At 44.2% G+C, this 120229-nt stretch overlaps 2 protein-coding genes and 1 long non-coding RNA gene across 13 annotated transcripts; 1 reads left to right on the top strand and 2 right to left on the bottom strand.

Moving 5' to 3' along the window:
- Positions 1-16775: 16775 nt before the first annotated feature.
- Positions 16776-59324, bottom strand: LOC103543153 (adhesion G protein-coupled receptor E2-like). 7 transcript variants are annotated; one of them, XM_070623546.1, is made up of 20 exons: positions 59220-59313; positions 56678-56731; positions 56270-56398; positions 53603-53758; positions 51818-51949; positions 51106-51252; positions 50502-50648; positions 50370-50416; positions 50158-50235; positions 49052-49229; positions 48862-48969; positions 48490-48713; positions 47748-47927; positions 46480-46677; positions 45962-46197; positions 26794-26860; positions 26450-26541; positions 25393-25561; positions 25197-25307; positions 16776-19983 (listed from the first exon to the last, which is right to left on the bottom strand). In XM_070623546.1, exons 1-20 carry the CDS (start codon positions 59248-59250, stop codon positions 19975-19977), a joined length of 2493 nt encoding a protein of 830 aa, XP_070479647.1. In that variant the 5' UTR covers positions 59251-59313; the 3' UTR covers positions 16776-19974. The 7 variants fall into 7 exon arrangements, 5 of the variants coding, with proteins under 5 accessions (XP_070479647.1, XP_070479643.1, XP_070479645.1 ...); XR_011541011.1 differs by lacking the exons at positions 51106-51252; positions 51818-51949 and having other exon boundaries at positions 25393-25879; positions 59220-59322; XM_070623542.1 differs by lacking the exons at positions 51106-51252; positions 51818-51949 and having other exon boundaries at positions 59220-59324.
- Positions 59325-66302: 6978 nt separating this feature from the next.
- Positions 66303-90277, bottom strand: LOC103544886 (adhesion G protein-coupled receptor E2-like). Of its 5 annotated transcripts, XM_070623547.1 has the most exons (7): positions 89961-90143; positions 85557-85647; positions 84492-84659; positions 84296-84406; positions 71785-72255; positions 71590-71700; positions 66303-68322 (listed from the first exon to the last, which is right to left on the bottom strand). In XM_070623547.1, the coding sequence occupies exons 3-5, from the start codon at positions 84567-84569 to the stop codon at positions 72199-72201; spliced, it is 246 nt and encodes an 81-aa protein (XP_070479648.1). In that variant the 5' UTR covers positions 84570-84659; positions 85557-85647; positions 89961-90143; the 3' UTR covers positions 66303-68322; positions 71590-71700; positions 71785-72198. The 5 variants fall into 5 exon arrangements, 1 of the variants encoding a protein (XP_070479648.1); XR_011541016.1 differs by lacking the exons at positions 66303-68322; positions 71590-71700; positions 71785-72255 and adding exons at positions 78655-79053; positions 80905-80986 and having other exon boundaries at positions 89961-90277; XR_011541014.1 differs by lacking the exons at positions 71590-71700; positions 71785-72255.
- LOC139083905 (uncharacterized) lies at positions 78341-85699 on the top strand. Its single transcript, XR_011541017.1, has 4 exons — positions 78341-78576; positions 79351-79503; positions 79616-79762; positions 83518-85699. It is a non-coding gene; the product is annotated as an uncharacterized lncRNA (long non-coding RNA).
- Positions 90278-120229: the final 29952 nt, after the last annotated feature.

Raw genomic sequence — 120229 nt, 5'->3', positions numbered from 1 at the left:
ATAATACCCTCCAGGTCCATCCATGTTGTTGCATATGGGACCATTTTGTGTTTTTTTTTACAGCTGAGTAGTATTCCATTGTGTATATATACCATATCTACTTTATTCAATCATCAGTTGATGGGCACTTAGGTTGCTTCCACGTCTTGGCTATTGTAAATAATGCTGCAATGAACAATGAACATTGGGGTGCATGGGACTTTTGGAATTGCTGACTTCAAGCTCTTTGGATAGATACCCAGTAGTGGGATAGCTGGGTTGTATGGTAGTTCTATTTTTAATTTTTTGAGGCCTCTCCATACTGTTTTCCATAGTGGCTGCACCATTTTGCATTCCCACCAGCAGTGTAGGAGGGATCCTTTTTCTCCACAACCTCTCCAACATTTGTTACTATTTGTTTTGGTTATTTTTGTCATTCTAATGGGTGTAAGGTGATATCTTAGTATAGTTTTGATTTGCATTTCCCTGATGATCAGCGAGGTCTACTAACATCTTTTCATGTGCCTATTGGCCATCCGTATATCGTCTTTGGACAAATGTCTGTTCATGTCTCCTGCCCATTTTTTGATCAGGTTGTTTGATTTTTTGTTGTTGAGTTGTGTGAGTTCTTTATATATTATGGAGATTAACCCTTTGTCAGATGTATGACTTGCAAATATTTTTTCCCAGTTAGTGGGCTGCTTTTTTGTTTCAATCCTGTTTTCATTTGCCTTGAAGATGCTCTTTAGTCTGATGAAGTCCCATTTGTTTATTCTTTCTATTGCTTCCCTTGTCTGAGAAGACATGGTGTCCAAAAAGATCCTTTTAATACTGATGTCAAAGAGTGTACTGCCTGTATTTTCTTCTAGAAGCCTTCTGGTTTCAGGTCTTAGCTTTAGGTCTTTGATTCATTTTGAGTTTATTTTGGTGAATGGTGAAAATGGTCAATTTTCATTCTTTTACATGTGGCTTTCCAGTTTTCCCAGCACCGTTTGTTGAAAAGACTTTCTTTTCTCCCTTGTATTCCCTCAGCTCCTTTGTTGAAGAATAGCTGTCCATAGACGTGTGGTTTTATTTCTGGGCTTTCAATTCTGTTCCATTGATCTGTGCACCTGTTTTTGTACCAGTACCATGCTGTTTTGATTACAGTAGCTTTGTAGTATGTTTTGAAGTCAGGGATTGTGATGTCTCCAGCTGTGTTCTTTTTTCTCAGGATTACTTTAGCAATTCGGGGTCTTTTGTTGCCCCATATGAATTTTAGGATTCTTTGTTCTATTTCTGTAAAGAATGTCATTGGGATTCTGATTGGGATGGTGTTGAATCTGTAGATTGCTTTAGGTAGTATGGACATTCTAACTATGTTTATTATTCCAATCCAAGTACAAGGAATGTCTTTTCATCTTTTTATGTCGTCAATCCATTTCTTTCAGAAAAGACTTGTAGTTTTCGTTGTATAGGTCTTTCACTTCCTTAGTTAAATTCTTCTTTTATTCGTTTTGTTGCGATTGTGAATGGTATTGTGTTCTTGAGTTCTTTTTCTGTTAGTTCGTTATTAAAGTATAGAAATGCTACTGATTCATGTAAATTGATCTTATACCCTGCAACTTTGCTGTAGTTGTTTATTATTTCTAAAAGTTTTCCAATGGATTCTTTGGGGTTTTCTATATATAAGACCACGTTCTCTGCAAACAGCGAGAGTTTCACTTCTTCCCTCCCTATTTGGATTCCTTTTATTCCTTTCTCTTGCCTAATTGCTCTGGCCAGGACCTCCAGTACTATGTTAAATAAGAGTGGTGATAGAGGGCACCCTTGTCTTGTTCCTGTCCTCAGAGGGATGGCTTTCAGCTTTTGTCCATTGAGTATGATGTTGGCTGTGGGTCTATCATATATGGCCTTTATTATGTTGAGGTAATTCCCTTCTATCCCCATTTTGTTAAGAGTTTTTATCATAAATGGCTGTCGGATCTTGTCAAATGCTTTCTCTGCATCTAGTGAGATGATCACGTGGTTTTTATTCCTCAATTTGTTGATGTGGTGTAGCACATTGATTTGCAGATGTTGAACCATCCCTGTGTCCCTGGTATGAATCCCACTTGATCATGATGTATGATCCTTTTGACTAATTGCTGAATTCAGGTTGCCAAAATTTTGTTGAGAATTTTTGCATCTATGTTCATCAGCAATATTTGCCTGTAGTTCTCCTTTTTCATGGCTGTCCTTGTCAGGCTTTGATATCAGAGTGATGTTGGCCTCGTAGAATGTGTTGCTAAGTATTCCATCCTCCCTAATTTTTTGGAATAGCTTGAAAAGAATAGGTATTAAATCCTCTCTGAAAGTTTGGTAGAATTCCCCAGGAAAGCCATCTGGTGTTGGGGTTTTATTCATTGGGATGCTTTTGATTGCTGTTTCAATCTCTTTCCTTGTGATTGGTCTGTTCAAATTGTCTGCTTCTTCTCGACTAAGCTTTGGGAGATTGTAGGAATCCAAGCATTTATCCATTTCCTCTAGGTTATCCATTTTGTTGGCATATAGTTTTTTGTAGTATTCTCTTATAATCCGTTGTATTTCTGCGGAGTCTGTTGTTATTTCTCCTCTTTCATTACTGATTTTGTTTATTTGAGCTTCCCTCTTTTTTATTTGTAAGTCTGGCTTGGGGTTTATCAATTTTATTTTCTCAAAGAACCAGCTCTTTGTTTCATTGATCCTTTCTACTCCCTTTTTTGTTTCAATAACATTTATTTCTGCTCTGATTTTTTATTATTTCTCTCCTTCTGCTGACTTTGGGCTTTGTGTGTTCTTCTTTCTCTTAATTCAGTTAGGTGTAGATTAAAATTGCTTACTTGGGATTTTTCTTGTTTGTTAAGGTGAACCTGATAAATGAAACCAAGAGCTGGTTCTTTGAAAAAATAAACAAAATTGGCAAACCCTTAGCTAGACTCACCAAGAAAAAAGAGAGAAGGCTCAAATAAATAAAATCAGAAGTGAAAGAGGAGAAATTATAACAGACACCTCAGAAATACAGAAGATAATAACAGAATACTATGAAAAGCTATATGCCAACAAATTGGACAATGTAGAAAAAATGGATAAATTCTTGGAAACATACAACCTTCCAAAACTGGATCAAGAAGAAGTAGAGAATTTGAATAGACCAATCACCAGCAAGGAGATCAAACAGCAATAAAAAACCTCCCCAAAAATAAAAGTTCAGCACCAGATGGCTTCCCTGGTGAATTCTACCAAACATTCACAGAAAACTTAATACCTATCCTTCTCAAACTGTCCCAAAAAATTGAAGAGAAGGGGAGACCTCCTCCTAACTCATTCTATGAAGCCTACATTATCCTGATACCAAAACCAGACAAGGACAACCAAAAAAGAAAATTACAGGCCAATATTACTGATGAACATCGGTGTAAAAATCCTCAACAAAATACTAGCAAATTGAATACAACAATACATTAAAAAGACCATACATCATGATCAAGTGGTTTTCATTCCAGGGATTCAAGGATGGTTCAACATCTGCAAATCTATCACCATGATACACCACATTAACAAAATGAAGAATAAAAATCACATGATATTCTCAATAGATGCAGAAAGCATTTGACAAGATACAGCATCCATTTCTGATAAGGTGCACCTGTATTGCAATGAATTTCCCTCTTAATATGGTTTTTGCTGCATCCCATATAAGTTGCTATGGTATGTCTTCATTTTCATTTTTCTCCAGATAATTTTTGATTTCTCCTTTAATTTTTTCAATGATCCGTTTGTTGCTCAATAGCACGTTGTTTGGTCTCCACATCTTTGTCCTCTTCTCCACTTTTTTCTTGTATTTAATTTCTGGCTTCATAGCAGTGATCAGAAAAGACACTTGTTATTATTTCAATCTTCTTAATTTATCAAGGATTGCCTTGTTTCCCAACATATGGTCTATCCTTGAGAATGTTCTGTGTGCACTTGAGAAGAATGTGTATTCTGCTGTTTTTGGATAGAGTGTTCTATATACGTCTATTGAGTCCAACTGGTCTAGCTTTTCATTTAATTCCACTTTTTCTTTGTTGATTTTCTGTCTGGATGACCTGTCCTTTGATGTGAGTGGCGTGTTGAGGTCCCCTACTATTATTGTGTTATTTTTGATATCTTCTTTTAGGTTTGTTAGTAGTTGCTTTATGAACTTTTGTGCTCTTGTTTTGGGTGCATAGATATTTACAAGTGTTAGCTCTTCTTGATGGAATGTTCCTTTCATCATTATATACTGCCCCCTTTGTCTTTCTTTACCTGTCTTATCTTGAAGTCTACTTTGTCTGATATAAGCATGGCAACACCTGCTTTCTTTTGTTTGCCATTAGCTTGGAGTATTGTCTCCCATCCCTTCACTCTGAGCCTGTGTTTGTCACTGGAGCTGAGATGTATTTCCTGGAGGCAACATATGGTTGGGTTTTGTTCTTTAATCCATCTCTCCACTCTGTGTCTTTTTATTGTGAAAATTTCAATCCATTTACATTTAGGGTGATTATCAAATGTATGAGGTCTTAATGCTGCCATTTAATCACTCGTTTTCCAGTTCTCCTGCATTTCCGTTCTTTCTCTTCCTCTGTGTTTCTGTCTACCAATTGAGTTATGTAGTTTTTTATGTTGGGTTTCTTTGTTTTCTCCTTATTTATTATTTGTGTCTCTGTCTTGCTTTTTTGTTTAGTGGTTACCATGAGGTTTGTATGCAAAATCTTGTGGATAAGAGTAGTCCATTTTCTGATGGCCTCTTATTTTCTTAGACTAAACCAATTCAGTCCCCTTCCTTTTCCCTCCTCTGTTGTTTTTGTCACATCTCATTCCATCTTGTGTTGTGAGTTTGTGGTTAAAATGGCAAGAGTATCTTTGTTTTTGATGTTTTCCTTCACTTATTTTTAATCTTATTCTCGAGTATTTGATAACCTGTTCTGATGTATAGCTACAATTTTCTGATTTTGTCTACCTATTTGTTTCCTTACTCCATGCTTTGTAACCCCTTTCTCCCTTTTTCTTTTAGGTATGAGTGCCTTCTTGAGGATTCCTTGTAGGGGAAGGTCTTGTGGCTATGAACTCTGTTAGCCTTTGTTTATCTGGAAAGTTTTTATTTCTCCATCATATCTGAAGGATATTTTTGCTGGATAGAGTATTTTTGTCTGAACGTTTTTGTCCTTCAAAGATTTTAATATGTCATTCCAATCTCTCCTAGCCTGTAAGGTTTCTGCAGAGAAATCCACTGAAAGCCTGATAGGGGTCCCTTTGTAGGTTATTTTCTTCCGCCTTGCTGCCCTTAGTATTTTTTCTTTGTCATTCACTTTTGCCAGTTTCACTACTATATGCCTTGCAGTAGGTCTTTTTACATTGACATATTTAGGAGATATGGTAGCTTCTTCCACATGGATTTCCAATCTCCTTCCCCAGGTTGTGGAAGTTCTCTGCTGTTATTTCTTTGACAAGCTTTCTTCTCCATTCTCCTTCTCTTTTCCCTCTTGAATACTTATAATTCTTCTGTTGCACTTCCTAATTAAGTTGGATATTTCTCAGAGACTTTCTTCATTTCTTTTTAACCTTAGTTCTCTCTTCCTCTAACTGGAGCATTTCAACATGTCTATCCTTGATTATGGTGATTTGCTCCTCTATGATGTCTGCTTGAGCAGTCAGGGAATCCATATTTTGTTCTCTCCCATCCATTGTGTCTTTCATCTCCAATGTTTCTGATTGGTTCTTATAGTTTCAATATTCTTTGTGAAGTAGCTCCTGAACTTGTTGAATTGTTTCTCTATATTCTCTTTATCTCATTGAGTTTTTTGATGATAACTACTTTGAATTCTCTGTCATTTAAATTACATATTTCTGTGTCTTCAGGACTGATTTCTGGGTCCTTGTCATTTTCTCTCTAGTCTAGAGTTTTAATATAATTTTTTTATATTGCTATAGGGTGTGGCTATTTTCTTCTGCATCCTGGTATTATTGATCACTGTTACTACCTATTGCCTCTGGGTGGGGGTCGAAGAGCAGCATATTCTGAGCCCTCTGCATTCTGCAGGGATCCCAGATGCTGGAGTCAGGTGCTGGGCTTGTGGGGGGTGGAGGGCTCTTCTTCTGCATGCTCTCAGGGTTTTCTCACTCTGCACTCGTTATCTGCACTCTCAGGGGTGTTGACTTGAGGAAGTCACCCTCGTGACAGTTTTCACTGTGGTAGAGGACTTCCCCCTAGGCTGTGAGGGCCCTTGGGGATGTTTGATGTTCCAAAAAATGGGCACCCCCTCCCCACTTCCTTCCCTCTGGGAGGCTGCACACAGTCCTGGATCACAATCTTCTGGGGAGGAAGCAAAGTTTTCTGTGGAATCTGTTCCACCTCCTCTGAGGGAGTCTCCAGCCTCTCTGCCTTCCATCATATGGCTTTGTGGATTTCTCAGATGTCTTTTGAGTTGCGTGCATGTTCTCTGTTGGAATATGAATGTCTTTTTCATTGTATCATGGAGAGGAGAGATCACTGGGAGAGCTCACTCTGCCATGATGTTGATGTCACTCAATCTTGACTTTTTTACATCAATGCTTCTACCTAATACCTACTATGTCTGTGCTTGGTTAACTAGATAAACAAGAATCAATGATCTAAAGTGGTGATGCATGCTCTAATCAGAGCCACATTATTCTATACTTTTTCTCTGCACCCACTTCTGTTTCATAGTCACTTCTGGCAACCACCAAAAAGGCAAAAGTGGAGGGAAATGATGTATACATTTATTAATTAAACACACATAAGTGTTAGCTGGCATTTTAAATTTTCTTAAAAAGACTGCCTGATATTTTTCAGCACCTTCTACCCTCTGCAAAACCACAAGGGAAAGGAATCGCATGGGATAATTCATGGCAGTGATTACCAATTGGTAATCACCATTTACCAATCACCAATAAACCATTGGTAAGAACCAATACTTAGTGGCTTAAACTTAAAAAGCCCTTTTATCCATATTTTCTCACTTCTTCCATCTTCTTTTAAGCCTATTCAGTCGTCTTTACCATTTAAATGAGTCTACTATTCTACCAAGAAGTCCTTGTGCATTTCTCTTATTACTCATTTCACCCAGCACTAGTTCCACCACTGAATCTTCTGTCTCCACTCCCTTTCTCAGAAAATGTTCTCATCACCTATTTCACAGAGAAAATCAAATTCATTACGATGATACTTTGTAAATTTCATGCCATCCACCATACCCACCAAACATCAGCATGCATCCCCTCCACATTCTTGTGTCATTGACACAATTCCCTTCTCCTCTCTGAAGACAATGCTTCCACCTGCACTTTGGATCCCATCATTCCTGCCTTATCAATTATCCTTACATTATTGCTCACACATTCTCTCTCCTTCTCTCTTTCCCTTCCTCCTTCCCTCCTTCTTTTCTTCCCTCACCTTCTCAACAGTGTTCTTCCCATAGTCATGGAAACATGTGTGGTTCTCTTCTATCTTAGAAACATGTACAACTTGGCCCCCTTCTAGCTACCAGCCAAGAATTGACTTTTCTCTGTGTCTCCATTTCCTTGCCTTAAACTTACTCCCTAAATCCATGCAAATATGGCTTCCTTGCCCCATGATTCCACCAAAACATATATCTCTTAGACTACAGTGATCTCCATGTCCATAAAAGCCCTCTCAGAAACTTCTGACACTATTTATCACTCCTTTCTCACAAAACTCCAACCTTATCCCCTCTATATTGTACTTACACCCCCCTCAGTATCTTTCTTCCATTCCCTCTAGATTTTCTCTCTGTCTCATTCATAGCTCTAGCCAATAGATTGCTTCCAGAACAATTTCAGTTCTCATTAATTCCTTTTCTCTTAAGAGATAGACTCCATTCCTAAGATTCAGTCACATCTAGATGCAAATGATGGCCGTGTATGTTTCTCTAGCCTCACCTTTCCTATGAGATCTAGAAGAGTATCTCTGCTTACTTATTTGACACTGTTGATATCTCAAAGACACCTTCAACTCAGCCTTCCTATATAAGACTTGCGATCTTTATCCTAATCTCGTCCTTTCCTATGGTGTCTGTTTTTATGAATTGCACTACATCCATCCTATGGCACAAGTTTGGAAATTAAAAGTTACTCTCAACAATTATTTTATTTCTTTTCACAAACTATCTATTGTTCAGTCCTGTTGTTCTCATCTTCTCAATACGTCCCTAATATGTCCAGCTTTCTCAATATCCATCACCTCCTCCTTGGCCAGGCTGCCATCTTTGCTCACCTGAACAACTGTACTATCCTCCCCACTGACCTGCCTTTTCTCTTCTTGTCACTTTCCAATGCATCCTGTGTGCAGAAGCCTGAGGGAGCTTTTCAAAACACAAATAGAATCATGTCACTCCTTTGTTAAACCCATTTCATGTAGGATCAAACCCCAAATCAATACTTCAATGAGAATTTGCTTGGGTTGTCTCCTGCTTAGCTCTCCAGCTTCATATGCTACATAGTCACCATTATTCCAGCCACAAGGGATTTCTTTCAATTTTTAAAATTCACTGTGCCTCTTTGGAACAAAGGCTTTGCACATATTCTCTCTTCTTAAACATTATTTTGTCTTCCTTGATTCAAAAGCCTTCAGGTCTCAGCTCATGTATCAATTCTTCCAAGAAGCCTTCTCTGCCTCCTCAGAATAGGTCAGATTCTCGGGGTTTCACTCTGGTAGTCACTCTGCCTTTCCTGCACAGCATCTGTCAGAGTCATTTCACTCTTGTTTTTCACTATCTGGTTAATGTCTGTCTTCCCTCCTGATTTGAGCTCCAGCAGGCACCATGTTGCTTTTCCTTCCTATTGCACATGCATCATTGCACACAGGACCAGGCCTGTAGAAATACTCAGTATTTAATTGCTGCATGAATGATCAAATTAAATGATAAGAACTGCAGCTGCAGAAGAGGCAGGAACTGTCTGTTTGTCAATCTCTCTCCAGCGTCTAATATTCCCAAGTGCTCAAAATTGCCTACTGAGCAAATGAATGAACGAATGAACTACCTGACCATGATGGGGGTAAATATTGGAATAAACTATTGAGCAGTTTGTGGTCACTCTTTCTCTTGGGAATTTCAAGATAATCCTCTGCCTTAGTTATTGTTTTGTTATTAACCATCATGTCTACCTGTTAACACCCTAATATTTCCTTATTATCCAAGAGCTTTGTGTAGATCTTAGTTCCCAGACTGAAACAGATCTGGAATAAAATAGCAGCTCTACCAAGTGCTTTCTATGTGAACTTGGTCAAACTGATATCAACATTTTAATTCTATCCTTAATCTCTTGTCTACAAATGAGACAATTTTCTGAGTCTCGCCCAATCAGAACTAATTAATTGCTTCCATTTGAGGCTTTCAAGTGAATCGTGCTTTGGTGGGAGGGGGATGAACATCCCCCCACAGTAAATGTTGATTCGTCCAAGGATGCACAATGTAACTAAGCAGGAGCAAATGCAGCATCCCTGAGTACAGCTGATGTTGAACACGTAAGGGAGGGTCCCACAGATCTAAGAGGCCTAATTCTCATTGTTCCACAGGCCTGTCCCACTCGGGGCTTGCACTCATTCAGGAAGAACATAGCAATAATCCACGCCTTTCTGTTTAGGGGGATGCTAGCAGTACCTGTCCCTCATGTTCTTGAGTCAGCTCAGCCTCAGCAAGGCCATATCCTCATTCCTAGGAGCTGGTTCCCAGGAGTCCCTCAACCAAGTCAGAGCTGCCCTCACTCCAGAATCCCAGAAAACTGATTCTTCCACATCTATACTTTGAATGTATTTATTCTCTATTGCTGTTGGACCAAATTACCACAGACTTACTGCTGAACCCAACACACATTTATCTTACTGCTCTAGAAGTAGAAAGTCCCAAATCGGTCTTAGGAACCAAAATCAAGGTGTCATCAGAGCTGCGTTCCTACTGGAGATTCTAGGGGAATATCCGTTTCCTCACCTTTTCCAGCTTCTAGAGGCTGCCTGCATTTCTTGGCTAGGGGCCCCTTGATCCACTCCATCATCAAAGCCTGCAGTGTAGCATCTTCAGTCTCTCGGTCTCTCTCTCCTCTGCTTCTGTCACTCATCTCCTTCCCCCGTTCACCTTGCTGCCTCCTCCTTTCCCTTATAAAAACCCTAGGCATTAAATTGGCTCACCTGGATAACCTTCCCATCTCTGTTTCTCAACTTGGTCCATTTCCATGTAAAGTAACATATTCATAGGTTTCAGAGATGAGGATGAGGGCATCTTTGGAGGATCATTATTCTGTCTATTTATTGTACATAGGTTTGGTTTTCCTATTGTAGAGCCATCAACATCTGCCTCATGGTATAGATAATTGAACAAATATTTACCCCCCTCTCACCAGGCTAATCTTCCTCCTTCCCAGAGATGATATACATAGAGAATCAAAGAAACGTACACTTTCTGTGAGAAAAATGCAGCAATGACATCAGACAGCCAATGAAACCTTCTAAAATTCAAGAAATCTCATTACTTATATCTACTATCTATGGGTAAAGGACCAAGGAAATTTACTGGTTAATGTAATTTTATCTTCTACAGTTTCCTAAAATTTGGTGTCTCCATTGTGTGAAGATGTAAAAGTGTCTCCCTCTCGTTTGTCATCTCTGCCATGGCTTCCTGCAGTTTCATTCAAGGGAAACAAAATATTTTCTCTTGTTTTGAGGTCTGAACAATTTCCTGGAGTACAGTACTGACAGCTTTGAGTAAAGATAAGCAGGTGAAGTTGCCCATCTAAACACCAGAAATTACACTGAGCTTCCTGTATACTGAGGAATAAATAACCCACATTGCAGATGGAAAGAATAAGGGAACAAAAAGAATTTAATGCCTCTTCCTTTCTATCTTAGGTGAATAACTATAGATAATCTTTCCTGCATTTCATTCATTTCTCAGCTGCTGTCTTATATGACTCCATCTATGCAGAGGGATCAGGAAACACATTTAAAACAGGTGGATAATTTTTTGGAGCAGATTTAATTGCTGTTATCTTCTGTAACTTGGGGGTTAGGAAATGTAGGGAGATGGGACTTCTGAGAAAGACCAGGGTCTAGCAGAATGCAATCTGATACGGCCTTTTGATCTGACCCTAGAAAGCAACCCCATCTGGCAAGGAAATTCTGTGATTAAGGCCTTCCTAATTTGTTTTTCAAAGGAGACTTTAGATCATCTCTAAAATATTATCTTCCACGTGAATTGAAAAGATCTTTTGAACTGTTATTCTTTGAGCCATTAGGGGAAGATAAAGAAGACTTTGTAGTGTGTTTCCAGAAACTCATCGTCAGCAATGTGAATGGAGTCATGGTGGACATGCTCATGCCGATTCCTGTGAAATCTAGAACTTTTCTGTGCCCCACAGTATGCTCAGAAAGCACTCCACACAGAAAGGTCAGCTGAGGGCCAGTTCTTTGGTATCTTTGGGTTAAGCCCTTTTCTTAGCCTCTCCTTCCTACAAACACTCTTCCAGATGCTGAAAGTCTATGAGCAGGAAAACCAGCCTGAAGGTATTTTCAAACCAACAACATCCAAAAGATCGGGAATGTTCACACCATAGTCTGGATTTTTAAATTTCTTTGTTCTGTTTTCTATAGGTTTAATTATTCACTCCTTCAAAAGTATTAATTACTCACCATGTCCAAGGCAGAGATCAGGAGAGAATGGGCCCTCCTTCATGGTGCTTTCATGGGGAAGGAGGTGATTTTACAGCCAGAGTTGACACTGAGGCTAAAGATTCCTATAAACCAAGTCCTACAGCTAGACAATTGAAGTATGAACTATTTCACAGACTCTATCTCCTTTAATCCTTACGCAAAGCTGCAGATATTTTGAAAACTCAGATCATGATGTGTATACTTTAGGCTTTGTGGGCTAATGTAATAGTTAGGGTTCTCCAGAGAAATAGAACCAATAGGATACACAGAGACACACACAGACACACACAGATACATAAATGTGAAATATGAAAAGACTTATTATGAGGCATTGACTCACTTGATAATGGAGGCTGAGAAGTCCCACAGTCTGGCACTGGCCATCTGGGAACCCAGGAAAACCGGTGGTGTAGTTTGAAGGTCTAAGAGCCAGGGAGCCATAGATTAACATCAGGGCATGAAAGCCTGAGATCCAGCAGCACCGAGGGCAGGAGACTGATGTCTCAGCTCCAGCACTCAGCCTGAGTCAATTCAACTTCCTCCATCTTTTATTCTATGCAGACCCTCAGTAGATCGGGTGATGCCTATCCTCACGGGACAGGGCCATCTGCTTCACACAGTCCACAGACTCAAATGCTAAGCTCCTCTGGAAACACCTCACAGATACACCCTGAAATCACGCTTAACCAGCCATCTGAGCATCCTGCGCCCCAGGGAGGAGGACACAAAAATTAACCATCACAGCCAGATAGCTACAGCAACAGCTCAGCTCTGCCATTGTAGCATGAAAATGGCTATAGACGCTAAATTTAATGCTCATGGCTGTGTCTTCATAAAACTTTATCTATGGAGATATTATGGGTGTTCTGGGGAGCTCCTCATCTGACACCAATTTATTCATTCACTCTTCAAATATTCGGTGAGCACTTACTCTTTGGAAAGGCATCATGCTAAACTGAAAGAAACTAAAATTAACAAGGCAAGCGATACCGCCAGATCCCGGAGTCGTGAGGACCTGTGGATTGGTTAGCTTAGGCTTCCATAACAAAACCACAGACTGAGCAGCTTAATCAACAGAAATTATTTTCTCACCGGTCTGGAGACTGGGAAGGCCAAGAGCAAGGTTTGTCAGGGTGGGTTCTGGTGAGAGCTCTCTTCCTGGCTTGCAGATGGCCACCTTCTCACTGTGTCCTCGCATGGCCTTTTCGTCCAGCTCAAGCCTGATGAGACAGAGAAACGAAACTCTTTGATGTCTCTACTTACAAGAGCACTATGCTATGACTAGGGTGCCACTCTCATCTAACCCTAATTATCTCCCAAAGGGCCATCTCCAAGTCCCATCAGGGGATTGCATATTGGGCATCAGGGGTTAGGGCTTCAACACATGAATTTACAGGGCAGCACAAACATTCAGTCCACAACAGTCTGTAAGGTGGAAAACCAGGAGAAAGAGAAAATTAAGTATAGGAGATACTGTGGTCTAGGGACACACAGCCCTGTGGGGACACAGCAGAGGTGGAACCAGCCGTGGTTGGAGAGAGCTGGTGGAGAGAGCTCTCGGTCAAGTGAGGGCAGCGTTCCGAGATGTTTACAGTTTGGGAGGCAGATCTCAGCATTCGCCCTCATATCTTCGCCTTTACAATCTATCAAATATATTCTCCTTATTTATCAGGGGAATAACAATAATAATTTCCTTGTGGGTCATTTTTGAATGTTAACTGAAGAAAATAAAGATTAAGTTCTGGTAGGAAACCCAAAGACAAACAAGAATTAACCAGGACGAGTGAGCTTGGGGGTTCCCAGCTCATTTATCCAGAACTCTGTCAGTGATTTAGAAACAGCCATGAGACAGGCTCTGAAGTGGGGTTCCACTTCTCATGACAGGGCTCCAGTACATGACCACGCCCATCAAAGAGAGCAGGTGGGCAGGTTGAAGAGGTTTCTCCCTTCAGCTCTCCACGTTGGGGGTCTGCTGTGACAGCTCCCCTCACTGGTTGCCCCCTTTCCTGGTTCTGATGGTCACCGTGTGGATGAGGAAACAGGGACTCATTGAGGATTTAGCCCCTTGGTGGAGAACATAGAATCCAGACACAAGAAGTATATAACAAGAAGCTGTCGGACGCTAGCAGTTAAGGAGCCCATGTTCACGGAACCGGAAGTGTCTAGCTCAGGGACCATAAACTACAGACAGCAGGATCTGCAGACTTGGAGTCATTAAATCTCAGTGATGACTCAGAGATGCCAAGAGTCTGGGCACTTGGAACCCTAAGATTGTGCATGCAAGAGTGACGATCCCGGATGTGGAGTTCTCAGGGTAGGAGGGGTGGCCTAAGAAGTGAAATGGAGGAAGGGGGTATTGGGGAAGGAGTGGACAAAAGGAGTGAGTGGAGGGGCATTGGGGCTGCTTGGGGCTGCACGAACCTTGGAAGGACCCAGCTGGTCATCAGCGCTTCCTCTGGGGCATTCTGGTGTGGGAGTTCGAAAGACCGATAGTGAGATGAGGCCAGGGCCCTGGGAAGAAGTGCGTGGGAAATTGTGTGAATGAGGATGGGAAAGTTGGGAGTAGTGAGGTGACCTGATTGGAATTGGGTTGTGTTGGAAGAGACTGGTATTGGGGGACCTGGGGAGTCACTGGGGGGATGAGGAGAAAGTGAGGGTTACAGGTAGTTGGAGAGAGACTGCATCAGGGGTAACTGCAGGCACAGAGAGGGGCAGGGTAGGATGGGAGACACCAGGAGGGACAGAGGATACAGGGAGATGTGCAGGAATGGGGAGCTCAGAGGGCTTGGGGCTGTGGGACGGGGGCTGCGTAGGTCTGAGGCGGTACAGCAAATGGAGGAACAGGAGGGGTGGGGGTGATAAATTGGGAGGTCTGGGGGCCTGAGGGAAGTGAGGAGAGCTGCCTGGACTGGCAAAACTCAGGATATGCTGAAGATTATGGACACAGCAATCCGGGATGGACAGAGGTCCTATGGTTCTCAGGTGATTGGGACCACTGAGTATAAACAGGGTGGGTGACAGGGACAAGTATGAGAAACTGGAATGTGTGGTTGACAAAGAAGGGAGTGAAGTACAAGAATCCTGAAAGAATGAAAAGGAGTGAGGATTTAGAGAGGAATTAGAGTAACTTTGATATGGAGTGGAGTTTGGGAGGGAGACAGGAAGGCTTGAGGGGTCTGGCTACCTGATAGGGCTCAGGGGGCCAGGTGAGGGGCGGAGAGGCTGCTGCTGGAATGCAGATGAGGGAGAGCATGGAGAGAATGGGCAGGCTGGGCCAGCAAGACCAGGGAGAGAAGCAGCTGATGGGCATTTGAAGGAATCAGAGTGTTCCCACTGCTCTTTGGCAGCTGGGGGCAGGGTGATTCTGGGCTTCACAGAGGTGACTGAACTAGGAGCTTGGGATGGAGAATAAAATGGGACAATTAGGGGACAGGCAAGGGGTTTGGATAGGGTGGACGTGGCATATGTAGTTGGACTAGGGAGATAAAGGTAGGAGAACACAGTGATGGTTGCAGGACAGAGAAGGGGAAGGAGGTGGAGAAAAGGACTGAGAAGTGGTGAGAAGAGGGGGGAGCCTGGAGGAGCGAGGTGAAGAGACCAGTCTCAGGAGTTTCTCCAGAAAGAGGAGGAAGGAGAAGTTGTGCCCACACCTCTCTCTCTGCCCCCTCATCCATGGGTAGATGTGCCGTGTAATGCCTTCGAGCAACTGTTGTTGCGATAATGAATACAGCACTGACTCCTTCTTCGGAGAGAACACAGGATGGTTTTCTGATTTCAAAGCAATGCAGGAAAAACGCAGAACATTGGAAATGTTTGAAAAGCACAAAGACAAACTAAATGCCAGGAATCTCACAGTGAAAATATCATGGTTGACTTGATGTGCATGTTTCTCTCTGTCTCTCGCTCTCGTACTTTGACTTCCTGTCACCCACACTGAAGTGGGTAACACCCCCTGGGGCACACTTGGTTCTCATCCCCTCCAGGTTGTTCTGAGGCCAAAGAGCCTGGCGTGGAGCTGGTCCAGGAGGCTTCTGCTCATGTCGACTACCACTCACTCAAGCCACCACTCTGGGAGGGTGGAACCCTATGAGTGAGGTCAGTGTTCGCCAGCTCCAGGCACTCCTCTGATGGCGTCAGCCATCTTCTGCCACACATGATGTCCTCTGTCAGTTACATTTATCTTTACCCTGACTCTCAGGTTTTTTCACTTAGCATTATCCTAAGCAATCACCAATTTTCTTCTTCAATATACTTGAAATTAATCCGAGTTCATAAAAATTGAGAAAAGCTACATCTATATAACAACTAACATCTCAAGGATTATATCTTGGACAGAAGATTTTAAGGGTGCTCATTTCTTCCATAGCACTCACCTCCGTTTGTGCTGAGCTCCGTTCCTTTGTGCAATTGCTAACTCACACATGTCTCTCTCACCACATTTCTGCTCTAAGGAGTTAGAACTGTGTGTGTTTTGCGTCCCCACTGGGTATCGAGTGCCAAGCACATAGCACAGGGCCAGACTCATGGGAAGGGATCTATCACCATTTGCTAAGTGACCAAATAGATTATTTACACATCAAACAACTCTGTAAGCAAAGTAGCTTTTACACCCACTTTAGGGTGAAGAAAATGAGGCTTAAGGATAGGAACTAGTTTGTCCATGTTCACGCAGCCAGCACGTAGCAGAGCCAGGATGTGTCCCCATTGTAGAGAGACTGCAGATAAACACAAATGCTCAAAAATGCTGCTACCCAGAGACAATGCCTGAAAGGAGGGTTGACAGGAAATGAAGTTGGACAGTCTGCGTGGAGTGGTACTGGAAGCAATCTGCATGCTGGGAAAGGAGGAGTTTGGGGTTTATGCCATCTGCCTTACAAAGCTATCTGGAGCTTTCAGACAGGAAAGTGATTTATCCTTCTGAGGATTGTTGTCTTTACGGAGAGAGACGAGTGAAATAAAGAGACTGGAAAATGGTAATCTGTGTTCCTATTCCCACACCCAGAGATGACGCCATCCTCTAGGGTGAGAATCAGAAAAGTCAGGGTTTGAGCATCACCAGCCACAGACAGAAGTAATTATTCACCTACATGGCTTTGTTGCTTTCTTTTTAATAATTTTTGTGTTTGATGTTTTTATTTTTCACTGTACAAAAAATTCAAAAATTGCTTCTTGGTTAAATCATTTAAACACCACAGAAGTCTATAAATTGAAAGTTTCTCCTCACATCCCATTTCTGACCCATCTCTCCCTGCAGACACACACAGTCATTCTTTCTACAGTTCCGTCCTGTTTACAGTTTATATCTGTCCTTCTAGTCATTGTTTTTATGCATGTACACACATATCCCTCTGAGTCAGGGACTAATGTTCAGGATGTGGTGCTCATAATGGAAGGAGATGATCCTTCACATACTACACCAGAGGTCAGCAAGCCTTCTGTAAGGGCCCAGACAGGAAATATTTTCAGCTTTGTGAGCCATCCAGTCTCTGTCACAATGTCAACTCTGTGGTTGTAGCAAAAGCAGCCACGGACAGTAGACAAACAGCTGGATGTGGCTGGGTGCTCCTTAACTGCTGGCATCCGACAGCTTCTGGTTATATACTTCTTGTGTCTGGATTCTATGTTCTCCACCAAGGGGCTAAATCCTCAATGAGTCCCTGTTTCCTCATCCACACGGTGACCATCAGAACCAGGAAAGGGGGCAACCAGTGAGGGGAGCTGTCACAGCAGACCCCCAACGTGGAGAGCTGAAGGGAGAAACCTCTTCAACCTGCCCACCTGCTCTCTTTGATGGGCGTGGTCATGTACTGGAGCCCTGTCATAAGAAGTGGAACCCCACTTCAGAGCCTGTCTCATGGCTGTTTCTAAATCACTGACAGAGTTCTGGATAAATGAGCTGGGAACCCTCAAGCTCACTCGTCCTGGTTAATTCTTGTTTGTCTTTGGGTTTCCTACCAGAGCTTAATCTTTATTTTCTCAGTTAACATTCAAAAATGACCCACAAGGAAATTATTATTGTTATTCCCCTGATAAATAAGGAGAATATATTTGATAGATTGTAAAGGCGAAGATATGAGGGTGAATGCTGAGATCTGCCTCCCAAACTGTAAACGTCTCAGAATGCTGCCCTCAGTTGACTGAGAGCTCTCTCCCACCTGCCCACTCCAACCACAGCTTGTTACACTTCTGCCGTGTCCCCACAGGGCTGTGTGTCCTTAGACCACAGTATCTCCTATACTGCATGTTCTTTCTCCTGTTTTCCATCTTGCAGACTGTTGTGGACTGAATGTTTGTGCTGCCCTGTAAATTCATGTGTTGAAGCCCTAACCCCTGATGCCCTAATACGCAATCCCCTGATGGGACTTGGAGATGGCCCTTTGGGAGATAATTAGGGTTAGATGAGAGTGGCACCCTCATCATAGCATAGTGCTCTTGTAAGTAGAGACATCAAAGAGTTTCGTTTCTCTGTCTCTTCAGGCTTGAGCTGGACGAAAAGGCCATGCGAGGACACAGTGAGAAGGTGGCCATCTGCAAGCCAGGAAGAGAGCTCTCACCAGAACCCACCCTGACAAACCTTGCTCTTGGCCTTCCCAGTCTCCAGACCGGTGAGAAAATAATTTCTGTTGATTAAGCTGCTCAGTCTGTGGTTTTGTTATGGCAGCCTGAGCTGACCAATCCACAGGTCCTCACGACTCCGGGATCTGGGGATCTCGTCTGCCTTGTTAATTTTAGTTTCTTTCAGTTTAGCATGATGCCTTTCCAAAGAGTAAGTGCTCACTGAATATTTGAAGAGTGAATGAATAAATTGGTGTACGAGGAGCTCTGATGAATTTCCTAGGATGGGAGTCCGCAGCGACTCACGGGTTAAATTTGCCTCGCTGCCTGTTTCTGTGCAGCCCACAAACTAAGAATAGTCTTTACATTTTTACATTGCTGAGAAAAGTCAAAAGAAGAATGATATATCTTGTCACATGAACAGTGCATAAAATTCAAATTTGCTCTCCATGTGTAGTTTTATTAGAACACAGCCATGAGCATTCAATTTTGAGTGTCTATAGCCGTTTTCATGCTACAGTGGCAGAGTTGAGTTGTTTCTGTAGCTATCTGGCTGTGATGGTTAATTTTTGTGTCCTCCCTGGGGCGCAGGACGCCCAGATGGCTGGTTTAGTGTGATTTCAGGGTGTATCTGTGAGGTGTTTCCAGAGGAGAGTAGCGTTTGAGTCCATGGCCTGTGTGATGCAGATGGCCTTCTACCGTGAGGATGGGCATCACCCGAACCACTGAGGGTCTGCATAGAATAAAAGATGGAGGAAGTTGAATTGACTCAGGCTGAGTGCTGGAGCTGGGGCATCAGTTTCCTGCCCTTGGTGCTCCTGGCTCTCAGGCTTTCAGGCCCAGATGTTAATCTACTGCTCCCTGGTTCTTAGGCCTTCAAACTACACCACCGGCTTTCCTGGGTTCCAAGATGGCCAGTGGCAGACTGTGGGACTTCTCAGCCTCCATTATCAAGTGAGTCAATGCCTCATAATAATTCTTTTCATATTTCATATTTATGTGTTTGTGTGTGTGTGTGTATCCTATTGGTTCTATTTCTCTGGAGAACCCTGACTAATACACTGGCCCACAAAGCCTAAAATATACACATCATGATCTGAGCTTTCAATATATCTGAAGCTTTGTGTGAGGATGAATGGAGATGGAGTCTGTGAAATAGTTCATACTTCAATTGTCCAGCCGTAGGACTTGGTTTATAGGAATCTTTCAGCCACTGAGTCAAGTCCATGAAGGAGGGCCTGTTCTCTCCTGATCTCTGCCTTGGACATGGCGAGTAATCAATATTTTTGAATGAGTGAATAATTAAATTCATAGAAAACAGAACAAAAAAAATTTAAAAATCCAGACTATGGTGTGAACATTCCCGATCTTTTGGATGTTGTTGGTTTGAAAATACCTTCAGGCTGGTGTTCCTGCTCATAGAATTTTGGCATCTGGAAGAGTGTTTGTAGGAAGGAGAGGCTTCAGAAAAGGGCTTAACCCAAAGATACCAAAGAACTGGCCCTCAGCTGGCCTTTTCTGTGTGGAGTGCTTTCTGAGCATACTGTGGGGCACAGAAAAGTTCTAGATTTCACAGGAATCGAGCATGAGCATGTCCACCATGACTCCATTCACATTGCTGACACGATGGGTTTCTGGAAACACACTACAAAGTCTTCTTTATCTTCTCCTAATGGCTCAAAGAATAACAGTCCTGATTTTCCATGGGAGAAGAGGATATAGTTCAAAAGATCTTTTCAATTCACCTGGAGAGATAATATTTTAGAGATGATATATAAGACTATAGAAAGATAACAAAAGTTTGCTTTGGGAAAAAACTAATTTAAGATGTCTTTAATCACAGAATTTCCTTTCCAGATGCATTTCTCAGGGGAAGATCAAAAGGCCGTATCAGACTGCATTCTGCTAGACCCTGGTCTTTCTCAGAAGTCCCATCTCCCTACATTTCCTAATCCCCAAGTTACAGAAGATAACAGCAATTAAATCTGCTCCAAAATATAATCTATGTGTTTCCTTATCCTTCTGCTTCAGGATTTGTGAAATATTACTTTGTGCATGCAGTCATATAAGACAGAAGCTGAGAAATGCATGAAATGTGGGAAAGATTACCTATAGTTATTCACCTAAGATAGAAAGGAAAATGTATTAAATTATTTTCATTCCCTTATTCTTTCCATCTGCAATGTGAGTTATTTAATCCTGGATGCACAGGAACCTCAGTGTAATTTCTGAAAATTAGTTGGGAAACTCTCCTGCTTATCTTTACTCAAAAACTTTGTCAGTACTGTTCTCCAGGAAATTACTCAGGCCTCTGCAGAAGAGAAAATATTTTGTTTCCCTTGAATGAAACTGCAGGAAGCCATGGAAGAGATGACAAACGAGAGGGAGACACCTTTACATCTTTACACAATGGAGACACCAATTTTAGGAGATCACAGAAGGTAAAATTACATTAACCAATGGAATTTCTTGGTCTTTTGCCCATAGATAATACATATACATGATGATATTACTTGAATTTTGGAAGGCTTCATTAGCTATCTGATGCCATTGCTGCATTTCTCTCACAGAACGTGTACGTTTCTTTGATTCACTGTGTATATCAGCTCTGGGCAGGAGGGAAATTGGTGGGGTGAGAGGATGGTAAATATTTGTTCTAATATCTCTACTATGAGGGAAATTTTGATGGCTCTACAATAGGCAAGCTAAACCTATGTACAATAAGTATGGTAGAGAGAATAGTGATCCCCCAAAGATGCCCACATCCTCATCTCTGGATTTGTAAGTATGTTACTTTACATGAAAAAACAGATTTTGCCGAAATAATTATACTAAGAATCTTGAGATGGGAAGATTATCCAGGTGAGCCAATGTAATGCCTAGGGTTTTTATAAGGGAAAGGAGGAGGCAGCAGAGTCAAACAGGGGAAGGGGATCGAGTGAAAGAAGCAGAGGAGAGAGAGGCAGAGAGACTGAAGATGCTACACTGCAGGCTGTGATGATGGAGTGGATCAAGGGGCCCCTAGCCAAGAAATGCAGGCAGCCTCTAGAAGCTGGAAAAGGTGAGGAAACAGATATTCCCCCAGAATTTCCAGGAGGAACGCAGCTCTGATGACACCTTGATTTTGATTTCTATGACCAATTTGGGAGTTTCAACTTCTAGAGCAGTGAGATAAATTTGTGTTGGGTTCAGCAGTAAGTCTGTGGTAATTTGGTCCAACAGCAATAGAGAATAAATACATTCAAAGTATAGATGTGGAAGAATCAGTTTTCTGGGATTCTGGAGTGAGGGCAGCTCCGATTTGGTTGAGGGACTCCTGGGAACTAGCTCCCAGGGATGAGGATACGGCCTCGCTGAGGCTGAGCTGACTCAAGAACACGAGGGACAGGTACTGTTAGCATCCCTCTAAACAGAAAGGCGTGGATTACTTGCTATGTTCTTCCTGAATGAGTGCAAACCTCGAGTGAGACAGGCCTGTGGTACAGCGAGAATTGAGCCTCTCAGATCCGTGGGACCCTCCCTTACGTGTTCAACATCAGCTGTACTGAGGGATGCTGCATTCGCTCCTGCTCAGTTACATTGTGCATCCTTGGACGAATCAACATTTACTGTTGGGGGCATGTTCATCCCCCTCCCACCAAAGCACACTTCACTTGAAAGCCTCAAATGGAAGCAATTCATTAGTTCTGATTGGGCGAGAGTCTGAAAACTGTCTTATTTGTACATGAGAGATGCAGGGGGCAACTGAGGACTTAAAATGTTTCTCAGTTTGGCCAAGTTCAAATGGCAAGTACTTGGTGGAGCTGCTATTTCATTCCAGATCTGTTTCAGTCTGGGAACCAAGATCTACACAAAGCTCTTTGATCATAAAGAAATATTAGGGTGTTAACAGGTAGGCATGATGATTAATAACAAAACTATAACTAAGGCAGAGAATTATTTTGAAATTCCAAAGAGAAAGAGGCACCTTAAACTGATCAATAATTTAATCTAATATTCTACCTCCATCATGATGGAAGTTCATTCATTCATTCGTTCATTTGTTCAGTAAGTAACTTGGGAAGTGTTAGACGTGGAGAGAGATTGAAAACAAGACAGTTCCTGCCTCTTCTGCAGCTGCAGTTTCTTCGTTCATTAATGTGATCAGTCATGCAGCAATTATGCGTTGAGCATTTCTACAGGCCTGACCCTGTGTGAAATGCTGATGATACAATAGGAAGGAAAAGCAGCATGGTGCCTCCTGCAGCTCAGATCTAGAGGGAAGACAGATATTAACCAGATAGTGAAAAACCAGAATGAAATGACTCTGACAGATGCTCTGCAGGAAAGGCACAGTGGCTATCAGAGTGAAAAACCAGAGACTCTGACATATTCTGAGCAGGCAGAGAAGGCTTCTTGGAGGAATTGACACATGAGCTGAGATCTGAAGGCCTATATAGTTTTGAGTCAAGGAAGATGTAAGAGTGTTTCAAGAAGAGGGAATATATGCAATGCCTTTGTTCCAAAGAGGCACAGTGAATATAAAGAATTCAAAGAAATCCCATGTGGCTGGAATCATGGTGAGTATGTGGCAGACGAAGCTGGAGAGGTAATCAGGAGACAATCCAAGCAAATTCTCATTGATTATGGATTTGGGGTTTGATCCTACTAGTAATGAGTTTAACAAAGGAGTGACATGATTTTATTTGTGTTTTGAAAATATCTCTCAGGCGGCTATGTAAAGGATGCATTGGAAGGTGACAAGAGGAGAAAAAGGTGGTCAGTTGGGAGGATAGTGCAGTTGTTCCGGCAAGTGAAGATGGCAGCCTGCCCAAGGAGAGGGTGATGGTGATTGAGCCAGCTGGACATATTGGGGACAGATTGAGAAGATGAGAACAACAGGATTGGGGCCGGCCCAGTGGCATAGTGGTTAAGTTGGTGCAGTGGGCTTCACCAGCCTGGGGATTCACGGGTTCAGATTCTGGGGGCAGACCTACACACTCTCATCAAGCCAAGCTGTGGTGACATCCTACATAGGAGAACTAGAGGGACTTATGACTAGGATATACAACTATGTATTGGGGCTTTGGGGAGAAAAAAAAGGGAAGAATGGCAACAGATGTTAGCTCAGGGTCAATTGTCTTTACCAAAAAACGCATACCTAAAACCCAAAAAGAACAGCATTGTATAGCGGATAGGTTGTGAAGTGAAGTAGGATCATTGTTAAGAGTAACTTTCAGAGCTCAAAGATGTGCCACATGATGGATGCAGTGCCATTTAGAAAGAAAGACACCATGGGAAAGAACTGGATTAGGATAAAGATTGCAAGTCTTATATCGGAAGGCTGAGTTGAAAGTGCCCTTGAGATATCAAAAATGTCAAATAAGTAAGTGGAGATATTGCTCTAGACCTCAGAGGAGAGTTCAGATCTAGAGAAACATACAGAACCATCATTTGCATTCAGATGTGACTGAATCTAAGGAATGGGTGCTATCGTCTAGGAGGAAAGAAATTAACGAGAACTGAAGTTCTTCTGGAACCAACACATTGGATAGAGCTATAAAGGAGACAGAGAGAAAACCTACAGAGAATGGAAGGAAGACATGGGGGGTGTGTAAGGAGAATCTATAGGGGATAAGGATGGAGAGTTTCGTGAGAAAGTAGTGATAGATGGCGTCAGAAGTTTCTGAGAGGGCTTTTAGGGACACGGAGATCACTGTAGGTCTAAGAGATATATGTCTTGGTGGAATCATGGGGGAAAGAAGCCATATTTGCATGGGCTTAGGAAGTGAGTTTAAGGCAAGGAAATGGAGACTGAGAGATAAGTTAACTCTTGACTGGTAGCTAGAAGGGGGCCAAGTAGCACATGTTTGCAAAATGGAAGACAACTAAACTTGTTTATGTAACTTTGGGAAGAAAACTGTTGAGAAGGTGAGGGAAGAAATGAGGGATGGAGGGAGGAAGAGAAAGAGAGAGAGAGAGAGAATGTGTGAACAATAATGTGAGGATAGTTGATAAGGCAGGAATGATGGGATCCAAAAAACAGGTGGAAGCATTGTCTTCAGAGAAGAGAAGGGAATTGTGTCGATGACACAGGAATGTGGAGGGGATGCACGCTGACGTTTGGTGGCTATAGTGGATTGTGTGAAATATGCAAAGTATTGTAATGACTTTGATTTTGTCTGTGAAATAGGTGATGAGAACATTTTTGAGAAAGGGGGAGGAGAGAGAAGATTGAACAATGGAACCAGTGCTGGGTGAACAAGGTAACAAGAGAAATGCACAAGGACTTCCTGGCAGAATCCTAGACTCCTTTAAATGGAAAGGATGACTCAAGGGATTTCACAGAAGATGGAAGAGTTGAGAAAACATAGGTGAAAGGACTTGTAAGTTTAAATCACTAAGTGTTGGTTCTTTGTAATCACTCCTGTGAATTATCCCATGCCATTCCTGCTTTTCCCTTGTGGTTTTGCACAGGGTGCTGAAAATATGAGGAAGTCTTTTTAAGAAAGTCTAAAATGCCAGCTAACACTTATGTCTGTTTAATTTATAAATATGTGCATCATTTCCTTCCATTTCCCCCTTTTTGTGAGTGCTGCTGAGTGACTGTAAGAAAGAAGTGTGTGCAGAGAAGGATAGAATAATGTGGCTCTGAGTAGAACGTGCATCACCACTTTGGATCATTGATTCTTGCTTATCTAGTTAACCAAGCATGGCACATAGTAGGTGTTCAGTAGGAGTGGTGATGCAAAAAAGTCAAGATGAACACAGTTCCCTAAGGAGTAAAAGCAAAATATGTTTTTAAAAATAAACGTTTAACCTGAGACCACTGCTAATGGTGAACGAGTCTGGGAGTAAGCAAAATGTGAGCCAGCCTAGGGCATGACCTGCTGTTCACCCAGGTTGTCCAGTGTGATAGGCATGTGCTGCTGAAGCAGATCAGTTGGTGAAGTATTCTGGGAGCAACGCATGATCATACCATGAAGGGTCTGGATGCATCAGACATAGTCCTGCTGGAAAGCGTGAAAGTCTCAGAATCAGCTTTGGTTTTCCTGACCCTTTTGAGCCATTTCCCGTATTGTTCCCGAACCTGCCGAGGAAAAGCATACTCTGGATCAGCTCACTGAGAGGGGTGAGGATGGGAAGAGTCCTGGGCGGCAGTTGGATAGTGGTACCTGCTGGCTAAGGAGGCAGTACACCAGGAAGATGGAGACGCCCTGCAGGCTGTTGATGATGGTGAAGAAGTAGGCCATGACGTGGGCAGCTGGACCCACCTGCAGGATTCCCAGACACCACGTGCATCCCAAGATGAAGAGCTGAGCTGTAGCTTTAAAAGTCAGCATCCTGTGGAGGAGGAGAAAGGAGGCTCCTAAGGCCCCCAGAGCAAGAAATCCAATGCCATTCACATCTCCACCCCACGGATGCTCCTGCCTTCCTCTGCTGGTGATGAGTTCTCAGGCTGCGCTGTGATCATCTTTGATCTTTGATTCCCCACAATGGAAATGGCACTCAGGTACAGGAGGGCAGCTTGATTTAGATGGAGGACGATAGTGATACTTCAAATGTAAGCTTCAAAAATTTTATGACGCTCCACAGGGATCCCTATTTTCACTCAGCCAACACTACTGAGGAGGTACTGTGCATCGGGCTCTGTGCTGGGGCCTGGGCATTAAAAATAACAAAGGCAAGATTCTATTTTCATTTGGAAAGGATGACGATAGGAATATGGAAGAAAAAGCGTTAAATTTGCACAAGGGTTCCTGGAGCAAAGGGCTGCCCAACCTCCTAGGTTTGATGTTGACTAGGATTTTTCCAGAGAAGGAAATGGACAAGGGGTGAGAAGTAACCTGAGCTGATGGTGCTGTGTGAAAGTGTAGGCTGGTGTGGGAGCAGGCACAGAGTTTTCTAAGTGCTTCATGGGAACATAAATCTTCTTTGCACTTTTGTCATGGGACTGCTGATAAAAGTCCAAAGAATGTTTATCAACCAATGTCAATTCTTCCTGCTGCTGAGGGAGGAACAATCTGGGATTAGAGATGGATGGAACGTTTTGGCTAGAGTGTCAGCCACACACCCCTGAATCTTAGCTGGCTGCCACAGAAGCATAGCTGGGTCTGATTACTCTGGGTTCTCAGAAGACCCTGAGAAGGGGCAGCAGGGGCTGCTGAGGCACATGGCTTCACTCTTGGTACCATACGTGGCTGTGGGCTGTCACCTTCTCCTCCGGCTTACCTTGTGTTCTGGAGGGTGGACACATCACTGTTAAGGAGAGAGAGCCTGCTTTTCAAAATCCAGAGGGTCATCAGAAAGAAAGCTAAGTTGACCTTCAGGAAACCACAGAAGGATTATTGATTAAATTTCAATCATTTTCTGTATCCTAGCCCGTCCAACATCAATTCCACATAGTTTTCATATTTCCTAACAGTGTTAGAGTTTGTAGTTTTGGGGGCAGTCTTAGAAAACCAAACTGAAACCATGACAACCCAAGGACATTCTGGCTCACCCACCCCCTTATAATTCTGCCCTTGTAATGACCCTCAGGTGAGCATGAAGGATGCTCTGAAGTCATCACTCACAGAGAAGATGGCACAGACTGGTCCAAGGAAGCCCCATATAAATCCACTTTCTGAGCGGAGCCAGCAGCTGATCAAGAGAGAGAATAGAAAATACATGGGTCCTTAGGGAAATAGAAGAACAAGGTAAAGACATCCCTTCATCCTTCAACAAATACTGAGTGTCTTGTCTGTGATAGGTGTTCTGCTTGGCTCTGAAGATACAGCAGCGAGCAAAGTAAACACCGTTTTAAGCCCCTGAAATCTCACATCAGTAGGAGGCACACAGTGAGACACACTGTGACAATAAACAAAATGTGGGGCGATGAGAATGTATCATAACTGTCCCACTTAGTTCTGGTCCTGAGAGATTAGGATGGTTAGTGAAGATTCCCCCCGGGAATTACAGGGTAGTTGAGATATGAACAACAAGTGGATGTCACTGAGATAAACAGTGTTGAAGTAGGGGAGAAGTCTGTAAATTCTTTAGGTTCACAGGACTCTAGTTTTCAAGGGTCCTGTGAACCTAACATGGTTTCAGAGGGTTTTTCCTGCGGTTTCAATTTGTTTATCTTTCACCTGCTGCAAAACCCATCCACTGAGTCTAAAAACATTTTTGTGGCTTTATTGAGACATATTTCACACCAGTAACATTCGCGGATTTAAACTGTGCATTCAGTGATTGTTAGTATATTCAGAGTTGTGCAACCATCACCACAGTCTAACTTTAGGAAATTTTCAGTTCCTCAGAAAGAAACTTCAGAGTGATGTCAGCATCATGATGGAGTGAGTTATTCCCTTTGTCTTCCCTCTAAGTTACAACCCACTGGAAAATCCATTGATGGACAGAGACTCCGTACACAGCGTTACAGGATGCCTGAGAGATCCACGATCTATACATCTGAAGGTGGGTGGACTGGACCCCAAGGACGCAGAGGAACTAGGGGAGCAGCCCCTTCTCCCTCCCCTCACAGCAGCAATCCAGGCAGGGGTCCTCACACCTGTGCATGTGCAAATGAGCACACGCTGTGGGGCAGAAACTAGAGGCACAGGGTGGTCATTGCCCATCCCCCTGTGGATCCACTGTATGTGCCTGCAAACAGAGACTGTGGGAGATGAAGCACCAGACATGGCTTGGTCCCTGCCCCTCCTCTAGTTGAACTGGTATATGTCCCTGTGAGCAGACACTGCAGGGGCAGAAACAACAGGCATGACTTACCCCTCCTCCCACACTGAGCACTGGCAGGCGGTGCACACACGTTGAGAATTCAGGACACGGAGGGGACCCAGTGACCCAGCCCCGTTTTCCCTTCCCTGGCAGTGAGGACAGAATACAAAATTCGGATTTTCCTGCCTGGATCAGGTCACTGTGACCTGAGTTTTCAAAATATACCAGCGGGCACTGGAGACTAAAGGATGCATGAGTGATCAGCAACAACAAACTTTCTCTGCTTAGCTCCTGCTCTCCACAGCCAGTGGAGAGTATAAATTGTGACCAGAGGCTGCAGGAACCACAAGAGAACCAGTGACCCAGCCCCAGTGGTGGCACCCACAACAGTGCATCCACCTGCATCAGGGGTTGCAAGAAAAGTCCCCAGGTCCCCAGGCCACCAGCAGTGACACTGACACTGGTGAACCCAGGACACCTCAGACAAGCCATGAGCAGCAGCACAGGAGGTGCACAGGGCAGCAGCATCCAAGCCCCTGGAGAACCTGTGGGGGAACATGAGGCCCAGGTGACCCCAGAAGCAGCAGAAGTGCTTGCAGCCTGGTGATCCTGGTGGGAACATCTGAGACCACAGCAGCATCACAAGCAGCAAGGCCCCAGCCACCTCAGAAGCACAAGTGGCACAAGGAAGAGACAGACAATGCCCCTGGCAGGGGCAGTGGAGTGTGGAAAGTGTGGGCTCAAATACCACCAGAACCAGCTCAGAACCAAAGTAACCAAAGCCATACCCAAATAAGAAAGGTGTTTACTCCCACAAATGCGCTGGCAGAGGATCAACTCATTAAGCACTCTGAAGAAGTACAGTAACACTGAAGGACGGAAAGAGGATGACAACCCTCCAAAACCAAACGTGAAGTCAAAGAAGATTGCAGTCTAACTGAGACAGAATTCAAAATAGCTGTCATGAAGAAACTCAGTGGGTTACACAAAAACTCAGAAAGACAGTTCAGGGGCTCAGGAATAAAATTAATGAACAGAAAGAGTAATTCATCAGAGATAGAACCTATTAAGAAAAATGAAACAAATTCTGGAGAAGAACAACACAATTAATGAGATAAAAAATAAAGTAGAAAGCATTAAAAATAGAGTAGACCATGTGGAAGACAGAATTAGTGAGCTCAAAAATAGAAAACTAGAACTGATTCAGATGGAGGAAGAGAGAGAGCTAAATTTGTTTACAAAATGAAGAAATTCTATGAGAAATATCTGATTCTATTAGGAAAAGTAACACAAGGATAATAGGTATCCCAGAAGGAGAAGAGAGGGAGAAAGGAGCAGAAAGTTTATTCAAAGAAGTAATACCTCAGAATTTCCCAAATCTGGAGAAAGAAGTGGACATATAAAACAAATAGAACTGGACGTATGAAGCAATAGGAACTGAGCATATGAAGCAAACAGAACCCCTAATACATCAATGTAAAAAGATCCTCTCAAAGGCATATGTTATGAAAATTGTCCAGAGTGAATGACAAAGTAAGAATAGGAAGGGCAGCAAGAGAGAAGATAACAATACACAAGGTTGCCCAACAGGCTTTCAGCAGAAACCTCACAGGCGAGGACAGAGTGAAATGATATATTGAAAACACTGAAAGACAACGGAAATGGAAATATAAAACAACTGGAAAATAAGAGATGAAATGAAGGAGCCAAGAACGTACAATGGAGAATGGAAAGTCTCTTCAATAAATGGTGCTTGGAAAACTGGACAGCCACATGCAAAAGAATGAAAGTAGACCATTATCTTTCACCATACACAGAAATAAACTCAAAATGGATTACAAACTTGAAGGTAAACTCTGAAACCATAAAGCTTGTGAAAGAAAATATAGGTAGTACACTCTTTGACACCAGTCTTAGTAGCATCTTTTTGAATACCATTTCTCCTCAGACAAGGGAAACAAAAGAAAAAATAAACAAATGGGACTACATCAGACTAATAGGCTTCTACAAGGCAAAGGAAATCATCAACAAAACGAAAAGACAACCCACCAACTAGGAGAAAATATTTGCAAATCATATACCTGCCAAGGGGTTAATTTCCCAAATACATAAAGAAGTCATGCAACTCAACAACAACAAAAAACAAACAAACCAAACAAAAAAGTGGGCAGAATATATGGAAAGACATTTTCCCAAAGAAGATATACAGATGGTCAAGAGGTACATGAAAAGATGTTCAATATCAGTAATTATTAGGGAATTGCAAATAAAAACTACACTAAGATACCACCTTACACCTGTTAAAATGGCTATAATCACTAAGACTGAAAAGAACAAATGTGGGAGAGGTTGTGGAGAAAAGGGAACCCTCCTACACTGCTGGTGGGAATGCAAACTGGTGCAGCCACTCTGAAAAACAGTATGGAGATTTCTCAAAAAAATTAAAGATAGAAATGCCATACGATCCAGCTATCCAACTATTGGGTATTTATCCAAAGAACATGAAATCAACAATTCAAAGAGACTTTGCACCCCTCTGTTCAATGCAGCAGTATTCACATTAGCCAAGACATGGAAGCAACCCAAGTGCCCATAAACTGATGAATGGATAAACAAGAGTTGGTGTATATATACAATGGAATACTACTCAGCCATAAAAAAGACAAAACTGTCCCATTTGCAACAGAATACATGACCCTGAGGGTATAATGTTAAGTGAAATAAGCCAGACAGAGAAATACAAACACTGCATGAGTTCACTCATATGTGGAAGATAAATAAACACATGGAAAAAGAGAACAGATTAGTGGTTATCAGAGGGGAAGGGGATGGGGTGAGGATGAAAAGGGTAAAGGGGTGCATATGTATGGTGATGGATAAAAACTAGACTATTGGTGGTGAGCATGATGCAGTCTATACAGAAACTGAAAACTAATAATGTACACCTGAAATTACACAATGTAATAACCAATATGACTTCAATAAAAATAATTTTTAAAAAATTTAAAATGCCACATTAAAATTGCTACCTGTATCTAAAACCAAAGGACTGAAAGCAATCTAAATGTCCATTAATATAGGGCTAGCTATTGAAATTATCAAAAATTTACAAATAAAATATTATGCATGTATAAAAGAGAATGGAGAAGCTCTATATGTATAGCTGAAGAACCTTCAAGATATGATGTTAAATGAAAAAAATCAAAGTGCAGAAAAAGCATATGGTATGCAACCATTGGTACTAAAAATATATTAAAAAGAAAAATATGTGATTTTATATTAACAAAATGCTTTTGATAGAAAAAAAGAAACTTCATTCTCATTAGCGGTCACACATTCTTACTGTCAGGCACCCCACTCCCACCCTAGCCCCAGAGCACCATTAATCTACTTTCTGTCTCTATGGTTTGCCTATTCTGGACATTTCACATGAATGGAATCTTAAAATATGTGATCTGTTATGACAGGATTCTTTAATTTAGCATATAATTTTCAAAGTTCAATCATGTTGCAGGATGTTTTCATGGGTGAATAATATTTTTTATTCTTTTTTAATGGCTAAATAATGTTCTAGTGTACGGCTATGCCGCCCTTTGTTTATTCATTCATCAGTTGGTGGACATTTAGTTTCCAGTTTCTGGCTATTTTGAACGATGCTGCTATGAGCATTCATGTACAAGTTTTGTGTGGACGTATGTTGTCATTTCTTTTGGGAATATAACCAGGAAAGGAATTGCTGGGTCATGTGGTAGCTATGTGTTCCAATTTTGAGAAACCATCAAACTGTTTTCCAAAGCAGCTGCACTATTTTAAATACCAGCCAGCAATGGGTGAGGGTTCCGCTTTTCCCACAGCCTTGCAAACACTTTCTACCATCTGTCATTTTTTTCATTTTAACCATTAAAACTAATGAGTGTGAAGTGATATGTCATTTTGTGGTTTGTAATTTACCTTTTCCTATTGACTAATGATGTTGAAGAACTTTTCATGCACTTAGTGGTCATTTACATATCTTCAAAGAAATGTCTAAATTTCAAACAGTTCATATTTATATTGAATTATTTGTCTTTTGCTGTTGAGTTATTCAATTTAATTTTAATAATGGTACAATACAGAAGTTCTCTTATGAGGCCGGCCCCATGGCCGAGTGGTTAAGTTCGCACACTCCGCTGCAGGCGGCCCAGTGTTTTGTCGGTTTGAATCCTGGGCGTGGACAGGGCACTGCTCATTGAGCCATGCTGAGGCAGCGTCCCACATGCAACAACTAGAAGGACCCACAACTAAGAATATACAACTATGTACCAGGGGCCTTTGGGGAGAAAAAGGAAAAAAAATATAAAAAAAGAAGTTCTCTTATGATCACAGATTGGTTACTGAGACATAGAGAGCTTATGTCTATTGCTCAAGGTTCTACTAACAGACAGTGAGAGAATCCATTCTTGATCCACCATTAGTGCAAAGTATAGAGTGAGGTAGGACATTTCAGGACAGCAGAGAGTGAGGAAGGACATATCAGGACAATGAATTATATACTGAGAAGAATGTAATCAAGAAGGAACTGAAGTGTCTGAGACAGACACCCAGAAAGAGCTCAGCTGAGCAGGTGAACACAAATTTTAGCAGCATGTTGTCATTAAGAGGGCACGTCCCGGGAGAGTGGCTTCCTGAATGGAGGAGTGAGGACCTTGGTAAACTTGCTCTCCTTCTAAAGCTACAAGAATATAAGCAAAACAGCTAAAAGCAACCATTTCAAAACTCTAGCCACAGAACAAACTGAAAATAGCCTATCCAAGAGAACCTGCTGACCCTCAATAAGACTGGAGAGGAAGGAGTCTGTGAAGTTTCAACTTGGAGCCTTTTCCATTCCTTCTCTCCCCAGCTTGGTGGTGCAGCAGCCAAAAGTTGACAGCATTCCAGACAACAGAGGGAGCCGACTACATCCAGAGATCTGTTAACAGCATCATCATCCTTAGAGCACAGTCAGCATTTTTTTGGACCCTTTGACTCCCTGGGAACATTTTCTTCTCCAAATTTGATGGCTCTTTGATTTGACCAATAGGTCCTCTCAGTGGGGAACAAAAATGCCTACTCCATGGGCATTTCCAAACCAATAGCAAACTGCTGTCGCACACCAGCTGCCTAAGGCTGTGATTTTAGGCAGGGTCAACAAGGGCTTGTATGAGGAATTTTAAAGGAAATACTGGAGAACTAAACGACCATAGGGAATTTTGACAAAGCTCTGAAAGTTTCCTGAAAATTCAGGATCCGTAAGGATGTGCCCATGGTCAGGAAAGGCCTGGGAATAGAAAGACACAATCCTCTCACCTCCAGCTGACCTTGAGGCTTTGTGCAACCAGGAAGTGAAAGCTCAGTCTGTTATGTAAGCCCCTGAAGGTTGAAGGTGTGCCTTGTCCCACAGATGCCTTTGTAAAGGAGTGCAGAGCACGTAGGCAAGGCATTTAAGGAAATCTTCTGACCAGACATTGAGTGGCCACTAAATTATCCTAAACCAGGTATGACCTCCTGGGCTCCCAGGATTAAAAAAAGAAACAAGAACTTTAAAAATCTAGCAGAAATCTGAGAGGCCACACATTGCAGAGAATGATCAATATGCAAAATTAGTTTAGGAAATTCACTAAGACACTAGAAATGACAATAAACCTTTGAGGAATCTGATAACAGGAGTGTTACAATATATCATCTAAAACGCATAGTTTCAAACAAAAATTTATGAAATAAACAAAGAAGCAAAATAGTATGCATCATAGACAGGAAAAAAAATCTGCCAAAAACAGTATCCCAGGAGAGGCACAGATTTTCGACTTAGTACACAAAGTCTCTAAATGAGTTATTATAAATATATTAAAAGAACTAAAATAAACCACGTCTGGAAAATAAAAGGAAAGTATAACAACAATGTCTTACCAAATAAAGAATACAAATGAAGGAAAAGAAATCATGAATGGAACCAAATGGGAATTCTAGAGTTGAAAAGTACAATAACTGAAATGCAAAATTATTCAGAGGGGCTCATCAACAGAATTGAGCTGGCAAAAGAAAGACTTAGTGGGGTCAGCCCAAGTGGTGTAGTGGTTAAGTTCAGCACACCACTTTGGCTCCCTGGGTTCATTCCCAAGGTGTGGACCCACACCACTCATGGCCTAGCAGGGCAGCAACCCATCTACAAAATAGAGGAAGAAGGGCAGAGAAAGTAGCTCAGGGCAAACCTTCCTCTGCAAAAAGAGGAAGATCGTGACAGATGTTAGCTCAGGGTGAATCTCGTCACCAAATAAAATGACAGAGAAGGAATTAAAGAATTTGAATATAGGTCAACAAAGATTATGCAGACTCAGGGAGAGGGGAAAAAAAAGAATGAAGAAAAATGAACAGAACCTCAGAGACCTGTGGCACAGGACTGAGTGCATCAACATACACATAATTGACGTCCCAGAAAAAGACAAAGCAAAAGGGCAGAAAAATACTTGGATAATGAATGGCTGAAAACTCCCTAAATTTGAAGAAAAATATTAATCTACACATCCAATGAACTCCAAGTGGAATAAACTCAAAGAGAGCCACGCCTAAAAACAGCATAGACCCTCTGACAACAGTCAAAGATACAATCTAGAGAGTGGCAAGAGGAAACTGATTTTTCATGTATGGGAGATCCTAATAAGACCAACAACTGACTTCTTGTCAGACATCATGGTGATCAGAAGGCACTAGGATAACATCTTCAAAGAGTCAAAAAAGATAGTGAACCAAGACTTCCATATACACCTAAATTCTCCTTGAATAAAACAAGAAATTAAGTCATTTCAAGATAAACAAAAATAAGATAATTCTTGCTAGCAGAACTGTTCTATAGGAAATACTAAAAGAGCCCTTCAGGCTGATAGGAAAGGCCACCAGACAGTAACTGGAATGCACACAAAGGAATCTTTATTCCAGTGCCAGTAAACGTTAACTACATAGGTATCATGAAAGTCAGTATAAACATTTCTCTTTGTAACTCTTTTTTCTCCTGTTTTAAAAGACAACTGTATGAAGCAATACTTACAAAACTGTGTCAATGTGCTTATAAGAAATAAAGATGCAATTTTTATGAGAACAATAGTACAAAAGAGGAAAAAGGGAATAGAGAAATATTGGAAAAAAGTTTTCATATAATACTGAAATTGAGTTAGACACTAATTGCAAACTTCAGGGCAACTCAAAAAATATAGTAAAAAATCCAGCAAAATTAAACAGGTATGCTAGAAAATGTCTACTTAACAGAAAAGAAGACAGAAATGAGGAATGGAAGAATAAAAAAAGACATAACATATATAGGAAATAAATATCAAACGGCATATAAACCAGATCTTATCAGTAATTACATTATATACGAATGCATTAGACACCACAATCAAAAGTCAGAGAATGGTAGTATAGATTAAAACTTGAAGACATACTTTGGATTCAAAGACACAAATAGGTTGAAAGTAAAAGGATAGAAGGAGTAACCAAATGAGAGTTAGGGTGGATATATGGACATTAGACAAAATAGACTTTGACAAAATTGTTAAAGACGAACAGGACATTTTATAACAATAAGAGGGTCAGTCCCTCAAGAAGATATAACAACTGTTAACATATACACACCAAACAACAGAGTCCCTAACACATGAGGGAAAACCTGAGATTGAAGGGAGAAACAGACAATTCAACAACAGTAGCTGAAGACTTCCACAGCTCTCGAGTGGGTTTGTTCGTGTCCCCTCAAAATATGTGTCCAAGTCCTAACCCCTGGCACCTGTGATGGTGACCTCACTAGGAAATAGGATCTTCACAGATGGAATTAAATTAAGGATCTCAATATGAGATCATCCTCGATTTAGAGTCAATCCTAATTCCAATAGCTACTGTCCTTATAAGAGAAAAGAGAGGGATATTCAGAGACTGATGCACAGATGCATTGGAAGACAGAGGCAGAGATCCGAGTTTTTCAGCTCCCAGCTGAGGAATGCCTGGAACTACCAAAGCTGGAAGAGGCAAGGAAGGATTCTCCCCTAGGGCCTTCAGAGGGGTTGCAGCCCTACCAACACCTTGATTTTGGACTTCTGGCCTCCACAACTGTGAGAGCATATGTGTCTCCTATTTTAAACCACTAAGTTTACAGTACTTTGTTACCACAGCCCTAGAAACTAATACCATGTCACTTTCAATAATGGATGAATAATGAGGCATAAGATCAATAAAGAAATGGAATACTAGGACAGCACAGTAACCGAAGATCTCTAACAGACTCTACAGAATATTCCACTCAACAACAGAAAAAGGCACATTCTTCTCAAGTGCATGAAGAACATTCTTTAGGATGCGATAGACCTTAAGTTAGGCATTAAACAAGGCCTCAATAAAATTTTAAAAATTGGAATCATATAAACTCTTTTTTCTAACCACAAGTGAATGAAATTAGAAATCCACAACAGAAGACTATTTGAATTTCATAAATGTGGAGAAATTAAACACTCTCCTAAATAACCAATACTATTGTCAATTGATTTTCAACAAGGAGGCTAAAACAATTCAATGGAGAAAGAATATCCTTTTCAACAAATGGTCTTGGGAAATTTGGGTATCCACATGCAAAAGAATAAAATTAGGCCCCCTTCCTCACACCGCACACAAAAATTAACTCAACACCTATCAGACATAACTCTTACAGCTAAAACTATAAAAGTTCTATAAGAAAAAACTGGAGAATGTCTTTGCATCCTTGGGTTAGGCAATGGTTTCTTAGATATGACATACTGAGCACTACCAACAAAAGAAGAAAATAGGTACATTTGACATCATCAAAATTAAAAACTTTTCTGCTTTAAAGAAAGCACATTATGAAGACAGTGAAAAGACACAAATTGGTAGAAAATACTTGCAAATTGTATATTAATAACGGACTAGTATCCAGAGCATATTGAGAACACTGACAACTCAACAATAAAAAGACAAATAACCCAATTAAAAACTGGGCCAAAGATGTGAATAGGCATTTCTCCAAAGAAGATATGCAAATGGTCAATAAGCACACGAAAAGATGCTCAACATCATTAGTAATCAGGGAAATGCACATCTAAACCTCAATGAAATATCACTTCACACTCATGAGGATGGCTAAAATAAACAATGTAGAAAATAAGTGTTGACAATGTTGTGGAGAAATTGAAACCCTCATATATTGCTGATGGGAATGTAAAATGTGGTACAGACACTTTGGAAAAGCAATTCTATGTGTAGATATATACCCAAGATAAATGAAAACACAAGTCCACACAAAAAGTTGTACATGTACGTTTATAGCAGCATGATTCATAAGAGCAAAAAAAAAGGAAATAATTAAAAGCTCATAAACTGGTGGACAGATAAACAAAATGTGGTATATCCACATAATGGAATAATATTTCCAAAACAACAACAAGAATGAAGTCATGATACTCACTACAACATGGAGGAACCTTAAAAACGTCATGCTAAGTGAAAGGATCCAGTCACAGAAGATCGCATGCATGACTTCTTTTAAGTGAAATATCCACAATAGGCAGGTCCACAGAGACACAAAGTGGATGAGTGACTGTCCTGGGTTGGGGCGGAGGAGTGGGTAGTGGGAATGGGGAGTGAATGTTACTGTACACGAGCTTTCCTTTGGGGGGTTGAAAGTGTTCTAGACAGAAGACGGTGTCAAGATGGCGGCATAGGTGGACTCTGAACTCACCTCCTCCCACGGACACAACAAATTTACAACTACTCTTGGAAAAATTACCCATCAGAGAGAACTGAAAACTTGATAAAAATAACCCCCACAACAAGGGACAGTGCTGATCGAGGTGGGAAGGCAGAAATTCCTGTCTGGAGAGAAAAAAGGCCACCTTTGCTAGCCACCATGCTTCACAGCCAGTCAGGAGCAAACTTAAGGTACGAGGCCTTCCCTAGAGGAGTGGGGGATCTGAGCAAGAGAGTGTTACCACTATAGTCCACAGCTTTTGGACACAGCACAACCAAGACGAGTGTCACAATATCTGGCTTTGCTGGCTACTAACTACAATGGAGAATACCCCCAGAAAAGCTATTGGACACAAGGGAAAAAAAGCTGACTCTTAAAGGGCCCACACACAAATTCACTCATTTAGGAAAGCAACCTAAAATCACCAGAAAGAAAGGTGCACAGTCCTTTGATGAAAAGAAACTCAGCTGATAGGCTCTGGGTGCATCTTGACGAGAGATGAGACCTCCCCAGGGCCTGAGACATTGGCGGTAGTCATTATTGTGATCTAGCACAGGTGTGCTGAAACAGACTCTGGCAGATGCCATTGGAGTTCTTACTCTGGCCTGTTAGCCCAGGATGTGCCCTAATCACTAGAGTGTAGAATAAATCCACGTCAGCCAGGGCAGGCAGCCTGCCCTAGGGACTGGCCCTAGCGAACAGCAAGCACTCAGGCAACTTGTGGGACCACATAGGTGGGGTGCCTAGAACCTTTGCAACTGGGTGAGTGGGTCTGCCTCTGTGGGGCAGGGTGGGCCTGAGGAGCAGGTGGGGCATGTGAGGCACTGGTGGACTGTGTGGGGGCCTCTGCAGTGGGGATACTGGGTCTACTTCAGTGAGTTCGGGCACACACACAAGACAGGATTGTGTTGATGGGGTATGTGGCCCTGTAGTGGTGGGGCCTGTCGGCTGCAGCAGACTTGTGCTTCTCATCAGCCACATAGGCGATCAGCCTCACCTTCCAAAGCCCGAAACAGTTGGGTGCTCCCATGCCTGGGGCCAGCCCCACTCAGCTGCAATCCTGAGAGAGCTGACACTAGCCTTGCAGGCTGTAGGCCTACAACAACTGTAAGCCCCTGAGCCTAGCAACCAGACATGCTGGGGGCCTACTAAGTTAACAGGAAAAGTGTTACAAGAACGTGCTAATAGACCTTGCAGCCAACTGTGCTGGGTTTCCTCACATCCAACAAAGAATGGAAGGATCCACAGCAGCCACACACAGCTGAGAAACACAACCAGCAGGCCAGGGGAACAGCCAAGCCTCTCTGACCAACCAAGCGAGAACAACCCTGCAACAACAGAAGGACACCTATGGCCCACACAGGGGACACCCCTGGAACATTTGGAATTGGTGATAAGAGGGAAGCACATTGCTGGACCTCATAAGGCATCTTTACATAAAGCCAACTCTCCAAGATCAGGAGATGTAGCTTACTCACCTAATACATAGATATAAGCACAGAGAAAGAGGCAAAATGAGAAGACAAAGGAGTATGTTCCAAGTAAGGGAACAGGACAAAACTCCAGGAAAAGAACTAAACAAAACAGAAGTAAGCAAGCTACCTGACAGAGTTCAAACAAAAAGTCATAGGGCTGCTCACTGATCTTGAAAGAAGAATGGATGAACTCAGCAAGAACTTCAACAAAGAACTGGAAAAATATAAGACAGAATCAATCATAAATGAGGACTACAATACTGGTAATAAAAAATTCACTAGAGGGACTCGATAGCAGAGTAAATGATACAGAAGAATGGATCAGCGAGCTGGATGAAAAACTAGAGGAAGTCACCCAAGCTGAACAGATAAAAGAAAGGAGAATAAAAAAGACAGTCTAAGGGACCTCTGAGACAACATCAAGCACACTAACATGCGTATTATAGATGTCCCAGGAGGAGAAGAGATAGAGACAAAGGGGCAGAGAATCTATTTGAAGAAACAATTACTGAAAACTTTCCTAACCTAAAGAAGGAAACAGACATCCAGGTACGGGAAGTACAGAGAGCACCAAACAAGATAAACCCAAAGAGGCCCACATCAAGACACATTATAATTAAATGTCAAGAATTAACGATAAAGCGAGAATCCTAAAAGCTGCAAGAGAAAGGCAGCAAGTTACATATAGAGGAAACCCCATAACGCTATCAGCTGACTTCTCAGCAGAAACTTTACAGGCTAGAAGGGAGTGGCAGGATATATTTAAAGTGCAAAAAGGAAAAACCCCACAGCCAACAATACCCAACCTGGCAAGGCTATCATTCAGAATGGAAGGAGAGATAAAGAGCTCCCCAGACAAGCAAAATCTAAAGGAGTTTACCACAAACAAACCAGCCCTAGAAGAAATGCTAAAGGCACTTATTTAAGTGTGAAAGAGAAAGCTACAAACAGGAAAAAGAAAATTATTTTTAAAAAAGCAATAAACTCATTGGTAAAGGCAAATATACAGTAAAGGTAGCAGATCAAACGCCTATGAAGATAATATGAAGGTCAAAAGACAAAAGTACTAAAACTATCTATTTCCATGAAAAGAGGGTAATGGATAAACATACACAAGAAAAGAGGTTACATATGATATCAAAAAACATACAATGTGGGAAGAGGGGAGTAAATGAGTAGAGCTTCTAATGAGAGGTCAAACTAAAGAGTCCATGGACTTGATATAGATTGCTATGTGTAGGTTATCATATATGAACCTCATGGTAATCACAAACCAGAAATCTATAACAAATACACAAAAAATAAAGAGAAAAGAACCCAAAGATAACACTAAAGAAAACCATCAATCCACAGGGAAGAGTGAAAGAGAAGAAGAAAGGAACAGAGAAAAATTGCTAAAACATCCCCCCCCCCCCAAATAACATCATGGCAATAAGTACACAATTATCAAGAGCTACTTTAAATGTCAATGGACTGAATGCTCCAATCAAAAGGAATAGGGTGGCTGATTGGATTAAAAAAAAACAAAAAAACGAGACCCATATGTACGCTGCATACAAGAGACACACTTCAGACCTAAAGACACTCAAAACTGAAAGTGAGGGGATGGAAAAAGCTACTCCATGCAAATTTCAATGAAAGAAAGCTGGGGTAGCGATGCTTACATCAGGCAAAATAGACTTTAAGCAAACATTGTAACAAGAGACAAAGAAGGGCACTAGAGAATGATAAAGGAATCAATCCAACAAGAAAATGTAACACTTATAAATAACTATGCACCCGACATAGGAGCACCTAAATACATAAAGCAATTATTAACAGACATAAAACGAGAAATAGACAGTAACACAATAAAAGTAGGGGACTTTAACACTCCACTTACACCAATGGATAGATCATCCATACAGAATGTCAATAAGGAAACACTGGCTTCCAGTGATATATTAGACCAGATGGACTTAGCAGATATATACAGAATGTTCCATCCCAAAACCCCAGAACACACACTCTTTTCAAATGCACATGGAACATTCTCCAGGATAGATCACATATTAGACCACAAAACAAGTCTCAGTAAGTTTAAGAAGATTTGAAATAATACCAAGCATCTTTTCTGACCACAAGAATATGCGAGCAGAAATCAGCTACAGGAAGAAAAACAGAAAAGCCACAAATTTGTGGAGATTAAACAAAATGCAACTGAACAACAATTGGGTCAATGAAGAAATCGAAAGAGAAGTAAAAAAATACCTGGAGACAAATGAAAATGAAAATATGACATGCCAAAATTTATGGGATACAGCCAAAGTCATTCGAAGAGAGAAGTTTATAGCAATATAGGCCTACCTCAACAAACAAGAAAAATCCCAAATAAACAATCTAACATGCGCCTAAATGAACCAGAAAAAGAAGGATAAACCAAGCCCCAAATCAGTAGAAGGGAGGAAATGATAAAAATCAGAGCAGAAATAAACGAAATAGAGACTTAAAAAACAACAGAAAAATCAATGAAACCAAGACCAGGTCCTATGAAAAGATAAACAAAATTGACAAGCCTTTAGCTAGACTCGCCAAGAAAAAAGAGAGGCAGCTCAAATAAATAAAATCAGAAATGAAACAGGAGAAATTACAATGGACACCTCAGAAATACAAAAGATTGTAACAGAATATTATGAAGAGCTATATGCCAACAAATTGGAAAATCTAGAGAAATGGATAAATTCTTAGAATCATACAACCTTCCAAAACTGAATCAAGAAGAAGTAGAGAATTGGAATACACCAATCATCAGTAAGGAGATCAAAACAGTAATCAAAACCCTCCCCAAAAATAAAAGTCCAGGACCAGATGGCTTCCCTGGTGAATTATACCAAACATTCAAAGAAGAATTAATACCTATCCTCCTCAAACTCTTCCAAAAAATTGAAGAGGAGGGGAGGCTTCCTAACTCATTCTATGAAGCCAATGTTACCCTGATACCAAAACCAGACAAGGACAACACACAAAAGAAGAAAATTACAGGCCAATATCACTGATGATATCAGTGCAAAAATGCTCAACAAAATACTACCAAATTGAATACAACAATACATTAAAAAGATCATACACCATGATCAAGTGGGATTTATTCCATGGATGCAAAGATCGTTCAATATCCACAAATCAATCAACATGATACACCACATTAACAAAATGAAGAATAAAAAAAATCAAATGATCATCTCAATAGATGCAGAGAAAGCATTTGACAAGATACAGCATCCATTTATGATAAAAACTCGGAATAAAATGGGTACAGAAGGAAAGTACCTCAACATAATAAAGGCCACATATGAAAAACCCACAGCTAATATCATTCTCAGTGGAGAAAAACTGAAAGCTATCCCTCCAAGAACAGGAGCCAGACAGAGATGCCCAGAGTCACCACTCTTACCTAACATATTATTGGAAGTGCTAGCCAGAGCAATCAGGCAAGAAAAAGTAATAAAAGGGATACAAATTGAAAGGAAAGAAGTGAAACTGTCATTATTTGCAGATTACATGATTTTATATGCAGAAAACCCTAAAGAATCCATGAAAAACTTTCAGAAGTAATAAATTAATATGGTAAAGTTGCAGGATACAAAATCAACATACAAAAGTCAGTTGTGATTCTATACACTAACAATGAAGTAGTGGAAGGGGAAATTAAGAAGACAATCCCATTTTCAACTGCAACACAAAGAATAAAATACCTAGGAATAAACTTAACCAAAGAGGTGAAAGATCTGTACACTTAAAACTATAAAACATTGTTGAAAGAAATAGAAGAAGCCATAAAGAAATGGAAAGATACTCTGTGCTCTTGGGTTAGAACAATTCACATAATTAAAATGTTCATATTTCCTAAAGCAATCTACAGATTCAATGCAATCTCTATCAAAGTTCTAACAGCATTTTTCACAGAAATAGAACAAAGAATCCTAAAATTTATATGGAACAATAAAAGACCCAAAATAATCACAGGAATCTTGAGAAAAAAGAACAGAGCTGGAGGTATCACAATCCCTGATTTCAAAATATTCTATAAGGCTATAGTAACCAAAACAGCATGGTACTGGCACAAAAACAGACATACAGATTGAAAGAACAGAATTCAGAGCCCAGAAACAAACTCACACATCTATAGACAGCTAATTTTCGACAAAGGAGCCAAGAACATACAATGGAGAAAGGAAAGTCTCTTCAATAAATGGTGTTGGGAAAACTGGACAGCCACATGCAAAGGAATGAAAGTAGACCACTATCTTTCATCATATAGAAAAACTAACTAAAAATGGATTAAAGGCTTGAATGTAAGACTTGAAACATAAAAATTCTAGAAGAAAACATAGGCCATACACTCTACAATATCGGTCTTAGCAGCATATTTTCAAGTGCCATGTCTGACTGGGCAAGGGAAACAATAGAAAAAATAAGCAAATAGGACCACATCAAACTAAAAATCTTCTGCACAACAAAGGAAACCATGAACAAAATGACAAGACAATCTAACATTTGGGAGAAGATATTTGTAAACCGTGTATCAGATAAGGGGTTAATATAGAACATATACAAAGAACTCATACATCTCAACAACAACAAAAACAACCACCCAGTTAAAAAATGGGCAAAAGATCTGAACAGACATTTCTTCAAAGAAGATATACAGATGGCCAACAGGCACATGAAAACTGTTCAACCTCACAATTATCAGGGAAATGTGAATCAAAACAACAATGAGAGATCACCTCACTCCCATCAGAATGGCTATAATTAACAAGACAGGAAACAATTAGTGTTGGAGAGGATGTGGGGAGAAGGGAACCCTTGTACACTGCTGGTGGGAGCGCAGACTGGTGCAGCCACTATGGAGAGCAGTATGGAAATTCCTCAAAAAGTTAAGAATAGATCTGCCATATGATCCAGCTGTCCCACTGCTGGGTATTTACCCAAAGAACTTGAAAACACAAAGGCATAAAGATACACGCACCCCTATGTTCATCACAGCATCATTCACATTAGCCAAGACTTGGAAGCAACCTAGGTGCCCATCAAGGGAAGAATGGATAAAGAAGATGTGGTATTTATACACAATGGAATACTACTCAGCCATAAGAAATGATGAAATCTGGCCCTTTGTGACAGTATGGATGGACCTTGAGGGTATTACGCTGAGTGAAATAAGTCAGAGGGAGAAAGTCAAATACTCTATGACCTCACTCATAAATAGAAGATAAAAACAAGAAGGAACAATCACATCGAGACAGAGGGTGGACGGGTGGTTAGCGGGGGCACAGAGGTGGGTAGACGGGGTGATGAGGCACACGTGTGATGACGGATTCCAATTAGTCTCTGGGTGGAGAACAGGATGCAATCCACACAGAAATCGATATAATGATGACATACACCTGACACTTATGTAATATTATAAAACAATGTAACTGCAATTGAGAAAATGTTCTAAAATTAGATTGTAGTGAAAGCTGCACAACTCCATGGTTAGTCAAAAGCCACTGATCTGGACACTTTAAAGGGGTAAATTTTAGGGATGTGAAATATATTTTAATAAAAATGTGAAAACAATAAATCTAGTATGAAAAGCTGACAACAAAAGACTGCAAGCTCTGGAGCATGGCTGTCTGGATTGGAATCCCAGCTCTGCTAAGTGCCAGCCGTGCACCTATGGGCATTCACCTAAACTATGTGTGCCTCAGTTTACTCATCTGCACAATGGGGCAAATGACAGTACACGTCTACTTCATACTATTGGTGTGAGGACTGATTAAGATAACACAGACAAAAAATGGTTAGAAAAGCGCCTGGCCCGAAATAAGCACCTTGTAAATCTTAACTATGATACAATCTATTGTTTTGATTATTTAAATCAGCTCCACTTTTCCAAATGAAAAATTGGAATAGCTTTGGATTTTGATAAAGAAGCAGGTTAGACTTTTTTAAAGTTAATTTTTATTAAGTTTATGATAGCTTACAATCTTGTGAAATTTCAGTTGTGCATTGTTGTTAGTTGTGTTGTAGATGCACCCCTTCACCCTTTTTCCCACTCCTCCAACCCCCCTTTCCCCTGGTAGCCACTAATCTGTTCTCTTTGTCTACATGTTTAAACACCACATGTGAGTGGAGTCATACAGACATTATCCTTCTCTCTCTGGCTTATTTCACTTAACATAATTCCCTCAAGGTCCATCCATGTTGTTGTGAATGGGACGATTTTATCCTTTTTTATGGCTGAGTAGTATTCCATTGTGTGTGTGTGTGTGTGTGTGTGTGTGTGTGTGTGTGTATCACATCTTCTTTATCCAATCATCAGTTGATGGGCACTTAGGTTGCTTACATGTCTTGGCTATTGTAAATAATGCTGGGATGAACATAGGGGTGCATGGGGCTTTTGGAATTGCTGACTTCAAGCTCTTTGGATAGATACCCAGATACCCAGTAGTGGGATGGCTGGGTCATATGGTATTTCTATTTTTAATTTTTTGAGGAATCTCCATACTATTTTCCATAGTGGCTGCACCAATTTGCATTAGACTTTTTAAATTTTGATTTCATCTTTGCAATTTCAAGGATAGAGATTGAAAGACATTCTCCTTAACTGTTATTATCTTCCACCAGAAAAATGCTTTAGGGAATTAATACCAAGTCTCTCTCCATATTATGATCTGGGATAATCAAAATGCTATGCTGGTTCTATGGTGGTCATGTTTGTGCTGGAGAAGAGAAGGACAAACGGGAAAGTGCATTTACCGGGTGGGTGTTCCATAAAGATCTGGCCTGGATGCTGCAGAAATGGCCACGATCACGGCCGGGACTCCGTAGCCCACAGGGAACATGAGCTTCTTCATGAACCTGCTCACACTGGAGTAGTTGACCACCGTCAGGTTGCGCGCAGTGAGGAAGAGGTGCAGGCCCGCCAGCAGCATCCAGGTGAAGGAGGCCAGGTAGAGATAGTGTAAGGCGCCCGCGATGACGGAGCACAGCACCTGGGGGAGGAGTGAGGTGTCACCAGGAGAGACTGTCGGGGTGCAGTGGGGCCCCAGGACCTCTCCTGTGCCTTGCCATTGGGGAGAAGTCTGATGCGTATGAAGGAGCGGTCAGAGAGGGTTTGTTGTCTAGTTGCATCAGTCAATGTGACATTGGTCACTCACCCCCTAACCTTCCCCAGGACCCAAGATCATTTCATTAAGGCATCCAGTGTAGCATGGCTCCATGGACTCAGCACCCCCTGGGGCAGGCCAGAGGGTCCACTGTGACAGGGTCAGTACCTGGATCTCTGTTCGGTCCATGGCCGTGAGGAAGAGGAGGTGGGCCAGGAAGAGGCAGAGCGAGAGCTGCAGGTGGAGAGAGGTGCTGGTGTTCTGGATGGCTCTGCACAGCAGGAAGGTGAGGGCTGCCAGGAGGAGGCACAGCAGAGAGAGGCTCAGCCCCACGTGGGTGATCACAGCCAGCATGGGATCCTCCTCCTGGGACCCAGCAAAGAGGAAACCACAGTCACTCCTTCCTGCTCTGGGGTAATGGCCCTTCCACCGTTTTCATTTTTATATTTAGGCATAGAAAAATTAGGAATGGAGGAGCCAGATATATTTGTGATGTTTGTGGCTAAGTACCTACAGGTTCAGAACATGAGGACACTATGGGATTGTGAACTGATAGATTCAGAGCCTGGACGAAGCCCTGCCTCTCACAAGGGCTTTTTTCCCTTTAGAGGTCACCTGAGTGAGTCTCTGGTCTGGTGACCCAGAGGAACTCACCAGCTCACCCGGTCATGGGAGGAGGCCAACACGGCCCCTGACCCACCTGTTCTCAACGGCTCCCCTGGTGCCCTCTGCCCTCTGCCAAGTCGACCTTTCTGCAGCCCCTGAACACTCCTGCACCAGAGACCCGTGAGGTGAGCAGAGGTCTACTTTGGCGACCATATCCCTGCCCCCACATGGACACACCCCTTCTTCCAGGTTTCCAGTCAAAAGCCAGTCCAATGCTGCTGGGAAGGCATATGGCAGATGGAGGTCCCACATCAGGTCCTACATCAACTGACTTGAAGAGAAGGAGTTTATCCTGGGTGGGCCTCGTCTAACCAGGTGAGCCCCTGAAAGATCTGGGCTCTTCCTGGAGAAAAACACTCAAAGTTAGAGTGAATTTTGATGTGAGGGAGCTTCAGCTGCTGGCCTCCAGATAGGAACTCTGACACCTTGTGAGAGAGGCCAGGAGATGACCACATTAGAAGGGATGCAGGCGGCCCCCAGGTGTGAGCATGGTCCCCCACTGTCAGGTAGCAAGAAAGTGGGGCCTCAGTCCTATGACCCCAAGGAACTGAATTCTGCCAACAACATGAAGTGCAGAGGAGGAGCCCAGGCCTCAGAGGAGAGTCTGGTAAGACCTGTAAGATGCCGACAGACAGCCCAGCTGCACCACGCAGGACTGCTGACCTGCACAGACTGGGGGTGACACATCTGTGGGTCTTTCAGCTGCTGCATCTGTGGGAATTGGTTACAGTGCGATAGACTTTGAACGCAGCCCCTCTCAGGGCCCTCACCTGCACATCGTAGTGGGCCATCAGGACGGCAAAGCTGCTGAGGTGGCTGCACTGGCAGGTGGTGCTGTTGTTCCAGCTGCCCAGTGTCCAGCACCCTGAGGTGGCCCAGTGCCCGCCCCCATCGTCAGCTCCCTTCCAGAAGGCACAGATCAGCTCCTGCCGTGTCCCGGGCTTCTCTGGCTGTGGGCAGGTGGGGGTGACCAGAGAGGTTAGCCTGGAGCCCCCCTGGGTCCTGAGCGCGGGCTGAGGCTGAGGAGGCTGTTCTTCATTTGCAGCTGCCCGCTGAGCACCTGCTGTGTGGGCCAGGCGGGGGCACAGCAGTGACCAGGGCAGACCCACGTCCGTGTCCTGGGGGGCTGACACGCTCGGGGAGACAGAGGGTAAATAATAGACCTGATAAGTAAGTAAACTAGACAGTGTGTTGGAAGGTGTTAGGTGCTATTTAAAAACATAAAAAGAAAGACACAGCGGAGGGGAAGGGGAGCTGTGGCTCCAGGTTGTAATTTTCAATCAGGAGGTCCGGGGAGGCCTAAAAGAGAAGGGGACATTTGAACACACTGGAAACAGGGAAAGGGCTGAGTCACGGGAGGGAAAGGTGTCCCAGGCAGAGGGCACAGCAAGCGCAAAGGCCCTGAGGTTTGAGGAAGGAGCAGAGTGGGCACAGGTGGGCTGCAGAGGGACCACTGTGACCCTGGCTACCGGGTGAGCAGTGGGGCTGACCCCTCCCCGCCCCAGGACTCACAGGGTGGGAGAAGGCGAAGGTGACCTTGGGGTCGAGTTTCGTCGTGTTCGTGTTGCTCAGAAAGACCGAGTTGACGGCCGAGAGGAGCCTCCACTGGACGCCATAGAGGGGGCTTTCGTGGGTCTCCTCCAGCTTGGCTTGCCTCTCGGGGTCCAGTTCCAGGGAGGCGTTGGCCAGCAGTTTCTGCATGTTGGGGTTGGAGAGGATGCCTGCCACGGCGGGGCCTGCGGACAGACACACCGGCCCGTCTGCCCTCCCTGCTCCCTGAGATGCCTCATCCAGCTGGCCATTCCTGGGGGCCCGTCTGACCCTCACCCCTGGCCACATCCCAGCCCCCTCCCTCTCCACGGGTGCCCCCGCACCCTGCCTTACCCGACCCCGCAGACCCGGCCGCCACGGCCCAGTCCAGGAGCATCCGTGCGTGGCTCTGGCCCAGGGTGACGTTCCCGTGCCCCTGCTCCTGGATCACCAGGGACAGCTCTGAGGGGAGAGGGGCAGTGACTGGGGGTCCGGGGCAGGACGCGCGTGGGGCTGGGGCGGGCAGGGCAGGACGAGGCCTCACCTGTGCCTGCAGGAGACTGGTAGGTGAAGGAGGCTCCAGGCATGGCCTTGGCGAGGGTCCTCAGGACTTCTTCCAGGCCCGAGAGCAGGTGGGTGACCGTGTGGTGCCGGTCAGGCAGGGCCAGGGTCTCCAGGTCCCCGGGGGCTTTCAGCAGCTCGTCCACTGACTGGATGAGGTCCTGGGGGTGGTGGGTGACAGCCCCTGGGTCATCGCACCACAGGGGCCGCCTGAATGACCCTGCTCTCCCCCACCAGGGACACAGGAGGACCACCCGGGGCCTGCGGAGCACACGCCGGCGTCATCGAGACCCTGCAGGAGCCAGAAGACCAGTGAGGGGGCAGCCTGTGTCCTGTGCGTGTGTCACAGCCACGGCGCTCGACGTCCCTCAGGATGGGCCTCCTGCCCCTCCGCCCAGAACAGTTGACACGAGCCATGTGGCCGTCGGGCACTGGAAATGTGGCTGCTCCAAATGGAGCTGAGCTTGAAGTGTGAAACACGCGGCAAAATTGCAAACACTTAGTTCAAAAGAATGTGCAATATCTCAGTGACATTTTTATGATTCTGTGTTGAAATGGTAATATTTTGGATCTATTGGGTTAAAGGCCATTTTCTCAGTAATTTCCCTTGTTTACTTGTACTTTTTTCTTTTAATGTAGCTACCAGGAAATTTAAAATGACATACGGGCTCCCACTTTTCTACCCGCTAAGTGCGCACCAGCTCCACCCTGCGCCCCTGGGCGCCAGCTGCTGTTTCTGGAGCCTCTTCTCTTAGTTCATTTATGAAGTGAGGAGACGGGCGGAGTCACTTGCCTGAAGTCACACGGCAGGGAGGGGCAGTGGGTGGGACAGGGGATTTGAACCCTCGTGGCCCAGCTCCAGAGAGAAAATCCTTAACTGCTCCCTTCTCCCCCTCGAGTGCACGCGCGCGTTTCAGGCTGTGTGGGCACGTCTGCGCTTGAGTAACTGGTGTAGACATGGCGTGTATGTGGCGCACATGGACATGAGTCTCCCTGAGCAGAGGCCCTGCTGGGGCTGTCTCCACTCACACGGAAGCATCCCCCAGACACCGCAGGGGACTGTCCTGGGCCCCTGGGTCCTGCCCCTACCTGGACGGTGTCCTGGGCCGAGGCTGGTGTGAAGCGTCTGCGCAGATCCTGGACTCTTTCAAAGAAGCCTGAGAGACACTGGGGGGAGGGGAGCAGAAGGGGTCAGGGAGTCAGGGAGCCTCGAGGGTGGGTGGGGAGCTTGGGGGAAAACTGGCTGACGGCGGGGGAAGGGGGGGAATTCCTGCCTCCTGGTCCCTGCTGGGGGCACTCACCTGGCTCTGGATTCCAGGGGGCGGAGTCCAGGTGGGGAAGGACATCTCTGCAGGGGACAGACAGGGGTTCATTAGGGCTGAGAGGGTCTGTGCTCGTTGGGGTGGAGTCTGGGGTCGTGTCAGATCAGGTACCTTCACACACAGTGGTGTTTTGGTTGTCCTGGAACCCCGGCAGGGGTGTCCACCCTCGGCGGCAGCGGCACCTGTATGAGCCCACGGTGTTGATACAGGCGGTGGAGTTGTGACATCGATGCTGCCTGGAGCTGCACTCGTCGACATCTGGGGACACGAAGATGGGGTCAGGCCAGGTCACAGCCTGGATGAGGCCCCTCTCCCCTCCACGCCCCGCCCCTTCTCCATATTTGCATCCCCTGGCCCACTCGCTGGAGGTGATGCCACTTGGTGACGGCACACCCCGAGTGGTGACCCCAGGTCATGGGGAGTGCAGAGGTGACTAGCAGGTGAGCCGGACGGATGTGCAGGTTGTGAAATAGTGGGAACCTTCATCCCAGTTAGTAATCAGCTGCTGCCTGGGGTCCCGGGAACCTTCCCCGTGGTACCCCAGCTCCTTCCCCAGGACCCCCAGATCTTTTCCCATTTGGTCTCAAAAGGCTTAGCACCTGGCCCAGCAGGCACCCCCAGCCTTCATGCTGCTGGGGCCGCATGGGAACCATCGAGTATGTGAGCAGCTGTTCTGAGTGGGGGTCCCCAGGAGTGCAGCCGCCGAGCTCTGGACCTGCACAGACAGTGCCGTCTGGGCCTTCAGGGGACCCAGGAACGGGCTTCCAGCCAGGGTGGCAGCGGCACTTGTAGCCACCCACGATGTTGAGGCAGTGGGTGGAGCTGTGGCAGGGATTGTGCCCCGAGGCACATTCGTTCACATCTCAGGACAAAGCCAGAGGGTCAGGCCCTGCCCTCCACTCACTGCACGCCCCTCACTGCCCGGCACTAGGACCCCAGCATTATTGCACGCGCCACCACCTGGTGAACTTCACCTTCACCCTCAAAGCACCTTATGGTGGCCTCCCTGCAACGTGGCCTTGCAAGGACCACCGGCCCCAGTTTACAGGCAGGGAAACCAGGAGGGAAACTGAGTCATGGGGGCTGGACTTTTTGACCAAGGACTCTTGCGGGCTCCTTCCTGGGCCCTGGTCCAGGTTCCCTTTCTGGAAAGTGGAAGTGACAGCTTCCTCTGCTCCCATGTGACAGACGAGGAAGGGGCGAGGTCTGGGGGTGCGCTCAGGGGCAGGGGGATCCACAGGGGACCCAGGTCCAGAGGCCTGGCTGCCTCCCTGCTCTGTGGGGACCTTCAGGGTGGCGGGACCTGGGCAGGCTCCACAGGTGTCAGCTTCTCAAGGCCTGAGGATCCTCGGCTCCTCCTTGGGCTGCAGGACCCACCTCGACTCCTTCCCAGCCCATCCAGCCTCGGTGTCTCCCTCGGGCTCTACCTGTGCACAGATTCAGGTCCTTTAGGTTGAGCTCCAAGCCTAGCAGGCACGTGCAGTTGTAGCTGCCCAGGGTGTTGATGCAGACGCTGTGGCCTTTACAGATTCTGGGTTTCTGCTGACATTCGTCCACGTCTGCAAGGGGAAGGAGAGGTGACCCGGCCGGCAGCCGTGGGCAGCCCTCAGGGCTGGGAGGCAGCCACGTTTCCTGGCAGAGAAGCATCTGGAAGCCCCCACTGTCTGTTCCCTGGTGAGTGGGCGCCTTTTCTCATTCACATGGAGGCCTGTGGGTGGCTGTGGTGGCCTGGATGCGCTGATGTCCAGAAGTGGCTGGAGGCGGCCCGAGTCCTCCCTGTCCCCAGCTCTGACTCCCTCAGCCTCCGTGGGCAGCTCCCAGCTGGGTTGGGGACAGCAAGGCCACCTGCGTCTGAGGATGTGGTCAATGGCCAGGTGGGCCTCCCTGGGATCAAGAGCAGGGAAATGCTGCGTTCCCCGAGCAGCACCATCCTGGACCTAGTGATGGCCTTGTTCAGGGCAGGTGCTTCTGGTTGAGTTCTCCTTGGAATCCCCGTGAGCCTGGTAGGACAGTGCTCTCCAATCCACGCTCACTCTGAGACTTCAGCTCCGTGGAAATGGACCACGAGCCAACCCTCAGCCAGGCCCCTCCAGAAGGAGGCGTTCAGCAGAAGAAGGGAGAGTAGAGATGGTGCTGGACAGTCCAGGGCGACCCAGACAGCAGGCGCCAGGCTGGGTGGACAGTGGGGCTGACTGACGTCCGGCCAGGCAGCCTGGGGGCTGTGAAGGTGCCTTTTCCTGATTCCCATGAAGACATCCTCTGGACTGACAGAAGTGGGGAGATCCACAGCGGATCAAGGCCAGCGGTGGGTGAGGGCTGGTGGCTGGAAGGGGAGCAGGTGCTGATGGGCGAGGGGTGGCGGAGGTTTCTGTCTTCTCAGCCCTCAGCCTCCCCACAGAGCCGCAGAATGGTGGGCCCCGTGGGGTTGTTTCAGCCTCCATCTTCTGGGCCCAAGTGGTGCAGGTCAACGTGGGGTCTGGCTTGACCCCCTTGGGAGAGGGTCAGACTGGGGCGATGGTTCATGATGACACCCTCTCTTGCCATTTGGTCCTCATGGAGCTCTTCTGTCACCCCATTCTCTGAGTTTGTGTGGGGTGGTTTCCAGGTCACGCTGTCGACCCCTGACCCTGCTCCCCCTTGGTCCCAGTCATCCACATTGCCCATGGGCCATGAGCTGAAACTACTGGGGAGGGTCCAGGCAGAGCTTTGTTCAGAGAAGTCGATGTTGGCAGACCCACCAGGTCAGGTGCCAGGAGACGTCTTCACCAGGTGGGGATGTTGGCCAGGGACAGAGCCAGCCGGGGAATGTGGACCTGCCCTTGAAGCTCCCCTCTCTTGTGTTTCTAGATGGGGCTCCTGGGTCCATCATGGCCTGGGGGCTCTGCGGGGGCTCCAGGTGTGGCCGAGCCCCTGTGGGCTTCTGGCAGTGACTGAAGAGGATGGATATTGTGCTGGTACCAAGACACTGTGAGCCCGTGAGGTCTCTCAGTGCCAACCCTCTCTTTTGTTTCATGAAAATAAGATGCCTGGAGGGCAAGGACCACATTCCAAAATTGCAGAAGTGTCCCTCTGTGGAGGAGTCTGAGCCTTGAGGTTCAAAGAGGGCGAGTGACTAGGTCGGTGCCAGGACGGCCCTCTGCTACCTGGAGAAAGTGGCGCAAATGACCCCAAACCTCATGGACGAGGGGATGGCAGACGCGGGTGGTTCTTACCTTGACATGTGTTCTCACTCTCGTTTCTGAACGTTGTTGCCCCAGAAACGAGCCCATATCCTGGGCTACATGTGCAGTAGTGGCTCCCGTCCACATTCTGGCAATCAGCGAATTTCCCACAGGACACTGCCAAGGGTGGTTCACACTCATTGATGTCTGCAACACAACAGGACAAAGGGTTACCTCCCAAAGGTGAGAGTTCCCAGAGAGCAGAGACCCTGGCCCCAGCCTGACCCTGCCACAGGGACAGCACAGAACTCAGCTCCCTGGTGGCACCCCTGAGACACAGCTGGGCTGGAGCCATCTGCTCCAGAAATTCTGCTAATTGTCCGCTCATCTCCGCTCTCTGGCTGGGCCTGAGGGCACCTAGATTCAGAAACTCTGCTGTCCCATGATGGGGGCTGGAAGGAGGTGAGCACCCCTCTCCACAGCTGGAGGGGTAGACGGAGGCACTGACTCAGCTCTGGACCCTCCCCTGGGTGCTCTCGGCACTATTGGGGACCCAGGAGTACACTCCAGTCAGGGTGACAGTGGCATTGAAGGCCACTCTGGACGCCAAGGAAGGGGATGGAGCCATAGTGGGGGCTGTCCAGGGCCATGCTCATCATTCACACCTGGGGATAAAGCCAGGTGGTCAGGAGCCTGCCCAGCACTGGCTTCCATTGCCCTTTACTCACAGTGGCCCAAGTGCACCCACACTCCCCATCAGGCACTCCCCCAGCTCCCCAGATCAGGCCTTTCCCAGATGCCCCAGGATGTCTCCAGGGGAGTCTTGCCATCTCCACCCCTGAGGGAAGTCTCCCCTTATCAGAGCCTGTGGTGGGTGTGAAATGAGGAAGCAGCACAAGCTGCTCACAGCTGAGTCATCGGGGTGTCTTCTGGCATCTTCTCTCTCCTTGCTCTCCAATCACGAGAGGAAAGATGCCCATGAACCACATCCCCTTTGAGCAGCTCAGGACCCACAGAGCAGGGGCTGCACAGCGTAACTGAAAACAGCATCAGCTTAGTAAGAACCGCAGATGCAAAACAAATCAACATGCAGGGCAGGATTGCGGCCTGTGTGCATCCAAGGAGGGGACCAGAGACTTCAGCGCCTGAAAGGACTCACAGCGTCATGGTGAGTCAGGCAGGTGACTGGTCTCCCCCAGATAGGAGCTGTCTTCTCTGCACCTGCAGACTTCCCTTCTAAGGCCCCGACCCAGGCTGCAGGTGTCAGCACCAGGACAGGACAGGACGCAGGAGGGACGCACACCTGAGGGATTCGTGTTCAGCCCCCACCTGGCAACGGGGCTTCCCTCCTCTGTTCTATGATGGCGGCAATGGCTGGACTTCTGTTCCCAATGTTGACGTGAGGGTGTGAAGCCAAGTGTGGGACCACTGAGAATGAGGTGCAAGGGATGAGGGGAGAGACAAGAGGATGGGACATCTCCACCTGACAGGTGCCCTCCCAGAGAGGAGCTGGGATCCAGGGGCATTAGCAGCAGGGTCTCCTCTCCATGGTCACCCGTCTACAAATCTCCGTGAGACACACACGCACACACAGGAGGCTTTAGGAACACCGCCAGGGTTGTGGATGGCTGGGCCGTTGTCACAACGTCAGCTTTTTCCACCTGACAAAATTGACTTTCCCCCAAATATTAAATAACACATGCATACTAGGAAACAAAGAAAATTATACATAATCCCCTCCACAGACTACTGAAACTTTTAAGGGTATTTTCTCTCATTTTTTCAAACATATAGGAAATCTTTTTACCATCATTATCAATAAATGCGCATCCAAGACCCTTTTGAGTCAAAGAGGAGTATTTCCTAGTGTAAAACAGTATAATTTTCTTCTTTTCCCATTTACAAAAATCGTTGTAAAATACACAACATAAAATTTACCATCGGAACTATGTTTAAATGGTATAATATCCTTTTATGACCGTGTATTGTTGAAGAAGGAAAACTGCTTCGTTTTACAGCTGGATTTAATTTCAACCACATGGTTAGTTATAGGATTTGGAAAAGTCACTCGATCTCTTTCCATCAAGTCTGATCATTTAAACCACAAGCCAAGCTCTGCGTGCCTCACGGGGCTGCTGTGAGCAGGAGGTGGGAGACCGTGGTTGTGAGTTGGGTTCCTGGAGAGCTCTGGCTGGTAGGAGGGCCTGAGCTCCCCGGCCCGGGCTGTGTCTTTCCTCCTGCTGCTTCCATTGTCTCTCCCGTTTCTTTGTATTATTAGAATAATGACAATAATAACATCAGTAACAATGATGATAGCTGTCATTTGTTGACAATTCGCTGTGTACTAGTCTTTCCCTGTTCTTCCCACAGAGAAATGTTAAATCTCACACCATCCACGTGGGGCAGGTGCAGTGCTTATCCCCAACTCACAGGCAAGCAAATTGAGAGGAGAGCTAATTTCCTGAATATCGGAGAGCCAGTCAGGGGCAGAGCAGCACTCGGAGCCCTCGGAGCCCAGCTGCCCTGTGTGAGCTCTCGACACTCTCCCTACTGACTGTGAAAGCAGGTGCCCACGTCCCTCACACTTCCCCTGCCTGTCTCCTCTCTCATCCCTGACAAAGTGCTTCTGTGCTGCTCTCCGGGCTCAGGGTTCTGGATGCCCCACAGTCTCCCCCCACCGTCCCCATGTGCCCCCATCACCCCAAGCTCCTACTGTACCATCACAACTGTCCACGGGGCTGGTGATGATCTCCCCAGACCAGGAGCTGAATCCCGGATGGCAGCGACAGGCGATGGCATTGATACATACGGAGTTCCGAGGGCACCAGGGAGCACAGCCTGGAGGGGCTGTGGGACAAGGACCATGGTCAGAAAGTCCATGGAATGGAGGAAGTCAGCTGTCAGCAGGGGGTCCAAGAGTAGAGGAGGGGAGAGCAGAGAGGGATGACCCCCATCAAGGAGGAAGAGCTCAGAAAACTCTGGACATTTAGGGGGAAGAAACAGCTTGTCTTGTCCCCAGAGGGCCATCTCTGAGCCCCCTTTCCTCACCTTGTTGGTGACAGAACCCAGGCGCCAGCATGGACACCCTAGCTTATGTCACTAATGGGGCCGGCTGAGCAGACTCACCTCTAGGTTTCTTGGCTGCAATTCCCAATGGCCACAGCAGCAGCACCAAGAATCCTGGGGCAGATAGATATAGAGATGACAGAGAGGAGAGTCAAACCCCAATTTCAGCCCCTGTCCACATTGCCATTGCCTCCCGTGGAGGGGGCTCTGGCCCTGCAGCACACAGCTTTCCGGCAGCATCCCCAAGGCTCCTGTCCTTCACTGGAATCGAGGATTCAGCCTCTCCCTCCATCCCCCAGGCCTCCCCGAGGACTCGGCCACTGACAGCCACAGCCACAGACATACCAGCAGGGCACGGAGCCCTGGAATCAGGAGGGGGGTTGATGACAGGTGAGGAGTGGGAACTAAGGAAGCTGCAGGTAGAGCGACTCTCTCCTGGTGAGTGGACTCTCCAGGGACAGCAGCCATGGCTTCCTGGTTCCTCCAATGAGCTCCTGGCGTCCTCTAGTGCACTGAGGGCACCGCCTTCCCCCTTAGCCCCCAGGCCAGTCCTGAGAAATGAGTCACTGAGCAGGCGTTGTGGGTGAAAGCCGCTATGGGCGCTAAGGAATGAAAGCTGCTGAACAGGCAACAACCAGTCTGCCTCACAGGGTCTGTCATCACATCCACGTGAGCTGAAAATCTTTTCAGACCTGTGTGCCTTTATGGGATTTTTCTTTTTGACTAAAGCAAAGATGAATTTCTCTTAACGCTGCACTGCCAGTTCTCACTGTGCAAGGTGGTGGAGGACCCTGGTGGAGGATGGGTTTGGGGATGGACACGCTCACGTCTGCAGCCCAGACGTCCCCCTGGTGGCTGCACGGCTTCAGGAACGCTGCCCATCCTTTGCCCACACTTGCCCCAGTGCAAAGTGGGTGCAACGGTAACTGTGATAGGGTGAGCTTTATTCTGACCATAGATTAGTGAAGACTAACAACGGGTTAGCGCAGTGCCTGACACAGAGCAGACAGACAACACACATCAGCTAAAGGGAAGGAAAGAGCAAAAGAAGGAAAGGAAGAGCAGCTCCCTCCTGCTCCTCTACGACCTTCCTGTTCCCTGAGACACAGCTGCGTGGGCCAGACTCCAGGGTCAGGCGGAATCACACGCTCAGCTCGGTTCTCTCAGGGCTCAGAGTCCTAGACTTCTACTCTGCCCTCCTTGCGCACGAAATGTCCTTTTCTCTTGTGGCTCCGCCCAGTGCTGAGGACAGCCAGGCTCCAGGGCCAGACTGCCCGAGTCCACACCCAGCCCGGAGCTGCCCCTCGGGAAAGCTGTGCAGGTGACCCATGCCTTAGATGCCCGTCAACCGTGCTCCTGTTCCTAGAGTGTGGCCCCCAGAGCAGGCACAAATGATCCTAATGTCCCATATGTGTGAATAAGGTCATTAGTCTACTGAGATGTTATACACGCACAGCTAAAAATGTGCACATCTGGGAGAAGCTAACTTTGTTAAATTTAAACTTTGTTTAAATGCCCACAGCGTCTTGTACATTGGACCCTCCAGAATATGCACAGATTTTTAAAAAAATCATATTCCAGAAAGCAGGTGGTAAGAAATATGGCTATTTTCATAAAAACCAGGAAACTAATTACAACCAACGAAGACAACATATAGGTAACATCTAACCTACAAGGTGACAGGTCTAATCCTAAACATTGAGGGAAATAGAACTAATCAGAAGTAAGCTGACCTCACCGATATCAGTTTTCACTAATTCACTTTTATTGTCCTTCTGATCATTCCATGACTCGCACAAAGCTGATAGACTTAAGGACTTTGTTTTTCTCAGAATATTAGACTTTTCTGAGAGTTTGGTTGTCTACTCTTCTGAAAAACAGTGGCATAAGTGGTATGATGTTTAATCTTATGCATCCCTTTGCCTGGGCTGCAGCACCCAGATATTTGATCAAACACGAGTCTAGATGGTGCTGTGAAGGTATTTTTAGATCATAGTAACATTTAGACCAGTAGACGGTGGGCAGGCAGATCACCCTCCACAATCTGAGTGGGCCTCACCCAATCAGTTGAAGAAATTAAGAGAAAAAAGATTGACCCCCTCTGAGGGAATTCTGCTGAGGAAGAGGGAATTCTGCTTCCAGACTGGCTTCAGACTTGAGATGCAACATCGAGTCTTCCCTGGGTTTCCAGCCTGCCAGCAGGTTTTGGACTTTCCAACCTCCACAATCTCACGATGCAAGTCCTTAAAGTAAATCTAGATAGGTAGGTAGACATACAGATGGACAGAAACAGAGAGAGACACAGAGACAGAGAGAGAGATACATCCTGTTGGTTCTGTTTCTCGGGAGAACCTGAACTAATATGGGTGGTAAATCCCTTAGTCCCCACTTTTGCCCTCGCAATAAGTTTCACTGACTTTCTCCTTTGAGGACTGAACAGAACTGAGCTAATATCCTTCTTAGAATTTCTTCCCTGCTCTTTCTTACAGAGATGGGGTGAAACGAGCCAGAAATCGGACAAAGAACAGAGAACATTCTCAAACTGTAAAGACAGTTCCCAGCTAGCTTATACTTCTCTCATCGTTGTTATAATTCTTCCTACCTGGCAGCAACCTTAGAAATCTCTTTCTCATGGTGCAGAGTCCAGCAAGCCCAGCCACGGAGGACGTCGGATCTTGGTCTGTGTGTGACAAAGACTTCCTGCTTTTAGTATGACTTCCGTCTTTATGAGCTTACTTAGGAAATCTCTTATGTCAATGCTTTCTTCCCCTGATCTGCCCCATGATTAACTTCTCTGAAGCTCATAGTTCTGCTTTTAAGTATTTGCAGGGCATCATTAGTATTTTCACTAAAACCCTGCCTGAGGCTGATTTTCATGTCTTTTTGATAGATGTGATACTGTGTTTAAAAGGCCTCCCAAATGTGAGGAATCATTCTACTGATCTCTTTGCCCCACAAGGATCTCAATTCAGAATGAAAAGACCTGTCAATTTATTATCTATTAACAGATTTCTCAAAGTTCTTATTTTGAAATAAATATAGGTTCACAGGAAATTGCAAAAATGATACCAAGCTGTCCTGTGTGCCCTTCACCCAGTTTCCTGCAAAGTTTACATTTTTATGGGATGATCGTCCCATAAATGACATTTTCATCGTACCCTGGATATGTAAGGTATTGTGTTTTCAAACTCATAGACTCATAAACTTAAGGTATTATGTTACTAAAGTCTTCAGTTTTGGCTGACTCCTCTGACATCACTACAGTGCGGAAAGGGCTGCCATCTTGTTTCTGGCCCATGAAGGTAGGATCCAGCTTTCCCGCTTGGGCTCCAGTGATGCTCCCGTGGGGGAGGGATACCTTGTTATCGCTGGGTGGGGTTGGAGGGTCTCTCTCACAACCAGGCCTCTGCTGACACCACCTGTCTGGGCTGTGGAGAAACCTCCCCACATGCCTCCACTGACTCCACAGACAGGGGCTCTTTCCAATGGGCATGATGAGCGTCCCAGCTCCTTCTCTGCTGCAGCCCGTGGGGTGGGAGGAGCGCTTCATTACAGACGGCAGGAGTGGAGGGCTGGGCTCCACACCTGGCCTCTGCTGCTGAGGGGAAGACACAGTGTTTTCTGTGGTGTTTGGTTGAAGTGGGCAGTTACTGTTGACGTACTCTCTGTTGTGTTGCCTGCCCCTTCTCGCTCTTTTGGCTAAGGGGGAGCAGGCTTCTCTCGGTGGCACTTCTTTTATCTGCACCCATTGGTATTTCTGGGTTGCAACCTCTTCATTCCAAGTCTGGGATGTATGAGGCAGGAAGAAAACCCACAGAATCAACACTGCGTATTTCCTTGGGTCTCAGAGTCCCTGTGCTGTCTGCCTTCTCTGCACCTTTCAGAGTCTTCTTATGGTTGTTTTATGTGTAAAATGTTTATATTTACTATAGTTGTAGTTGTGTTTTAACATAAACTTTTTCATACTATCAATTGTTCTCAACTTGTCCTTCAGGCAACAGTACTTTTTGGAGAGTTTTCGCATGACGTACATACAGATCCACATCTCTCTTTTTGGCTGCCGTTGCATATATTTAGATTACACAATATGAATAAATTATACCTTCCATTCCTTGTTTGATGCACATTTAGATGGGCTCTTGTTTCTCATTGTTACAATAATTCTGCAGTGAACATATCAGAAATATCACAAGGGGATCATTTGTAAATTTCCTTAGGAGATTCATCAAGTGTTTCAGGTACTTGGTTGAAGAGCATGTATGTTTTACATTGTAATAAGTTCTGCCAAACTTCTGTCTAGTAGGATCTATCAAATTACCCAGGTGCTATAGAAGAGGATGAGTCTCCCACATTCACACTGTTTTAAATTTCATTTTGAGCATGAAAAATTTTGTAAACCTGCGACTTAAGTGACTTCTATGCTAGGTGAATCATTTATCTCATTTAGAAGGAAATTAATGAAAGAAGAGAGATGCAGGGACTTTAAAATGTCTAGAAGGTGTGTTCCTTATACATTTGTAGATGGAGAAAGTCAAAGACTTCAAGAATATAAGCCAACCTCTCTGAGCATCACAGGTGCCTCCATCCTTAGGATGACGAGGCCAGACCAGGTGAACTGCACGGTACCTCTCAACTCTACAATTCTAAGATTCCATTAGGACGCTTAGGGATCACAGATGTCTTGGAATCTTGAAATTATACATTATCAAAGGTTTTCATTTTCCCCAATTTGAAGGGTAAAGAATTTATCTTATCATTTCAGTCTGTACTTCTCTCATTTACCAGTGTAAATTTCAACAAATTTTCATGTACTTTTGCATTTTGACACTTCTCTCTGTGAGCTACCTGCTCATACCTTTTGCACACTTTCTATCGTATTCCTTCATTCTTCTTATTTACTTTAAGGAGTTAACAATGTGTGCATGCATGTATAGATTATTTGTAATTACTAACTTTTAAGTAACATGAATGGCTATTGCTGTGCACTCTTAAATGCCATAAAAAGGCTTTTGTCTTTGTACTGGGTTATGGTCCTTTGGGGAGAATTGTGAGCCAATTCAGGTATCAGTTTTCAAAGTATTTTGCTTTGTAGCAACTTGGAATTTATTTTTCTTTTTCACATCATAAGAAATATATCAGTATTCTCTTTTTAAATGACTAAATCAATGCATGTGCTCAGCAAAATATGAGAAATTTCCCCTACGTTGCATAGCTGAGCCCTGCAACACACAGGCACATGTGAACATGCGTGTTCTCTCTCCTTTACAAAGGGACTCACGACTCACACTTTGTAATGTACCCAAGCATTTTTCTAAATATTAATTAATTAATTAATATTATAATATTAATTAATATTTTTATGTATCTACCTATATTTTAAAAACCTGTATTAAATACGTGTAAGGTTCTGCAACTAGCATTTTCACATGAAAATATTCCTTTTTATGTACATATTACTGTAGTCTTTTTTCACAGCTCCATAGATTTTCCTATGGTTGGACTCTAATTTGTTAAACTGCTCCCTATTAGTAAATTCTGTAGTTCTGAAGGAGGACTTGGAAACTTGAAGTGGGTACATAGTTGATTACTTGACAGACATACGGATGTGATATTGAGGGTGGAGAACGGCAAAGACCCCTGACCTGTCTGTGAAATCCTTGACCTGTTACCCTGATAAGAAGAATTGAGGCCCATGGTCTAATACAGATCGCAGGGCTGCAGCGTCTGGAAGCTGGAGAACTGAACGGTCTAAGGCTGAATTATCTGTAAGGGGCGGGGAGAGGGTGAGTCCGTGTACACCCATAACTTACTGCTCCCCCTTCACCCAGAGCATCACGGCCCCCACACTGAGCTGAGATCTGGGGCTCCCTGCAGTCACACGTGTAAGGCCTGGGGAGGCTGGGACCCCAAAGCTGCCTGTGTTCCCATAATACTGCTCTTCGTGAGAAATTTTAGCATTGTCTTTTTTCTGTATTTCTATTTGATCTTCATGTCAAAACAAAAATGGGTAATAACTGAGAAAACTTGACTATTCTTCCAAACACCCAGAAGACACCTCTTCTTTTTACACTCTGTTTATTAAGTACACAGATACTGTGTGCTTATGTTGTAGTTTTAAATAACCATCCACAAATTGGAGATTCTGCCAGATATCTTCTTGAACCCTGCCCCGATCCTACTCCCCTCAGCAGAAATCCTTTATGGATAGAATGTGTGTTTTTCCTTAAAAACCCAGGGCAGAACTTAGAACCTTTTAATCACATCAGTAATAACATATTCTTGTTGCAACAGCTCAGACATTATAGAAGTTATCATACCCGTTAATCAGTGTCCGCAAACTTAGGCTCCTCACTTTGCACCTGTAAAAAATACCATATTTTACTGTTCATAAGAATTAACATTACTGTGCAGACTGCATTTCAAGTTTCTTTTTTACACTCAACTATGTATATTGTAGCTCATTTCATGTCAGTGTAGAAGCTGTGTTATAGACAGATGTATTTTATTCTTTTTTACTCTGAGAGATAGACCCCCATTTACTTTGTCATTCCTGATTCATGAATGCTTGCATATTTAAGAAAAATTAACAGTCCTTTTTAATTAGAGGACAAGAATCACAGTGATTGAAAAGCACAACGAAGTCAAAACAGTTCTGGTGTTTTCCATCTGGCGAAGCGTCCTTTCCCCCACACACAGGCCCTTCAGTTCTCTGCAGGCACACTTGCCGCACAAGACTTTCCCAACTTTGCCAAGCACTGAGGCCAGACTTCAGGGTAGAATACTGAATTTAGTCCTATGAAAAATAAAAAAAAGAAAAACATTAGTTTTAATTTGGAAATGCTCATTTTTACTCCCTAATAGATATTTGTAATTACTAACGTTTAAGTAACATGAATGGCTATTGCTGTGCACTCTTAAATGCCATAAAAAGGCTTTTGTCTTTGTACTGGGTTACGGTCCTTTGGGAAGATTCTCCCAGCTCACTGGTGAGCTCAGAAGCAAAATGTGAGAGTGACTGCGTTGGTGTAGTAGTTTCCGGGGCACCTTAGAGGACAGGAGAGCAAGTGGGCAGCCTCTAGAGAAGATTTGAGCCTCGGCTAAATTGCTCTATTTTTAGAAATCTTAGCTTTTTACAGCAGTTTTAGGTTCACAGCAAAATTAAGGAAGGTACAAGATTTCCCACGTGCCCCCTGCCCTCACACATGTATGGCCTCTCCTGTCATCCACATCCCTCACCAGACGGGTACCCCAGTTACAATGGAGGCACCTCCATTGACACGTCACAATCACCAGGGTCTCTGACCACATCAGGGTTCACTCTTGTGTTGTCCATTCTACTGCTTGCATCTCTTCCGCTCTTTCCCTTTGGCACATATACTGCAAAAATCCTTCCTGTAATATTTTTCTATGAACATGGGAGTGTTTCTCCAAGGGAGATTATAAGAGGTGGGATGTCTGGGCCCCAGGGTGTTTGCATCTTAAATTTTCATAGCTAGGACCGAATTGCAACATACAGTGTCTATATCAATTTACCCTCGTACCATATGGGGCTATCCATTTCACCATGGCCTAACCAATGTTGAATGCTATCCAGTCCCGCAGACTTTTCCAATCTAATGCTTGACAGTATTAGCTCCTTGTTGTATTAATTTTAATTTCCTCGATTACTGTGTATTTGCCAGCAATTAGTTTTTCTTCTTCTGTTAATGACCTATGAATATCTCTTTCTAATATTTTGTTAGCCTTTTTATTACTGAATTTTGGAAGTTCTTTGTATGTTATAGACATTAATCTCTCATTAACATGCAAATAATTTAGTATATTGTCATCAGGCCTTGTTAATGGTGACTTTATCAAGAAACTTTAAGTAGTAAAGCTTGTCAATATTTTTCAGTGCCTTTGGGTTTTGACTGAAAGCATGTTATTAATGAAATTTTAAGTCGTGGCCTCTACTTTCCTTTCAAATTTCTCATATGTTCATACATATTGCTTACCTTTTCAGGTACAACAGGGCTTCTCAACCTTGGGGATAACAGAAGAAAATGTGAAATTTCCTGTTAAAAGCTACTTTCTCTCTACACCTTATATGTCGCTGTAGAAATATTCCTGTTTCTAATGGAGAAAAGGAAGATGCCTATTTTTAGCGTCTGTGTAACATAAGGGAGTTTAGGGCAGAATTTCTCAACTTCAATATTGTTGACATTTTGGGGGCTGGAAATTCTTTGTGGCTGAGGCTGTCCTGTGCATTGTACACTGTCGAGCAGAATCTGTTGCCTTCACTCACTAGATACCAGTAGGGACCCCTCCACCTGTGAAACCAGTGGTGTCTCCAGAAATTTCCAAGTGTTCCCTGGTGTAAAATGTTCCCTCAGCTGAGATCTACTGCATCACTGCCTTTAACATGTTAATCATAGTTATTTAACATTCCGACTGTTGGTTTATCTTTGTCTGGTTCTGTTGATTTCTTCAGGGGTTGTTTTTCCTTGCTTTTGCTGGTGCTTCATAATTTTTGATTGAATGCTGGCATGTGTGTAGGGCACCTGATGCTGAGGGATATATTATTTATTACTGGAAGTGGACACACTATTCTTCTGCTGGGCTGTTTTTGAGGGGGCTTGAGTGTATCCCGTCAGGAGTCATTGCGCCCTGGGCTTCAGTTTATTCTAGGGTTACCTTGTAATCTTGTGCTTTTGGTGGCGGCTGTTTTGCCAGAGGGTTTTCCCCATTGCTCCGCCTTCAGCTGTAGACCTGCCCAGCGTGGCTGCATCTCAGAGAGGGTCTCTGCATGTTCCTGCCACTCCCTCAGAGATTCTACACTTGCACAATTGCCCACCTTGGCCCTGGTCAATTCATTAAAAAGTGAAGGTGAATTCTTCTTAACCGTTTGTGTGGCACCCAGATCCCTGCCTTTTGTGCTCTGCCACAGGTGAGCCAGTGCCCTGACAGTCTCTGCTGCATGAGCCTGTCTTCCCTTAGATTTTAGGCTACTTTGTTGTCCTGTTATCTCTGCTCTCTGTGGGTGCAGCAGAATGATTCTGCAGTTTATATGGATTTTTCTTATTGTTAAGTTGGGAGTGATACTCATTTCCATTTTCTATTTCCTAGGCAGAGGTGGAGATCCCCTCTATCTTCTTCTAATATTTTAATATTCTATTTTTAGTTTGCAGATTTAATTTCATCACCATGTAGCTATGCAAATTCATATATTTATAACATATTTATTTACAAAATTAGTTTCTTGTAGAGGAGGAAAATGTATTTTCTGGATATGAAGGAATTCATGAGGGTATATATTTTAATGAAATAATAACTAATATGTTTATTTACTTTTATGTAACTTCTATTTACAAATATTTTTAAAGATTTTATTTTTTTCCTTTTTCTCCCCAAAGCCCCACAGAACATAGTTATATATTCTTCATTGTGGGTCCTTCTAGTTGTGGCATGTGGGACGCTGCCTCAGTGTGGTTTAATGAGCAGTGCCATGTTCCCACCCAGGATTTGAACCAATGAAACACTGGGCCGCCTGCAGCAGAGCGCACAAACTTAACCACTCGGCCATGGTGCCAGCCCCTCTATTTACAATTTTTAAACATACAGAGAATTTGGGAGAATGATACAAACCACTCATATATCCTCCATCTAACGTCAACAATTATTAATGTAGTACCACATTAAAAAAATCTTTCTTAATGTATATACACACATACACATTTTATTGCTAAAACATTTGATGGTCAGAGGCAGACATGACACTCCATTCTTCAATATTTCTTCATCAAATGTTGAAGAATTTAAAGAATGTGGTCTACATAACCACTTACTTTTGTGACACTCAAGAAAATCATCAATTTCCTAATAACATTGACTATCTGATCCATATTCAAATTATCCCAGTTGCTCCAAAATATTTTTATAGCTGTGTTTCCGAACCAGAGTCCCACTAAAATTTACACTGAATTTGATCGTGATGTCACTTTTGCCTCTTTTCATATAGAATAGGCTCTAGTCACTTTTCAAAATGCTATTGACTTTAGAAGAGTCCAGGCCAATGGCTTGTTGAATGCCCCACACTCTCAATTTGCCTGATTGTTTCCTCTTGATGTCATTTAACCTGTTCTTCTGTCCTCTGTATTCTGTGTATACTGAAGGTTAGATCTGGAAGAACAGGTGCCAGAAAGGTTGCCTATAAAGGGCCAGGTGGTATATATTTTCACCTTGTCATTCTTACAGTCTCTGTCATGGCTACTCAACTCTGACACTGTAGCGTGAGAGCAGCCATAGACAATACATCCATGAATGGGTGTGGCTGTGCTCCAATAAATCTTTATTCACAAGAGCAGGCGGCTGCCTGCACTTGTCCTGCATGCTCCAGTTTGTCCACTCTTGGTCTGAAGGCTGGATTAGGTTTGGGTCAGACTGATTTGTCAATAATTCTTTATTCACCACAAATGGGATGTTATAACTTCATGTCTTCTCAAGAGATGTGTGATGTCAGGTTTCCCGTATTGATGATGTTAATCCTGATCATTAAGTTCAGATGGTGACTGGCAGATCTCCACGCTGTAGACGTGCATCTTGGCCCTTGTGATGAACCAGTAATCTGAGGGGATTCTTGGGCTCTGTAGGACCAGCTTGTCCTCCAGCAGCCTTTCACCCCATGCCATTTATTGGATATTGAAAAACCCATGATCTTCTAATTCTATCATATCTTCTACATTTAGAGCTGATATTTTATGTGTCACTATGGACTCATGGATATTTTTATTCAATATTCTAGAATCATTTACAGTCATTTTCCTGGACACTCAAATTGATGCAGATTTGGTCAGTGGGGCCCACAGGGAATTTCGTGTAAGTGTAATCACTCTGGATTTAGATTTCCTCTAGATTATATGCTGAGGATGCATATATATGCATACATGAGTAATATGTTATGTATAGCTATAACTTACAAAATTTGCAGTAGCAATATACACCTTATCTCACAGCTCAGCTTGTAAAATGTAAGGATGTAGAGACTCTATTCAGAGGTTTCTGATTTTACTCTGAGGAAATATATTTTTACCCATAAGCTCTGTGAAATCAGGAACCGAATCTGTTTTGATCTGTGTGCAGCACACGGTGAGTAAAAAACATATATATTTTTGAATGAATAAATTTGTAAGCCTTAGAGATAGAGAGTGAAGAAGTTGAGGCAGGTCAGCAGGGAGACAAACTGTCCTAGTTGGCCTGTAACCCAAGTGTCTCATGTGCCAGAGGACTTTCAGCACTAAAACCAGGAAAGTTGGGCAACTGGATTAAATGTTTACTTACACGCAGTATTTGAACATTATTTTCCTCTCTGATGCTATTTTAAGAAAGTCCTCTAAGGTTCATTATTCTTGTAATGTATCTTCAACTTGAGGAACTTCCTTGCAGAAGAGGATGTTGGAGCAGAGGGTTTTATCCAAGGCAGCTGGGGAAATGGGTCATAGCTCCTTGACTCTGTGGGAGTGAGATGAGCATGCTGTATGGCCCATAAGACCCCAATTCTCCAGCAACTGAATGTCAAACATTTCCTGATACTTTCTCCCACAATGGCAACACGAAGAGTTTCTTGTAACAAACATGAAAAAGTATTTTCTGTAATCTTTGCCCAAAGGATGACAGTTCAGAACTTTCCAGGATACAATATCTTCGGTTTAGCTGTTAATTTAATTGTCCTGAGAAAGAAGATAAAAAAGAGATAGTGTTAAAATTACAAGATTTGTACACTGAAACTATAAATCATTGTCAGAGAAGTCAAACGAGACCTAAATAAATGGAAAAACATCTTATTTTCATGGATCAGAAGACTTAACATACTTAAGATAGTAGTACAACCCCCCAGCCCAAGTTAATCTACAGGTTTAACACAATCCTTATCAATATCCCAGTTAAATTTTTCTAAGAAATTGACAAGCACATCTTAAAATTCATTAGGAACTTCAAGGGGTCCATAATAGCTGACACAGTATTGAGAAAGAAGAACAAACTTGTAGAGTCACTTCCCCAACTTCAATCTCACTACAAAGCCACCGTAGCCAAGACAGATGAGTGTAACAGAGTCGAAGGTCCAGAAATGAACCTTTACATTTATGAAGAACTTATTTTGACAAGAACAGCAAGACAATTTGCTAGGAAAAAAAATTTGTTCCGTTTTAAATGATGATGGGACAACTGGATATCCATATGGAAAAGAATATGGACCTCACACCATATTAAAAACCTCACACTTTAAAAAAAATTAATTCCAAATGGATCATATGCATAAATGTAATAACTAAGACTTTAAAAGACTTGGAAGAAAAAATATGCATAAATCATTGTGACCTTGGTGGAGGCAATTCTTTTTAGATATGACACACAAAGCACAAGTAAACATAAAAATAGATAAATTGGACTTCATCAAAATTGAAAGCTTTTCTGCATCAATGGCCGCTATCAATTGATTGAAAAGCCAACCTATGAATGGGAGAAAATAATGGCAAATCATATATCTTGCAAGGGACCTGTATCCAGAACATATATAGAGTTCTTAAAACTGATCAATAAAAGAGAAATGACTCAAAAATAGGGGAAGGATTTGAATACATATTTCCCCAAAGGAGATATGCAAATGCCTAATAAGCATGTGAAAATATGCTCAACATCATTAGACATTAGGAAAATGCAAATCAAAACCATAATGAAAAATATTTCACATAAACTAAGGTATAAAATAAAACAATAACAAGTTTTGGTAAGGATGCGGGTGAATTGGAATCCTCATATATTTTGGTCTTGCTCCTAGTGGCAATGGGGAATCATTTGGAGGATTTCTGTGCAAGGAGGTACATGACTAAATTTTTGTTTTGAGAAAATAACTCTGAATTTTACGTGAAAAACTCATTGGAAGAGGGAGAAGAGTAGAGGAGAGATGAGTTAGGGGGATATTGCAATTAAGCCAAGGGAAGATGGGAGCTGGAATTAGGGAGGTGATCGAGACGGTGTCAACGAGACAGATTTGTAAGCACTGAGGGGAAATATTAGCAGAATTTAGCCATGGGTCGGTTTAGGGTGGAACAAGGTAGGGAGGAGGAGAATGTGAAGGATGTTTCAGGTCCTGACTGGTGCGACAAGATGTATGTAGACACCGTCCAAGGAGATGAGAAACCCTGAAGAGGGCTGAGTTGGTGAAAAAGATGATAAGTTCTGTTATGACCATGTTGGGCTGCTTCCGAGATATCTAAGTAGGGATGTCAAGTAGGCAATCGGAGGTAGTGGTCTGGGGCTCATGGGTCCTTCAGGGCTAGAGAAATATATTTGGCCATCATTTCCTTCTGCAGTGAGTCCCTGTGCACGAGACTGTCTTTGAGGCAGGTATAATATGAGCATAGACGTGTTTCTAGAACTAAGCCAGGTACAGTAGATGAAATCTAAAGAAGATGAATAAAGTTCAGCTCGAGAGATAGGAAGATTCCCAGGGAGTGTTGAGACATGGAAGCCAGAGACAAAGAGAAGTTTCATGATGGAGGCAGTAACCACAGCATCCAGTACTACTGAGAGGACCAAAAGATATTTACTCCAGCCAGTGACATGAAGCTCATTGGAAACTTAAGAGAGAGATTTTTCATTCCAGAAAGGAGGCAAATGGCAGTTTTGAGTGTATAGAGGAAAAAGAGGGAGGGATCAAGTGTATAACAATAATTTTTAATAAGAGAGAGACTTAGAATGTTGCAGTGAAGGTTAAAAGGAAGCTGTTGAGAAGGGAGACTGTGCAAGGACCAGAGACATAATGTACGAGCAATGATGTAAAGTTATTGAGAAATCAAGTGTCAGCAACCAAATACAGGCAGAGGGATTAGCCTTGAAATGTAGGAAGCACATTTTGTCTATCTGTGGGGATAAGGAATGAGGAGAGAATGGACCAGATTTCAAATGCCTGGTGTTTTTGAGCGCACAAAGTTGACCTTGTTGCATCCTGCTGAGTTGATTTTCCCTGTGAAGAAGTTGGTAGGAACATGTGCTGGGAAGAGGGAAGAGTTAGAAAGTTGAGAAATTTGAGGAGTGGAGTACTCGGGAAGTGGCAGTTGCAGAGGGGGGACCAGCAGGCGGAGGAGGCAAATACAGAGGCCTTGCCGGGCAGGGTGGGAGCTCATGGAAGTTGAGAGAAAGAACAAATTGGCTCAAATCTTTGCACAATTTATACAGACCGCATGAGTCTCACCTTCTTCACCTATCATATGGGAGCATCATAAAACTCACCTCCAAGTGCTGATGTGAAGAACATGTGAACAAAAATGTGAGAAGAGGGTTTGTAAGTGAAAACACAAACGCTTGGTGTGATTCACCATGCTGGGATCTCTCCTATGCTTCTGGGATTCTCCTCCCTGGTTTTGCATTGTCTGTGTGTTTTGAAAATACCAGGTACAACTGCAGACTTTTAAGGAAAGTTTCAAATCCAAGTTAATGCTTATTTTACTTTCCCATTATGACTATATATCCCATGTATTTATTTTTTTATATAGAGAGGTGGCATGGAATGACTTGGGATAAAGGATGCTGCTGTGACTCTGAGTGCCTCGTGCATCACTGCTTCAGATCATTAGTTCCTGCTTATGGAGCTTACTATAGCATCTTTGTCTGCTTGTGAGTAAGTGTTTTCTATCTTCTCACCAAGGAAAATTAAAAAGCACATGGACCATGTGACACCAAATGGGTGCTCCACACGTGTGGGGAATGGGACCTCCATGTGCAAGCGTAAAGATGAGCATAGAAAGACAGTAGACAAAAGTGCGGGAAGAACGCCTTTCATGACAGGGGAGAGCCTGAATGAGTACAGGAGCAAACTAAGTTTGAGTCATTCTGGGGCATCTCCTCCTATATACCCAGGTTGCCCAGCGTGGTAGGCATGTGCTGCTCAAGCAGATCTGTTAGTGAAGTGCTCTGGGAGCAATGTGTGCCCTTACCACACTGTGTTTGTAGGCATCAGACACGGCCCTGCTGGAGAGCATCTACTTCTCAGACTCAGCTTTGGTTTTCCTGACCCTTGCGAACCATTTCCTGTATTGCTCCTGGACCTGAAGAGGCAAAGCAGACTCTGGGTCAGCTCACTGGGAGGAGTGAGATGGGCAGAATCCTGAGTGGGTGTCACACAGTGGTACCTGCTGGCTGAGGAGGCAGTGCACCAGGAAGATGAAGACGCCCTGCAGGCTGTTGATGATGGTGAAGAGGTAGGCCATGATGTGGGCAGCTGGTCCCACCTGCAGGATTCCCAGACACCAAGCGCAGCCCAAGATGAAGAGCTGAGCTGTAGCTTTAAATTTCAGAATCCTGGGGAGGAGTAAAAATGAGGCTCCTCATACATCTGGAGCAAGAAAACCAAGAGCATTTTCATCTCCACTCCATGGATGCCTCTGACTGAATAGTGACCATCTCGGATCTTACTGTCCATGATCCCTAAAGAGAAATGCTCTTTGGGTCCAGAATGGTATTTCAACTTGAACTGAAGATGGTAATGACTCCATAATGTGGCTTTCAAACAGATCATGATGTTTCATGAAGATCCCTAATTTCATTCAACCAACAGTGCTGAGGACATTCTGTGCACCTGGCTCTGTGCTGGGCCTTGGGAACTAAAAACAACAAACAGAAGATTTATGTTTTCTCAGCTCTTACCCTCTAGTGGAAGGACAAAAACAAATGGTCATCTATAACATTTGTGAAGTGCGAGGTACTTCTGCCCACGTCCATCCAGTACTCTTCCCATCCTCACCTTTTCCAGGGACTGACCCAGAGCATCCTTTGTCTAGAATAGAGGCCATTGATTCTGTGCAAAGCTGGGGAAAGCAAGGGACATCCCCAAGCTTATATTCCTGGGGATAAGGGTAAGGCCTTGCTGAGGCCGAGCTGAGTCAAAACGGGGAGGGCCAGGCACCGTCTGCATTCCCCTACAGAAAGGCATGATTAATTGGGTGTCATCTCTAAAAAAGAATTGCTTAGCCAAGGTCACAATGATTTACACATATGTTTTCTTCCAAGACCTTTATCATCTTAGTCATTACACCCAGCTATACGCTCTGTCTGATATTAATTTTTCTAAATGGTGTGAGGTTTTTAATAAGGCGTGAGGTCCACATTCTTGTGCATATGGATATCCAGCTGTCCTATTATCATTTATTGAAAAGATAATTCTTTTCCTCAACTGACTACAGCTCATGGACTGGCTGCCTGTGTTTGTCAATAAAGTTTTACTGGCACCCAGCCACACCCAGCTGTTTGTCTACTGTCCGTGGCTGCATTTTTGCTACAACCACAGAGTTGACATTGTGACAGAAATTGGATGGCTCACAAAGCTGAAAATATTTCCTGTCTGGGCCCTTACAGAAGGCTTGCTGACCTCCGGCATAGCAGGCGCAGGATCTCGGAGACAGGCCTCATCCCCTTCCATTATGAGCACCACATGCTAAACATTAGTCCCTGACCCAGAGGTCCATCAAAATGTCAGATATGCAGCTTCTATATTCAGAATGTTCACGGCTGGGACGCAACCCAAATGTGCATTGATAGGAAAGAGGTAAACATGGTACAGCCATACTAGGGAATTCTCCAATCCTACACACAGTATGAATCCATTTCTATAGCATGCAGGGAGATTTACAAATATGTGTGTACATGCATAGAAACATGACTAGAAGGACAGACATAAACTGTAAACAGGACAGGCCTGTAGAAAGAACGACTGTGTGTGTCTGGAGGGAGAGATGGGTCAGAAACGGGATGTGAGGAGAAACTTTAAGTTTGTAGATTTCTGGGGTGTTTAAATGATTTACAACAAGAAATGTTTTACATAATTCATGTGCAGTGATGAGTAAAAACATTAAATCTTAATTTATTAAAAGGAAAGAAAGCAAGCCATGTAGGTGGATAATTACTTCTGCCTGTGGCTGGTGATGCTCAAACCCTGACTTTTCTGATTCTCACCCTAGAGGATGGCTTCATCTCAGGGTGTGGGAACAGAAACACATTTTGCCATTTTCCAGTCTCTTTATTTCACTCGTCTCTCTCCATAAAGACAACAATCCTCAGAAGGATAAATCACTTTCCTGTCTGAAAGCTCCAGATCGCTTTGTAAGGCAGATGGCATAAACCCCAAACTCCTCCTTTCCCAGCATGCAGATTGCTTCCAGTACCACTCCACGCAGACTGTCCAACTTCATTTCCTGTCAACCTCCTTTCAGGCATTGTCTCTGGGTAGCAGCATTTTTGAGCATTTGTGTTTATCTGCAGTCTCTCTACAATGGGGACACATCCTGTCTCTGCTACGTGCTGGCTGCGTGAACATGGACAAACTAGTGCCCATCCTTAAGCCTCACTTTCCTCACCCTAAAGTGGGTGTAAAAGCTACTTTGCTTACAGAGTTGTTTGATGTGTAAATAATCTATTTGGTCACTTAGCAAACAGTGATAGATCCCTTCCCGTGAGTCTGGCCCTGTGCTATGTGCTTGGCACTTGATACCCAATGGGGAGGCAAAACACACACAGCTCTAACTCCTTAGAGCAGAAATGTGGTGAGAGAGACATGTGTGAGTTAGCAATTGCACAAAGGAACGGAGCTCAGCACAAATGGAGGTGAGTGCTATGGAAGAAATGAACACCCTTAAAATCTTCTGTCCAAGATATAATCCTTGAGATGTTAGTTGATATATAGATGGAACTTTTTTCAATTTTTATAAACTTGGACTTATTTAAAGGATTGAAGAAGAAAATTGGTAATTTCTTAGGATGATGCTAAGTGAAAAAGCCTGAGAGTCAGGGTAAAGATAAATGTAACTGACAGAGGACATCATGTGTGGCAGAAATCATGATGCCGTCATAGGAGTGCCTGGAGTTGGCGAACACTGACCTCACTCATAGGGTTCCACCCTCCCAGTGGTGGCTTCTGAGTGAGTGGTAGTCGACATGAGCAAAAGCCTCCTGGACCAGCTCCAAGCCAGGCTCTTTGGCCTCAGAACAACCTGGAGGGGATGAGAACCAAGTGTGCCCCAGGGGGTGTTACCCACTTCAGTGTGGGTGACAGGAAGTCAAAGGATGAGAGCGAGAGACAGAGAAACATGCACATCAAGTCAACCATGATATTTTCACTGTGAGATTCCTGGCATTTAGTTTGTCTTTGTGCTTTTCAAACATTTCCAATGTTCTGTGTTTTTCCTGCATTGCTTTTGAAATCAGAAAACCATCCTGTGTTCTCTCCGAAGAAGGAGTCAGTGCTGGATTCATCATCCCAACAACAGTTGCTCGAAGCCGTTCCACGGCACAGCTGCCCATGGATGAGGGGACAGAGAGAGAGGTGTGGGCACAGCTGCCCCTTCCTCCTCTTTTCTTGGAGGAACTCCTGAGACTGGTCTCTTCACCTCGCTCCTCCAGGCTCCCCCCTCTTCTCACCACTTCTCAGTCCTTTTCTCCACCTCCCTCCCCACTCTGTCCTGCAACCATCACTGTATTCTGCTACCTTTATCTCCCTCGTCCAACTACGTCTGCCACCCCTACCCTATCCAAACCCCTTGCCTGTCCCCTAATTGTCCCATTTTCTCTGCCATTCCAAGCTCCCTAGTTCAGTCACCTCCGTGAAGCCCAGAATCGCCCTGCCCCCAGCTGCCAAAGAGCAGTGGGAACACTCTGATTCCTTCAAATGCCCGTCAGCTGCTTCTCTCCCTGGTCTCGCTGGCCCAGCCTGCCCATTCTCTCCATGCTCTCCCTTATCCGCATTGCAGCAGCAGCCTCTCCGCCCCTCACCTGGCCCCCTGAGCCCTATCAGGTAGCCAGACCCCTCAAGCCTTCCTGTCTCCCTCCCACGCTCCACCCCATATCAAAGTTACCCTAATTCCTCTCTAAATCCTCACTCCTTTTCATTCTTCTGGGACCCTCGTACTTCACTCCCTTCTTTGTCAACCACACATTCCAGTTTCCCATCGTTGTCCCTGTTACCCACCCTGTTTGTATTCAGTGTTCCCAGTCACCTGAGAACCACAGGACCTCTGTCCATCCCGGATTGCTGGGACGGTAATCTTCAGCATATCCTGAGTTCTCCCAGTCCAGGCAGCTCTCCTCATTTCCCTCAGGCCCCCAGACCTCCCCAATTTATCACCCCCACCCCTCCTGTTCCTCCAGTTGCTGTACCGCCTCACACAGCCCCTGTCCCGCAGCCCCAAGTCCTCTGAGGTCCCCATTCCTGCACATCTCCCTGTATCCTCTGCCCCTCCTGGTGTCTCCCATCCTACCCTGCCCCTCTCTGTGCCTGCAGTTACCCCTGATGCAGTCTCTCTCCAACTCGCCTGTTGCCCTTACTTTACCCTCAGCCCCCCACTAACTCCCGAGGTCCCCCAATACCAGTCTCTTCCAACACAACCCAATTCCAATCAGGTCCCCTCACCTTCTCCCCAACCTTCCCATCCTCATTCGCACAATTACCCACCCACTTCTTCCCAGGGCCCTGTCCTCATCTCACATCAGTCTACGAACTCCCACCCCAGAATGCTCCAGAGGAAGACTGAGTGGTCCAGTTCGGTCCCTCCCAGGTTCCTGCAGTCCTGAGCAGCCCCAATGCCCCTCCACTCACTCCTTTTGTCCACTCCTTCCCCAATACCCCTCCTTCCATTTCACTTCTTAGGCCACCCCTCCTACCCTGAGGAACTTCCGTATCCGGGATCCTCACTCTTGCATGCACAATCTCTAGGACCCAAGTGCCCAGCCTCTTGGCATCAAAGTCATCTCTGAGATTTGAGGAGTCCAAGTCTGCAGATCCTGCTGTTTGTAGTTTTGTGGTCCCTGACTTAGACACTTCCGGTTCCGTGATCATGGGATCCTTAACTGCTGGTGTCTGACAGCTTCTTGTTATATACTTTCTTGTGTCCGGATTCTATGTTCTCCACCAAGGGCCTAAATCCTCAATGAGTCCCTGTTTCCTCATCCACACGGTGACCATCAGAACCAGGAAAGGGGGCAGCCAGTGAGGGGACCTGTCACAGCAGACCCCCAACGTGGAGAGCTGAAAGGAGAGACCTCTTCAAGCCTTCGCACCTGCTCTCTTTGATGGGTGTGGTCATGTACTGGAGCCCTGTCATGAGAAGTGGAGCCACACTTCAGAGCCTGTCTCATGGCTGTTTCTAACTCAGTGACAGAGTTCTGGATAAATGAGCTGGGGAACCCCCAAGCTCACTCGTCCTGGTTAATTCTTGTTTGTCTTCGGGTTTCCTACCAGAACTTAATCTTTATTTTCTCAGTTAACATTTAAAAATAACCCACAAGGAAATTATTATTGTTATTCCCGTAATAAATAAGGAGAATAGATTTGATAGATTTTTAAAGGTGAAGATATGAGGGCAAATGCTGAGATCTGCCTCCCAAACTGTAAACATCTTGGAACGCTGCCCTCACTTGACCGAGAGCTCTCTCCCACCTGCCCTCTCTAACCATGGCTGGTTCCACATCTGCCGTGTCCCCACAGGGCTGTGTGTCCCTAGACCACAGTATCTACTATACTGCATTTTCTCCTTCTTCTGGTTTTCCAACTTACAGATTGATGTGGACTGAATGTTTGTGTCAGCCAGTAAATTCAGGTGTTGAAGCCCTAACCCCTGATGTGATGGTGTTTGGTGATGGGCCTTTGGTAGATAATTAGGGTTAGATGAGAGCAGGCCCCTGATAGCAGGATTAGTGCTCTTTACAGAAAAGATGTCAAAGAGTTTCATTTCTCTGTCTCTCTAGGCTCAAGCTGGAAGAAAAGGCCATGTGAGGACACAGCAAGAACGTGGCCATCTGCAAGCCAGGAGGAGAGCTCTCACCAGAACCCACCCTGTCAAACCTTGCTCTTGGTCTTCCCAGTCTCCAGACCTGTGAGAAAGTAATTTCTGTTGGTTAAGCTGCTCAGTCTGTGGTTTTGTTACGGCAGCCCGACCTGACCAATTCACAGGTCCTCACGATTCCTGGAGAATGAGATGATGTCTGCCTTGTTAATTTTAGTTTCTTTCAGTTTAGCATGATGCCTTTCCAAAGAGTAAGTGCTCACCGAATATTTGAAGAGTGAATGAATAAATTGGTGTCGGATGAGGAGCTCCCCAGAACCACCATAATATCTCCATAGATAAATATTTATGAAAACATGGCCACGATCATTCATTTCTGAGTGTCTATAGCCGTTTGCATGCTACAGTGGCAGAGTTGAGTTGTGGCTGTAACTATATGGCTGTGATGGTTAATTTTTGTGTCCTCCTGACTGGGACACAGGATGCCCAGATGGCTGGTTAGGCATGATTTCAGGGTGTATCTGTGAAGTGTTTCCAGAGGAGATTAGCATTTGAGTCAGTGGACTGTGTGAAGCAGATGGCCCTGTCCCAGTGAGGATGGGCATCACCCGATCCACTGAGGGTCTGCATAGAATAAAAGATGGAGGAAGTTGAATTGACTCAGGCTGAGTGCTGGAGCTGGGGCATCAGTCTCCTGCCCTCGGTGCTGCTGGATCTCAGGCTTTCAGGCCCTGATGTTAATCTATGGCTCCCTGGCTCTTAGACCTTCAAATTACACCACCGGCTTTCGTGGGTTCCCAGATGACAGGTGGCAGACTGTGGGACTTCTCAGCCTCCATTATGATGTGAGTCAATACCTCATAATAAGTCTTTTCGTACTTCATATTTATGTATGTGTGTGTCTGTGTATCCTATTGCTTCTATTTCTCTGGAGAACCCTGAGTATTACACTGGCCCACAAAGCCTAAAATATACATATGATGATCTGAGCTTTCAATATAGCTTCATGTGAGGAGGAAAGGGGATTGAGTCTGTGAAATAGTTTATACTTCAAGTGTCCAGTTGCAGGACTTGGTTTATAAGAATCTTTCAGCCTCTGAGTCAAGTCCATGAAGGAGGGCCTGTTCTCTCCTGATCTCTGCCTTGCACACAGTGAGTAATCAATATTTTTGAGTGAGTGAATAATGAAAAACATAGAAAACAGAACAAAGAAATTTGAAAATCCAGACTATGATGTGAACATTCCTGATCTTTTAGATGTTGTTGGTTTGAAAATACCTTCAGGCTAGTGTTGCTGCTCATAGACTTTCAGCATCTGGAAGAGCATTTGTAGGAAGGAGAGGCTTCAGAAAAGGGCTTAACCCAAAGAGACCAAAGAACTGGCCCTCAGCTGGCCTTTTCTGTGTGGAGTACTTTCTGAGCATACTGTGAGGCACAGAAAAGTTCCAGATTTCACAGGAATCCAGCATGAGCATGTCCACCATGACTTATTCCACATTGCTGACACGATGGGTTTCTTGAAACACACACCGCAAAGTCATCCTTCTCCTCTTCTAATGGCTCAAAGAATAACAGTTCTGATTTCCCATGGGAGAAGAGGCTATAGTTCGAAGAGATCTTTCAATTCACCTGGAGAGAAAATGTTTTAGACATGATGTACAAGACCATAGACAGAGAACTTAAAAGTTTGCTTTGGAAAAAAATAGAGAAATTTAGGAAGTAATCAAAATTTCTGTGCCAGATGGATTCGTCAAGGCAAGACCAAAAGGCCGTATCAGACTGCCTTCTGCTAGACCCTGGTCTTTCTCAGAAATCCCATCTCCCTACATTTCCTAACCCCCAAGTTACAGAAGACAACAGCAATTAAATCTGCTCTAAAAAATTATCCATCTGTTTCAAATGTGTTTCCTGCTCCCTCTGCTTCAGGGTTTGTGAAACGGTGCTCTACGCCTGGAGTCACGTAAGACGGCAGCTGAGAAATGAGTGAAATGTGGGAAGGACTACCTATAGTTATTCACCTAAGATAGAAGGGAAAAGGCATTAAATTCCTTTCATGCGCTTCTTCTTTCCACCCCCAATGTGAGTTATTTATTCCTACATGCACAGGAAGCTAAGCAAAATTTCTGAAATTTAAGTGGGCGACTTCACCTGCTTATCTTTACTCAAAAACTTTGTAAATACTGTACTTCAGGAAATTACTCAGACCTGAGAACAAGAGCAACTATTTTGTTTTCCTTGGATGAAACTTCAGGAAGCCATGGAAGGGATGCCAAATGAGAGGGAGACACCTTTACATCTTTACACAGCAGAGACACTAAATTTTAGGAGATCATAGAAGGTAAAATTACATTAAGCAATGAATCTTCTTGGTCCTTTACTCAATGATAGTAGATGTACGTGATGAGATTACTCGAATTTTGGAAGGTTTCATTAGCTATCTGATGCCATTGCTGCATTTCTCTCACAGAAGGTACATGTTTCTTTGATTCACTGTGTACACCATCTGTGAGCAGGAGGAAAATTGGTGGGATGAGAGGATGATAAATATTTGTTCAAATATCTATCCTATGAGCCAAATTTTGATGGCTCTACAATAGGTAAGCTAAACCTTGTACAATAAGTATGGTAGAGAGGAAACTGATCCACCAAAGATGCTCACATTCTCATCTCTGGATTTGTAAATATTTTACTTTATATGGAAAAACAGATTTGCTGATATAATTAAACTAAGAATCTTGAGATGGGAAAATTATCCAGGAGTATCCAGGTGAGCCAATGTGATGCACTAGGGTTTTTATAAGGGAAAAAGGGAGGCAGCAGAGTCATAGTCAAAGACAGTAAAGGAGATATGGTGACAGAAGCAGAGGAGAGACTGAAGATGCTACACTGCAAGCTGTGATGATGGAGTGGATGCAAGGGGCCCCTAGCCAAGAAATGCAGGCAGCCTCTAGGAGCTGGAAAAGGTGGGGAAACGGATACTCCCCTAGAATCTCCAGGAGGAACGCAGCTCTGATGACACCTTGATTTTGGTCCCTAAGACCGATTTGGGACTTTCCACTTCTAGAGCAGTGAGATAAATGTGTGTTGGGTTCAGCAGTAAGTCTGTGGTAATTTTGTCCAACAGCAAGAGGGAACAAATACATTCGAGGTATAGATGTGGAAGAATCAGTTTTCTGGGATTCTGGAGTGAGGGCAGCTCCAATTTGGTTGAGGGACTCCTGGGAACCAGCTCCCAGGGATGAGGATACGGCCTTGCTGAGGCTGAGCTGACTCAAGAACACGAGGGACAGGTAATGCTAGCATCCCCCTAAACAGAAAGGCATGGATTACTTGCTATGTTCTTCCTGAATGAGTGGAAGCCCTGAGTGGGACAGGCCTGTGGAACAGTGAGAACTGAGCCTCTCAGATCCGTGGGTCCCTCCCTTACGTGTTCAACATCAGCTGTAGTGAGGGATGCTGCATTCGTTCCTGCTCGGTTACTTGTGCATCCTTGGACTGAAGCAACATTTACTGTGGGGAGATGGTCATCCCCTTCCCACCAAAGCACAATTCACTCGAAATCCTGCAAATGGAAGCAATTAATTAGTTCTGATTGGGCGAGACTCAGAAAACTGTCTCATTTGTACACGGGAGATGAAGGGGACGATTGAGGACTTAAAATGTTTCTCAGTTTGACCAAGTTCACATGGCAAGTACTTGGTAGAGCTGCTATTTCATTCCAGATCTGTTTCAGTCTGGGAACTAAGATCTAGACAAAGCTCTTGGATCATAAAGAAATATTAGGGTGTTAACAGGTAGACATGATGGTTAATAATAAAACAATAAGTAAGGCAGAGAATTATCTTGAAATTCCCAAGAGAAAGAGGCACCTTAAACTGATCAATAATTTATTCTAATATTTTACCTCCATCATGATCAGGAAGTTCATTCATTTCATTTGTTCAGTAAGTAACTATTGAGCACTTGGGAAGCGTTAGACGTGGAGAGAGATTGAAAACAAGACAGTTCCTGCCTCTTCTGCAGCTGCAGTTTGTTCATTCCTTAATGTGATCAGTCATGCAGCAATTATGCATTGAGCATTTCTATAGGCCTGGCCCTGTGTGAAATGCTGAGGGTGCAATAGGAAGGAAAAGCAGCATGGTGCCTGCTGGAGCTCAGATCTAGAGGGAAGACAGACATTAACCAGATAGTGAAAAACCAGAATGAAATGACTCTGACAGATGCTCTGTGGGAAAGGCACAGTGGCTATCAGAGAGAAAAACCAGAGAGTCTGACCTATTCTGAGCAGGCAGAGAAGGCTTTTTGGGGGAGTTGACGCATGAGCTGAGATCTGAAGGCTTATATAGTTTTGAGCCAAGGGAGACATAAGAGTGTTTCAAGAAGAAGGAACATGTACAAAGTCTTTATTCCAAAGAGGCACGGTGAATCTAAAAAATTGGAAGAAATCCCATGTGGCTGGAACAATGGTGAGTATGTGGCAGATGAAGCTGGAGAGGTGAGCAGGAGACAACCCAAGCAAATTCTCATTGATTATGGATTCGGGGTTTGGTCCTATATGAAATGGATTTAACAAAGGAGTGACATGATTCCATTTGTGTTTGAAAAGCTCTCTCAGGCTTCTATGTAAAGGATGCATTGGACGGTGACAAGAATAGAAAAGGCAGGTCAGTTGGGAGGATAGTGCAGTTCGTCAGGCAAGTAAAGATGGCAGCCTGGCCAAGGAGGGGGTGATGGAGATTGAGCCAGCTGGACATATTGGGCACATATTGAGAATATGGGAACAACAGGACTGGGGCTGGCCCAGTGGCATAGATGTTAAGTTGGCACCCTCCGCTTCAGCAGCCTGGGATTCACCTATTCAGATCCTGAGGGTGGACCTACAACCGCTCATCAAGCCAAGCTGTGGTGACACCCTACATAGGTGAACTAGAAGGACTTATGGTTGGATATGCAACTATGTGCTGAGGCTTTAGGGAGAAAAAAAAGAGGAAGAATGGCAACAGATGTTACCTCAGGGTCAATCATCTTTACCAAAAAATAAATAAATAAATAAAAAAGGGAAACCTAAGACAAACAAAAACAGCATTGTATAATGAATAGGTTGTGATGGGGAGTAAGATGATTGTTAAGTGTAACTTTCAGGGCTCAAAGATGTGTCACAGGATGGATGTAGTGCCATTCAGAAAGACAGACACCATGGGAAAGAATTGGATTAGGATAAAGATTGCAAGTCTTATATAGGAAGGATGAGTTGAAGGTGTCTTTGAGATATCAAAAATGTCAAATAAGTAAGTGGAGATGTTCCTCTAGATCTCAGAGGAAGGGTCAGACCTAGAGAAACATACAGAGGCATCATTTGCATCGATATGTGACTGAATCTAAGGAATGGACATGATTGTTTAGGAGGAAAGAATTTAACGAGAACTGAAGTTTTTCTGGAACCAACCCACTGGATGGAGCTATGAAGGAGACAGACAGAAAAGCTAGAGAGAATGGAAGAAAGACATGCAGGGGTGTGTAAATAGAATCTATAGGGGATAAAGATGGAGAGTTTCATGAGAAAGGGGTGGGGAATAGTGTGAGAAGTTTCTGAGAAGGCTTTTAGGAACACAGAGATCACTGTAGGTCTGAGATACATGTTTTGGTGGAATCATGGGAGAAAGAAGCCATACTGCATGGAGTTAGGGAGTGAGTTTAAAGCAGGGAAATGGAGACACAGAGAAAAGTCAACTATTGGCTGGTAGCTAGAACAGGGCCAAGTAGTACATGTGTGAAAAATGGAAGAAAACTAAACGTTTCCATAACTTTGGCAAGAACACTGTTGAGAAGGTGAGGGAAGAAAAGAGGGAGGGAGGGAGGAAGAGAAAGAGAGAGAGGGAGAGAGAATGTGTGAACAATAATGTGAGGATAGTTGATAAGGCAGGAATGATGGGATCCAAAGAGCAGGTGTAAGCATTGTCTTCAGAGAGGAGAAGGGAATTGTGTCGATGACACAAGAATGTGGAGGGGATGCACGCTGACGTTTGGTGGGTATGGTGGATTGTGTGAAATATACAAAGCATCGTAATGTCTTTGATTTTGTCTGTGAAATAGGTGATGAGAACATTTTTGAGAAAGGGGGAGGAGAGAGAAGATTGAACAATGGAACCAGTGCTGGGTGAACAAGGTAACAAGAGAAATGCACAAGGACTTCCTGGCAGAATCCTAGAGTCCTTTAAATGGTAAGGACGACTCAAGGGATTTCATAGAAGATGGAAGAGTTGAGAAAACATAGGTAAAAGGACTTTGTAAGATTAAACCACTGTGTTGGTTCTTTGTAATCTGTGCCATGAATTATCCCATGTCATTAATGCTTTTCCTTCAAGGTTTTGCATAATGTAGAAGCTGTTGAAAATATGAGGAAGTCTTTTTAAGAAAGTCTAAAATGCCAGCTAACCCTTATGTCTAATTCATAAATATGTGCATCATTTCCTTCCATTTCCCGCTTTTTGTGAGTGCTGCTGAGTGACTGTGAGATAGAAGGTGTGCAGAGAAGGACAGAACAATGTGGCTCTGAGTAGAACATGCATCACCATTTTGGGTCATTGATTTTTGCTTATCTAGTTAACCAAGCACAGCACATAGCAGGTATTCAGTAAGAGCACTGATGTATAAAGGTCAAGATGAACACAGTTCCCTAAGCAAAATATGTTTATTAAAATAAACTTTTAAACTGAGACCACTGCTAATGGTTAAGGAGTCCAGGAGTAAGTCAAGCGTGAGCCAGCCTAGGGCATCATCTGCTGTTCACCCAGGTTGTCCAGTGTGATAGGCACATGCTGCTCGGGCAGATCAGTTGGTGAAGTATTCTGGGAGCAACGCATGATCATACCGTGATGGGTTTGGAGTCATCAGACACGGCCCTGCTGGAAAGCGTGAAAGTCTCAGACTCAGCTTTGGGTTTCCTGACCCTTTTGAACCATTTCCCGTATTGTTCCCGAACCTGCAGAGGAAAAGCATACTCTGGATCAGCTCACTGAGAGGGGTGAGGATGGGAAGAGTCCTGGGCGGCAGCTGGATAGTGGTACCTGCTGGCTGAGGAAGCAGTACACCAGGAAGATGGAGACGCCCTGCAGGCTGTTGATGATGGTCAAGAGGTAGGCCATGACGTGGGCAGCTGAACCCACCTGCAGGATTCCCAGACACCACGTGCATCCAAGATGAAGAGCTGAGCTGTAGCTTTAAAAGTCAGCATCCTGTGGAGGAGGAGAAAGGAGGCTCCTGAGGCACCCAGAGCAACAAAAGAAAACGCCATTTACATCTCCACCCCATGGATGCTCCTGCCTTCCTCTGCTGGTGATGAGTTCTCAGGCTGCGCTGTGATCATCTTTGATCTTTGCCATCAATGATTCCCCACAATGGAAACAGCACTCAAGTACAGGAGGGCAGTTTGATTTAGATTGAGGAGGATAGTGATACTTCAAATGTAAGCTTCAAAAATTTTATGACGCTCCACAGGGATCCCTATTTTCACTCAGCCAACACTACTGAGGAGGTACTGTGCATCGGGCTCTGTGCTGGGGCCTGGGCATTAAAAATAACAAAGGCAAGATTCTATTTTCATTCAGAAAAGATGATGATAGGAATATAGAAGAAACATCATTAAATTTCCACAAGGGTTCCTGGAGCAAAGGAATGCCCAAACTCCTAGATCTGATGTTGACTAGGATTTTTTCCAGAGAGAGGAATGGATGAGGGTGAGAAGGAGCCTGAACTAATGGTGTTGTATGAAAGCGTAGGCTGGTGTGGGAGCAGACACAGTGTTTCTAAGTGCTTCATGGGAACATAAGTCTTCTTTGCACTTTTGTCATGGGACTGCTGACAAAAGTCCAAAGAATGTTTATCAACCAATGTCCGTTCTTCCTGCTGCTGAGGGAGTAACAAGCTTGGCTTAGAGATGGACGGAACATTTTGGCTGTGGTGTCAGCCACACACCCCTGAGTCTGAGCTGGCTGCCACAGAAGCATAGCTGGATCTGTTTACTCTGGGTTCTCAGAAGACCCTGAGAAGGGGCAGCAGGGGTTGCAAAGGGACATGGCTTCACTCTTGGGACCACACGTGGCTGTGGGTTGTCACCCTCTCCTCCGGATTACCTTGTGTCCTGCAGGGTGGAACATCACTGTTGACGGAAGAGAGTCTGCTTTTCAACATCCAGAGAGTCATCAGAAAGAAAACTAAGTTGACCTTCAGGAAACCACAGAAGGATTATTGATTAAAATTCCAATCTGTTTCTGTACCCAAGCCTGTCCAACATCAATTCCACCCTTAAGTAGTTTCCACATTTAGTAACAATGTTAGAGTTTGTAGTTTTTGGAGCAGTCTTAGAAAACCAAGCCAAATGCATGACAACCCAATGATATTCCAGCTCCTCTACCCCCTTATAATTCTGCCCTTCTAATGACCCCCAGCTGAGCATTAAGGAGGCTCTGAAGTCATCACAAACAGAGCAGATGGCACAGACTGGTCCAAGGAAGACCCAGAACCAGAACAGGAACCCGAAGGTGAACCGTAACCAATAACCTGAACGTGAACCCAAACCCGAATCTTAACCCGAACCCTAACACCCTAACCCGAACCCTAACCCTAGCCCTAATCCGAACCCTAACCCGAACCAGAACCCTAGCCCGAACCCTAACCCTAACCCCGAACGCGAACCCTAAGCCAAACCTGAACCCGAACCCCAACCCGAACCCGAACCTGAACCCGTACTGTAGCCCTAGCCCTAGCCCTAAACCTAGACCTAGCCCTGACCCTGACCCTAGCCTTAACCCTAGCCCTAGCCCTGAAGCCCAAACCCTGAACCCGAAATTTAGCCTAAGCCATAGCCCCTAACCCTTAACCTGAACCTTAACGAGAACCCTAACCCCTGACTCCTAACTCTGACCTTGGATCTGACCTTCACCCTGATCCTTAACCTGACAACCCCTGTTGTTCCTGTGCCCCTCTCCCTGGATTTCACAAGCAACAAGGCAGACCTCTGCTGCAACACAGCAAGTCACAGAGCCACTCCTACCATTAGATTTGGGAGCTCATCAAACTCAGCTTCGACTTACAAATCTGGCAGAGTCGGATTCTGTTTCACCGCTGTGTGTGTGGGAGACAAGCAAGGTATGCATCTTTCTGAAACCAAGATGTTCATATAAATAGTGTCAGCTGGGCTTCGAGCTAGCCTGTAAAATGACCGGCAGAATGGCAGCAGGTATGGAGGCTGAAGGCCTCCTTCATGCTTCACAGTATCCACCACCATGGAGTCCAGGCATCTCACAGGACTCCTCTGCAAGAAGTCACCGAAACAAGACAGTTTTACCAGGCAGAAGAGAATATGATTCCCTGCAGCTAGGGGGGAAGACAGAACCTCTTCTCTTATGAGATTTCTTTCACCAGCAAGGGCCAGGGTGAGAATCCCTTAGGGAGGAGGGGAGGCCTGAGGCTCCCAAAATTACGATGTGGGATGTCACCAAGAGATGAAATATAGGTACTTTACTGCTTTGCATTTGAATATGCAAATACTGTTGGCCCCTCCCATACACACCTGCCTTTGGTTTGGGGCATTAGGGGCAGGGGCAGGGGGAGATGAAGCCTTCCATCTGTGGCCTAGAGGGCCTCATGGATGCTGTGACCCCCCACCCCACACACACACGCACACACGGGGCTGAGCCAGCTCAGGACTCTGAGGCCTTCTCCCTCCTCTTGAGCTCCCACCTCTGCCCTGCCCCACAGTGACTGTTAGTGAGTGTTTAGTGGGTGAGGAAGAGGAACCCAGATATTGCTACAGGCACTCACTTTGGAAGGTAGGGAGAAAAAGCTAAGAAATTCTTCTGAAAGTCAAAGCCCAGAGACTTAGTCTCAGTAAAAACCACAGAGATTTAATCGTAAGATTGCAGAATGCTTGCCCTGCTCATAGCTCAAGAGGGCTCCAGTATGCTAACAGTAAATCACATCTGAGAGAGCTCCAGGACACAGACTCTATTTGAGAAAACTTTCTTGAGAAATCCAAGTACAAGAAGGGACAGAAAAAAGGACACCAGTGGACAGTGAAGCCTCTAACACCTACAGCTATAGCAACATTAAAGACAGCCCAACTTCTAGTCAGAGTAACAGGCAACCTCACACTGAAGGTCTATTCACCTCAGTTCCTATTACCTAATACAATACGTCCAGCTCTCAGTAAAAACTACAAGGCAAGCCAGAGGGCACGAACACACTGGGAAGAGATAAAGCAATAATCAGAACCAGACTCAGACACTGCACGGATATGGGTCTTATCAGACAGGGAATTTAAAATAGCTATGAATAATACGTTGACAGCTCTAAAGAAAAATTAGACAATGTGCAAAAAGAGATGAGTAATGTAAGCAGAGAGATGGACCCTCTGAAAAATATTTTTTTAAATGCTAGAAATTTAAAAAATACAGTAACAGAAATGACTAAATCTTTCAGTGGGCTCATCGTTACACTCAGCTTGGCCAAGGAAAGAATCGATGTGCTTGAAAGACAGGGCTGTAGAAATGCCCAAGCAGAAACGCAGACAGAAATAACGAAGGGAAAACCCAGAGCACCCAAGAACAGTGGGCCAACATCAAAAGGTGAAATACACGTGTACTTGAAATACCAGAAGAGACAACTGAGCAGAATAAATATTTGAGGTAATAATGGCTGAGAACTTTCCGAAATGAACAATAACCACCAAATCATATATCCAGGAAACTCAGAGAACATCAAGCAGGAAAAATTCCAAAGAAAGAAATAAAGCACTGCTAGGTATACCATATTCAACCTGAAAAATAAAAAGTAAAAAAAAAAAAAACTAAAAAAATCTTGGAAGAAGCCAGAGAAATAAAACACACCTATAGAGGAATAAGCTAAGAATCACAGTGGACTTCACAGGAGAAACCGTGCAAGCAAGGAGAGAGTGGAATGAAATGTTTAAAGTGTTGAAAGAAAAACCCTCACCAGCTTAGAATTCTATATAGTGAAATTACCCTTCAAAAATGATGGAGAAATACTTTCTCAGACAAAGAAAGACAGATGGAATTGCCAGCAGACCTGACCTAAAACATGTCAAAAAAGATGATTAAAGAGAGGGGCGGAGCAAAATGGCAGGGAGAGATGACCCAGGACTCTCTCCCATCCAACTACAACAAAGGATTGGAAAAAATGAATTTCAGCAAATAAACCTAATGTCAAAAGGTCAGAGCCCTAACAAACCCTAACACCCTAACCCCTAACCCTAAACCCTAACCCTAAATCTAACACTAAGCCTAACCCTAACCCCTAACCCTAACCCCAACCCCAATCCGAACACGAACCCTAACCCAAACTTTCTAGTCCTAGCCCTAAGACCTAAGCCCTAGCCCTAACACTAACCCTAACACCAAACCCCTAACCACAGCCCTAGCCCTAGCACTAACCCTAGCCATAAGCCCTAAGCCCTAGCCCTAGCCCTAACCCTCACCCTGGCACTGACCCTGACCCTAACACTGAGCCTAACCCCTAACCCTAACCCTAATCCTAACCCTAACCTTACCCTAACCCTACCCCTAATCCTAACCCCTAAACCTTAACCCTAACCCTAAAACCTATCTCCCCAACCCTAACCCTAAACCTAATTCCCTAACCCTAACGACAAACATCACCATACCTTTAACCCTAATCCTAATCCCAACCCAGAACCTGTACCCAAACCTCGAACCTTAACCTGTATCCTTAACCCCCCAACCAGTAAATTCGCCTTCACCCTTACTCTCACCCTCACCTCGCTCTTCTCACCTCTTGCCTGTAATTCCAGACCCCATCTTAAACCCTAAACCTTTGCCTAAACCCTAAACCCTGACCCCGACCCCAACCCCTACCCTAACCACATCCCTGACGCCAGCCCTAACCCTAACCCTTTCGCCGCAAATACTCCATAATTAATCTACCACTGAAAACTGGGTGAATTACTATAGGGCAGCTGTGGGGACTAGCCCGGGGCCTTTCTCCCCAAGGCAGCAAGGGCACCAAACAAGGGGGTCACAGAGCGGCTACATAGGGTCTTGGAACAAATGGCATCCGCCACATATGACAGGGATGTCCCTTCACTTGTCACCAGAGGCTTTGCTGACACCGCAGGTCAGTGAACACAGCGGGTCGGAGGTCTCAGGCGGCCGGGTGGGCACTCAATCCCGAGTTTAGGGGGAGACGGTTTTCCTTCCAGAAACGCCGATGTGGGGACGCTGCGTCCCCATCCTTACTGATCGCTCCTGTCTTGGGGACACAGTCAACGTTTAAAGTGGATACACGCGCACCCCACAGGCCAGGCCCCTTCGGGAAAACCAGTGCCGGCCGAGTTCGTTTCAACCCAAACGGCTCCCTCGGGCGCTCGTCCACCCTGTTGCTTGTCACTATCCATGAAGCCTACAGCCCTGATCCTGAGGCCAATCCCTGACCCAGGCCCCACTCCACCGTCCCCGCCCGGCCACACGCCCAGACTTTCACCAGGACCGCGCTGCACCTACCCTGGCGCACAGTTCTCCGCGAGCTGCGATTTCAGAACAGACACAGCCACCGCCCAGCGCACACGAGCGCGTCCCGCGGGCTGTGCATGAACTGAGACTAACACATCCGGGCGGGGAGCCGGAGGGCGACGGAAACAACCGATGGCTGGCTGAGTGCGCCGAGGTTGTGGGAATCGCAGAGCCCTGGCGGAGACGGAAACAACCGACAGCTGGCCGAGAGCGCCGAGCTTGTCCGAGTCGCAGAGTCGTGAAGGGTAGAGCCGAGGGGATACAGAAAGTGCCGAGAGTGTCTGAGGGGCAGACCATCTACCGAGAGCCGGGTGGAGAGGGGAGGGCCAAGTGTCTACGGAAAGGACCGAACATCGACCACAGGGCGGAGGATCCAGGGAAAGAGCCACTGTTGGGCGGGGAGGGCCGAGGAATGAGGGAAAGAGCCCAGGGCCTAAAGGGAGGGCGAAGGGACCATGTGGAGCGAGGAGGCACTGAGGCAGCAGAGGCGGAGCGACTGAGAGGGCTGGGCTGCGAGGGGCGGGGGGCGGCCATGGGGGCGGGGCCGCACGTGGAGCCTGAGTGATGTGGGGACTCGGGGACACGGGGGTCCGGGGTCTCTCCGCAGAGGCCCCAGAGCCCCCTCGCCCCCGGGGGGCAGGTAGCATCCGGGGTCTTGAGGCCGCACGCCAGGATGGACGCGACCCTGGAAGAGATGGCAGGGCGCAGGCCGGGGCGCGTCTGTACCGCCGCGTGGCTGTGGACGGCGAGTGGCTGTCCTGGGCTGCGGACGGTTCGCGTTCGCGTTCAGGCAGCCATGCGGCCGCTGCTTCCTGCGGGTCGCGGGCCCCCGAGGGGGCGCTGCTGTCACCCGGTGGGGGATGGCGAGCGCGGGTTGTCCCCAGAGCAAGACGTGCTTCGGTCAGGAGCCCTGGCCGCCGCGCGGGGCATGAGGACAGAGCCGGGGCGGCCGGGTCCCGAGTGTCCTCGCCGGGGGAGGCGGAGGCCCACGCGGACAGCCGGAGCGGGTGGGCCGTGAGACGGGGCGCGTGAGCGCAGCCGCGCCATCCCCTCCCTGCGTCCCTCGGGGCGCGGTGGGCCCCGCCCGGGCCCGACTGTCTGCGCTCCCGGCGGCGGACTCCCTCGGGCCGACCCCTGCCGCCCTCGCGCCAGCCCTGCTGATGAGCGGCCGCTCGATCGCTCCCAGGCTGCTCTTCGCGGGGCGCGGTCTGTGTCTCCCAGGGTCTCGCTGGGAGGAGGCCCTGCGCGCCGGCTCAGTCAGACCAGGGGTACCCTCCCTGCATCTACACCACAGGCGGCAGCCTGGCGCCCGGGGCAGGGGGCAGGCAGGACAGGAGCTCCGTTTGCTGTTTGTTCCGCTGCGAGGAAGAGATATTAGCTCAGGGCCAATCATTAAATAAATAAATGAACAATGTCAAATAAAAACGGCAAGTAATAGGATATATTGGAATATATGAGGAAGCCATTTTGGTGTAAACCTAATTCGGCCTGACCTTGTCTTTCCAAAAGGGCCTGACCCAGGCTGTTGAGCATGCATTGTATATCTGCTTTAGAGATTCCCTATGGCAAGAGCAAAAGGCCCTTGAGATAAAGGTGCAACTTCCCTCCCCCTCCCAACACTGGCGTCTCCTTAAGGATTAAGCTTCTTTCCTTAGGCTAGAAACTGATTGCTGCGCTCACCTGTGACCGCCCAGCTTGAGGCAATAGACTTGCCTCCTGCTACACCCACGAAGATAGCAGACCCACTACCTGCTGAGTCCATCAAGTGCTGTGCGGACAGGGCAATCTTGTGACTATTGTGGGAGGGACATTTCAATCATATGTGAAACACCCTCTTTGAGGGTATATAACCGCCCTATGTACCCCCACTTCTTTGGAGTGCTCTGTTCCTTTGTGGAAAGACTCTCCCGGGTTATAATCCTAAAATTTAAGCTCAGAATAAACTCACCCAAATTTTCATTTATAGATTGGTTATGGATTATTTTCGTCCACAACAACAACAGAAAAACCAGAAAGGAGGATCCCACCCAGCATCAGAGAATAGAAGGTCAAAGATGAGTGAAGCTCTTCCTCAAGCTCCACATACCCAGGTGCATACCATATGTTCAGTTGTGCCTTGAGGCATCTCAGGAATGTCAGGCTGCACTGGAGTGGCAGAGGTTCCCTTTCCTTTGTTTCCTGAGAAAGAAAGAAAAAATGGAAGGGTTAAGTTTGGTCTCTTCATTGTAAAACTTACACCCAGGCAAATAAAATGTTGAGGCCCTTCTATGTCGTTGGCACTGTGTTAGGCGATGGGGATATGGAGGTAGATCAGAAAGATCTCTTGGCCCATTTTAAGAAGAGGGTAACTTCCATGCCGTGGTCCTCTCACATTGCCTTGATTCGGCAGGAAGTAGCCAGATTGAACGCGATGGCCCTATTCCCTACACCAGCATATGACTATGCTGGGCATATAACTGACAGAGGGCAATTGATAGCAGCTCAAAACAAGGTTGACATAAGGGAAGCCATATTGTAGAAAAGAAACCATATTATAACTTTAAATAAGGTCTGACTAACTAGCCCAGACCAGTTCTGTAGATTTTTGTGGCCCTCCCATCTGCTTTAAGATGATAACTTTGTTCTTTTGAGTTCCTTAGGAATGCCATGACCCCAGGCAGAGAGATTATGCTGATAGCTATCCTCAATGACAATTGAAAGGACAGAGTATAGGGCAGTTGCTCCATTCTCTGATGCATTTCCAGTAAAACAAAGGACTATCAAGAGCTGGGACCAGATGCCTGCCCCACCCAGAGACCAGCCACCTCCCCAACCTGGAGACTGGCCCTGTATACATAACTGGCCTGCAGTCTTTGTTCTAGAAGATGGTTCTTTCAGACATGAGTCAGCCATCTTCCCTCTTGCTGGTGTAGGGACCTGAAATTGGCCACCCCAAGATATGTCTCTTTGGCATCAGGATTATTTGAGGCTGATTGCTTTGGATAAACTGGGACAGGGAAGGAGGCTCTGAGGAATGGAACTTGCCCTTTGTTAGGGCACATTTACATCTGTAACGTAAATCTCTATCTGTAAAATGTGCCTCCTTCTCTGTACCAGGAACAAGAGGAGATGACCTTCTCTCTAGAAACTCTTAATCAATGCCAAAGGCAAGGACTTAAATCTGCATTTTATTGTGCTTCTCTGGTAACCTCCTGTAACTGACTTCCCTCCCCCTCCCAACGTTGGCATCTCCTTAAAGATTAAGCATCTTTCTTTAGGCTTGGAACAGATTGCAGCGCTCATCTGTGACCCCCCAGCCCGAGGCAACACACCTGCCACCCCGAGGCGTTCACTGAGACAGCAGACCTATCTGCTGTGTCCATCAAGCGCTGTGCCGACAGGACAATCTTGTGACTATTGTGGGAGGAACATTTCAATCATATGTGAAACACCCTGTTTGGGGGTATATAACCACTCTGTGCACCCCACTTCTTCGGTGCCCTTTCTTCCTTTGGGAAGAAAGTCCCCGGGCCATGGTTCCTCATAAAGCTTTGTTTAATTTTCTCTTGCTATTCTGTCTCATGTGAATTTAATTCGTTCTCCGGCCAGAAGAATCCACATTTGGGAAGAGGAAATGTCTTCCTCCCCTACACTTGCAAGCTGCAATGAAGTCCTTTCTCTCCTACCACCTTGCCTCCTGACTACTGACATGTCTTGAGGCGAGCAGACAAGCCCACTTGGGGGGTAACGATAAGAAGAACCTCTTTAATATGGACTTCATTTTACAGTTTACAAAGAATTTTCAAATCTCATTGGACACTTTCTCAGATCTGGGAGGTATGTTTTAATATTATCAGTCCTATTTTATAGATGAGGAAACAGGCTCTGTGAATATAAGTGACTGGCTCTCAGGACTCAGCAACTAGTGAAGTCTGGACTTGAATCTTCTGGTAAAATGAACAAATAAACAAACCAACAAAACAACAAGCAAAACTTCATGCTCTTCCTGGTATGCTGTGGGAGTTTGGGATAGTGGGACCAATAGAACTGGTTTTAAATTATGGTTCAACTTCCCACTGGCTGTTATTTTATCACTTTGAGCTGGCTCAAAGACACACTAATCCCTTCAGCATGTGGTCGATGTGAGGAGTTAGTGATGCAGTGTATGTAAAGTCCAGACCCATGCAGAGAATGTTCTTGAGGGCTCTCATTGCATTCTGCCTCTTTGAACTCTAAACTACTTTCTAGCCTTTAGTTCACTGGGAAAATTGCAAAACTACTATTCCCCCAAACATTTATCCCAACCACTCTTCTTTTAGAAAACATGGTTAGTTACTCATAGTCATTGCTTATTCCTTCCCCTCAAGGGTATTTTCTTGACAATCTCCATTAGAGAATAAGCACAGACTAGTTTCCAAGAAACACTAATTTGATGATGGATGGTCTGCCTTCAGCCTGGATGATGAACACCCTGGCCTACATATTTCCTCTCATATAATAAAGAACAGTGATTCATCAGTGGGCACAGTAGGTATTGATGCGGGGTCAGTGAGCCGAGGAGTCGAAAGAAAGATTTCTTAGACCCTTAAGATCTGGCAGTAGTGCTCTTTTATTTAGAGAATAGAATAGCATGGGGACAGGGCCCATGGGCAGGCAGAGCAGCTGCTGCTGCCCCTGCTGGCATGGGGACAGGACCCATGGGCAGGCAGAGCTGGTGCGTGGGGACAGGACCCACGGGCAGTCAGAGCTCCTGCTGCTGCCCCGAGTTGAGAGTTAGGGCTAAATTTAAGGCATAGGTATGTGAGTCATCTCTTTACAAAGACAAAGGAAAGAACATGAAAAAAAGTTAAAATGGTATCAGTGCAGGTGGGGTCTGGTCGTTGGGTGATCCCATGACTTTTAGACAAGAATCAAATCGGATTAAGTAAAGGTCAGAAGCCACCACCCTAAATCAGTTACATGAGATTGCCAGACAGCAACCAACTTAAGTTCTTGCCTTCCCCATTAAGAGTTTCTAGGGATAAGGTCATCTCTCTTCTTCCTGGTACAGAGAGGGAGGCACCTTTTACAGATAGAGATTTACCTTACAAATGTAAATGTGTCCCAACAAGGGCAAGTTCCATTCCCCAGAGGCTCCTTCCCTGTCCCAGTTTATCAAAAGCAATCAGCCCAAAACAATCCCGATGCCAAAGAGTCATATCTTGGGGTGGCCAATTTCAGGTCCCTACAAGCTCATCCCCCTCTTCCTTCACAAATGCAAATGTCTCTCAAAAGGGCAAGCAAAATTCCAGTCCTCGAAGCCTGCTTCTCATCTGTAGTTTTAAAAGTAACCAGCCTAAAATCCTCCTCAGGTATCATCTGCTCAGTGTCTAGAATAGGGCCGTGGTGGTCTGCTGAATACTGTGGTTAATAAACCAACAAATTGACCTCAGTTATCCTCTTTCATCATTAAAGATAGTTATAGATGTTCATAGATCCCACTGACACTTTCCTTGGCTGTTGAGGAACTAACAAATTTCATAGAAACAGAGAAAACAGGCATAAATATTGAAGAGGCAATGAGAAAAAGGCATTTCAAATGAGCTGGAATCTGCCTTCAAAGTCAACAAAACTCTGTTTTTCCTTAGGACAGTCCCCTAGTCTTTGGGGAGTCTCTTAGCAACTGAGTTTATGATCTGTCACCTGTCATCATTGCAACTCAGCATTTGTTTCTTTGGAAGTGTCTTTTCTCTCCACTTAACTTCTTTTTTATTTCATTTTTGTTTTTAACACAATCGTCAGCCTCATAGTCCTGCTATTAATGCCTAGGCTCATGATTATTTCAATAACCTTTTGATTTCCTTTTTTCTAGTATCTTCCCTGTGTTATCCATCTCAGCTTTCATTGTGTCCTCTGGTTGAGCCTTTGGTGGGCCCTGGGTAGAGAATTAGGGCCCATCCTACCCCTCATGTTTCACAGAAGGGTCTCAACTTCACTGTCTGAATGATGAAAATAACCCATAACCAATCTATAAATGAAAATTTGGGTGAGTTTGTTCTGAGCTTAAATCTGAGGATTATAACCCGGGACCTTTCTTCCCGAAGGAAGAAAGGGCAGCAAAGAAGTGGGGTGCACAGACTCGTTATATACCCCCAGAGAGGATGTTTCACATAGGATTGAAATGTCCCTTTTACAATAGTCGAGAGACTGCTCTGTCAGCACAGTGATTGATGGAAATAGCAGGTAGGTCTTCTGTCTCAGTGAACACAGCAGGGTGGCAGTCTGTTGTCTCCAGCTGAGTGGTCACAGGTGAGCTGGGTGGTCAAAGGTGAGTGCAGCAGTCAGTTCCTAGCCTAAGGAAAAATGCTTATCCCTAAGGAAATGCTAATGTAGGGGGAAGTTGCACCTTTATCTCAAGGGCCTTTGTTCTGGCCATAGGAAATGTCTAAGCAGATATGCAATGCATGCTCAATAGCCACAGTCAGGCCCTTTTGGAAAAAAACAAAGTCAGGCAGAATTAGGTTTAAACCAAATGGCTTCCTCATATACTCCAATATATCCTATTGCTTGCCATTTTTATTTGTCAGATCCAACATGAAGTCCAGTCCTGTCTTGCTCACTCTCTTCCCCATCACACTCATTCGCGTCCTCTAACCTTTGCAGGAGATGGTTTCGAACTTGGAATTCCAACCCAGGTATCCAAAGTCTACCTCTCCTCAAGGCTCAGCTCCAGCTTTCTCTTCCATGGAGCCCTCTCTAAGTACCCAGCTCACACTAGATGATGAGCTTCTTTTCATCTCTTCTCTCTTTCCTTTGGACTTTTGTACTCTCATTGTATCTTCAATTATAACACTGTATTACATGCTGTTTGTTTTTTTTTAAAAAAAAATTCTGCTGGTGTTGAATTATTGCCAGTCTTTGTATCTTACCTAAAATCTCCCCAGGGTCAGAGGACATGTTTCATCCTTTCTGGTTTCCCTCCTGGTCCAGCCTCTAGCACAGTCTGGGCTCATAGCAGATGCTTAATAAATGATTTTCTAATTCAGCTAGATGAATTGTTCATTTGAAATTTTTATCTTCCCTTCTCTTTGATATAATTATTAGAAGTCCTTGGGTATTCTAAGGCAGTTATATGTCATGTGGTCTAGAATTAAGTTGCTTTGGAAATTGAAAATCAAAATGAAACAAACAGAAAATGAAAAGACAAGCATTGCTACTGTTATATGATTACTTCTAGAATGTACCAATATGCACATTAACTCCTTTTTAAATGAGATGTAATCGACATATAACATTGTGTCAGTTTAACGTGTACAATGTGATTCGATACACGTATATGTTGTAAAATTTCTACCATAATGAGGTTAGTTAACACATCCTTTACCTCACATAATTACCATTTTGTTGTTGTTATCATTGTTATGATGAGAAGACTAAAGCTCTATTCTCATAGCAACTTTTGAGTACACAATACAGTATTGTTAACTAGCCTCACCATGCTGTACACCAGATCCTCAGAACTTATTCATCTGAAAACTGAAAGTTTGTACCCTTTAAACATCTCCCCGTGTCCCCTGAAAACCACCACTCTTATCTCTGTTTCTACAAGTTTCATGTTTCCAGAGCCACATAGGGGACACTAAGTCTTCACAAACCACAGCGTGTGATTAAGTACAACGATTTCAGCCCATGTGCTTTTGTATGTGCTCCTCCCTTCTGCAGGCCTCTGACCTGGTTCTGGATTACATTCTCTCTCAGCTGGACACTCCGATAGCCTCCATCCTCCTTTTCGTGCTTTCAATTTCTCCTTCATTCTGCACAGAAACACCAACTTTCTGGAGAACAACTTGATCATACCACTCCCCTGCTTAGAAACCCTGACTACTACTCACTATCTTTGAATGAAATCTTGATCTCAGGGTCTGGCATCTGGATCTGGTCCCATCCTCTATCATTTGATGTTCTTCTTAATAGTCCTTACATTTTATACAAAGCAAACTCCTTGCATCGAGCTTCATACATAACACTTTGCTTGGCTAACCTGCACCTTTGCCAGAGAGGGCACTCTATTTCATTCCTTTGTATACAAACTGCCCTTGATCTCTAATGATCAGTCCCATTTTACCAGAGACTTCCTGATCACCTTATGGGAAGGAACCTCCTTTCTCTGAATGCCCACATAGCACACCCTAATGGCATTTATCACCTCCCATCTTGGATTTAGTTATTTATGTACATTTGTTTATTTACTTATTGCCTCAAAAAAAGTGTTGAACAGAATTGCACAAGATGCTGGGGATAAAAAGGGAATATAGTCTACTGGTGAGATAGTAACAAGCCCTCAAATGAAAAAAATACAATATATTAAGTATGATACTGGATGTTAATGAACTCTAAGTGATCAGATAAAGGTTAGCCTAGATCTGTCTGTGGAGTCTCAGAGGAGTGGAGTTGAGTTCCAATGTAAAATATGTTTAGGCATTAATTAGCCAGTTGGACAAGACGGGGAGGTGGGAGGGGGTGAGGTAGGTAAAGGAGAGGTGGACAGCTCAGATGGAGGGCATGGCCACAGGAGAAATCACGTTTGATTGAAGGCACGTTGTTGACTCTGACAGGATAGGGTATGCTGAGAGAATAACAACTGAAGGAGAAGACACTAGTCAGGTAGACAAGGATCAGGTTTTGCTTTGCTAAGAAGTTTGGAGTTCAGTCTGTTGGCAAGCATGCTGAAAATGTCAATCAGGGGAATTGCAAGATTGGACTGTGGGTTAGACCCAGGTGGTGAAGTGGATTTCTCCAGAGACACAGAGAAACTTTAAACAACCTGGTGGAGGTTACACATCTGATCCATCTTTGTATTCCCTGATTGTGCTCAGCACAGTGCCAGGCACATGGTTTATATACAAATTGTATTTGTTAACAAGTGAAAGAAAATGAGATCTCCACTTTCAGACTAAAACACAAACAGAAGTATATTAGCTTTAAGCTTCACACTTCACCTGCATTATTCAGATCACACAAGTACAGGGCATCTTCTAGCTTCCTGAACCTTTTGATCCATGTCTCCTATTCTTCAGACTCGTTCTTCATCACTGGGTTCAGGAAAGGCTGTGAGACTGGCCTGATTTTCAAAGAGCTTGGGGGATCTTTGGGGGCTGAAGTCTCAGCAGTAGGGTTTTCTGGCTGCAGATCTTCTTCTAGAGTTTTCTACCAAAACAACACAACTATCTCACTGGCAACACATTCACCACGTAGATCTTCTCCAGTCTCTTGGCCAAAGATGAGGCCGTACAACTAGCGAGATTTACCATAATGTCTGGCTTTGTAAAGCTTGGAGGATGGGTTTCAAGTCCTGAGTGCTATAGGACTACATCTGTGAAGCCTTCCAGGATGTATATTACTGTGTTGAATCCTTTCTATTTTTTTAAGAGAAGGGTGAAATCATGACTTTTATCAGTTTGCATTTCTGATTTGCACAAAGAAAAGGCTTTTGTAACTGGCTGAGACTTTTTGTGATGTTCTATACTAGTGGGATCCATGGAGGAGGGGCTTCAGGGATTGCTTATAACTTCTCCATGGGAAAACCTCTGGACAATGAGCCTGAGGTTCTTGACAAAGAGTGACTGAAAGAATAGTGACATTGTCTTAGGCTCATGGGCTCCTTGTAATGGACCATAAAGAACTTCTAGTTCTGTCTGTCCTGTTAATTTAACTAAGGAAGACGAGGCCCAGAGAGTGGAAGTGACTTACTGAGATCAGGCAGTGAATGGTAGACACAGAACTATAAGGAGATGTAGAGGTTATGTCTACCTCAGTTTGGTATCCTCATCTCATGTCTACTGCAAAATAGAGGTGTTTTTAGAATAATGGACAACCTAGTCCCAGCAGCCATGACAGGCATTCTGTCACCTACCATGTACAGAGTGGCATCCATTGTTTGATCTTCACAACCTCACTTTTCCAGGAATTTTCCCTCCTGCTGAGCCATATGGTTAGGGAGAGAACAGCCATATCTAAGTGTACAGTGCAGGACTGGGTATCTAATGCAAAGGGACCAATGCACTCATTGTTCAGAGATTTTGGAACGATTTGTGAGAGATGAAGACAGAGGGATATACAAACGGAGATCATTCTGTGTGAGAGGTAGGAACTCTCACAGGTTTTACACGCTGTATACTGGAAATGAGAAAAGGCTGATCTGTCCAGAAAGATAGAGACAGAGAGAGAGAGAGAGACAGTATGAAGCTAACAGCAGAGAGAAGAGAAAAGATATAGGAAGTCATGATGAAGTTCAAGTCCCTGATTTTACTTCACTGTTACTTGTTACATTTCTAACCTTAGGTAGCATAATACACTTCTCTCTCCTTCCAATAAATTTAGTAGAGTTTCTTCTCTTAATTTCAACCCAAATAATCTTAACTAACTCACCATAGAATTATGACTCTAACTTCTGAAAATCATCTGTGCTTCCCCCAACATTCAAATACCTGTATTTCTCCAATATAGTACCTTTGTCTCAAACTTCTCACATAGAAAGTATGAAAATCCCATAGGTCTAAAGAATAGTAATTGAGATTAGAAATCCAGTTTTAGTTGGTTAGCAAACATGGATTAACCTGCTGCTGGGAAATGTGAAGAATTGTTTTCTTTGAAATAATAGAATGGTACATGGTGTGGTACCCACATGGATAACAAGCAACCAGTAAATTTTAAGAGATTAATATAAAAGAATTCTACTTGGATAAAATCAACTTTGGGAAGGGCTGAAAGTTTTCATAAAATAAACAGAGTAGTGATTCTTATACATTTTAGAGCTTTAGATCACTTGAGAAATCCAATGAAAGCTTTAGATAATCTACCCAGGCAAATGCACATTTGCATGCAGGATGACTTTAGACAGTTCAAAGACGTCCTTGGATCTGAAAAAGTGATTTTAATAATTTTATATTTCTTCAGATAGATCAACACTCTCTTTGACCACTAAAGACAGGGAAAGGGGGAATTTGTATGAACCTGAGTTAGGCTGAACTAAGTGAGTGAGTGAGTAGTAACTAACTAACACACTCTATACTGTTTTGGTCCCACTGTGTCTGGAGGAAGTCCACGTTCCGTGATTGGCATGTAAGACTGTTCGAGTTCTTGTTCTTGCCTATCTTCTTTCAATCCCACATATACATCTTTTTCTCCAACCACATAAAACCAGAAAACACAAATCTGTTTTGTGCCTTGTGCATGCTTCTCCCTCTGCTGTAAAAGCCCTTCTTGCCACTTAGGCCTTGGATGGTTGGGGTCCTACTCACCCTTCAAGATTCGACTCATATTCCACTTCTTGTGGGAAGCCTTTTCTTACAGACAAGCTGGCTGAGGGGCGATTCTTTGTGGCCCCTTTATCCACCTCATCACTTATTGTGGAATGTTGTTATCATTTATTAGAAAGACTCTCTCTTCTACCAGAGATCTGGAGACTGGCCTGTGAGATAGTCATTTATGTATCCTCAAGGTCTGGTTAGTGGCCAGGGCATAGCTGGTTCTCAAGACATGTTTACTGAATGAACAAGGGAATGAATGAGTGATTTTCTCTGGGATCATAAGAAAGTTCCTTTACCACACCTCTGCTTCAATTCCCCTTTCTAAAAAGTGGGACAATGAATGCTACTTATGCAGGAATGTGACACAAATCAATTACTGCGGAGATGCCATAAAATCCTCAAAACAGAGGCAAAATAAAAGAGCAAGGTGTATTTTTTTTATAGTCTTATTCACAATAGATGATACTCAAGGAGAAAAGCATTTGCTGTTGTTTCTGGCATGGCAAGAGCTTGCCAAAATTGACATGATTTTCTAAAGTATTTTGAAGTGTGAAGTGCATGAAGAGGCCTCCTGCCATTTTGAGATGAATTATGGTCTAATCTGGGCATTTAAACAAAAACAATGACAGAAAAACTCAGGATGCTTTTCAATTCTGTCTGCATCTTTTCCTGGCTAAGTGCTGGGAATATTAAAATGTAATTTAACTGCTTTCCAGATTTTGTTTGCAAAAATCAAAGAGCCGATTACATTTTAAAATGTGATGTCTGGGGAAAAAGGTCGCCCTCAGTCTCTGGAAGCTGAATTTAAGATGCTGAAATAGGGGGCTGGCCCTGTGGCCGAGTGGTTAAGCTTGTGCGCTCCACTGCAGGCGGCCCAGTGTTTCGTTGGTTCGAATCCTGGGTGCGGACGTGGCACTGCTCATCAAACCACGCTGAGGCAGCATCCCACATGCCACATCTAGAAGGACCCACAACCAAGAATATACAACTATGTACCGGGGGGCTTTGGGGAGAAAAAGGAAAAAAAAAATCTTAAAAAAAAAGTTGAAATAGGTCTCAGAACCACCCTTCATTTTGATGGCAGTGGGATGATTGGTCACAGGCTTCAGAACCAGTGCACATGCTACAGGTCCAATTTCTTGTGGCAGGTGCCAAGCTCATCACCAGGTGGTGGAGAGAGGTTTCTGCAACGATATCAGCTCAGACAGGAACCACCCCACACTTGAGGAGGTTTCTACCTCCCTTCTCTGCCAGAGAAGACTCTCAAAGTCAAAGAGAGTCTGACATCACGGTGGTGGGTGGAAATCAAAAACCAAGAAGTGGGGGGTTAGCCCTGTGGCCGAATGGTTAAGTTCACATGCTCTGCTTCAGCAGCCCAGGGCTTCACCAGTTCAGATCCTGGGAATGGATCTCATCAAGCCATGCTGAAGCAGCATCCACATAGCAGAAGCAGAAGGACCTACAACTAGAATATAAAACCATGTACTAGGGGACTTTTGTGAGAAGAAGAACAAAAAATTGGCAACAGATATTAGCTCAGGGCCAATCATTAAATAAACAAATGAACAACAACAACAACAACAACAAAAACAGAAAGGAGGAACCCACCCAGCATCAGAGAATAGAAGGTCAAAGATGAGTGAAGCTCTTCCTCAAGCTCCACATACCCAGGTGCATACCATATGTTTAGTTGTGTCTTGAGGCATCTCAGGAATGTCAGGCTGCACTGGAGTGGCAGAGGTTCCCTTTCCTCTGTTTCCTGAGAAAGAAAGAAAAAATGGAAGGGTTAAGTTTGGTCGCTTCATTGTAACACTTACACCCAGGCAAATAAAATGCTGAGGCCCTTCTATGTCGTTGGCACTGTGTTAGGCGATGGGGATATGGAGGTAGATCAGAAAGATCTGGTTCCTGCCCTGATGGAGCTGACAAAGGGGAGGTAGGCGCTAAACAATTACTCAAAATTATTATTTAATTACAAACTACCATAAACACAACAAAAGAAGATGTGAAAATATTTTGTTTTAGGGTAGGGGTGGGAGTGGTGGAGAACCAGAGGTGGCTTCTTGGAGGAAGTGACACTTAAACTGTGGATCCAAAGGGTGAATAGGAATTTCTAGGCAAAGGTGATGGTGGATGTTCACAAGGAGCAGAGAGTTCCAGATAAGCAGAGAAAAGAGCCTGTAGAACTGCCCTGAATCAGGAGGACTTGCACAGTTTGGGGAGTGGGCAGCAGCTTCCTCCCATGGCCCTACCTCTTAACAGAAAACCAGGTATTTCTGCCCCCTCTCTCCACACAGGTGTATGCCTCAAAGATCAGGCAAAACCTCTCTCTTCCACTTTCCCTCTCCTATCAATAGTCAGAGGGTCTGAATGGGATGAGGTTTGAACAGCATCTCTAACCCAGTACCCCCACAATTGGCTTTGGTTGTATTCACAGCATTTATCACTATTTACGTTATTTTATGTGAAGGAAAAGCTTTCTGTTTACTGCAGGTGAAAAACGTTCAAGTTGCTCTGAGTCATAGAGTTTGAGAGTTAAGGGGATTCTAGAAACAGTATATAGTATACAGGCAGGAAGATGAACTTTGGTGTCAGCCCTGAATGCTAATCTTGAGTCTTCCCTTTCCCAGCTGCAAGCTTTCAGATCCTAATTTTGCCAGTTGTGAAAGGGGAGAAAACCAGTGATTTACAGTAATGTTGTAGAGATAAAAAATTACCTACCTAAAATACTTAACACAGGGAAGATGCTCAAAAAAGGATTCATTGTTTGTTGTTGTGTCATTATTATCATAACACCTTAGGCAAGTCTAGTTTGCTTAATTGAACACTAATTACGATGGGCCAGGAATTGTTCTGGGCACTGTTCACATGCATCATCCCTGTTAGTATAAGATCTAGATCCTAGACCCTGTCCCAGGCCAGTTTCTCTGCACTTTTAAAAGTTTCTTTAGAAGAAAATACACACTAGTCTCCCGGGTCCCCTTTAAGCTTCCCTTTCTCTCCCCTAACATCTACAAGCATGGCAACAGGTCGTTGTTTGCACATGTAAAAATCATTTGAGAAATCTGAGGCAGAGCTGATGTTTTTTCTTTCTAACACAGTGGGAAGGATTGTCTGTGTAGTCTGCCAGTTGAAGGTTTGTACTGGAGAAAATAAGCCAAGCTGGCTTCTAGAGATTTCCAGGTGTTGGAAGGGCCAGGTTTTACAATGCTTCCATGAGTCTGAGGGTTACACATCCAGCCCTGCCATCAGCCCAGCAATGACTAGAAATTAGTGGTCTTGATCACTGGCTGCATATTAGACCCAGCTGGGGAGCTTTAAAAATTGCCAATCATTGGGGGTCACACCAGGCCAATTAAATAAGAGACTCAGGGTGAGAACCAAGATCAGCACCTGTGAAGAATTCCCTCGGTAATCCTAAAGTGACACCAGGGTCGATAACTGATTTAAATAAAGGATTCTGGCCTCATTGGGTCCACTGAATGAAGCTTTGTGAGAATATATATACATTTGTGAGAATAATATATATCAAAGATCTGTACATGTCAGACATTTCCTACACATTTTCTTACTTGAAGAATAATGCTCTGTGGTAGAAAGCATCTCCATTTGACAGATAAGGTAACAGAGGCAATAAAGGCTTCAGTTCCCTGCTTAAGATTACAGAGGTGGAGTTAGGTCTTGGATTCTAACTCATTCATTCATTCAACAAACATTTGTTTAATGCTTACTACATGCTGGGCACTGTTTTAGGCACCATGATACAACAATGAGCAAGAGAGAATCTTCTCATGGAGAGTGCATTCCAGTGGTGAGGGCAAAGAGAGACATAAAATAATGTCAAATCGTGATAAATGCTATAAACACAACCAAAGCCAATTATGGGGGTAGAGAGAAATGCAGTTGCTATTTTTGATAGGGAATTCACCAAAGGCCTCTCTGAAGTGACATTTAAATAGAGCCGTTAATAGAGAAACAAGGGAGAAAGCCAAGCAAATGTCTGAGGAAAGAGCATTCCAGGATAAAGCTCTGGAGAGAGCAGAGGCCTCAAGGACGGGGTGTTTGGTGCATTCAAGCAACAGCTGAGAAGAGAGCCGAGCTAACCCAGGAGGAAAAGGGAAGAGAAGTGGGTCAAGTGTCATGCCATGTGATTTGAGTTGATTTTTTTTTTTTTTTTTGGCTTCCAGTATTTGTTCCTCCTCTAGTGATTACCCACTTCTACTGTTAGCAACTATATTTTGCTTTGTGGAGACCACTCCTCCCCCATCCCAGTGCTGTGGTTTGGTAGGATTAACCCCCAATTCCAACTCTAAACTTGGTCTCTGCTTAGTTGAAGACTAACGTCGTATCTCAATCACGATCTTGGTTCAAAGATGGGCATGAAACTCAATCTGAGACTCAGAGGTGAGAGGAGATGTCTGCTATAATTTCTTAGCTAGTAATGTTCTCTCCTTCCTGGAAGGACCTACAAAAAGAGCAAGCTATGCAGATATGATGACATAGCTGCCATGGCTATTTGCTATTGCAGAGGAGTGCCCACCTGGAGAAGTTGGAGGACTACCACGTAGAGCCTAGAGATTATGCCAACACCAAGTAAAGCAGAACAGAGAGCCAGAATGAAAGCAGGTCCTTGATTTTGACACCTGAATGGTTAGATCAACCCACACCTATAACGCTTGCTGCTGCCAGACTTTGCAGTTACATAAAACAAAATCTCTTCATTGTCTATACCAACTGAGTTGGGTTTTCTGTCCCTTTGTATAAGTAGTTCTAAGTAAGAATTACTATAGGTATTTTTTTTTCCTTGATAAAAGGGAAGCCAAACTCTTAGCCATTTTTCTGTCAAATCTTGAGTTACAGGTCTTCAAGAAATGTTTGAGGGGATCAATGAACCTCTGAGGCTGCCTTCATTCCCTCCTAATTATCCCTCATCAGCAGCCATGCTATAGCCCTGCTCCATGATTGCTGCTTCTTCCTCTCCCTCACTCACAGGCCCCACAATGAAGAGATGCAAAGTTGGGCCCACACTTCATTATTGTGGAATACCACTTTAGACCTTAGACCATACCATGTTTGGTGGGCTCTAAATGTTTTTTTTTTCTTACAAATTTTTTTTTATTGAGTTATTGATAGGTTACAATCTTGTGAAATTTCAATTGTACATTAATGTTTGTCAGTCATGTTGTAGGTGCACCACTTCACCCTTTGTGCCCACCCCCCACCCCACCTTTCCCCTGGTATCCACTAAACTGTTCTTGGTCCATAGTTTTAAATTCCTCATATGAGTGGAGTCATGCACAGATTATCTTTCTCTTGCTGGCTTATTTCACTTAACATAATTCTCTCAAGGTCCATCCGTGTTATTGCAAATGGAATGATTTTGTTCTGTTTTGCAGCTGAGTAGTATTCCATTGTATATATGTACCACATCTTCTTTATCCATTCGTCTGTTGATGAGCACTTAGGTTGCTTCCACGTCTTGGCTATTGTAAACAGTGCTGCAATAAACATTGGGGTGCACAGGACTTTTGGGATTGCTGACTTCAGGCTCTTTGGATAAATACCCAGTAGTGGGATGGCTGGATTCTATGGTAGTTCTATTTTTAGTTTTTTGAGGAATCTCCATACTGTTTTCCATAGTGGCTGCACCAGTTTGCATTCCCACCAGCAGTGTATGAGGGTTCGTTTTTCTCCGCAACCTCTCCAACATTTGTTGCTATTAGTTTTAGATATTTTTGTCATTCTGACGGGTGTAAGGTGATATCTTAGTGTAGTTTTGATTTGCATTTCCCTGATGATCAGCGATGATGAGCATCTTTTCATGTGCCTATTGGCTATCAGTATATCTTCTTTGGAGAAATGTCTGTTCATGTCTCCAGCCCATTTTTTTGATTGGGTTGTTTGATGTTTTGTGGTTGAGTTGCGAGAGTTCTTTATATATTATGGATATTAAGCCTTTGTCAGATATATGACTTGCAAATATTTTTTCCCAGTTAGTGGGTTGTTTTTTTGTTTCAATCCTGTTTTCATTTGCCTTGAAGAAGCTCTTTAATCTGATGAAGTCCCATTTGTTTATTCTTTCTATTGTTTCCCTTCTCTGAGAAGGCATGGTGTCCGAAAAGATCCTTTTAATACTGATGTCAAAGAGTGTACTGCCTACGTTTTCTTCCAGAAGCCTTATGGTTTCAGGTCTCACCTTTAGGTCTTTAATCCATTTTGAGTTTATTTTGGTGAATGGTGAAAAAGAATGGTCAATTTTCATTCTTTTACATGTGTCTTTCCAGTTTTCCCAGCACCATTTGTTGAAAAGACTTTCTTTTCTCCATCGTATGCCCTCAGCTCCTTTGTCAAAGATAAGCTGTCCATAGATGTGTGGTTTTATTTCTGGGCTTTCAATTCTGTTCCATTGATCTGTGCACCTGTTTTTGTACCAGTACCATGCTGTTTTGATTACTGTAGCTTTGTAGTATGTTTTGAAGTCAGGGATTGTGATGCCTCCCGTTTTGTTCTTTTTTCTCAGGATTGCTTTAGCAATTCGGGGTCTTTTGTTGCCCCATATGAATTTTAGGATTCTTTGTTCTAATTCTGTAAAGAATGTCATTGGGATTCTGATTGGGATGGCGTCGAATCTGTAGATTGCTTTAGGTAGAACGGACATTTTAACTATGTTTATTCTTCCAATCCATGCACATGGAATGTCTTTCCATCCCCTTATGTCGTCATCCAATTCTCTCAGAAAGCCCTTGTAATTTTCATTATATAGGTCCTTCACTTCCTTAGTTAAATTTACCCCAAGGTATTTTATTCTTTTTCTTGCGATTGTGAATAGTATTGTATTCTTGAGGTCTTTTTCTGTTGGTTCATTACTGGAGTATAGAAATGCTACTGATTTATGCAAATTGATGTTATACCCTGCAACTTTGCTGTAGTTGTTGATTACTTCTAACAGTTTTCCAATGGATTCTTTGGGGTTTTCTATATATAAGATCATGTCGTCTGCAAACAGCGAGAGTTTCACTTCTTCCCTCCCTATTTGGATTCCTTTTATTCCTTTTTCTTGCGTGATTGCTCTGGCCAGGACCTCCAGTACTATGTTAAATAAGAGTGGTGATAGAGGGCATCCTTGTCTTGTTCCTGTTTTCAGGGGGATGGGGTTCAGTTTTTGCCCATTGAGTATGATGTTGGCTATGGGTTTGTCGTATATGGCCTTTATTATGTTGAGGTAGTTTCCTTCTATCCCCATTTTGTTCAGAGTTTTTTTTATCATAAATGGCTGTTGGATCTCGTCAAATGCCTTCTCTGCATCTATTGAGATGATCATGTGGTTTTTATTCCTCAGTTTGTTGATGTGGTGTATCACGTTGATTGATTTGCGGATGTTGAACTATCCCTGTGTCCCTGGTATGAATCCCACCTGATCCTGGTGTATGATTCTTTTGATGAATTGCTGAATTCTGGTTGCCAAAATTTTGTTTAGAATTTTTGCATCTATGTTCATCAGTGATATTGGCCTGTAGTTCTCTTTATTCGTGATGTCCTTGTCAGGTTTTGGTATCAGCGTGATGTTGGCCTCATAGAATGTGTTAGGAAGTGTTCCATCTTCCCTAATTTTTTGGAATAGCTTGAAAAGGATAGGTATTAAATCCTCTCTGAAAGTTTGGTAGAATTCCCCAGGAAAGCCATCTGGTCCTGGGGTTTTATTCTTTGGGATGTTTTTGATTGCTGTTTCAATCTCTTTCCTTGTGATTGGTCTGTTCAAATTGTCTCCCTCTTCTTGAGTGAGCTTTGGGAGATTGTAGGAGTCCAGGAATTTATCCATTTCCTCTAGGTTATCCATTCTGTTGGCATATAGTTTTTTGTAGTATTCTCTTATAATCTGTTGTATTTCTGCAGAGTCTGTTGTTATTTCTCCTCGCTCATTTCTGATTTTGTTTATTTGAGCTTTCTCCCTTTTTTTCTTTGTAAGTCTGGCTAGTGGTTTGTCAATTTTATTTTTCTTCTCAAAAAACCAGCTCTTTGTCTCATTGATCCTTTCTACTGCCTTTTTCGTTTCAATAGTATTTATTTCTGCTCTGGTTTTTATTATTTCTCTCATTCTGCCGACTTTGGGCTTCATTTGTTCTTTTTTCTCTAGTTCAGTTAGGTGTGCTTTAAGGTTGCTTATTTGGGATTTTTCTTGTTTGTTAAGATGTGCCTGTATTGCGATGAATTTTCCTCTTAATACAGCTTTTGCTGTATCTCATATGAGTTGGTATGGCATGCTATCATTTTCATTTGTTTCCAGGTATTTTTTGATTTCGTCTTTAATTTCTTCAAGGATCCATTGCTTGTTCAGTAGTGTGTTGTTTAGTCTCCACATCTTTGTGCCTTTCTCAGCTTTTTTCTTGTAATTAATTTCTAGCCTTATAGCACTATGATCTGAGAAGATGCTTGTTATTATTTCAATTTTTTTAAATTTGTAGAGGCTTGCCTTGTTTCCCAACATATGGTCTATCCTAGAGAATGTTCCATGTGCACTTGAGAAGAATGTGTATTCAGCTCCTTCAGGGTGAAGTGATCTATATATGTCTATTAAGTCCAATTGTTTTAGTTTTTCATTCAGCTCCACTATTTCCTTGTTGATTTTCTGTCTGGATGATCTGTCCATTGATGTGAGTGGGGTGTTGAGGTCCCCTACTATTATTGTGTTGTTTTTAACATCTTCCTTTAGGTCTGTTAATAGTTGCTTTATGAATCTTGGTGCTCCTGTGTTGGGTGCATAGATATTTATAAGCGTTATTTCTTCTTGATGAAGTGTCCCTTTGATCATTATATATTGTCCCTCTGTGTCTCTCTTTACCTGTCTTATTTTGAAATCCACTTGGTCTGATATGAGAATTGCAACACCTGCCTTTTTTTCCTTGCTATTAGCTTGAGGTATTGTCCTCCACCCCTTCACCCTGAGTCTGTGTTTGTCCTTGGGGCTGAGGTGTGTTTCCTGGAGGCAACAAATTGTTGGATCTTGTTCTTTAATCCACTTTGCCACTCTGTGTCTTTTTATTGGAGAGTTCAATCCGTTCACATTGAGAGTGATTATTGATGCATGTGGACTTAATGCTGTCAATCTGTCGCTCATTATCTTGTTTTCCTGTGTTTCTTTTCCTGTGTGCTTTAGACTACCCATTTACTACTGCAATTTCTTATGCTGGGTTTCTTAGATTTTTCCTCATCTATGATTTGTGACTCTGTTCTGTACTTTATTTTAGTGTCTACCTTGAAGTTTGTATTTAGAATCTCGTGTATAATATAGTCTATTCTCTGGTGGTCTCTTACATACTCGACCAATACTGATTTAGACCCTTTGCTCTTCCCCTCCTAAATAATTATTTTCATTTTTTATTCCAACTCGTCTTATTAATTTGTAGTTAGAGTGCTAAGATCGTCCTTGTTTTGGTAGTTTCCTTACTTTTACCCTAATGCTATAGTTGAATATTTGCTATCCTGTTCTGGTTCTATCCATCGGTCTCCCTAGTCTGTGGATTGTGTCCCCTTTCTCTCTTTTTTCTTTTTTCAAGTATGAGAGCCTTCTTGAGGATTTCTTGTAATGGAGGGCTTTTAGTTACAAATTCCCTTAACTTTTGTTTGTCTGGAAAAGATTTAATTTCTCCCTCATATCTGAAGGAAATTCTTGCTGGATAGAGTATTCTTGGCTGAAGGTTTTTATCCTTTAAAGCTTTGAATATATCACTCCATTCTCTCCTAGCTTGTAGGGTTTCTGTAGAGAAATCCACTGACAGTCTGATAGGGGCTCCTTTATAGGTTATTCTCTTTTTTTCTTACTTCCCTGAGTATCCTTTCCTTATCATTCCTATTTGCCAACTTTACTATTATGTGCCTTGTGGTGGGTCTTTTTACATGGACAAATCTAGGAGATCTAAAACCCTCCTCTACACACATTTCTCCATTGATCCCTAGATTTGGGAAGTTCTCTTCAATAATTTCATTAAGCACACTTTCTGCTCCATTTTCCTTTTCCATATTTTCGGGAATTCCTATGATCCTTATGTTCTTACTCCTCATTGAATCCGTTATCTCTCAGAGATTTTCCTCATTTTTTAAATTCTTAGTTCTCTTTCTTCCTCTGTCTGGTGCCATTCAGCCTGTCTGTCCTCGATTATGCTGATTTGCTCCTCTGTGTTGTCTACACGGGCATTCAGAGAATCCGTATTCTGTTTTATCTGGTCCATTGTGTTTTTCATCTCAAGTAATTCTGTTTGATTCTTCTTTATGATTTCAATCTCTTTTGTGAAGTAACTCCAGAACTCGGCTTGTTTCTCTATCTTTCTCTCTACCTCATTGAGTTTTTTGGTTATAGCTGCTCTGAATTCATTATCACTTACTTTACCTAATTCCAAGTCCTCAGGACTTAATTCTGTGTTTTTATTGTTTTCCTTCTGGTCTGGGGCTTTTATAAATTGCTGGATGGTAGAGGAGCGGTTTTTTCTCATGGTGGTAGAATTCAGTTGCAGTTACAGCCTGTCGCCACTAGATGGGGGTCGAGAGCGGCATGTTAGCTCTCCGCCTTGGGGTAAGATGGCTGCGCCCACTGGCATGGTTGGGGGGAGGGGCTGTTACTCACATGCACTGGTCTGGGTTCAGATCAGTTCTGTTCTCTGGTCTCCCAAGGCCCTTGATTTATAGGGTCCCCACGGATGGAAGCTTTCCCCCCGTCAGCGGGTCTCCACTGAATCAGCGGCAGGAGTCCTGGATGATCCCCCGGTAATGCGGCCCCTCCCCCGCTCCTTCCCGACCCGCGCCGTAGTGATCGCAGACTCTAGGGGAGGGAGCGATGTTCTCGCCTACCGTTCCAACGCCTCCGAGGGTGTAAGCAAGGTTATGATCTCCGCCTTCTTGGTATTGTAGGTCTCTAACGAGCTGGCATTATGTTTATTCTCTGAAATTCAGTTCTTCCAATCTTTTGTTGTATTTTGGAGGGGAGACAATCCCGGGTCAGCTCACCCTGCCATTTTGCTCCGCCCACTCTTCTCTAAATGTTTTGTATTTGTCTTCATGAGAATTCATAGCATTTCTTGGATCTGTGTCTTGAAGTCTTTTATAACTTTTGGAAATTTCTCAGCCATAATTCTTTCAGATATTGCTTTAGCTCCATTCTCTTCCTCCTGTCCTTCTGAAACGTTGATTACGTGTGTACTGGGTATTGTCAGCATTTCCTATATGTCTCATGTACACTTCTTTTTGTATATTTCATTCTCTTTTTTCATTCATGCTTATTATTTGAAGCCTCCAAGTTTGTGGTAATTTGTTACAGCAGCCTTAGGAAATGAATACCCTCATTCTCAGTCGTCCAATCCTGGCATAACCAACCCACAATCCTCTGTTGTAAATTCCCTCTGTTTGAAATACCTGGTAATGTTTCTCTTTCTCCACTGAAATACAAAATGATATACCACCCCCACTCTAAACTCTCAGAACCTTGTATTTTGATCCCAAGGGGAATTAGTGAACAGTTCATGTGTGTAGTTAATACCAATGCATATTTTTTTCACCTGTCATACTCAAAACTTGCTAATTGCTAAATATTTTGTGCAATTCATCCTTATAATTTCACTTAATATTACATCTTGGAAATCTTCCTGTATTGGGCCAACCATGCTATTTTACAGCTGAATACTTTTATCAATTGAATATATTGTAATTCAATTAAATGGTCCCTGAAGGATCGTTTTGCTGTTTTCATTTTTAAAAACACTTACCAAAAAAAATTCCTGCACTAAACTTATATGTAAATCTGAGAGGATTTTTTTGTGAGATATCAGTAACATAAGTACCTAGCTTTGGGATTCCTAGATCCAAGGGACTATGTGACTGAAATTCTAATACATAATACCAACTCTAACTTCTTCTATAAGTGTACCTATCACAGGGCTATCACCAGAGACTGCTTCATTATATAATAATATTTGGAGAATTATGCCTTTTATGATCCAACTGGCCTAAAAGAACAGCCATCAAGGCAATCATCACTCCTAGTGTTTCTTCACTGGTGAGGCGTCTACATTTCTGGGAGTAATGAGATGAAACACAACAAGGAAACCACTGAAGCTAAGCAGCATAGTCAACAATAGTTCTGGGAAGTGGGAGTGGTCTCAAGGAACAAAATAACTGAACTCACCTGTAGGCAAGTCAGAGGACACTCTGCTCAATTACTCAAGAAAACTGTGTCATCTGTGCAAGGAAAGGAGCCATAAGATGGGTGAACCATATCATTGCACTGAAAGAATGTGCAATAAAGCTGGAAATTAAATTGATGCTGAAGGAGTTTTTGATACTTGTATCATTCAAGGTGCATGCAGGAAACAGAAACTACTTTAAGTATCTCCACTAGAAAGGGCTTTACTATAGGAAATTAGACATCCACAGAATTATTGCAAGGGCTAGTAGAATGGAGTTTGGTGTCTGCTGCTAGGCTCAGGCTCAGGGTCAGGCCTCAGCAGATGTAGTCCAGAGATGGGGGAACAGCAGGAAATTCTCGCTGATGTCTCAGTGCCCCTGACCATGAGGTTGGTGACTAGGCAGTGCAAAGTGCCTTTGGGCCACTGGAAAAACTGATGCCTGCCAGGACCTGGAGTTGCTACTAATGCAGGAAAATAAATATATGAAATGTCCCTGCTGCCCTTCACTACCCCTTCTGCCTTTCAAATCTCATGCAACTGCATTACATTGATGGAACTTAAATCAATTCTAGAAGCGTGGCATCAAGGGAGTTTTGGAAATGTTCTTTTTAGCCCTCTCAAATATGGGAAGTACTGCAACACAAGAAAGAATGTAGAAGGGGATAGAAATGGGTGTTGAGTGTAAATAGATGACATTTGGTGAAGTCCCCAAGCAGGAATTTCATTGAGCAATACTTGTGCATGTGACAATCAGGGAGTCATGTAATGCTTATGAGTACTTTAGGAATGCTTTGTTAGTGAAAATCACTTATACTTGCTTGTCCAGTATCCTTCCTCCATTTATATATAAATACATTCTTCTCTGGGATCACGGACTACTGTCAATATCCCATACCCTCCCTTAGCCTATGCTGTGGCCACCTTGTTTAATTAACTCTATCACTTTTTCCACCCACCCTTCCCTCCCTTCTTCCCTTCCTCCCACTCTCTGTCTCTGTATCTGTATCTCTCATTATTTTTTGGTTCTGGTTCTTCCTGAAGTTCTATTATCCCTCAATTTTATATGTCATTCCATAGCCTTTAAAAATATTTCTTTTGCTTATGTTAACAAAAGGCAGTTTCTGTTTCTAGCAACCAGATAGCCACTGGTAAGAATTTCTATCTCCTTCTTACCTATCAAAAGGTACAACTTACAGCCCCATGGCCGAGTGGTTAAGTTAGCGTGCTCTGCTGCAGGTGGCCCAGTGTTTCATCAGTTCGGATCTTGGGTGCAGACATGGTGCCTCTCATCCAGCCACACTGAGGCAGCATCCCACATGCCACAACTGGAAGGACCCACAACTAAGAATATACAACTATGTACCAGGGGGCTTTGGGGAGAAAAAGGAAAAACTAAAATCTTAAAAAAAAAAAGTCAAGCAAGTTGTGAGATATATGTCCTGGGTTTTCCAGAGGAGTTCTAATGTCATGTGATCTTATTCTCTTCAAATAAAAATGATTGTTAGATTTTTAACTAGTTTGCTTTGTTTATACCTCATACAACTTTTCCTAAAATGATACCACAAATCAGAAAATATGGCCTCCTGAGTTTCATGTCACTTTGGACATATGAATAGGTAAGGCATAGGTATGCAGGGCCACAAGCTAGGCAGTTGATGACCGTATCAGCTGCTGGAGGCCTAGGAAGGGAAGAGAAAGTTGAGGAAGTAGCACTCCCAAGAAACACTAATAATCCAATGAAGATCTGATATTAGCCCGAATCTGGAAATGAGCTATAGTAGAAGTAGCTCCTGCCTTCTACACTTTCTGTAATTTCTTTCCAGGCCCTTCTTAGGAGAGACAGGCTTATGCCTATAACATCTTCTGACCCTCTGAGAAATGACAATAATGCAACAACAAAGTCCCAGATCCATTGATATTTCCACATTCATAACATTTATTTTTCAGAGCTGCTAGGAGTTACCAAATATAAGATAAAGCCTCTGGACAAAATGGCACTAGAAAACCTCTTTGCCCTTCCTGATTATGTGCTGATAGTAGGGGACCTGTGGATGGCCACTTTCTCACTGTGCTAACATGTTCTTCCCTCTGAGCGCATCCCTGATGTTTCCCTGTGATTCCAAATTTCCTCCTCTTACAAGAACCCCAGTCAGACAGGATTAGGGCTCCACCTTAATGGCCTCATGTAACTTAATCACCACTTTAAAGTCCTTGTCTTCAAATACCATCACCTTCCGAGGTGCTAAGTGTCAGGGCTTCAACATATGAATTTTGGGGGGATACAATTAAGTCCATAATGGTAACAAGGATTCAAAGAAGCCCAACTTTTGGTACAACTTACTTAAGGTCTCTGAACCTCAGTTTATTCACCTGTGAAGTGGGTATAGAACAACACAACTCCTGGTGCTATTGGGAATATGAAAAGGGATGAGCCGTGTAGAATGTCTAGCCTGTGCCTGGGACATGTGAAGTGTGTGTGCATTAAAGCCTTATGCCCCTGAGTCAGGCAGTCATTTTGGTTACCCTTTAACTCAGCTGCTGGGATGCTCATTCAGCAGCACCATCTTCCTCTGATTTTACCTTGATCATGAAGCCTAAGTTGTTACCCAAAGCCAGTGCATTTCAGAGCCAGGATTTCCATTGAGGCCTGTGTGATTCCAGGCTCATGCTGCCTTTCTGCATGGATGGGGGCTGAAGGGCAGGGGAGGTGCTAAACTGGAGAGGAGAAGTTACCTGAAGGCCCTGAGCTTCTTTGGATACAACCTGCCCCTAGAACTTAAAATCCTCCCCATATTTGCATCTGAATCCCACACCTCTCCTGGGTCCTAGAGGAGAGGGCGGTAGATACTGAGCTTCTCAAATCCAGGACTGTGTTCAGTACCAAGCCAAGGGTGGAGTCAACTGTGGAACTCAGCAGTTTGCCTAAAGCCCCTGTGCCTCACCACAATCGTACAAGCTTCTGAGTTTCATAGGACTTGCAGGAGCACAGGTATAGAGTATCAAGAGCCAAGACTCCGAAGGCAGAGAGTCTGCATTTTACCCAGCCTTATTGATGAATTCATTTATCAGTTACATGTTGGTTTTAGCCTCTCTCTGGTGCCTCAGTTTCCTCATTTGAAAGAAATAATACCTACCTCATGGAGCACTTGCAAGGATTAAAAGAGTTAATATTTAGAAAGCACTTAGAATATTGCCTGGAATATAGTAAGCACTATATAATTGTTAGCTATTAATAATAAAAATAACTTTATTAACAATATTATTATCCTCTCTCCATATGAATTCTCATCCCATATGAATTGTGGGCTTCTGCAGGAGAAGGTTAGCATGCCTGAGGCAAATTCATCCGTTCCATTCGAAGCCAGAGAACAAGCAGGGAAGGAAGATGACCCAGGATTGGACATCTGCAGGCCTGGTGGACAGGCTGTGCCAGAGACCGAGGCAGGGTGGAATCCCAATGATCCTGAGGATCGAGGAAAGGGGGGATATTTTCAGGGTCCGCTTCTGAAAGCCATGAAAAGAGTAAGCCAGCCACTCATTATGTGGCCTAAATTAAGAGAGGTCCAATAGGGCCCTGAGGAAAGCCGGCTCCCCCTCTACACACACACACTTTGTTCCAGAGGCCGCAGGACTGCCTCAGGCGATACACAAATTGGGACCTGGAGGCCTGGGGCAGTACAGTGATCCTGAATCCATATTTCAGATCTCAGAAGTGCTCCAGATACCCATGGGAAACTCCAAAAGTTGGCCATCGGTCCTGCTACCAGTCCTGCACAGCTACGAGTGGCTGCGTGGAGGGTACTCAATAACCGGGTTGAAGCTGAGGATGAAAAGGAAGACAAGAAGATGAAAAGGCAGGCCGCCCTGCTCGCTGTGGCCCACCAGTCTCCTCAAGGTAACCTGAGGGAGAGGAGGCATATGCCATGGGTGAGTAACCCCGGCCCCCACCGAGGGGCCAGGAGGCCACCAACAACAGCGGGGGCTAACCGGTGTGCGGACCGCCAACAGGAAGGGTGTTGGTGGCAGGATTGTCCAAACTATCCCCAGGAAGGGAAGGGATCGAAGAAGACCGAGCTGTGGCAGTTTCCCTTGACTACAGGAGGCCCCAGTGACCTTGGCAGGAAGGAGGAGAGCAGGCTGAATCTTTGTTCTCTAGTGGAGCCATGTTCTTGGTGTTGAATGCCCACAAGGGAAACCTTTCTTAACGAAAGTGTGAACTGAAGGAGGTCTCGGGAAAGGGAGAGACCAAAAGATTTCTGGAGCCCTGGACCTGTGAAACAGGGTCCAAACTGCTGAAGGATTCCACACTGTGTGTACCAGAATGCCCCGTTCCCCACCCACTTCTAGCGAGGGACATGCTATGTAAGTTAGGGGCCTCCACAGGCCGGGAACAAGAGAAAATCGAGATCCAAGGGCCAAAAAGTGGGGGAGGTGAGCTGCTGGCCCTCTTACAGGATACAGCAGCCCCTGAGAAGGAAGAGATTCCCCTACATGTTTCAAGCAGGGCTAACTCGGAACTATGGGCCCAAGGACAGGTGGAGTGAGCAGCCGGTGCCACGCCAGGAAAGGTAAAACGGAGGCAGGTAGGTGGCTGGCCCCCGGTAAAACATAGACCCCTGGAAGCCAGAAGCCAGAAGGAGGAATCTTTCCTGGGATCAGTAAGTTTTCAGAACAGGGGAATCTAGATTTGCTCGAGACCTTAGTGCTCTCAATGCTGTGCGCTCCTGGGCCTATAATGGTAAACGTCTTCCCTTTGTTTCTGGCACAGAGCGCCTAAAATTCCTGTCATTGCCCATATGAGAGCCACATGGGGCATCTTTGGTTACGAGAATTACTTTAGTGCTCAGTTCCTGAAATAAGTCCAGAGCCAGAAAGGCGAAGTGGTTTGTCTGGTGTTATTCCTAACAAGCCCCTTTCAATGCCACCTGAGTTGATGCTAACGAGGTGAGCCTTGGAAAGGCCCTAAGGGTGGGGGCTGAGTGCCGGGGAAACCAACTGTGCGATTGGATTCGGGGCTTGGAAGTTTCAGGCCCTGGGGTGGGGGAAGGGGCAGAGGGGCTGAAGATCGCGTTGAGTAGCCAACAGCCTGTGATCGAATCGACTATGCCTAGGCGATGGAGTCTCCGTTACACTCGGAAAGGATGGTGCTCAGACAGCTGCCGCGTTGGCGAACACGTGGAGGTTCGAGCAGAGTGGCACACCCAGAGAGGCTCGGGGAGCCCCTCCTCCCTTCTGCACATGTTTTGCTCTATGCGCCTCTTCCATGTGGCTGTTAAGAAGTGAGAGGTTTTCCTGAGTTGTGTGAGCCGCTCTATCAGAGCCCTCAAACCCAAGGAGGGTGGTGGGAACCTGCGGTCTGGCGGGTTTGTCAGGAGCACAGGTCACGACCTGAGCTTGCAATTGGCACCCAAAAATGGGGGCGGGGAGAAGGGTAATCCTGCGGGGTGTGATTCTATCCCCAAGAGGATAGAGTCAGATGTGAGGTAAGTATGCTCAACTTCTTGACCAGTAAGGGATATAAGGTGTCTAAAGGTATGGCTGTGTTTTTTTTACTTTGGATTCTTTACATTGGATGCATGGCTATCAGCCTCTCTGTTAAACTACGCAGACCAGAAATGGACGCTTTTGAATGGGGTAAGCTAGACACCGTGGTGAAAGGATAGCCCCCATGCTTGAGAGCTGTAGCTGCCACCTGCTTTTTAATCAAGAAAGCAAAAAAATTGGCTATGGGCCTACCTATGAGGGTTGGACCCCTACATCAATTCTCTAGTCTACCAGTGACTGATGACGCCTCTGGCTATCCCAAAAGAGAATAGTGCACTATCAAGATATGATGCTAGATTCCCTTCAGATTTCTCTAAAATCCTGTCATATCTTAAATGCTGCTGCTCTTCTCCTTGATTCCAATGGGTCTTTAAGCCATGCTTGCCCAGAAGTGACCTCCAGCCATAGAGATCTCCAGAGTGAATCATGGACGTTGAACATGGGCCAGAGATGCTTAAACTGCTAGAAGTGGTACAGGTCCCCAAGAAAGTAGCTGGGATCCATGGTAAAGCCCATCAAAGTGAGGAATCAGATTCCACAAAAGGACATAACGTGGCAGCTGCAGCTGCAAAAATGGCCGCTCCATCAGGAGAGCTTCTGTAGTTACCATTAATTTCCACACTGCCCTTGTGTGAACTGACACCTTCTGTGAACTTACTACAGATGAAGTTAGGGAAGCTACTACACAGCATTATCAGTAGTCCCCAATAGTCAAGGGCTGGATGACAAAGAAACAAGGCAAGGTTTATGTCCCCAAATAGCTTTAGTGTGCTCGTGACAACTTAACTCTCAAGGATTCAACCCACTTTGATTTTGGTAACACCATGACCTCACAGAGACCACCTCTGACCTCATAGAGGCCCCTTCTGCCCTCGCTGACAGACAGAGATCTCAGCTGACCTAACAGAGACATCCCCTGACACTTTAGACACTCCCCCTGACCAGATAGAGACATCCCATGCCCACACAGAGACTTGTCTGACCACCCAGAGACCTCCACTGACCTCATAGTGAAGCCCTCTTCCCTCAAAGTGAGGTCTCCTGATTTCACAGAGAACTCCCTGAACACACAAAGAACTCCCATGACCTCCAAGAAACCTCTAGTGACATTATAGAGACCCCCCCTGTGACCTCACCAAGACCTGATATCACAGAGGCCAACCATTACCTCAACAAGACCCCCTACAACACAGTGAGAACTCCACTAATTTCATGGAAACCTCAAGTGACTCTCACCAGATCTAGGATCTCAGGGAAATGAAGAGAGGATGGTGGG

Source organism: Equus przewalskii, chromosome 6 (genome assembly GCF_037783145.1).
Source record: "Equus przewalskii isolate Varuska chromosome 6, EquPr2, whole genome shotgun sequence".
NCBI classification, from domain to species: domain Eukaryota; kingdom Metazoa; phylum Chordata; class Mammalia; order Perissodactyla; family Equidae; genus Equus; species Equus przewalskii.
Note: the sequence above shows the minus strand (reverse complement) of the source record. Positions and strands in the feature narration are given on the sequence as shown.

Excerpts from the sequence above, each read along its gene's own strand:
- LOC103543153 (XM_070623546.1), bottom strand. The coding sequence starts at position 59,250 with ATGAGAAAGAGATTTCTAAGGTTGCTGCCAG. Across the intron at positions 51,950-53,602 it reads GAGTGAGAACACATGTCAAG|ACGTGGACGAATGTCAGCAG; the intron begins GTAAGAACCACC and ends TTCCCCTTGCAG. Across the intron at positions 47,928-48,489 it reads CCTTCGCCTTCTCCCACCCT|CCAGAGAAGCCCGGGACACG; the intron begins GTGAGTCCTGGG and ends ACCTGCCCACAG.
- LOC103544886 (XM_070623547.1), bottom strand. The coding sequence starts at position 84,569 with ATGGCCTACCTCTTGACCATCATCAACAGCCTGCAGGGCGTCTCCATC. Across the intron at positions 84,407-84,491 it reads ACTGCTTCCTCAGCCAGCAG|GTTCGGGAACAATACGGGAA; the intron begins GTACCACTATCC and ends TTTCCTCTGCAG. Across the intron at positions 72,256-84,295 it reads ATGACTCCAAACCCATCACG|TTCCCAAGGCCCAGCACAGA; the intron begins GTATGATCATGC and ends TGTTGTTTTTAG.